Source organism: Hirundo rustica, chromosome 1, assembly GCF_015227805.2.
Source record: "Hirundo rustica isolate bHirRus1 chromosome 1, bHirRus1.pri.v3, whole genome shotgun sequence".
Lineage (NCBI taxonomy): Eukaryota > Metazoa > Chordata > Aves > Passeriformes > Hirundinidae > Hirundo > Hirundo rustica.
Window position 1 is genome coordinate 119,600,851 of NC_053450.1, and position 144,179 is coordinate 119,745,029.

Consider the following 144,179-nt stretch of genomic DNA (forward strand, 5'->3'; position numbering starts at 1 on the left):
AGAACATTTTTATAATGAGGGTGGGGCAATGCAAAACTTTTCCTTTCCTAATTCATTGCTAAATTGTATTTGCAAGTTCAAATGCCAGAGTGATGAAATCACAATATTATTCATTGGATTTTGTTTGATTATTTGGTAGTGTTGTAGGGAACGTATCTATAAAACAACATGAAAAGCAAAGCAACAGAGCTGTAGGGGTTTTCCGGAATTTCTCTTCCGCACACATCAATTTTACTGGATGACTGTCCTGAAAGATTTATGCTTTGTGTTTTGAGGGCCAGGTTTTAAATCGCTTCACAGAATAAAAATATTAAAATTTAAATGCAACTTTAAAAATGTGTGTTGGACCTTTGGGCCTTCTGAAGAGGTCAAGTTCAAGACACTTATAAAAAGACCATTCCCAGAGAGACTGCATGGGAAAGCCTATTAACATTACTGCTTTCCCTTTATTTCCCCTTTGATCATAAAATAAGGTTATGGGTGGCAAAAGCTGTAATGGTGGGAAGATCCCAAATAGGATACTATGATTTAATCTACTGAATATAAAAAAACCCAAATTACCAACAACAATATGATGGGTTACCAAGCAATAGTATGACTACAAAATACCTTAATAAGGAGAAACAAAAACAATAACAAAAATGGGGAGGGGAAAGCCCTGTACAACTCCTCAGTAGGAAAAAAATTTGCTTTTTTGCTTGTTTTTTTTTAAGAAAGAGATTTTTTTTTGTTTGTTTGTTTTTTAGGGGGGGAAAAAAAAAAAAAAGAGAGAGAATTTTCAATCTACTTCTTGAATTAAGTCTTATTTTGTCCATATGACAAAAAAACATAACTACTGTTTAAAGTGTTCCTAAATATTGACTAAAAATAAACAAGCTCTGCATCTGGCTTAGAAAATACCAAAGGAAAATTCTCTGTTTAGGCTAGGGACATGACTTGAAATCTCCATATTCCACACAGAGGATGTCTTTTTTTCCTCCTTCTGCAGGTCTAATAGTGATAGTGAGTGATTTAGGGGAAGACAGGGAGAATCTACAAGTCTATGTGAGCAGTTCTGAGCTCATTTTCATCCAAACAAACTGGCTTTGGACTGCTACATGTATTTTATACTAAAAGATGGGGGCTTTATGGGTTTTTTTTGTTTTTTTTTTTCTCCATTCTCCTGTATGAGGTAAAATGTAGAAAATATACTCTATAAACTTTATAAATTCTTCAATTGCTGCTAAGGCCATTTTTTTACTATGTGGGTATCGAGAGGTCCCCAGTGCAAAATAGACTTAAGCTCATTGATTTTAAATAGTCCCATCTAAATAAAAGGAAAATTTGCCTCTGAACACCTCTAGCAGAAAACTCTGCTACTGTCATGAATATCTTAAATGTAATCTTTTTTCTTTTAATTAACATTCTAAAGAGAAGAGGAAGTTGGAAATCCAGATAAATCTGTTATGAGTCAATTAAGAAGCCAGGATTAGCATATGCAATCAAGATGGGTGCAGCAAGATTTCATGGAAGAGTTCATGAGGAAGCAACCAGGATGTATCATTTGCATGGGCAGCCTCCTTGGTTTGTGTTCTGCTCAACCTCAGTATTGTTGACTTGACTCACTGCATGAATATTGCCAAGCAGTAGCAAACCACGATTTCATTTTCCTGCTTGCACAGATGCAACTTACCTTGGCATGCGGTTTTAAAAGAGACAAATCATAAGAACTATGATCAACCATAGTGGTACTTTTCTTCTTTCTGTAGATGTTCTTTTCAATAAAATCTTTTCCTAAACCTCAGTTGTTTGAATATCATCAGCAGATATTGTAGACTGCCTTACGCTTTCCTTGATCTGACATATAATATTGAATACCCCCTGGGACTAAAGTGGGATACTTCACACATAGGCCACCTCAGCAATGGAACCCTTAACAGGGTATGAAGGATTAGCAGATGATATAAAAGAAATTTATGAACTCACACAAGTTACTATCAGTCAAGCGTTTATATTCTAAAGCCAATGTCCAATCTACAAGAGAATGCAGCACTTTATTTTCTTATGGTGGTTTTTTTTGTTGCTGTTGTTTGTTTGGGTTTTTTGGTTTGGGTTTTTTGGGGTTTTTTTTGGTGTGTGTGTAGTAAAGCAAAAAATACATTACATTCTTTTATGGTTTTAGCTGATTATTCTAGAATCTGGTCATCGTGGAGCATCTAACTTCCATGCTTTACCTTTTCTACAAATAAACTGAAAGCATGAGTATCCTGGGACAAAAAGAAAATGTTTTCCTATGTTTACCTTTCACAGAAAGAAGATTTCAATCCATTTAAAACGCGATACTCAACGGTAATAAAAACAATTACGTATATATGTGTGATCTCAATTGTTTTGAAAAAAGCTGTCCATAACACTGCAGAACAATACAAATTTAGCACAGCTGCTGAAAGACAGTCACTACTGAACTCATTTTCAGCATATGGTGTGATTTTTGCTTAGATCTACAGATTGAGGGAGTTTGATGAAAACTAAACAATCGTTCATAAATCTCAAGCCTTGGTTACCATGGTTCACAGGAAGCCATACACCTAATGCCAGTTAAGAAAACTATTTGTTTAGCAATGACTACAACATGATTATAGAACATGAAATAAGAAAAACTGAATTTCAGCCACCTGAAGCCGTGTTAGAAGATCACGCCTCCTTTTGCTGATTTCACATTCAGTACTTATGATAGGCTTTGCACAACACTGCTTTCCCTTGTATCGACCAAGACTTTTATTGATACTGGTGTAACACAAGACTTTATCCCTTCACATTCAAAAAGAAATTCATACTATATTCCAAATTTAGTTTCCTAATTTGAAGTTTTTGAAAAAATATACAATACTGAGGGGTTTGTGTGTTTTTTTAAACATGCTGCGCAATGAAAGATGGCAAGTGCAGTGAAGACTGACCACTATAATCACGGCAAACATAAGCCTTTGTTCTAGGACAGAAACTTCCAAGTACTAAAAGAAAGACATCTATTGGATCTTCTTTGTCTTACTGAGTCATCATGGTCAACTTAAAAAGGAGTAAGGAACCCTGCAATTCAGAAATGTTCTACACAGACTACATTTTTAGAGGGTGTAAATACATTAGAATATATCAATGTATATGAACAAATTAGGGTAAAAAGGTGTGTTCCAGAGGCTTCTGAATGTGTGCACAATATTAAAATCTGTCTGAGATCTGTTTGGCGAAAGCAACAATTATATTTCTTATTAAAGAATATGCAATTACAGCCCTCTTAGCACTTCCTGCTTCCTTCAACAATGAAGACCTGTCTGCACTGCAGATTATAAAGTCCTCCACTGTTTCACTGGGTCACCAGACTAAACAGGCCAAGCCACTTTCACGGCAATTTATTCCATATTTTCTCTTTTGGGCCAGCTTCTTTTACAATAAAACTGGGCCTAGCTGGAGATTTAAAGTACTGTCACCACAGGAAAGTTAGCCCCTGTAAAATGGCATAGAATGCTGTTTAAATTTAAACACCAAAAACTTTTGTCAAGTCCTTAGTATATTTGATCTCATATCTATTATCTTTTAATTCTTCATCAGACATTGAAAAATATGATCTTCAGGCTTCTCACGCTTCCATAAAAGTTACCATGGCCGTAGAGCTGGTGCAAATGCTTTATATACTAAACTATTATTTTAGTTCACAGTATTTGTCTGTCATCAGAAAAACCAGAAAGACTACAGTTCAGATTTCTCAGGATCATAAATGGTTTGATTAAACTGCAGATGTTAATTAAGACCCAAATCTGTATCTTCATGCATAGCCAGAATAACCAGCTTGTTAGCTAGGGAAAGCCCAAGATATTTAGAATATTCCATATTGTAGGATGTAGATCATAAGTGGAAGGGTTCCAGGACAGCTTTGTAACCTACTCTTCAGTTGTATCAAGCAGGTTTGGGGAAGGAAACACAGAAGGGGCAGACTGTCTGAACTGTGCCCATGTATCCTATATGTGGCAAAAGCAGTCAGTAATGCCATGGCAGAGGAAATCCATGCAATGGACTTCTGTCAAGTAGTTACCTTTTTTTGGAGGAATATATTGTCCCCTGATTTTGGAAGTTTTCAAATAGGCAAAATGAAATTATTTTTAAAGAATAAAGAAGCATCTTTAAATATTATTACACGTTTCCTAGAAAAGGCCAAAATGTTAGTGTATTTCCATTTTAATTTAGATAAATTCCATAATAATTCCAATTCTAACCTTGCATCCCACAGGACTCAAAACGAATATGAGTGTCTAGCCATGTTAGCCATTAGAGCTTCTAATGGGAAACACTTACAGTGAGAATTTTCATTATAAGTAATATGCAATCCAACAGTTTCCTGTGCTGTCCTCTGTGATGAAAAATAAAAATGGACCAGAAACTGTACAGAGAGAATAGTTCCCAGCAGATACCAAGTATTACTGCTAATATGAAATAAACTGTTATGAATAATTAGATACTGATTTATATAGTTTATGGCCTAATCCTGTAAAGGATGCTGGTGCTCCAACACAGAATTTTTTGTCCCATAGTTCCCTACCAGGTATCCAGAATCATGTTTTGAAAGCATGACTTTCCTGCAGCATACCAGGAGACACCTGGGTGGCCTGGAAAACAGCCAGCACGGCGTGTCTTGACCTCAACATAAGACAACTGGAGTTAATCAGGGGAAAAATAAGGTTTGTCCCATATCTAAAATCCTGCCCCCTTCTAAAGCCACGGCTCTACCTGAGGGCTACCTCTAAAGATAGGGCTGTCTGAGAGATACCTCCATCCACTCAATATCTACACACTCGTTCTTTTTATGAAAATAGGTTCCTGTGATCTTTCCTTCAAAACTTATGTTTTATTAAAACATAGCTGGAGGAGAAGCTGGCTTCCCATCTCCCTCCATATAACAACTCTGTGATTAGAGCACTAATGCAATCATGGGATTCATCTCTACTGCCCTGAAAGGCCCAATTTACAACTCCTCTCACCCCAGGGAGGACTCTGACCACCAGGCTGATGGTTATTCTAGAAGAGGCAGTCTCGACCCTTCTGCTGAAACAGTGCCCTTGAGCACAAACGAATTCAAGATTCCTTAGATCATAATCTTAGGTTTAGTTTATTCCCAGGGCTGGGGCATGCACTGTTTTCTTGGGATTATTTTTGTCTTCACTGTGTTAAATTGTTGTGAAATACATACAACATCCCCCTAAAAAAAAAATTAAAAGCAAAAACAAAAAGTAAGAGTTTAAATAAAAATAGTCCTGGGAATAAGTCCCATTATTACCACAGTGACCCTGCTGCATTTTGTCAAGAATGCAGTCATGTCAAGGAGTTTGGGCACACTTCACAAGTAAACAGGAGGCCAAGCTGACCAAGACACTCGAGAAGAACACTGGAGGTTTAGAGGACTTGGGTGGGCATGAACAGTCCTGAATGGCCACTTAGGAGTCCCAGGTGGAAAAGGAACTAACTCTAAGGCAAACCTAGTGCTTTGAGGTTTAGATGATTTCTTAGAAGAGGTTTTGTGAATCACAGCTGTTTGTTCACATGTTTAAATTCCACCCAATTCCCACATTTCAACCCATCCAGATCCTCTTATTGACCGAAACACAAGTATTGACAGAGACATCTTTGTGCTCACCAAAATATCTTTTTATTTAGGAAAAAAACCAGCAGCAGTCATATTAACATTGAAAGCATTGAGTGGTTACCTTCACAGCATAATGCCTGTCATAGCTCATCTGACAGACTGATTATTCAAAGTCTGGTGTACCTATGGTCGGGAATCATATTGCAAGGCTTAGGGCTTGACACTAAAACTGCTCTGTGTGTCCACAGGAAGAATTACACTAAATCCTGTTTGCGCTTCACAATATTCCTGAGGTGAAAATATAATTTTGCAGAAGTAAAATGTTTATTTTGACATTGTGACTGATGTCTTCTACTCTGTGACAAGAAACATTAATAAAAGGCCTCACTAACTAGACACTGTAAACTCCAGACCAAAGACATGTTTCTCTGAAACTTCCTTATTCTGAGCACATTCTGTTTAGGCCCTTACAAAATCTCTACATTTCTAGAAACCTAGTGTATTTTTGTCACTAAACAGCACAGTAGTGAAGCGTTTATATTATCATCTATAGCAGGGAAAGTTTTTTCACTGGACTTACCAAGAATACAAGAAAAAAAAGCTAAATTTCTCCTGTTTCTTGTGGGTTTGTAAATCTGTTTACTAAGATCTAGTGGCACACCATGTAACTCCTAGTTAGCTATTCAAAATTGCAACACGACTACAAGTTAAATATAATTTGTGAAATATATGCCATATTTGATAAAAAATGCATGTAGTCAGAATCATATGATGATTTAATTTGCATAGATGTAAAACTGGAATTTATTATACACAACCTATATTCATAAAAGTAGACAGTCACCTGGTTTCTCTTCACTGGTTTAATCTGGCAGTCCCTCACTAGAGGCAACAGAAGTTTTAAAAGCAGCCAAGACAAACCAGAAACCAAGTAGAAGGAGAAGAGAACAGACAATGTGCAGGAAAATTGTTCACACAAATATTAATATATCTCCTTCAATCCTTTTAAAAAACGATACTTTTAGACTGATGGAAGAAGAAGATGGCAGCCAGGCAAAACAGAAGTGAGTCTGACATCACTGGTGCACCTGCAAAAAGTTGATCTTTGTTCCCAAAAAGCAAAGTTTTACAAGGAAATTCACAGGATGCACTTTACTTTTTTAGGTAATCGAAAGATCTCCTGTAACAGAGTTGTGGAGCAGAAAGCAGTTGCCATCCTGGAGAGAGGCCGAATGGACCGAGGTACTGTGTAGCATAAGGGCCTGGAAACATTGGCCTTCCCTGTATAATTGGAGAGAACTTAAGCCAGTCTGGACACAAACAGATGAATATGTTATTATTGACATGATGCCCACTTCAGTAAACAAATTTTCAGAACAGACATTCAAGTAGCAAGGTGATACAGGCCTGAGCTTGAGAGATAGGTGTCTAACCAAGGAAGAGTAGCATAACCAAGAGACTTCAGAAATGCTCTGAGGATACATTCAGAAAAAGACATCTGACTATCTTCTACTGAGCCACTAGCAAGATGAAATAACAGAAAAAGTTGTGGTACAGCTAATAATGGCCACTTACATTTAAATATGCATAGAAGGCTACTTCAGCATGGTTGTATCTGTTGACTACCATTTTCATCTACAACAGATAACATTTTTAACTGGTTGGAACTCAGTTACTCAAACCGAGTCTTAAAATTTCATCAAGCTGCTGAGACATACATGTGTAGGCCATGCCAATATGCAAGTTTCTTTGCTATGTTTCACAAATAATAACATATAAATAGTTTTCAAAATGTAGGCTGGAGGTTTCGTATGTTAAGATGGAAAAAAGACCCAAATATTATTATCAGTTTTCTGATGTGCTCAGCTTAAGCAAGCTATGATGAAAGCAAGCAACTATAAAGAATGCTAGGTGGCATGTAGTGGTTTTCAGTGATACAGCATTATCCATACACTAAAAGCTGGAAATAAACCATACTTGATAATGTACCTATTACCTGAGCACTACCCAGAGTTCTGTTGCTCAACTGTAATTTCAGGCAGAATATGGCCTTCTCTGTCAACCACAGGTCAGCATAACTCTCAAGTAGGCACACGTTCCTGCAGCATTTCTTCTTGATAATGAACATTTCATTTCAAGCCCCAGGTAATATCAGATATAGAAAAAAAAAAAAACCCACATATGTATGTATTTGGTTTCTGGATGCATGTGGATGCTTTTAACCTGACTCTACTCCTCGCTGAACTTCACTTTCCACCCCTCTGTACTCATGTCTAAACATAAAGGTATTTACATGTCTGAAAGGAACTGGAAAGCAACTGTGATATTTCCCAGAGGATTTTAAATCTCTTTTCACACAAAAGAAACACATCATTATGTCACAGTAGCACTTCAATAAGGGGCATCTCAGGAAGGGCCTCTGACGAGGTTAAGATTAGCAGATTTATCACTTTCACTACTTCACTTGTAAAAGAAAGACGGGAACAGAAATATTTTCAATCAGTATTATCCTTCCCTGGAATCAGTTATGTCTGTAGGCCTTACAGAATGTGCCATCAATAGGATGGTCTTTGGATAAATGTACTTTTATGCACTGTTGGAAGTACCTAAAACTGATGGGTCTTTGAAATCGTGTATCTGTTGTTCCTTGGCAGGTTCTAAATCCACAAATCCATGACTAGCTTATTGTGATTCATATGCCACTTTCATTTTTGGCAGGTAATGCTAATGGTATTGGAGAATGACTATTTGAATGAGATCTGCACCCACTTCCCTCAAATCAGGACTCTAAAAATGCTCAGAAAGGAGCTGTCAGCATAAATAAAAAAAAAATAATTTTGAAAGAACGCAAATACTTATTCTGTATAGGGTTTCAACTGCAGAATTCCAGGCATCAGGGATGAGCAGGATGAACAGGACTTTCTATAGTTCCTGTAGAAGGCTGCGCAAGCAAACATCTAGGGTGGGACACTGAGGAAGAGGAAATATCTGCGTGTCAGTAACAGGAAAGTTACATTGTACACCTGATTTTTAGGCATGCCATCTGTGCTCAGTCATGCCATATAGCTTTGATGACATGCCACAGCTAAAGGGCAGGCAATATATGTCCTGCTTCAGTGACATGAATGACGCAGCTTGGTAAAACTCACTGCTTAATGATATAAGTCATAACTCTCAAACACAGTATATGGTTGTCCCATATGTTTTTCAGTGTTTAGACACATACTAGGTATTTTGATAGTGAAAGCACTAAAGGAGCATTATGGTGAAAACCAATGCACACTAGGTAAGAAAGAGCACCTTATCTATACTAGTGCTGGACTTCCCATCGTATTTTGTTGGTTTGCAACAATACCATAACATTCAGCTAATATTGTTTACAGTAGCCTAATAACAAGCAATTCTACTCCCATTACTGCTCACAGTCTGATATTAAATATTTGTTTCCAAAGTAAACTGCCTGATGTAGTTGAAAAGTACTGCCACACTTTTACTTTTAAAGCTGGATAAACCTTATCTTTTAAAAACAAAATGTGACCTTAAAAAAGATATGTGTGTATTTTGACTGATACACAAAGTTGATGAAAAATAAGGTTTATGTTACATTTCGATTTTAAGGAAGAATTTTCCATAGTGCACTTGAGGATATTTAAGAAGGAGCTTGGTCTAAATTCAGTTCCTGTTCTGGATCTGGTCTTAAATCCATGTCTAGCCTCAGGCAAATGTGTTAATTTTCCTGTTTCAGTTTCCCTGCCTTTAAAGTGGGGATAACGTGACTAACCCAAATAGCTTAGCTGCAATTTGTAGCAATGAGTAACTTGATTATTAGATTTCTGAGACATGAAACATGATTATTATTAGGGCTTACTGACCAGCCAGTCAGAAATGTGATAAAAGATATTGTCTTTGACAATAGAAGGATGTAGGTTAGTCAGTCAGTCAGTCAGAATAGCTCTGCAAGGAGACAACTCTAGGGAGTGGAGAGTTGAACCTATAAAACTGAGAATGTCCCCTTTGTACTGATTTCCTATTTATTACCCCATGGTATCAAAAGACCATAAAAAGCTAAGTCCTCTCTGAGAAATGAATAGGGCCAAAGCACTACAACAAATCAGTTGCAGGCAAATAATTTTTTATCTGTGTAAGTGAGCTCAATGTTGTTTTCTAGTGGAAATGCCAGAATTGATTAAAGACCTAGCATTTCTGTTTAAAATGAGAGAGTAGGGGATGATACATTTTAAACGGAGAAAAAGTCAGAGGACTGATAACGTGGAGATAAAGGGGTGAATTAATTTCTGGTGTTGTTGCAGTAATTTGGTACTCAACATATTGAGTCCAAATTTGCATCACTGTACCTAGTATAAATAGTAGTGCCTCTTAATAACTGTGACAAAAATACTCTCCCCACTGGCAAGGTCAGTATTATTAATTGCTATTCCTATTATTAACCTTTGGGCTTGTGTATCGTCCATGGATTAATGATTATTCAATAACTGAGCTACAAGGTTAACTTACTAATAGCAATTGATAGAAGGACATACTGCTGGCTAACTAGGAAAAGCAACAACATAGCAACTTCTTGGCCTTGGTCTTGTTTCATGCAAAGGTGGCAACGGGAATTCTACCTGTCAGCTCCCAGAGCTGAAAGAGAAAATCTGCCTCAAAGTTGAGACAAATAAAAAACGGAGACTGGGATGACATCCAGGGTCCCCTCTCTCATCTGTCTCCTAGGGAATAAGAAACAGCCTCAGCTTTCAGGGAAACCTGTGTTCGCTCATTGCCAGGGTCATTCTCCAGGAACTCCACTTCTAAATCCTGCATCAGCGAAGAGGGGAAAGAAGGTCTTAAAAAAAAAAAAAAAAAAAAAAAAAAAAAAAAAAAAAAAAAAAAAAGAGAGAGAGAGAGAGAGAGAGAGAGAGAGAGAAAAGTACTTCCCCTAGGAGAAGTTTCACGAATAAAGGCAGTTCTGGAACAGCGTTACGGAGGAGCACGTGGTGCCAGGTGAAACACCAGGCAGAAGCACCGGGGTGATGTGCGGCGGGGCTCGGCCCCGCTCCCGGCCGGACGGGGCAGCGGAGATGCCGGCGGGCAGAGGCCTCCGGGGGCTGCCTGCCGCACCCGGGCATCCCCGGCCCGCGGAGGCCCGGGTGCGCGGTGTCGGAGCTTCTCTGCCTCAGTCACCTCAAATCGCGGGTGGCCGTGGGGCGCTGCCTGCCCGAACGGGGCTGCCGCCGGAGCTCTGAGAGTAGCGGCGGGGGGCGGCCGAGGGCGCGGAGACAGCTGTGGAAATAAAGCAGCGGGGGAAGGATGGAGGATGAGGGGGGCGGGGGCGAGGTGCCCGGGGAAGGCAACATGGGGACGGTGGAAGGTTTCGACCCTAGTTGCGGGGGGAAGGGGGGCACGGCAGGCACGGACACACGCACACCCACCATCCCCCGGCAGTCCCACCGAGTCATCCCCACCGCCCCGCGGGGCCGGGTGCCGCCGGAGGGAAGGAGCCGCCGCGCACACACACACAGACACGCCACCGCTGCGCTCCAGCCGCCGCTCGGTTCTCCCCCCTCCCACCGCCGCCGCGCAGGCAGGAGGCAGCGGGCGCGGAGCCGAGCGGGCGGCGCAGGGCTCTGAGCCCCTCGGCCCCAGTCGGACCGGCCTCCAGCGGCCGCGCTGCCCCGACGGCACCGCCGCCCCCTCCCCGGGGGCAGCGCGCACCTCCCCGCCTGGAGGGGCCGTGCGAGGCAGCGGGCGGGGGGAGCGCGGGCACACACTCACACGCTCACACACATATACACACACACACACGCAGGCACACCCGCACAGACACGCGCAGGCAGAGGCAGGGCTGCCCCACGCCGGTACCTTGCTGCCCTGGTGTTTTCCGTCCGGGCTCCTCCTTGCTGAGGCAGCTCGGGAGCGGAGCCGAGCGGGCGGGTGCGTGTGCGTGTGTGTGTGTGCGTGCGTGCATGCGTGTGCCTGTGTGTGTGTGTGTGTGTGTGTGTATGTGTGAGAGAGCGACCGAGCGAGAGAGGCTCTCCCCCCTCCCCCTCCTCCTCCTCGCTCTCCTTCCTTTAAACGCCCACTCCTGATGGGTGAAAAGACAACTTGAACTTCAGTGCAATTAACTTCGCCGGCGCCTCGGAAGCCGGAGGTGTCGCCGGCCTCGCCCGCCGCGCTCCCATGAGTGAGTCGGTCCCGCTCCTTCGGCGTCTCTCCTCGGGGACGTGGGGGACGGGGGGGGGACAGAGCCGTGCCGGGGCCACCCGCCGCGGCGATTTACCGAGGCCGCCCGTGCCGGCCCGGGAGGACGGGCGGGAGGGAGGCGCGGGGCGGATGGCTGCGCACGGCGCTGCCGCTGCCGGAGCCTCCCGGCCGGCACGGGCTCACACCTGCCGCCGCGCCGCTGCCGGTCGCCGGCCCCGCTCCGCTCCGCTCCCTTGCCCGCTGCCGCCTCGCCCACCGCCGGCACGGAGGGAGCGAGGGGAGGTGGGGGTGGGGGCAGAGGGAAAAAACCCCCAGAAGTTTGGCAAAGTTCTTAGCCAGCCCCGCGCGCCTCCCGGCAGCGGCGGGCGCGGGGCGGCGGCGCCCCCGACGGCGCGGGGCGAAGCGGCGGGGCCGGGGGGGTCGCGGCGGCGGGGGGGTGGTGGGGGGGGGTCGCGGGGTGGCGCTTCCGCGGGGCGCGGGGGTTGCGCGGGGGGCCGAGCGGCGGCGGCCGGCCCAGCCGGGGGCGCGCCCGTGGCGGTGGGTGGCACGTCCCCCCCGCCCGCCCGCGGCACGACCCGGCGCTGCCGCTGTCACGGGGAGCAGTGCCAGGAGCTCGTCAGTGTGCTCCAGGATTTTATTTTTGATTTTTCCGCTCCGACTCCGAACCCGCCACCCGAGGTTTTGCTAAATCCTCGCCCCTTTGTCGCCGTCTCCGCCGGCTGCCGGGGGGAGCGCTCCTGGCAGGCACCTGCCCGACCCGGAGTTTGCCTCTGCCAGTCTCCAGCTTTTTCTGACCGCGGGAGAAACTTCGCTACAATCTAAGTTTTCTGAAACACTTTGCACTCCTAAGCTGAAATGAGTTTAAAGTGAGGAAAGCTGTCCGCTGCTTTTAGTCCGTGCAAATGAGCGCAGCGCTTCTGCGAAAATAATTCACAAATTCAGATGCAGAGACTCCAGGGCGTGTGATCGGGAGGTGCCCTTTCATTCTGGTCCGTGCTGCTTGGGTGGGAGTTAGCAGCGGCCCCTTATTTCCACTTTATATTATTTTGGTACAGTGCATTCATATATTTGTCTGCTGTAGTCTGCTGGCAAACATTAGCATTCAAGCTTACATTTTTGACAAATGTGCAGACAGGAATAGCATGAATAGGCATCTTAAATATTAACAACCTAAGCATCTGTTGTGAAACAAATTTAATATATTTACTCTGTTTTTCTCACATTGTTAGGAAAGGTTACAATAAGTGTAAAATTTCAGCTGTAGTTAGCACGAGGAATGCTTGGATATTTCACTATCTCTTCAAGCATTTAACACAATCACCAGATAGAAATGTGTCAAATCAGGCGCACTATTCAAAAACAACTTGAAACTGTAAGCGTAGAGTGTATAGACACGCATATAGCATGTTCTCTGCAATTTCTATCTTCTAATTACTCTTCAGCACTATTTGTAGAATTTGACAATGCTCTTTCCAGTCCCGTACTCCTATATGCTCTTTAATATGTCTATACATACACACACTCATTTTCTAAATTCACTTTCTAGTTGAGATTGTTATTGGTATTACCTTGCTTTTCAAGTCGAAGCAATGGTTTTACAAGGAAATGTAACCTAGAGTAGGTTAAAAAATGAGCTGGAAGAAAATGCAACGTGTTCACATACAAGCATGCGTCGGAACAGATAGTGCACACACATAATAAGGCAACAGAAGAGAAATTAAAATCCTTGGCTAGTATGCTATGTATGCCCACTCTTCAGTACAGCTAGTGGAAAAGAAACAACTGACTCGAAGGAATTCCTCTGTCCCTGTAATAAGACTGTTCAGAGTAGAACAAGAGCACAGAAGAGCGAAGCCTCCAAAAAGGCTGTAGAGTTATTTCAGGAATCAGTGCATTCCTTCCCTTTTTCCCACAAGTTCAAATATGTAATAAATAAGTCCTTTGTATGCAAAATAGTTTACTGGAACAAAAAAATATTTAAATGAAATGCTTTTTGCACATGAATTTTGAAAAACTGGCCATTTCCTTTTTATATTCTTTGTTCTCAATACTTTAAATAGCAACGTAACTCTGGCAGTTTCCCCTCTCATGCTATTTTCGCGGCTCGTGTGAATCCTAACCTGCTGCTGTGCTCCTGAGAAAGCAGTGTGAAGCAGAGTCGATCTGTAACTCACTGATGGGACACAGTGCTTGGGCAGTGTCAGAAGCAGAGAGAGGCTGCCACGCCAGCCCCAGCTTGTACACGAGCAGGGCACCTCTTTGGTTTGCAGCGTAGGCCCAGCAGGTCAGCGGATGAGCACCTGCCCTTTGTGGCTGTGCTTCCCAAGGCAGCGCCAGCCCTGCCTGCAGCCCTGCCAGCATCCCACAGGCACCAACCACCACGTTCAGCCCTGCTGGGGACGTGGGCACATCCACTCCTGCAGCACGAAAACATCTTTAGAGGGGTTTCTTCCACATTACAGGTTTGGGATAGAGAGGGGTTTACATGTGTGCGACTGCTGTTTAGAAGATAATCAGCTGCAGGCTGGTGTTCTTTAAAAAAAAAGACCAACAAAAAACCCCACCAAATCTTTTAAATGTATCAACTACAGGATCTTTCAAAGTGTTGTCACCTTTTTAATGTCACCTATTTTTTTTTTTTTTTTTCAATCTAAGTATTGTCAGAGGAATTTGAAGTAATTCCTTAGGTTTCTGGCTGTATTTGAAAAAAAAATTAAGGAGATTACTTTATTAATAAAATAGCTTGTAATATATAGAAAAATACATTAAAGTAGATTTCTGAATTAAAACTGGAGGTAATACGACTTCTGAAATGTTTTAGTCATATTTCTAGGAACTGTGGTATTTTAACATAGACTCTAGTGAAGCATTTTATTGCTTTCTTGTATATAACTGCCATTGCTCTCTCTAGATATATTTAATATATATCCAGTGAAGCCACAAACTTTCCTTCTACAACAGTTTAAACACATCTGGAACATTTTACTTTCTTATAATTTATGTTAATAGATGTAGAGTGTATATACAATCTTCTCAGACATCATTGCTTTTTCCAAAGGGGAATTTTTTTACTTTCAGTCAGGGAATATATTTATAAGAACAAAATAACTCAAAGTATAGGCAATTCTATATATCATTTTATTTTCTGTTATATTAGGTTGATTATATAAAGCTTTCATTTAGAGCGATGGGATGATGAAATTACAGAGGAGTGATTGGCTTTTGTTTTTGCAAATGGTTCAAGTTGAGGGCTGCAAAAATGAATGTTTTTGGTAAAGTTCTTTGAGTGCATAAGATTTTTCACAGAATTCTGACAAATTAATTTAATAGAAAAGCCACAAGTCTCTTAGCCAGGTAAAATGGAAGTTCTGTTTCTGCCGTTATAGGCATCAGGCTTCAGTAATCTGCTCCTCTTGTGGAATGAACACTTTCTACTTAAAGCTATCATGCACCTACTGTTTATTTACGCTGCATTAAACTGACAGCACGGCAATCAGAGGAAAAAATATGACTTACTTTCCTGAAGTAAACACCAGTTTATAGGTTAGTGCCTATATTTATATTCCTGTCGCTACTAAATAATGGCTGTCTCCATTTTAATATCTACCTGTGGTGTTACCCAGGGCAGCTGGCTCTTCCTTGTTTAAAACAAGGGGAAAATGAAAGGGGCGGGGGGAGGAAGAGAAGAAAGTTTTGTTATCATTCCACTCTAAGGGGAACTTAATAGAACAGTGATTCGGTATTCCTTTCTGTGGCAAGCCGAAGCCAGTTTTAAAGACATAGTATTCCGTTTTACTTGGTGTAATTGAATTGCATCTCAAACAGGGAAAACAGAATTCCTTAACAGTATTTGTCTATCCAAGACACTGAAATTGTATATTCAGGCAATGGCAGATTAAGGGCAGAAGCATTTTATTAATAACTGAAAGCACATATGTGTGTGTGATGAAAAATGTTCTGCAAATCTGTCACTATGCAATCAAGTGCATTTTTTAAACTTTAGTTGTCACAAAGTTGCTACTGATTCTAAAAAAAAAAAAAAAAAAAAAAAAAAAAAAAAAAAAAAAGTAAAACAGTTTGACGGTTAAAGAGTAACTTACAGTTCTTACTGCCTGTTATACGGAAATTTTGCAACTTTATAAAGTCAGTGTCAGAGAGCCCTGTTGATGTTACTTTTAATCTTGGAGTACTGAGTCCAAGTAGCCAGCGTTTGAACTGAAGATAACTGCAGTCAGAATAACCCACAGTTTGCAGAAGGTTCTCTAAATTCTCTGTTGAAGGATTCCATTAATAACTTTTACATGAGAGATTAATTTCTTCCTCAGATTCTGAAAGTATTATACTTAACACTAAGCTGGCTTGTTGGTCAGTTCCCTTGGCTATGGTATCATGAACTCTCATCAGCCCTGACCGCAATTTGTAACTGTTACTTCCAGGAGGGTATACTATGATGTTCCTTTCAAAAATGCTGGTGGTTTCAAACGTTTGCTATTCTGCGGCATCTAAGTTTACCAGTGTTATCACCAGGACTTCATTACATAATGGGTATCCCTTCTATTGCTTTGCAAATGTCATCTTTCTAATGGTTTTTGCACAGCATTGCTCTCAGTAGGTTTAAGTCTTGGTAGAGATTAATTTTAAGGAGACTTGCCAGCACTGATCTTGTACATATGTTCTGATCTGGTCCTTGTTCCCTCTATCAGTTGTAATCGACTCTTAATCTGTTTTATCTGGTGCAGGGTACTAGGAATGGCAGAGTTATAGTAGAGTACAGTAGTAGAGTGTAGTAACATACCTCAGGCACCATCTGAATTCTAAATATTTCCTTTTAAACTTGCTGAGCCCGACTTTGCTCCCATGCACACCGGTGTGTCACTGCAGAGCTTAGTTTTCACTGTTCCTGTAGAGGATCAAGATTAGGCGTTCAGATTGGCTGAGGGACACACTAACATTTAGTATTTGTGCTTAAAGGTCCACCTTTTAGCTATTTATTTAGAACACCGAGGCACAGCAATCTCTTTGGAGATGGATTTCCCTGCGAAGCACTGTGCATTTGTGTTTGCTGGGACTCGCTTTCACCGGAGCATAGGCTAGCTGCTCTCTCTGAGCTGCTGTAAAAGCATTGCTGGTGACACCTCCGCGCAGCGGTAGGTTCACAAGAGTTAGCTCTCGCTACCTTGTGCTTCACTGTTGTGAACTGCAGGTTAGAGAGGCAGAGGAGCCTGCTGGCCTGCAGATGGGCCTCGGTCACCCCAGCTGCACCTGGGTGCAGAACATCAGGATGGGCCACGTCTGTCAGCTGCGTTGGCCTTACATAACTTCCAGCGACTATCTGCTCTATCTCTTTCCCGTGGCGCATTATGACATGATATGACCTGAGGAGATGAGGGAGGTGCTTTAAACCTCAAGTGCATCTCGTCTTCCCAGGATCCTGCTCTGACAGGATTTATTTGGCCAGCAGCAATCATTTGTGGGTCGTTACACTTGCTGCTCACTAGGCAAATTGGTGATGCACTCAGACCACCTATGCTTGGAGGACTGTCTCGTAATCTTTTCTGGTGTCTGGGCTCCTGGTTCTGGATTCAGCCCTGGAAAAAATGTGTAATTTTGGGTTAACAACTGTCCATGCCATGTTTGCCGTCCTCGATGCTGTAACCCTGATTTTGAAAATGCTCAGCACATAACTTCATATGAAGGAAAAGGAAGCTGCAGCACACTATCCTTTTATAAATGTGGCCTTAATATGCTCCTGGTTTATTTACCCAGCTATAGAATTAGTAATATATGTGTTTCATAGAACACTGAAGGATTAAGTAATTCTTTATATTTGTAAATCAGTCCTAGAGTGGAAAGCAGAAGTGCCGAGAATTGCTGCTCTGAACTCAAACCCACATGCAAAGGTACGAGAAAGGTATTTCCTTTTCAGTAACTGCACTTAGAATATGTGTCTGGTCATAATAACCAGGTAATTAAAAACATTTTCAGCGAAAAGGAGGAAAGTTCTAAATATCATACACACCCTATATTCCTACTTCTATTACATTAAATAAAAGACAGAAAAGAGAGGAAGGGAGACTGGGAGAGAGAATGTGTGCATGCAGGCTCTTGGAAGGACCAAAGGCAAAAAATGAAGTGGAGAGGAATTCCAGACTGAGTTTTAAAATGTTTATAATCAAAGATTAAATTAATATGTTTGTTGAAAGCAGTATTAGAAAGATTTTAAATCATTAGTTCTTTTCATCATAGGTGGGCTTCCTTGATAAATGTAAGAAGTCTCAAGAATAATTAAAGGCATCTTGAAACTTAAAAATGACAGTTTTAGCTTCTAAGGATTAATTGTAACGTAATAATACTGTATGCTTTTTAGTGTTACTTCTGCACTAGACATTTAATTACAGTCTTTGTGAGACATGTTATCTGTATAGTAACCAGTGCATAAAAAGAATGATATTTACTTTTATATACAAGCTCTTGCTTGCCAGCTTTCTTTTTAAGATTATAGATTAAGATCTCCAATACAGAATGTTCGTGGCTTCAATGAAAACAACTTAATTCGACACAATTTTGGGGAGGAATGGAGCATTTATTGTAATAGTACTGCTTCTCTAGTCACACTTTTTGCAATAATACTTGAACTGCTGTTTAGCAGTGGGGATTTTTTCTGTGCAAAGGCCCAAACTCAGTGTTTCTTTGCTTGTTCAAAGGGTAGATTTTAGACTTTAGAATAACAAATGAAAAAGCATGTTTAATTTTTATATTGAGAAGTAGGATTAAAAAAAACTTCTAAGCCCAGCATTGTAGGTTTTTCACAGGTACAGTTTATTGCTGAGAGGAAATTTGGAACTTGCTTTTGCTATGTCAGATATTGACTACTGTCTGAAACATACACCGGATAATATAAATTTATGGGGTTCATAGCTTGGTCCACCCGTTGCTGTGGAAAAGTGAGTACATTTGCAAAGAGGCGCATAAAACTGGTTTTTCTTTGGATATGTTTCCAGATTCCCCTAACTGTGAAAAGTGCTTCTCAACATAGTGAATGTCCCACAGTTCCTAGATTCCGCACTGCCGTCACTGCAGGATGAGGCACAAGGGAAACCGCATCCAACTGTTTTAAAACAGAGCTTTTCAGTTGATAATATGTATATACATCTTATTTCAGGTGGTGTTCTTCATTTCTTATCTTGCAGTCCTGTGCAGGAGCGGTATGATACAGGTTTTGAGCCCCTAGTTTCGGTATGCTTTGTAAGAAAATCTCACAGTAAAGTCAATCGGTCAAAATCAATCTCTGTCCCATTGACTGTGTTTTATTGACTTTCTTTTTCTTTTTTTCTTCACTTGACTTACTGAATGCCACAATAATCTTTGCCATTCCTGGTGAATTTCATTTTAATCTTTTCAAGACAATTCTATAGCATGTTTGCATTTGAAATTTGTGATTCCACTACTTTATTGGGGCTGCGAGCCCTACAAGTAACCAACTTCTGCATTGCCGCTTAAAATGACAATTAGGATACTCATAGGTGTAGTTATCATTTTCTAAGCATTCCAGAAGAATTTTATGGAAACCATGCAAGAGAATTGAACCAGTAGAATTTCTTTATATGTTTAGCAGGATGACAGATATGCCGTAAGAAGCATTATACTGTCTGATAAATTGCATTACCAAGCACTATTTCATATAGGTTCTGTCTCTTTAAAAATGCAGTCTCCTCTATTTGCCCTATTAATTGTTGATATGTTGCCATCCACGAGACAAAAATTAGAGCTGTAATTAAATAATCATGTGATGCTCCTTAGTGCCAGTGAGAGCAAACTCATTTTTCCAGGCCCTGATGGTCACTGATTATTGTATTACTACTGGCTTGCTTTATTTTTTTTTAATGGCTCTATATTGCTGGGTTACGTAACCACTGCCCTTCTTTTCAAAATTAAAGGAATTGAAGAACATTAAGTCATTTAATTGGCCAGTAGTCTACGGGGATACAAAGTAGTCATACCTTCTCTGCTTTTTGGTCACTCAATTGGTTCTACTGGGAGAACTACATCAGTGGTGTGGTTGCGTGCCATTTAATTTACACTGGTGTTTTGGCTGGGATGGATGCATATAGGGAATGCCAGGAGAATTACAAAAGGAGCAGGGTATTAAAATTCAGAAATGATTAAAATTGAAATAAAAGGATGCTGCTGCTTTGCCAGTACTCTGGCAGTCATAATGACACATAGAGATTAGTTTCCACCTTCATCTTTTCCTTCTTTCTCATTTCCTCTTGTTTATTGTTGACACATTTTCCTTATGTCTCTGCTTCTCAGTGCTTTTTTTCACTGTTATATATTCCTACTTTTTCTCTTTCCTTAAGCATGGAGAAGCTTACTTAACCTTATTATAACAATAACAGAATAGGTTATTAATATTTAATATGCACATGATTAAAATTTCTCTCTTAAACATAGGTCAGCTCTATTATTAACTGACATGTTATTTTTCATTAAAAATTTTTATTCTGCCCTTACGGTTTCTCAAACACCCTTTACTTTGGTGGTGATTTAACACATAATGTTTAGAAAACTGTGTTAGGCTAGTGAAAAAAAAAGAACTTACCAGTCGTGGATAATCAATTATGCATGAATTCAGATATAACAGATGGAAACTGGTGAGTTAAAGTTTCTCTTTAGCTTCGTGATTTTTTTGTTTTGTTTTTGTGACACCTGTCTCTTATGTATAGATAAACATCTAACATAGCATACTGCTTTTCATGCATCTTTGTGTTTTTTGCTTTTTGGGTTTGGTTTTTTTTTGTTTCTTTTTGGTTTTGTTGGTGTGGCATAAACTTATTTTCCCCTGTTTCTAACTTACTATTTTTAATTTGTTTTTCTGTGAGCATTTCTATACTGCTGGCCTTTTCTAGGACTGAAGTGTCCTGTGATGAAGCAAGCATTTAATCTTCTAATAAACTACACAATGTAATTTGACCTTAAAATTGTGTCAGCACAATATTTTAAATTATAGGAGTTCATTTTTGCCTTCAGCTGCTCATGGACTATAGTGTTATGACATTAAAGCAACAGGGTAGACTGAAGCTAGGCATATGTATTCATATATGCATATACGCACATTCTTGTGATTGTGATACTTATACAGGCGTTCCCTCCAAAGGCATTAATTAAATTTCTTTCAATCATTTGACAATGAAGTAGATTGCTTTACTGCTTTTTATTAAAAAGTTCAGTATGGACTGTGCGCAATACATCTTTTGGTCATGGAAAGATTTTTACAGAACTAAATCAAGCAAAAAAGACAATAAATCTTTGTGATATGCCCACAGCAATGACCACTTGGTATTAAGTAAATGAAGATCTGAATATGTTTTTCTTTTTATACAAAATTATCTAAAAGAGTTTTAAGCACGGGCTTAGATGTGAGATGCATTTCTATGTAGTGCATTCATGGCAGTGTATTGAGCAATTATTGTATTTCAAGGTGTCCCATGTTTGAAAAATATAGTGGTAAGTTGATTTTGAAATTATTTTTCTATGACTGCAATAATTTCGAGCATTTCTTCACCTGCCCAACATCCTTCCCCCCTCCCCCCCACCCCCCTTTGGAAGTGGCACATTTGCAGATGTGGTGCAGAGAGGTTTTCCATCTATATACCTACCTATAAAGGAAAAATGAGTTGAGAGAATGCACTGCATCTTTCATGAGCAGATTATTCCAAAACTTCTCATGAGCATTTTACCATCATTTGTGAAGGAAAAATCTAATGCAGGAAGGAGTTTATAGTGTAACCTGCCAGAAGCAAATTACAGGGAAGAGATCTTTCCCCACAAATTTTTGTATTTAATGCCGGAACTAACTTTTACATACCTGTTAAGGCATTTCCTTCAAGTGATTTCATGAGTATAAATTACTATCATAAATATTAACTTAATTTTGCCCTAAAAATACTGTATTCAAGTGGGTTTCTAACTGCTGCTCTCCATCTCAGTTTGTTTCCATTGTAGTCACTTTGCAGGAAATCTAGAAACATAGTTGCTTTAAGCAAATAATTGCATCAAATACCTGAATATATATTTTTAATTTCTCTCTTTTATTTTTTTTTTTCTCTGAAACCAGAACAAGTATTTTGAACATTTTGGGGTGCTTGGACTAATATTTGGAAGTTATTTGGGCATGCTTTATGTTGTTTGTATTAAACTAAGCATACTCTGACATATGTATAAAGGACCTTTATCTTAGTGACACTGCATATGCTAAACCATTTTTAGTGCTTGGTAATATTAACAGGTATCTTGTTCCTTAAAAGAGCTGTCAATATTAACAGCTAATTGCTCCTGAAAAGAACCAAAGAACTCATTCATTTCATCTTTGTTACAGTGGATTCATCTGAGTTTGAGTTTGGAAAGAGCCCTAGAAGAAAATGCTAATTTGGCCAAAACCACCAACTTTCAATTTGTTTTACACCAAAACCACATATTTTGCATGTATTTTATGTACAATGAATATTGACTCCTGTCAAGTTTGGCCATAATTAGATGCACAGTTTTACTTAGAAGGTTTTGAACCTTAGAAAAACTGTAGCAGAACCTGTGCAGAGTTCTGAGTTAATAATGAAACTGGAAACAGGACATTTCATGTGGTTTTGTGTTTCATAATGAAAGTTTGACATAGTTCAATTCATCAATCAGTTCTAACCATTTCCTTCAATTTAAAACTCTTCCATATTTTCAGTTTGTGTCAGTAGATTTTTATTTGTACTATCAGGTCTATGACTGAAATGATTCTCCTGTTGATGAAGAATTCTTATGTAAGAATTCACTGTGGTTTGAGCTCAACAACACAACAAGCTCTAATTAATAATAATTGAATAATCCTCTGTAGGGCTAAGTGCAGTGGTTCAGATGTTTACTACCGTAATGCACAGCTCTGCTTGGGCTGTGTGAAATTCATCCTTACCCAGAACTGTTGGATCAAATTTCTGTATTTGTAAAAGTATAAGAACTGGGATAGAAGGACAGCGGTTGGAAGTGAGGGAAAATGAGTCACAAAATGGAAAAAAAAGCAGAACCAGTCAAAAAATTGCAAACAACATTGAAAAACACTTTGGAGATAACTTGGCATAACTTTCCTTTTAACAAGTAAAAAAACCCAGGAACTATGACTTTCTACGTCCAGGGATCATGACTTACATACTATTAAATTAATAGACCTTCTATTCAGACACATCCCTAAAATAACCACTTATCATCTGACTCTTTTAGGTAACAATTATATGCCCATCTCATGCCTAGGAGTTATCTAGTGCTGTGATGACGAGAGCTTTAACAGGAACCACTCTTTTTTCATCTCTCAGTGTCCCACATTAAGCATCTTCGCATGAAAGACCTAAAAATTATACCTCTGGAGAGAAAGCTGTGAAATTAATGACCTGCTGAACATACATTTATGACATGGGAAACTTGGCTGATCCTAAGATGCCAACTTTCCTCCTTTCTTCCAGCTGCCTAATTGCATAAAATATTATTATATAAATCTCTATTGCATTTTTTTTTTTTTTTAATTTGCTCTTTTTTTGTGGAAGCAGTTGGCTGTAGTTGCCACATGGAAATTACAAGCATGACTCATCAAGGTCCTAGTCTGGTGTTAAGAATGGAAGAGAATATGATCTTCAAAATGCTTTTTTTAAATTTGAAGCATTTTATATTAAGTGGTTCTGAAGTCCATTGTCATAAAACATACTGGTTTATATTAAATAATATAGTGTTTGTGGGAGCTGATGTCCTACTATAGATAGCAAAAAGTGAACTCAGTTTGTCCACATAGCAGGCAAGAGATTGTGCAACTACAGAGTAAGATTTATGTGATTAATCATTAATATTGATTGCTGTGATCTTTTATGGGAAAGTGGGCACCTCTCTATTACAATTTTAAGCAGCTAAGATTTCTCATGGCAGGCAGGGGTGAAAGACTCACTAGATTCTCATTAGCGCTCTTGTTCACCTTCCCTACATCATGCCAAATAGATTTGTTGGATTTTATTCCACAGTTTTCTTCCAGCATTTTGCCTCTCCATGACTCACCAAGGGGTAAGCTGAAATAACTGTTGGGGCCACATCTGCAGAAGTATGTATTTACTTCAGTTCTTCACGTGCATCTTCATCAAAATAGACATAGAGCTATGAAATGACTTGCAATAAATGGTGCAGTAGTTTGACTAAAAGTAACTTGTTTTATCCAAAATCACATTTTGCATATTCTTATTCAACTCCATTTTAAAAAAAGAGTCCGTGATTGAAGCACATTGCAGATAATATTTGCAAGAGTAAACGAGCGTCGTCACAGAGGCAATCAATAGGGAGATGTCTGTTTGTATATGATTTTACATATCTGCAAGCTAGCTGAGACATCCAGCTAAAAAATGCTGCACCATGGGACACTGTGTAGATATCTGATACTTCCCAGGGGCCTTGGGGTCTGTAAACTAATGAATGCACTACATGTAGCCATATATGTAGGTTTTTCACCGCTGACGAATGTGGTAAGGATAATTTACTTTACTTAATAACCAATTAAGTGCAGTTCAATACAGCTGACTATCGTAAGTTAAATATTCATTTTACGTAACTGTTTCAGGACATGGTGTGTGAGAGAACACAAACGAGCAGAAATTGCTCATGCAAAATGTGAGAGGGGACGACAGCTTGTGTGAGATCCTTTCAGTGCTATGAATTTCATTTCATAGCACTTTTGCTTTTTGACAGGCATCCTATCCAGGCTGGGGCAGGTTGCAGTCAAAAAAATCTAGGTTGGTATGTAACTTTTGAGTTCAGCGTGGGGGATGTCACAGAATGCTGTGATTCACATTGGTGCGCATTGGATTCTTGGGTCGTATGAAAACTGAGATTGCTGCAGTCAGGTTGGTTGAAGCATTTGAGCGGTGTCAGGCAACTATTGTTGTTCAGGGCAAAGCGAAGGGGAAGTTAGTCTGAGGAGACTGAAAAACAACTTCAGTCCGAGGTGCAAAACTTGTAAGGCTGTAGGCCTGTGTTGGCACAACATAGTGCTGAAGTTTGCATAGGTAGACGAGGGAAAGGACTAGGGGTGCATCCTTCCCCTTCACACACACTTCTGTCTAACCCACATGACAAGCAGGCACAAGCCCTGGGTTGTCACCCACTTTCCGGCCGCAGATGTTTACCTTCAGAAAGCCATGGAATGGTACTGCCATTGCCTTGCTGTCCAGCAGTCACCACTGCCCACAGATGTGCACCCATCACACCTTGCAGTGGGGGAAATGCATCCAAATCCCCACTAAAGAGAATTTCCCAGTAGCCCAACTGCTGCTGCACAGCTCTGCATCACCTCCAGCATGTGATGAGCTTACAGGTCGCCCGAAGGGCTGCAGCATTGTCAGAACTACGTATGTGTAAAAGCCAATCAGCCTGATCTCCCCAAAGAAATCTGATAAAAGAGAATACACAGCCATGCTGGTTTTGCTCTGCTGCCAGGTCATTTCTGTTTGCATTGCACAAGAGCCAAGCCTCAAGATTTGGGTCCGTATTTCCTAATTTATTTTGAACAAGAAAATACTGGAATAGAGACCTTAAGAGGCACTGAGGGAGCACGCCACACTGGAGAATTTGTATTGCTTTGCAGCTACTGAGACTGCTGCTCGAGAGTTAATTCACCAGGGGGTTGGAAATATGCAGCCCAACTTTTTAAATATTTGTCTTACTTCAGCACAAGCTAGGGCAAATGCGTTTTTATAGAATAAAAACAGTGCAACAACTTTATTAAGGATTAATCACCTTTATTAAGCATATATTAAGTCTGCTATATGTTGACTAGAAGCTATGAAAAATGCGATGTTACGATTGCCGCATGTTTAAATGATTGCCTGCATATGTATCCATGACAATATCTATTCATCTTCTGTTCTTTATATATGTTTTTATTATAAATATCTTTATTCTAGCTGAACATTTTAATATCAAAGTTGACAAAGTGAAGTGCAAATTGGAATAGGTCAAATGAAAATCAGATATCTGTATCTTGAATTATTTCCAAGTAGCTCGGTATTGATAAGAGATATCTGATTGTTGTCTATCTGTCAAGACGTAGCAGCCTTCAGTAATTCGTGCTTTCTAGTCGGGTTCCACTCTCAGCTTTCCAAGTCTGCAGTAAATACTTTACCAGGCATAAGTGGTGTATGGGAATTAGATTAATCCATGTGTAGGGAGTTTATAAGGTTTAGTGCATATATGCAATTTCAAGAAGAGAGTTCTTTTCCATAATCATTTATCTCAAGCATAGGAAGCATATGCATGATTATATAATTAACAGAATATTTGTTTGTCAGTGTTTGGTTAGTGTGCGTAATAATATCATTATTAGGCCTTCTGTGCTCCTGTATTATCAGATTGTTATCTCCCTGCTCCTTTAATTCACCATCTCTGCTTTTTAGATTAATCACTTTGTTTTAATCCAAACATTTTGTTGGTTTGGGTTTTTTTTGTTTGTTTTTTTGTTTTGTTTTTTACCGTGAACAGAATGATTTGTGAAAACCAAAGCAAGTTATTTTAGAAGATTTTAATCTTTTGTTGTTTTTGGTTTTGTTACTATCTGGTAATCATTTCTGTAAGGTGGTATTTTAGTCCCAAATCTTGTTCCAGATCATATTTGCTCTACTCTAATCAGCTCTGCATCTCTTAAATTATTGTCAATGTCCTTTTCCTCCATCATGCTGCAGGCAGCATACTGCCAGCTGAAACTCTCACATCCTTCATGATTTTCCTCTTTAGTGGCCAGTCTTGCTTACTGCTGAAGTTTAAGTTTACCTTATCAGGCTTTTCTGAAAAGTTTGAAAAAATAATACATTGATATTTTCCGTTGTGCCCACAAAGTTTGAATTCAACTAGTTAACACAGGTTTTCTCCAAGTATTCTAATGTATTGCGGAAATATATAAATATATATATTACTTTTTTAAGAGGGACTGATTGATACTCTGTCTTGTTGAAAAAGGATTTGTTTCTAAACTAACAACCCACTAGCCAGTTACCCCTTGATCATATGTTATGGAAGATGTCATCTACATTTTCCCTTGCTTTTCTTTGTGAAACATGTTTCTTTGGTTTTGGTTTTTGTTTTTCATTTTCAGCAGTCTCAGTAATGATCTTAGTAACCCTTTTCAAGACACACAACACAGGTACAACTTTTCATGTTTCATACATATGCCACCTCCACTTGCTCTGCTTTGAATAATAGTATTATGTAACAGTGTATTCATTTTCCAGCCTTGCCTTTCTTTGCTTCTGAGATTATAATCTATTTTATGCACTGCAGAATATGATAAATATTTCATGCATTTCACCCTATTACCATTTTCTTTTTCCTGCATGTCCTGTATGCTGTTTGTGCTTATTTTAGTAAACATCAATGTGATTCTTTACCTTGTCTTGATGTATTCCTCTTCTTTAATAATAAGTAATATATGCATAGTGCAAAATTTTCTCTTTATAGATTTAATGATTTGCCCTTTCTGTATTCAACGGCCATGCTATTTTATGTATTACAGGACTGATAATTAGCCTTCTCACCCACCTACTTTTGCTGCTGTCACATGTTTATATTTTCTTTTCGTTGTTTGTTGTCGGTTGTTTTAAAGTTACTGACCTAAACATTTTGGTTATAAACCTGTCTATGCAACCAAAAGATACCTGTCTATGCAGTAATTCATGTTTTCTTAAGGTCGATGATGCAACTTTCCCTTTAGACACAGTCTATTCAAACACTATGCATTTTATCAATAAAGAAGTTTAATTTTTCTCTTATCTCGCAGCTTGTACAAACTTGTTGCTTTCAAGTTTGGCTAGTTGGGTTACTTTCTTCCAAGGGCATGATGGGAAAAAGCCATGTCTGTCTCGCAGTTACTCATTTTGTCAATACTTTACCAGCTTTTAGCTTTCACCTTTCAGGGGTGGATTTCGGTCCCGCGCTGCGGACGCCACACAGGGAGAGTTTTGTGGCGTGGGGATGTGGCGTCTCGCCGTCCCGAGCCCGGAGCGATGTATCGCTCTCACCCACGGTGTGTTGCAGCTTACTCTGGTCGGCCGCGGCGCCCACCGGAACACCAGAGCCGCGGTGGATGACGCCCTCGGCGGAACCGGGCCGGTTTCACCCAGCCTCGGCCGCCTCTCAGAACCGTGGACGGTGCTTTTCTTTCACCTCTGTCGGTACCGACGGCAAGGGGAGGGAAGGAGAAACTTCTTTCCCCGGCTTGGGCCGCCGGCTCCTCGGCGCGGCCCCCGCGGCGCGCCCCCACCTGCGGGGCCTCCGCCGTGCACCTGCCCGGCGCGGCCCGCGCAGGCTCCGCGCGAAGGGGCGGGGGCTGCGCTAGCGCGGCGCAACCGGCAGCGCCGGCAGGATATTGTTCAGCCTTCACCCCCGCCCCTCTTCCTCCTCCTGCTGCTGCTGGTGCCGCTGCTGTGCCCCCGTGTCCGTCCCCCCCGGCTCGCCCCCTCCGCTGCAGGCCCCATCTGCCGGGGGGGCGCGCCGCGGGGCGGCGCGGAGCGGGCATTGTGCGCGCCGCAGACAGGGCCGCCTCACCCGTACCCAGCGAGCTGCAAATTCGTGCGCGCCCGGAAGCCGCACGCCCTCTTCCCCCGGCCCCCCCCGCTCACCTACCGCCGCCGGCGGCCTCCCCCCCCACCCCGGGCCCGGCCCGGCCCGGCCCGGCGCCCCCTCCCCGCTCCTCGCTGCGGTCCCCCTCTGCCACCGCACTTCTGCCGACCCCCCTCCCCCTTCCCCGGCCTCCCCTCCCCCACGCCTCTCTCCTTCACCACCGCCACCTCATCCTCCTCCTCCTCCTCTGCCACTTTCTCTCTCTCTCCCAGGACTCGTCGGATGATCCGGGGCCGCTGGGGAAGGGCTCCGGGCAGCAGCAGGGAGGCTGCGTCCTCCTCCCGTCTCTGGCTGTGGGGGGGGAAAAAAAAAAAAAAAAAAAAAAAAAAAAAAAGCCGGTGGCCTCGGTGTTATTTTGTATTAAAATGAGGAGGAGGAAGAAGAAGCAGCGGCAGCAGCGGCAGCGAGCGGTAGCGGAGAGGAGGAGAGGAGGCTGTGAACAGGGGACGGCGGCGGCAGCAGCAGGAGGAGGAGGAGTAGTGATGAGTCAACTAATAATTTAATGGGGACAGAAACAGAGAGGGAGAGAGAGAGGAGGGGGGGGGGGGAGAGCAGAGCAGAGCGAGGCAGCTCCGTCCGGGGACGCGCACACATATCCATGTAACATCCAGCAACAACCACCAAACCGGCCTAAATAACAACCATACCCAGCCAGCCAGGGGAAACGAGAATTAAAAAAAAAAAAAAAAAAAAAGACAAAATACAAAGCCTACCATTATTATTCTTTTTCAATTGTTACTGGGTTTGTTGTTGGTTTGTGTTTTTTGTTGGTGGGTTTTTTTGTTTTTGGTTTTTTTTTTTTTTTTTTTTGGGGGGTTGGTTTTTGTTGTTGTTGGGTTGTTGCCACCTTTCTATTTAAAATTTTTTACCCCTTCGTGCGAGTAACTCTTCTCGGAGTTCCTAGATTTTCTTTTTTATTCTTGGCAGAAGCAGAACCAGTTTTTTGTTGTCGGTTTTCTTTTTTTCCTTTTTTCTTTTTTTTTTTCTCTTTTTTTTTTTTTTTTTTTCCTTAATAGGATCGGGGGTTTTTATAATTATAATTTCTCCCGGTATTGGACTCGGAGGGAGTGAAACCTCGTCACTTTTTTGTAGTGGTGGTGGTGTGCCTTGTTGTGTGTTTCCTTCCTCCCCTCTGTTCTTTTCCTCTTTCCCCTCCTCTCTCTCTCCCTCTTTCCCCCCCCCCCCCCCCCCCCCCCCCCCCCCCACTCGCACAACAGCCCCCGGTAAATGAGAGGAGACAGGTCCTCGCTGCCTTTTTTTTTTTTTTTTTTCTCTTTTTTTTTTCTTTTTTTTTTTTCTTTTTTCCCTCCCCGGACCGCAAAGGCGAGATTAAAAGTGGCATTTTAGTGCCTTTTCCTGCAATTTTCTCTCCACTTTTTTTTTTTTTTTTTGTTTTATTCTTTTTATATCCAGTAGCGATCTCTGGGGCTGAGGTTTCCGCAGAAAGTTTGGGGGCTGTTACGGTGTATATTTTTGCGGAGGGGGAGGGGAGCGGGCTCCTTCTGTGTGTGCTGCTCCTCTGGGTGCCTATTGGAGAATAATAGTGTAAGTGACAACCTAGAAGTAGACTTTCTGCTCTTCACACTGGATAGAAAAGCTGCCTTTTTTTTTTGCCTTTTTTTTTTTTTTTTAATAACCCCCTTTCTCACTTGATCTTTCATGCATTGATTTTATTTTTGAAAGGATAGCTAGACTAAAATCACCCTACACCTTAATTTAAACCTGCTACTTTTTTAAAAAATTATTATTATAATATTAATTCCTCGTTTTGAGCGTTACACTTGTCTGATCAAATTGATCTGCAGCTCTGTCTTGCGTTGCTAGACCTCGAAAACTGGCTCTCTCAAAAGATATTTAATCTGTATTTTTTTGTCCATTGCCATTTTTGCTCATGGCTACTCTGTTTCTCGCTATCTGTTTTTGCCCCTCCCCGCCTAGAGGAAAATAGCAACAAGAAAAAAAGAGAAAAAAATAAGAGAATATTAGGGGAAGTAGTCCTCAGGTCTGCTGCCCCCCCACCCCCCCGCCCCCCTTCAGAAAGGGGGGGACCTAAAAACATCAGTCTTGAACTTCTTCCTCTTCAAGAGCTCGGGCTGCAAAGGAAACCTCCTTTGTTTTTGTTATTTATATGCTGTCAAGTTTTGAAGTGGTGAGTTTCGGGTCGGTTTTGCTAATTTCACTCAGAAAACTGCAGTGTTTCTGTTTCTAGATAAGTACTTTGCTTCTTTGTCTCTTTAAAAGGTCACAGGGAAAGCTTGGCCTGGATTGTTAGAGCCATATGGAACGGATAAGTGCGGAGCCTCTCTCAAATGTGATTATGGGTTTTTATGAGGGAGGGAGGGAAGAGGAGGGGAAAGGCATGGGGAGGGGGCTGATTCAGTAGGAGAGAAAGAAATAATATAATACCGGCAGCGTTACATCGCGACAAAAGGAGATACGGCACCGACTCTCATTCAGAAATTGCGCGGTGTGCCTGTACGTGTACGCTGGCTCCGGGAAACTGTGCCTTGAAACTGTGCTCTTCTCTCACTGATCTGTGATGAAAACTTGTAGTTGTGAAAGATGCCTAAATGCGAAACCCGGGGAAACTCCTGGCCTGGAACCGGTGGAGATGATAGGTCTTTCCTGCCACCCTCTCCCTGGGCAGGCCATGCTGGTTGTTGCTCATCACTATTCCATACTGAGGTTTCGGTGAACTTTAGCCTTGGGCATGGAGTTTAAATGAGTAAATTAGGTGTTTTATGTGCATGTAATTTTGCTTTGTGACATAAAGCTTTTTACAAGATGACTAAGCGGTGAAAGGATGCCGATGGGTGGGTATTCTCAGGCCAAGCGAAAATGACCCATTTGGTGTTTTGGTTGCAGTCAGTGTATTAACTAAGTGGCGATCTATCACTTTTATTCACTGTACATGATGTAGTGCGATTCTGACTCATGATGACTAGATACTTTTTGTCGCAAAGAGCCTTCGTGCCTTACAGTACTTATAAAGTTGTCAAAAGTGATGAGGAATTTCTTGTTCGAAGCTTTTTTGTGTTTTCTTTTTCTCTCTCCCTGACCCCCCCCCCTTTTTTTTTTTTTTTTTTTTTTTTTTAAATCCTCTTTTTCTTGAGATAGACCAGTCTCAGAATAGCAGCCCTATGGTGTGTTAGAATTGTTAGAAACATCGGAAGATGTTAACAGTTTTGAGTCTGTAATTCTTTGCTTAGGTTACACTTAGTGCAGTTTAAAAAATTCTTTTTGAAAAGTGGCTAAAATATAGGCATGTTTACTGTTAATGAGACGCATGACCTAAACCAGATGGGATAAAGATGAATGGTGATCCTTAGCCTGTCACCTAACAGCATAAGGGAAAAAAAAAAAAAAAAAAAAAAAAAAAAAAGATTGTCTGAACTTCATCTATTTGGTTGCATTCTTGAGGTTGCTTGTAAAGGTTCGAATTAATACATTGCCTCTTTCTTCACTATATCGGGAAAAACAGGGTGATGTTCAAACAAGAAAAAAATAGTCTACAAAATTATCATTGGCATATATACTTGTGACATAGAAGTGTACACATATAAAGATTCCAAGATATTTAGGTTCTAATAACTTCGCTATGAAATGTAGATTTCAATATGAAATCGCAGAAAATGTATTGAATTACTAGGCTACTGAAAGAAAGTAGCAATTATACGATTCACACCAGTCTTTCTAAATATGACTTCCCCAGTATTAGTATATGTACTTGCTAATGTAAATTATAGTTCAAAGATTAATGTCTGTTGACCTGTCCTTAGTGATTATATATTATATATATATATATATATATATACACACACACACATATATATATAAAAAAGATAGTCGTCTGTGTAGTTATACCTTTCACTGTCAGGGAAAGGTAGATAAAATACCTAACAATCACAACAATATGGATTAGTGAAATCTTAACCAGAAAGATGCCTTTGCTCGCAGCAGTGTTTTTTGATATAGTTGGCAAAACAGGTTCTGATGAGTGGCAAAAATCCTTAAAACTTACTCTGTTGTGTTGTAGGCTTGGGAGATTTTTAGTGATTTAACTGTAATTGTTATTCGTGGACAGAGGTTTCAAAAGTTTATAAAAAGGGAAGTACAAGTATGCTAATATATACCTTTTCTTAATTTACTATTGCAATTCTGGTTTTTTGGTTTCAAATAGCTGTGTCAGCATCACCCAGGTTTTGGGGTTTTTTATATTTAAGGGCATCAAAAGTACTGTAGAAATTGTGGAGGATTTTTCCCCAGCTTTATGTTTGGTGAGAAACTATTCAGTTATATATCTTAATTGAATAAACTACTCTGTTTAACACCTGAAGCTTAATATCTGAAAAACTGCATATTTTGAACCTTGCAAAAGTTGATAAACTCTGTATAATGTTAGAAGGAAACTCAAAAGCAACCATCTCCCGCCACTGCTTTCTGAAGTTAAATGTCAAATTCTTTTTTTAACTTTTATTTTTAAGGGGGAGAGGAACTGTAAATGGTCGATAGTCTACATCTCTAATAAATCTGTTGCTCCTCCAACTAAAGTTTTAACAATCTCTCTATTGTTGTTCATCCATTTTATAATCAAATAAATCAAGAATTTTTTCATTCGAATCTTTCTCTCTCTCTCCACAATAAAAACATGCGCGATTAATAACAAACCTTTCTGTGAGAGTTGTAACCATAGCTGTATTGGAGCACACACCTTGGCAGTCATCATCACTTATATGAGTTTTAGACTCCCTCGGTTTTAGTTGAAGATCTCCAAAGATTTTTTTTTTTTTTTAAGAGGTACTCTGGTTGGCTTTTAAAAACCCATTCCACTAGATTATGATACAATCTCTCTGTAAACTGGGGTATGAGGTAGTTTCTGAAGAGTAAGTTTGTTACTTTTTAAAAAGGCATTTCTTTCCAGTTAAAATAGTCATCTATTCTTCTTTATGAGCCTATGGTACATATATATCTGTCTCTGTACATGTGCAGGCTGTGTACGTATACATACGCGCACACGTGTACAACATATATATATATATATTTTTTTTTTTTTTTTTTTGAATCATGGCAGGTGATCTTTAGAGGCGGGACTGAGTATGGATCATTTGAACGAGGCAACTCAGGGGAAAGAACATTCAGAAATGTCTAACAATGTAAGCGATCCGAAGGGTCCACCAGCCAAAATTGCGCGCTTGGAACAGAATGGGAGCCCATTAGGAAGAGGAAGACTTGGAAGTACGGGAACTAAAATGCAAGGAGTGCCTTTAAAACACTCTGGACACCTGATGAAAACTAATATTAGAAAAGGTAACACTTTTGATAATTCTGCATTAGAGAAATATGATTTATAATATTTGGGGGGAAGCATACTTTTGCAGACTACTTCTTTATATTTCAGGATTAAAATCTCCATTCTAAAATACTATATATTCCCAATTCTGATATAAATCACATTTGGGAAATGTAAGGTTCATTCTTGGGTGGAGCATCTTGCTTTTCAGGGTGGAGTCTGATTTTTGTTAAGGTAAAGGCTAGCTGCTCTGATTAAAGCAAATTCTTACATTGAAATGTAAGTAATTTGGTGCATTAATTCTTTGAGTAAGTGCTGGGCTAAGAAACGCAAAAATATGTAAGAGTAAATACTGAACCCCCAAAACAAATTCTCGCCTTTCTTCCTAATGATGGTCCTAAGATGGGAAGGGCAGCAGTATTTCCATAGCAGTTGCAAGTTGTTTTAAAGGAGAGTGTAAATCTTTAGGTATCACATTGGAAAAGTCATTTATGATGTCAATCTTCGCAGTTTATTTTCTTAAGTACAATTCATTATTGAACAATGAACAACTTGGGTGTCATATTTTTCAGTGGCTGGTTTGCTGTAATTAGACATTTACACAAGGAAAAGGCACATTTAGAATCATTGGTGTTTGTATATGGATGGCTTTTGTTTGCATTGAAAATACTTTTAATGGACAATAATATACAAATTTTACTTAACAAAATTTGTAAGTCTTTTTGACCATGTCCTGCAGGCTTGCTAATTTAAATCAAAATATGCAGCCTCGGCTTTTCCTAGTATAATCAGTTATGTTTATAATCCAGATTTTTCTTGTATTTGCTAAGCAAAGTGCAAAATGCAACCAAGACTATTAAACGCACAAAGTTAGAAGGCAGAGGAATTTCATTGTGTCTGATGCATAACATTTATCGTACAATCATTTATTTTTTCCTCGGTTTGGCGAAAACAAAGAATATATTGATCCTGAAATGAACAGACACAGCAGTCCGTATTGTTAGATCTTTATCTATTAAAAATGGAAAAAACAGCACTTCAGCAAATTCTTTGGCCTCTGCTCATGATTACCCTATTTATTGATTGTTTGCCAAGAATGTATGCATCTTAAGAAAGCCAGGGTAAGAGCATTAAAAATATAATTTATTACGGCTTTTCAAGCAGAGTGCATTAACATTGTACAGTGAAGCAGTGGGGCTGTATAAAAAGGACTTTCTGACGCCTGCAAACATATAAGTTCCATAAATTCCTAAATAGGAGATTTCAGCTGTCTCTGGTATTATGTGATATTTGCACAGCAAACTTTAATGCCAGGACAGTTTTAGACAAGGATTCTACAGACTTCACTGCTCCTTATAGCAGACGTGCTGTTTACACAGACTCGTAAACCTTCAGCAAAAGCTCTAACACTGCCTTCAGGTTTAAATCATGCTGTATTTTTAGCAGGGAGCACTGACCAATGCTCTCCCCTTTAATACTAGAAGGTTATGAAGTTGCTGCACTTGGAGGTCTTGCCAAGTACTGGCAGAAGTGATCAGCCAGCTGAGATTGTGCTCTCCTGTATAACATTTTTCACATTAACAGAAGGACACTAGTGACAGTTTGCTAAAAGATTTAGTGGCTTGATTTGTAGTCAGATGATACCTGTGTCGCACTACCGGGATCCACCTCTGTTAATCTATGCTGTGCCTCAAAATTTGGCCAGGAGGCTCTCCTGTGTTGTTTAAAGTACCACATTTCCCAAAATGCTGCAACTGAGGAAACCATGTACCTGGCTAAAAGAGTGCTGATAAGCAGCAAAGTACCTGTGTGTTGTGTCTGATCATAGCTTAATTTGTAGGAGCTGGTTAGGGGAAAAACAAATATGCTTTAGCTGTTTTTGGATGTATCTGCACTGTTTGTTAGAATGATGCTTTGCTTACACTTTATCTTCAGGAATTACTGGTGAAACTTCTTAAGAATTTTGAGCCCTTACTCTGAGTCAGATGGTACTAGGTGAAACATCAATTGTGAGAGCCAGGAAGGGAGAAAAAAAAAAAAAAAAAACGAAAAAAAACCTCCACCACCTTTTTTGTAGATGAATCGCGTGTGTCCACAGCTTATTTAAAACCAGTGAAGTAAATACTGTTTTGCATGTACTGCTTTTGTGCTTTTGCTTTGGTCTTCTCCCCCTTTCTGGCCAGGCTATCTCACTCAGATAGCAAAAAAAAAAAAGCTCCTTCCTGCACTACATAAATATTGGCAAGCTTTTGCTCTTGTCTTTCAGTCTTTCATGCTGAGCCTATTGGGCAAACTGGAGTGAGTTTGTGAGCTTTTCCTTGCAAGCCTGAAGGGGTTTGTTTGCCAGAGATTGGCTCTCTAGTGAACAGATGTAGTTTAAATATATGTGCTTAAGTGATATCTTTTTTATCATGATTTCTTACTATACATTAGAGCACAAATCAGCAGATGTGGTCTTATTCTATTGTCGAGAATAAAGCTTCCTCTTAGACTACAGCATGTCTGGTGCACCTTAGCAGGTTAGGAGGTTTCTGTAAGTCTAGAGGGCAGTGGTTATAGAGGCATTAACATTGTAGGACTAATTTGAGTTCCTGGGTGCCCTGTTAAAATAACCCTTGTCATCATTTATGCTAAAGATGATACCCCTCTGGCAGGCTGCCATAAGACAGTTCTGTACATCTCCTTTTAACCCTTCTGCTTTCTGTCATTAAGAGATCCTAACCTGTGCTGCTGGAGACAGCGCAACAGGATTGGAGCTTAAAACAACGGATTATTGTGTCATCCTTGTCCATCTGGGAGGCTGGGAGGAATTTTCATAAAGTCCAGGAATGTGATTGCTGGGAGAGACTTTGTCCCTAAAACAGCTTGGTTTGTTTGTTACTTTTCTCTCTGTCATCAAAAGGGAGGAAAAAAATAAAATAAATTAAAAAAAAATACAAAAGGAAGGAAGAAAGGTTGTTTTCTTATATTCTGTGTAGTGTATGGAAGGGTTTGCCATATGATGCTACAAAACTGGAAATTAATAATTAACTTTCAGGCGTGCTAAAATAGTGTTGTGGGATGTAAAGTGCGGGAGACAAAAGCAACAAGAACAACAAAAATAAGCCTGAACTGCAGGTACGCTTCTTAAAGCAGCATTGAAATCATGATTTGTTCCTTAAAGATGTGTGAAAGTAGTGCTCAAGTGCACTCAGTGAATGAAGTACGAATTAGTGTTAACTTTTGCCTTGTTTCCTTGTGTACTCTTTTCAGAGTGAATATATAACACACAAGGTGATTTGTTGTTGATGTTGAAAGCAATTAAATATTTTTGGCAGTACTAAGAAAGTTTTAATGTTAACAAACAAAATTATGTGGCTGGTACTAAAATGGCTTACAGTGAAGACATCTGCAGTATGTATTTATGTTCTCATGCTGCCTGCTACTCACAACAAATCAGGCAGGACAGAGAGAATCAACTTCTCTTCAGACAACCTTGTTATTTCTATAGAAGGTAATTTCTTAAATCTGTATCTGATCGAGGGAGATAAATTTGCATTTCTGCCTTTCAGGGAGATGTATGTTTTGTAGAACTTTCTCTTTTTTGGGGGAGGGTGAGGGGAAAGGACTCGGGGAATATGTTGATCAAATATTTGTGATGATTCTTGATGCCTCCTCTGCCTGCTCGTACAGGTTTTATTTACATAACTCTGTATAGACCCACCTACTCTACAATAACTCAAGTTTAATATGTTAAATTTATTTTTTTTTAATAGGAAGTATGCTTCCAGTTTTCTGTGTAGTGGAACATTATGAAAATGCCATTGAGTACGATTCTAAGGAGGAGCATGCAGAATTTGTGTTGGTGAGGAAGGATATGCTTTTCAACCAGCTGATTGAAATGGCATTGCTATCTCTTGGATATTCTCACAGCTCCGCTGCCCAAGCAAAAGGTAAATAAGATTATGAAATTGTACAATGAGTTGTGCATGTATGTGGGGTCTTGGGGGAGGGGCAGGGTTTCTTCCAGGAATGTAATGCAGGTTTTACTTCTTAAACTTCTTGCAGATTCTGGGTCTGTATTTTTTTTTTTCCTTGAAGTGTTTTTATTTAGTTAGTGCACATTTTGCTCGTGGGGAATGTGGAGGTAAATTCCTTTTTTTTTTTTTTTTTTTTTTTAATTTATTAAAAAAAAAAAAAAAAAGAAGAAAAAAGACTTCAACTGAATCATTAGTATGCTTATTGACCTTAATAATCTGCTCCACTGAGGTTCCACAAGGAAGTGTAAAGCATATTTGAGCAGATGGACTGTTGAGAGTCAACTTGCATTTATGACTGAATATCCAGCTCTGTTTCTTTTATTTTGTTCATGATGGTTTTATAGACTGCAAAGTAATTTTTTTTTTTACTCAATTCTTGCATTGCAAAATCCTTTCTAATTTATTAAGAGGAATGCTAACTATTATATCCTATTGAATTCATGGGAACTTAGGAAAATATACTTCTATACATTTTAAAAATGTCTACTGCAATATGTTTTTATAAATCCATAATATAAATAAGGCCTATCCTTGGTGGTGTGTGGGTGGGGGTTTTTGGAGGGGGGATGTTCTTTTGTTTTGTCAGATTTAAAAGGTTAGAAACAAAGGTGGTGATCTTGTTAAAATCAGATATTTCTTTTGCCCCTAGGAATTAGGTAAATCACTTTCTTTCAATTTTTTCTACCCTTCTTGCCCACTCCCCCTTCCCTCTGAAAATTACAATCCTGCAGGGCTTATCCAGGTTGGGAAGTGGAATCCAGTTCCACTCTCCTATGTGACAGATGCCCCTGATGCTACAGTAGCAGACATGCTGCAAGACGTGTATCATGTGGTCACACTGAAAATCCAGTTACACAGGTAAGTCATATACCAGTTCTGGGATGTGAACTGTTACTTGTCTGCTCTTAGCTGTTAATATTGCTTGTACTTAATTCCCGCTGTGCTTTGTGCTCAAAGTACAAAGGCTTGCCTAAATTCCTTTTTAGTTACTCTAATTCTTCTTTAACTTACTATTGCAGAAAACTTTTATAGCTCTGATACATAGATTTTCTTTGGATATCTCATTAAAACTATATTGCATTTTAGTCAATTAAATGATGCATTACAAGAAGGCATTTTACATAAAGTTTACTTAAGAGAAAAATATTTTTGCATATCATGAACAGTACCATCTGTGTGCATTTTGTAAAAGAATGACTCGCTCACACTTATTGTTGCTGTCTAGGTTCTTAAATTTCACGGCAACAAAAAAGAAAAAATGGTTAATATATTAATGCTTTTCATGATCAGTCGTGAGAAAGCATTACACCTTAAATTGTTTTACCAAGCGCATCAGAGCAGGAAGGTAGAAGTAACATGAAAAAATAGTCGCCACATGCAGCTGATGTATAATTCATGCATCAATACAGCAGATGTGTTGTATAAAGTAATTAACTAATCGGAACAATCAGGAGACCGAGAGCAATCTCCAGATGCATCTGCTTGATGCGCAAAATGAAATCTGTCTGTCTTAAAGGAATGTTCTGCAGCAGGATGCAATCTTGTAATAATCCCTTTTCTAATCTGTGTTTCAAATAGTTGCCCTAAACTAGAAGACTTGCCTCCTGAACAATGGTCTCACACAACAGTAAGAAATGCTCTGAAGGACTTACTGAAGGATATGAACCAGAGTTCATTGGCCAAGGAATGTCCCCTTTCGCAGGTACTTAGCATAACATGTAATAAATAATAAAGCACTATAGGCAGCACTGATGTGAGATTTGAGATTTCTACAGACTGTAGCAAGTAGTACCCATGGAGAGGATCTGCCAAAAATGCAAATGCATTTGACCACTTCACGATCTTTATAAATATGCCTGATTCATTTTGAACATAGTCTTACAGCATTTCCCATGGGAAGTCATGAAAGGTTGTTTACACCACACAAAAATCATCTCACAGCAAACTGGATTTTAACTGGTTTTTGTCTGCAGTCTTTGAACTGCTTTGATGCAACTACTTTTTTCAAGCACATGTGTTCAAGATGTTAAAAGGCTCTTTACTTACTGCTGTCAAAAGTACTATTGAATCTGAATGCTTGTTAGATAACCTACAGTAGTTTTAAATGCTAATTCATAAACTGAGACAGTCTTTGGCATGCTATATGAGAAGGGAATAAAGAATAAAGCTCTTTGGGTGATATGTTGTTGTTGCAAAGGACCAAAGGAAAATCAGTCATTTATTAGTTCTAATCAAAATATACCTAAACAAAAATGAAACCTCAATTTATGCATTGCTAAATATTGAACTGATGTGTTCCTCAAGCCTTAGTAGTATTGTTCTATTTTTGCCATTCTTTTTGTTCTTCTCTTGTCAAATTACTGCAAAGGCACATCTCATTTCTCTGTGCAGTATGGTGTCCAATGATGCTGTGGTGGGAACACGGTATTTTTTTTACCTTTTAAATTTTAAAATGTATTTCATTGTGGCACAGTGGAGATGAATTCAGTATACAAATAAATGATGCTAGTTGTGGCAGGGAGGGAAAAAGAGAAATTAAGGAAGTGAAGATATTTTTATGGGGATTTTATTTCTCTTGCTTAGAATACTGGAGTCTTTGTCTCTGAAAGACTTCAGTTAATCTACAGGAGACTACTCTCCCCCTCTGTCTAATTTTCATGAAGAGATTAGCAGACTTGTTTCCCATCACTTTTTTTCCCCCTATGGTTAGATTGTTTCCAGTGGTGTGGCTCCAACATAGGAAGTTTTGAAGTGGAAATAATCAAAATTATCTTCACTGGTTGCAAACCATTCCTGTAATATGTCTACAAAGTTATCTTGTATGTACCTACTGTAAAAGCATGTGAGCTTTTGCGATGCTATTTTATGGAGGCTGCAGATAACTCGGGATTTTTCTCCATTTTAATCTAATAGTGCTACTTTTTTCTTGATACTGATGGAAAGCCAATAATTTCTATCGAGATGGAATATCTCATTTCTATTTGGACACTGTGTTCCACAAAGGAGTTTCTGTATATATATATTTATATAAAACAGAAAAAAGCTTTTAAAAGGAATGCTTTACTGTAGAAAGTATCATGGTACTGGAGACAATTCAATAATTCCATTCTTCTTAAAAAATTTCTTTCAAACTATACTAAATTTTTATGTAATAACTTTAATGGACTTTTTTGGGGACTGTTTGTTTACTGGTTTGTATTTGTCTATTTGCAAAAGAATATATTTAAAGCCATGAGCTTCCTTCTGTTGTTAAAAGTGTGCTTATTACTTTTGCCATCTCTATCTTCACCAGTGCTGACATAGTTGGGTTGCGAGAATTTAAATAGCTTCTGCTTTTCTTTTTTCTTTAAAAACCAAATCATATTAAGCTTAAAGTACATTTATTCTTAACTTTTGGAAAAAATAAGCTTTTACAGTAGTTGATCTAGGGCCCATCAGTCAGTCTGTGTCTTCCTGTTTCCCTCTGGGAGCTTGAGGGAAGATGAGTTGATCCTTTTCATGTGAGTAAATTGATCTGAATACTTCCCATATTTGCCTTACCTCTAACTCCCTGTATATCATTCCTATGGAAAGGGCACTGTTTTAAGAGTGCCGATGTTTTAATAAAAGTGTTAAAGTTTTTGAATTGCCCTGCCATGGCATGGTCCTGCAGCAGATGTGAGAAGAGCAAGACAGAGGTCAGGAGACAGCATTTCCTCAGGGTATCCATCAAAGTGCCAGCATAGGAGATTCTTCTTAAGAGTAGAGAAGGGCTCTCTCCTGTTATGTTCTTCCATGGGTATAGGTAATGCCATATGAAGCGCTTCATCATAAATGCAAACTAATGCAGTGACACTGTACCATAACTTATTAACATTGTTATGGATATAATTTATTAACCACAGAAAAATGACTCAAAGTGGAAACGAGAGTAGTTATTGTTTTCTGTCACTGTCATTAGCAATACTCTGTTTTGTGTAGGTATGGAAGGACTTGCTTTAAAATAATTAAGACGCTGTGCTCAATGCGTGGCATCTCTGCAGGCCATCTCTGAAGCCCCATTTGCTCTTAGAGTTACTGTATTTTCTGAAGTAATCTTGCATTTTGCATATTAAAAATTGCTCATATTTGTTCAGACTACTGGCATTTTATGTACTGAAAAAGAACCTAAAAACAAGCCAACTATTTTATAGTGCGGATATACTTAATAACTTGAAAACATGTGAACACAACTTTGCGAACCAGTCTGTTTCAATTACAGAGTCTCAAAAACTTATTAAGTATTATTCGTGTAAAGGTATGAACTCTTGACACCTTTCTTGATAAAATACCACTGTGACTCTTGCTCTCATTAGGAGAGTTGAATACATGGTCCGTTTTGAAGCTGCTGTGATTCTCACTCTGTGACTGTGTGGCCACCCCTGGAGGTCAGTTTTATTGCTCAGTATATGAGCCCGCATCATGGGGAATCTCTGTCAACATGACTTGGAGTGCTTAGGATGGACCACAGCAAACGCACGCCTCTGAACTGCTGTGGAATTGCAAACAGCCATTCAGCTGTTAGCCTCAAATTTTTGGTATCAAACAGTCAAGGTAAAAGGGCACTTCAAATTTTGTATGGAAAACCCAAACCTGTTCTGAATTATGCACTAAAGTGCATATGTTCATGCTTTGCATCGGGTTTGCAGATTTTATTGCTAGAGACTGGCAGCATGTGCAGATGCTGACTGAAAGATTTTTTGCATTTGATACGCACAGCTTGCTTCATTTCTGTTTCCTCTCCAGACCTCTTTTGATGGGGAAGGTAACTTGGAATTTAATCTAGGACTCACTTTTGGGCCATCTTGTGCATTGTGTTAAATTGGTCTATCTCGCGAGTGGCCTAGATCTCATCTCCCTCCTGTTTTGACTCTTCAGTCTCCAAAGGGTTGTAAAGAAATTGTTCTACCATCAATTCTTATTTCCAAACCTTTACACAGAAGCTCTACTCTGCTTCAGTCTTCTGGGAACTGCTCTAAAGTGATCAGGCAGGCAGGCAGCTCTGTTGCATTTACTTATTTAATGTTAGTCCTTCAATGTCTCGCCTTAGTCTTAGCATTTTCATACTTCACTTTCACAGTTTTGCTCTGTTTTGATTTTTAATGTAGAAGTTTCTTCTTGCTTGCACAATTAATAACTGAAATATTACAGGCTGTATTTATTCTGATATTAATAAGGGTGTTTTTCCTCTTTTGCTCCTATTGAATTACTTCATCTTTCTCTGTTTCTTTGTGTATTTATTTTTTTATATATATATTATATATAATTTGATCAACTTTTATGAGGAAGAGGAGAGCAACATGGGGTATTGGTCTAAGAAAAGGACAGGAAATCCTTTTGATAATTCTGGAACAAACTCACCATGTGATTTTGAACATTTAGATGTATCCCTTATCTTGAGTTTCTCTAACCTTTTCCATGAAAAGATGATAACAAGTCACCTACCAAATGAAGAGATTGTAGAGATTAATTAGTATCTGGGAACTGCTTTAAAAATATGGCAGTAATCAACTGACATTGACTTTTCTACCGGTATTATCTTGCCTGATTTTTTTCAGCTAAAAGATATTCAAAATAATTGTTGTTAGAATTCACAAACAGGTAATATCAAAGCACTGCCAAAGCACTTCTGAAGCAAGGTATTCTTTTTCTTACCCTTTCAGTATCCTGAAATGTGAAGGTATTTGGTTGGGGTTTTCTTTCCCTCCCTTTTGCTCATCCTTTGAGACTGCATCTAGTCAGACTCTCAGGACAACCACGAGTCCGTGCATTATAGATGAGAAATTCCAGGCCTGATACATAGTAGAATCTCAATTCACCATGGCTTTTTTGTTCAATATTTTGTAGGGGACACGCAGTATTTCAAAAAAATACGTCCAGAGGCTGTGATACTTGGGGACATAGTAATTTACGGACTATTTTAAAATTTTTGGAAGATATTTGTGTGTTCCCCCTTTCCCCCGCCTGTGATGTCATTTACATAATTTTGCTCTTGGTGATGAGGGAATAGCGTTATTTCAGTCAGAGGCATGGATATATGCTTGCATTCCATGAAATGTATGCATACACAGTACAACTGCTGGTACGATACCCAAGTCTGCATAGTTTTGCACTTGTGACAAATATAACTATCTTGACTGCGTTTTTAACAAGCTCTCATGCTATAGTGAATGATTCTCTTCATCTGACACGGGCACAGTATAGATCATATACTTCCCTTTCTGTTCGAATACCCTGGCCTGAATTTGCATGCTGTTTTGTTCAGACTTTATAGGATCTGGCAGAGACAACTGACAGAAAGCTTTCTTGGAACAAGAAACATCAGTGTTTCTCAGTTCACCTGATGTGAAGGCACTTGGCCATCACAGCAAATAGCCAGCTCAATAGAAATCCTCTCACATTTCCACGCTGCTGTTCTGATCCACCCTTCCAAAATCCTAACCAAAATGTTGTGTTTGCTAAAATTAAAATTTCTGTACCTATAGATAATCAAGGAATGAGCTATTAAGAGTTGCCAAAATACATACATTTTATGAGCAGTTCTTGATTCATGCTTTACTAAACCAAAAGGTGTTTTTTGCTCCCTCTGCTTTCAATTTTACCTGCCTAGACCTGAGATCAAGTCCTTGGATTTCTTTGTTGCTTGTAAGTCTCTTCTGTCTTCCTCCCTTCCCCCAATAATTAATAACCTAAGTAAGGAATGCAGCTCTTTTTTCTGCTTTAGAAGTTACTGTACTTTAGATTTTAAAGATGTCATTAATTATTTCGGGGAAGTAAATCCTTGAGGGCCTGGGCTCAGCTTTTGGCAGGTAGGGCTTTTCAACCTACCCCCCCAGCTGCTCAAAAGCATTCACTGTAATGTCTCTTCAAGCTGACATGGTATCTGGATTTTTAAAACATTTGCAATTAACTATGAAAAGTTGTGCCCATAATTTTTAGTCATCCAGATAGGATGGGCAGTGCAGAGCCTATTGCTGATGGGATGAGCAAGATATATGTAATAGGTGTTTGGGTAGAGTTGTGTGAGGACATTCACAGGGTACTTAACCTTTCAATCAATTGATCGTGTGATCACTGATTTATGTTCTTCAGATGCACCTAAACACTCTCAGTGTTAAACATACGCCAGGCTATCTGCAACTCTTTTATCTGCGTAGCACCCTATTGAAGGTGAAAATATATAGCTATTTTTTTCTGCCTCTTCATTAGAGTTAAGTATAACAAGGATGTAAAATCAATTTCCAAAACAGTTATGAGGCCTGAAATTATTGTGGGAGGAGGAGGAAAACATGCTTTGTTCTTCAAATAAATGCAGTATCTGACTTCAGGGGTGTCTGTAAGGTTCTTTGGTATCTGTGCTCTAATGCAGTCTTCTGTTTCTGCTTCTGAAAAGTGGAGGAGCCCAAGAGAGGAATCGTGCTAGTGTTGAGGAGGGCTTTTTTTTGTTTGCTTTGGTTTGTTTTTTTCTCCTTTGTTTTGGTTTTTTGGGGGGTTTGTTGTTGTTTGTTTGGGGGTTGGGTTTTTTTCCTTTTTCTTTTTTTTTTTCTTTTCTTCATTTTTTGTTTGTTTGTTTGTTTTGTTTTTTTCCTGTTGTTTGATTTTTTAATTTTGTTTTTACACTCCTAAAGTCAGGAGTTATGAGCATCTGTCCTCCACCAGGCTGTCTTGTGAAAAGTACAAAATTAATGCATTTTTGGGCCTGTGCATCCCACTTTGAGTACTCACCATTTTTGATTCTATCTCAGCAATTTTGAGAACTGTGTCATGTGAATGATTATCTGCATTATATGGACTTCAAGTTTTAGGGAAGTTACAGAATGAAAAAAGAACACAGCACTTTTTCTTCTGATACATTTCCTCCTAAAGCATGCATGTTGTAGAACTGAGCCCTACTTGACTTCTGTTTTCACTCAGTGCTCCTCAGAATGGTGTATAGAATAACTTACATTTTAAATATTTGTAGTGATGTTCTCTTTTTTTGTAGATACATATATACACATAACCATGTTGGTTTTTTTTTCTTCTGGGTACATTTAGTGGGTTAAGAGGTAGTCAAGTAATGCACTTCTACAGAATTTTGTATTCATTTGTATTTGTTCATGTTTCTTGCATACCTCGTAACACAGTTACGGCCAAGTGCAAATCCTGATTCATTTCTTTTTTCCATAACTTTATTAGAGAGTTAACAAACCACTTCTCCAGTGTTCTTTAAAGCAAGATTGCAAATAAATTTTTTTTTTTTTTCCTTATTGGCAAATTTTTGGCTGTGGAGTACTGCACAAGTATAAACAACATGAGAGATCCTTTAACATAACATGAGAGAGCCTTTAGTCGCTTTGCTCCCTAGCTTTGAAACTCATTGCCAATTGAAGTAAGGAAAGCTTGGCTGTTGGGACTTTTAAATCTAGACTTAAAAGTTATTTGTTCTGTTTAGCATTTTTAAAATGATTCTATTAGGAATTGTATGTGCTTCAGTTTTAATTTTAACTCATAATGATTGTAAAGCACCCTGGGATGCTTGCATGAAGGGCGCTACAGAAACCCAAGATTGTATTGTACTGTGTTGTAATGTATTGTATTATTACATGGTACTGGAGTTGGACCACGGACAATTCATATAGAAAGCATTTGAATACTTAGCTAAAGATAAGGAGTGTGTGTGTGTGTGTGGAGTGGGGGGGTGTACTGTCTTTTCTTGCTTCTTTTCCCCCTTTTCTGTCAGTTATTTTATTAAACTAAATTAACATGGCAGTTATTCCCTAAGAAATGCCAGCATAATTTACTGCTGCAAAGGGGCTCAAAATGTAAACCAGATGATAAACTAAAAATAAAAAAGTCCACATTAAGATTTAATTGCACTTCCCTTTCTATATTACGTTCTTATGTAAAATACATTACAAAACAGTACATTCTTTATCACTTCCTTCACTTTTAACTGAATTTCATTAACAATAAAGAAATATATTGTCTCTATTTTCAGTAATGTCACTTGACAGTTAATCCCTTAACTTGATGTACATGTCTTTAAGATTTTTTTTTTTTTTTTTTTTTTTTTCAATAAAGAACACGATAGCACTGACTGGAGCCAAGTATTGCACAATCATGTGATTTGCAAGTTTCCCAGCTCGCAGCTTTGCCAGTGCAGGTCAATTCACACCTGCCACACTTATGCCATTCTGGTCCTCATGTTGCTTTTCCTCAGTGATTGTCAGAGGTAGAGTTGTGCATGCGGCTCCTTCCTTCCCCCCTCCCTCCCCACTCCAAATGTGTGGTAAACCTTGTGCATTGGAAGTGTCTCCTCAGGAATTAAATGGAGTTTAATTTCTGTCCATTAGAAAGCTGCTATTCACATTGCCAATTAAGCCTTCTATTTAAAGGGCGAGGAGATACGTATGTCTACATCTTAATCACTTCTGTGACTGGTTTGCAGAGACCTTCTCTGACTGGTTCAGTTATTACTAGCAGTGGTGGGAGGCACAGGGATCAGCGTGGTTATAAAACCTACCCAAAAGCTGAGCAAATTCTGTAGGTGCTGTAGCGTCACTGTCAGCAGATTTGAGGCTGAGGTACATCTGTGTTAGGGGACTCAGGGGTGTAGGCATAAAGATGCACCAGGGGAAAATTACTTGAGTTGATAATAATTTTTATGTGGCAGGAGCAAAAGCCAACACAACCCACTTGTTGAGAGGCAGTGCTCAGAGACATGCAACTCTCACCTTGTCAGACTGGACTCATTGCATACCTTCACTATAATCATAACTCAGAAGAAAAGAGATGAGTTTCTCAGACTGAGCAAAACTCTGAAAGCTTGCTCCCCCACCATCACCACTTTTTTCTTTTTTAATTAGAAATTAAGTTCTTCCTTTTTATATCCAAGAGCCATGGTAGGAGAACCCCAAGGCGAGGGTGAGCTTTGTCTCTCTTTTCTTGGATACTTCCTTAAGAGCAGCATAAATGGTATCAGATTCTGCTGGTGCCTTGCAGCAGTGATCAGAGGACAAGTTTTTCAGGACAGTAGCAACCTCAGATGTGCCTCACTTGAAGCCGTGGAATAAATTGCTCAAAAGGGAAAAGTTCTGTTCCCCAGAGGTGGGAAAGGATGAAATGTTCTCCTCAGATATACCTGTCTCATTTATTTTTAATTTGTTTTTTAAGTACTAAGATTTCCTACACTCAGAACTGCAATTCTTCTATAAGCTTGCCCCAGAAGAGGGGGAAGTGTGCGTGGCTGTGCCACTGTTCCAAGGGATTTGATAAATTACAGTAAACTGTCAGGGAGAAGGATGGGTTTTGTGATGATGAAAAACTGAGACACATGCAAAGGACATTGTTATCAATGGCCTTTTTAGAGCCAGAGAGAAGATTTCAGCTCCATAAGTTTACCTGGGGTGTTTGTATTTGAATCAGTATATTGGGACTTAGAATTTTAAGGATTGCATGTGAATTTATATGTTTACGTATAAATATCACAATAAAATTCCACCAAGATATATGTGCCACATCCCCGAGCTCCTAAAGGTGTGTTCCTTACTCTGCACTTTTTGTGAGGAGGATCTTTATGTGCTAAGTATAATTCAGCTGATTTTTTTTTTTTTTTTAACTTATATATTTTAATGCAATGACTACTCAGGAAAATTTAGTAAATAGAACCCTAAAGTGCACATACATATTCCTCGTGGAAAGCTAGCTGGAACATTTCTCTTTTGAGATACCTTCATCGAATCTTGGATCTTTTTATGAATTTTTCAGAGCATTTATACTTTTCACAAACTCTTGCTAGTGAAAGGTAGCAACACAGAGGCAAAACTAGTACCTTGGCTAACACAGCTGCTTGCAATGTCACATTTATGATTTTACATAGCAAAGGTTAAGAACCCATAGTGATTTTCATACTATAAATTACTTTTCTCCTGACAAATTTTATGTTTTTCTCAGTATAGAAATAAGTGTGTTCATGTCCTTTTAGCAGCACATCCTTCATGGAATTTGAGTCTATATGATTAAGAATAATTAGATGTACATGTGGCTCATAAAGAGGCACGTGACCTGAAACAGTAAAACTGAGACTTAACCACTTAAACAAAGGATAGATAGGGGATGTTACATTTGGCACTAGAGGGGTATTTAAGCAAGCAATCGGAGGCATGAGAAATGCACTCACTAGGAGCAGAAATCAATAAAGTTCAAAAAGCTAGTCATACATTTAAAAAAAGAAAGAAAAGAGGTGCATAAAAGGTACATTTAGAGGTTACAGAAAGAGATTACCATGGATGTGGTGAACGATCCAGCACAAGAAGTCTTCAGATAAATACTTGACGATTTCTATAGGTCAGCCACTGGTAACTTGGCTGAACTCGGAAATTTCTAGATGAAATTCTAGGGTCTTATTTTATGTAGGTTCCAGAATGAATGCTCAAGATAGCCTCTTTTGACTTTAAAAATCTGCAAGAACTTATGTAGAAGATGGAAAAGAGATCAAAGGAAAGGCTTATCCTTAACACCAAAAGAAATTCAGCGAGACAACTGTTAGTGCTACTGAGTCTGATGACTTCTTGTCTGGACATTGTGCCTTAGGGCTCAACTTCATGCCAGACATCTGATGCTTTGCTTAGCAGAACAGTGGAATCTGAGAAGAGACTTGCTGAAAATCATGTCCTATTTCCCAGCAAGGAAATCTTCCTTAACATGATGGGGTAATCTTAAGCAAAAACTGAAAGGAAAACAAACATTGTGGCTGGGTGAAGATAGAGCAATTATTAACATCTCTATCAGGACAATGTATATACTGCAGTTTTGTAGAAAATTTTACCATACACACAGCTGACTTTAATGCATTAATAGATCTAAAATGTCTTGTATCACACAAAGCATTTGCATTAGGTTAGTATTTGAAAGCACATTCATTAGGATGAGCATCCCAGATAGGAAACAAGGCAAAAGCATTCTGACCTGGCTGAAACAGAGTGGTTGGAAAGAAAAGCAATCCACCAGAGAAGAATGCTGAAAGTGTCTTATATTTTCACCAAACCAGTCTGTGAGATCTCCAAGACCCCTCCTACCTCTTTATTCCCATACAAGAAATGCTGGTTTGTATCTTGGATTATTTGGATTGTCCTCTTGGTTTCTAGTTTCCCCTAGTCCCATTCACTGCATCCCAAGAAGAGGTGACTACAGACACACAGGTTTCATCTGGTGCATAGCCTAGTGTAGGAACAGCAGCCTTGTGGAGAGAGGCTGAGGCTGTCACCACATGGAACTGGTAAGGAGGGATGGATCTTACCCTGGAGTAGCTTAATTCTGGTTCTGTGGACTTAAAGTCCAGCCCGGGTTGGAGCATGGCTTCTGGGTTTGTTTTCATCCAGCAGAAATTCTGCCTGTATGCCCCAAGATAGTGTTGGGATGGGCACCAGTGGGGAGAGCCCCTAAAAACATGCATCTCCAGCTCAAGCTGAAAGAGAAGTTTAAAGCAATCTATTCATTTCATAACAGCTCTTTCAAATGGATTCCTGGCTGAAACGGGTAGCACATTTCTTATCCATGGAACTCTCAAATTTCAGAGCTCTGCCAGCAAAGGCACTTGCATAATCAAAACCTTAGGGTGTAATAACTCATCCCTCAATTTCATTTTCATTCTGTGAAGTAAACCAAGAATTAACTTATTAAATACTGGTTATTTTGCATTCTATATTTTATCTGGGTTGTTTTTAGGAAGGATTTAGCCACGACTTTTACTACCAAGTATCTGCCATTTACAAATTGTGTGCAGTAAAAGTGGGATTCTTAAAAAGATTTGTGTTGGACATCTGACAATGGAGACAAAAATGTGTTATGTCTCCTTATCTTTTATAGGTTGAGGTTGTGACTTTTTTTTTTTTTTTTTTTTTTTTTTTTTTTTTTTTTTTTTTTTTTTTTTTAATCTAAGGCACTATGCCATGAAGCTTGTAGAGCAGTTATGAAGTTCTTCAGATTTGAATTAACATTTCCCACCTACCTATCTTTCTCTCTTTTAAGCTTTTAACCTTTGTAGATATAAGAGTTGTATCTTGGGAAGCAGCTTTTTATTTGAGCTTTATTTATATCCCATCAGTGGGAGATGCTCGGAAAACATTGGGAGAATGCTGCTCTGTCATGCAGCAACTGGGAATTTACATTACAGAATGGTAAAAATAGTGCAAGGATCAGTTCCTTCAGATGCTGAATCTTCATTTCTGATTTTCAAAATCTTCCCATGTGTGGGTATATTTCTATCCATATATAAATATATGTGTATATATGTATATATAATTTAGGTTCCTTTGATTTTATAGCTTCCCTCATTATACCAATGTAGCTCTATGTTTACATTAATACATACATTTATAATACTTAAAGACAACATAAGACAGAAGAGGAGGAAGGGATAATTTCAGTTTTTCAAGGATAGGAGAAAGGAGAAAAGGCATACTAAGATACTGGGAAAAAAGCTTGTGCCATCACTGTAAATCTGCTTTTTATTCCATTTTAACTTATATGACCAGCATTTGCCATGCAGATTCTTATTCTCCTGACCCTGGCAACAGTATGGAGGTCAGATAGCCATCCAAGTGCAATGCCAAAGGCACAAACAAAAGTTTTTTTCTTCTCTGTCCATCTGTGGGCTTTCCCCTGATCCTACATGTTTATAGGGCATACGACAACAAATTCCATTGCATTATTTGCTATAATTCAAGCTATTGGACCAAGGAATTTAACATAATTCTTCGAATGCAGTTAAACTGTCAGTGTCAGGACTTCTTGCCCAAAAAAACAACTAGTGGCTGTATATATTTGGTCTACTTTTATTCTGAATGGCAGATGATTGTTCTCTGCCATGCCAGAACACGAAGAATGACATTTTGTCCTGGTTGGGTTTTTGCAGTATGTGGGCTGGCATAGGCTCAGGCAGGCTAAAATCTTTTGATTTGGGGATAATCTTGTGTTATCTGGTTGGGGCTTGAATGTTCCCTTCTCATTTGAAAAAATGTTAACGTGGAGCCTCCTGAGAAATAAGCACTCATAAGAGTTCGGCTTCTGTTAGAACTGAAGCTTGCTCTTTCCATGCAAACAAAAGCCACTGATAGTGGCTAAAAAGAAGGAAACAAAGTTCCTCTGTCCTTTATGAAAAGATCCCCCCCTCCATCTGACCCCAAATCCTTAAGTTCTGTTCTGCAAATATATCACTTATTCAAACTAGGTCTAGGGACAAAGGCTCATAGCTTTTTTTCTTTTACTGTTTTTTTAAAAAGCCATGTTAAGTTTGCAGCATTGGAACATGCTTCCCTGCTGGTGTCCAGGGATGTAAAGCAGAGGATTTATGGGAGACAAAATAGAATAAGGCCTTAAAAGTTTGGCTTTAAAAAATTGAGTCAGTGGTTTGACAGATTGTTCAGTAAATGTTCATTTTATTGAGAATTATAAAAAAGGTGCTTAACATCTCTCTACCATTAATATAATACATTAAAAGGTTACTGTCAAGATTAGTGTTTCAGCTCTGAAAATTGACTATAGGGTTTATGGGCAGCACTGTTCATACTCTGCTTGTAAGATGAGGTATCTTCTACTAATCACTTCACAAAACCTTTATGTTGTTACAATGCTTTATACTGAAAATCTTGATAAATAGTAAAACATAAATAAAATCTCATTTGAAAAGGGAGAGGATAGTTGCTGCCTGTCTTAGAGCTACATTTAGCAGATGCGAGTTTGAAAGTAAAACAGTTGTGAAAATAGCCAGTGTCAAACTAGTGCAAAATTAAACTTGTGGGGTGTTCTGTTTTCAGTGTCTGTCATTGTTGAAGTACTCCATTTCAAAAACATGCATTCCTTTCTACAGAAAAAATATCAGATTCTTTAGTTGAAATTAATTAGCATTCAGAAACCAGATAGCATGTTTTTGGGTATTCATGAGATCTCTGTTTGAAAAAATGTTTTTAACTTGTAGAAATGTGTTGCAACACACAGATGGGAAGAAAAGAAAAAAAAATCTCTTTAGCAAGCACTGTGTGTAAAAGGAATATTACATTTTGCACGCTCCTGATTACCCTGTGTAAACAGTTTTTGACATCTGTCTTTATAGTTTTCGAGGAGAGGAAGACTTTGTTAAAAGAACCATTTTTATACAGCAGTCACCATTTCAGTCTTGCTTTACCTGTATTATGAAAGCAGATGGTCTGCATGTCTTTTGAATATTTATAACTATCAAAAACAATCTCTTGCTATTCACCCTTAGGCTTATGAGATGTCAGGACTGTTCTGGTTGAAAAAAAATCATCTTGGGTGTTTACAGAAAGGGGATTACATTAAGCTGAAATGACTATACATTTTCCAGTTTAATATTTGTCCATCAGCTGTTTAATCGTATTTAGATAATTGTGTAAATAAGTTGTTGCAGCCCTTGCCCCATCCACTGAGCAGGCTTGAAGCTTTAAACATCAATGAATGAGTTGTGAAAAAACTCAGATTTTTTTTTTCCTAGTTAAACAACCTGGAAAGCTTAAATAAGTTTTCGTTACAGTGCTTCTTTTGAGAAAAACGTTTAATTTGCAAAGGAATCCCTGATATCTAATTCAGCCTAGTTGTTCTAGGAAGCTGCTGTGTCTATTACTCTTTGCTAAGTCTGTTAGCATGTATTTGCTCTGTGTAAATACTGCAGCCCAAGTACCCCTTCATGAGGCATGAAAACAACCTTATTCTGCCCACATAAAAATAATTTTAAGGTTATTTAGGGGAAGTTTTGGGACTGTGGGGGTTAAAAGCTTTTTTGACTGGAAGCTGAGCAATCACTGATAACAGATTTTGCTGTGGTTGGTTGATTTGGCAGAAAAGCATGAACAGTTTTGGTTTAGATGATTGAATTAACCTGATTAACATTGTTTTTGTTGTTTTGCAAAAAGGACAACAGTATACTTTTAGCGATGATCAAGCAACACTTCACCTGGTTGAAGAGCAGTGTTAGAGGCAATGACTCAGAAATGCCTCCCTTGAAGCACCTGCAGCGGTGGCTGCAGCAACGAGCCGGCATGAAAGGCTCAGGTCCTTCCCATATCTTGCAGGATGCACCTTGCGTTAGATTCTGGCACAAAACAAAAGGTGTCTGATGGTACCATTTTATTGGGTTTTGTTTGATGGGCATATGAAATGATTCCTGCTTGAGATTTATGATATTTCCCCAGGGAGTTCCCCAACTTCTTTGAGAAAAAGATGGTGTCTGGTATTTAATCTCTGGTATTTAATCTTCCAGAGAAAATGGGATTTCGTTCAATCTACGCTGGGTGAACCTCAGCTGAACCTCAGAACAAATTCTACCCCTACCTTCACACAGTTGTTGTATGCCTAATTATAATTAACTTATTTGGCTAAAAAAAGAGCACTTGGGCTGCAGCAGATGGTATCATTCCAGAATAGTGGGATTTCTGTGAAGGTGGCACCATTTCAGATGAGATCTCCCGATTCTCAGAACATGACTGCAAGTGATGTGGTTGGGGGGAGGGAGATATGGGAGAGGGGAAAGAGGGAAATTTGAGATCTTGATGGCTCACAACTTACTTTCATGGATAACCTGCAAGTTAAGATTGCATATCTGCCACCAGTTTTTGCATTCTCTCAATTTTCTTTGCAACATATAAAAAAGAAATCTGATTATGAGGGATGCATGTGATGCATTTGAATATTTGTATGATGTATTTATATTTGTCATCCTTGTACGTGGAAGGCATCTGACTCTGTGCCTCACAGATAAGGAGGATATGTGCAGTAGTACCAGGATATGATATGCTTCAAATACAATAATTTTGATTTTGATTATTGATAATTCAAGACATGGGAAACTCCTCAAGTGTAATGACCCAGGTAATATGAAAAGCATCAATATACCTTCAGTCTAGATAGTGAATCTCTGAAGACCACTAACTCATGGGGTTAATCTTAAGTTTTAGGCCATAAGCATACCAGACATTCATATATGTAGATTGGCATTAAAATGTACAGGAATTCTATAGCAACAGGAAATTTCTACAGCCAAGTGCATCTCTCTGCACTGATGTGACTGCACGTTTGATGACAATAAATAAAACATAGAAACAATGAAATTCAGTGTTGTCAAGATATATTCTGAGTTAACAAGGTAATAATATTTTATCTGGCTTGTAAAATTTTGCCTTTAGTGAATTAGTAAATAAATCATTGATTCCTCTTGATGAGGATTCTTAGCGTAGGTAATATCACTTGAATGTTTGCATGAAGTGTTCTCAAAGAAAATGCAGGATAATTTTCATTTTTAAATGTGTTTATAATGTCTGTCTTTTTTTTTTTTTTTTCTTTTTTTTTTTCAAATCTACTTAGAAGAGGAGGAGTAACATCACAGTGTTAGCCATCAAAGCTTGAAATTCAGATTGTGTCAGAGAAGCTAAAATTCCCAGCAGTGTTTCTCAAACAGAGCAGTCCCCTGTTTGGTTGTAAAGTAACTGCATTAAATTTATTCCTGAAGAAGCAGGGGATGTGTTGCAAACTGCCATGTCATTTGTGTATCGTTTTTGTAAAATGACATGGAAGGGAGCACTAAGAAATCTTAGATAAACGTCTTCAATAATAGGTAATTTACAAAAATTAATATACGTGTTTTCATACATGTTAAAGTTAGTTGGGCAAGGAGAAAAAAATCTGAAAGGGGCATAGTAAAATAAGAGAAACCCACCTTGAAGCCTAAATGACAATTGCAAAATACACATGAGCTGGTGTGGGATGATGCCTTCTGATAGGTGCAATTCCCCATTTTGCACATACAGATCTGCAGTTTCTGCAAGTAGTCTGTGCAGTCATATAATTTGCCAGTTCAGATCCACAGGACTTTTAAAATCCTGACTTATGTGTCATGTGCCCATTTTTAAGATTGTTTAATCTATAAAAGAGCTTAAAAGATAATTTTGTACATATTAGACATTAAGTATACTGCTGTTGTACTGGAAGTTGAAATTGGGTTCAGCTGAGCTTGGTTCTGGTCATTCAGGCTAGGCTTGTGGTAGTCTATTAAGATTTCACTCTCCTTTTATAGCACTGACAAAAGGCTTCTAGCTAGTTTCAGAAATGCCAGATTAGTATCAAGAAATGGCAAGAATTTTGGTGATTCAGAGAAATATTAAAATACCTGCCTGGTGAGTAGGGAGTATCTACGTTTGGCATAGATAATGCTGCCTCACTCTAGCAGTTCTGAGCCTCCATGGACAGCTCGCTGCTGAGTAATACCTTAGAAAAGGGTCATAATGAACTCCACTAAGATCAATAATGAAGGTACTTTTAGTCAGAAACTAAACTGGCCTTTTAAAAGAAGACTTACCGTAACCTTTATTGCATTTTTACTCCAGACTCTCCTTTCCAGAGGCTATTGTAGTTGGTGTAACAAAGGGTTGATGCTCTAAATGATTTTTAAGACACCACAAATATATCTAAACGTTACATGCTGAATAGTGAAGAAATGTAATAATCAAGGCTTCGTCTTCTTGACTGTCATTGCTATTTTGATCCACTGGACAATTCTTGCAGTTAAGCCAAAAGTAACTACTTTCCACATAGAAATTTAAAGGGTGGCAAAGTTCAGTCTGTTGAGATTATATTTGCTAATTTCGTTGTCCATACATCATATACTGAGTATGATTTTCAAGTTGGAGCATTATCTCATTTTGCAAGGCTTAGTCTTAATTGATTTGTAAAAGAATGTACTGGAACTGAGTTTTATACACTGTAAATTCCACTATTTTAAAATTGGTCAAAACTGAGCAGAAGGTAAATTTCTCACTGTAGCTATCTGATATCTCGAGAACCTTTGAGAAAAAAAATCATCTTGATCTTCCTTTGGTCTGTTTTACAGCTAATATTCAGTTACAGAATTAGACATGACAATAAGCTTTTCATAAGACTGTTTTTGCAAATCACTTAAAATACCCTGTTGAGGAAAAACAAGGCTGGGTTCATATTGGGTTATTCGATACATATTTTATTCTGCTATAAACCCCATATTTCATCATATTCATAGGTCATTCAGCATTCAGATAAAGTTTTATCCTATGATTTTCTGGGGTCTAATCTGTGTTAAGTGGCACAGAGGAACTGGACATGGGTAACTTGCGTCACTGCTTGCATTAGTAAAGGTGGTGTAGGAATTGTATGCCTGTGTGTGTACGTGAAGGGTAAATCAAATTTAAAAGCAGAAATGGGATGAACAAAATTCACTTTCAAGATTAGCATCTTCTATCCAGAGCCCATCCCATTGCATGATGTTTCTTGGTCGATAACTTTGTTCTTCACTTAGTACATCTGCTATTTTTCCTCCCATTTACAATATACCTTGGTTTGTTTTCATGCTCAATTAATGAGTTTTTTTAAAGGCTTTGGATTATAGGATTTAAAATGCAATATGGTTCTCAACTTTAAAAATATAATGGTTCGACAATTGAAATAATTTGTGCTTTGACTTGTACTGCTCTGTATTACAGATTTTTTTTTTCTTCTCCCCTTTTCACACAGAGTATGATTTCTTCCATTGTGAACAGCACTTACTATGCAAATGTCTCAGCAGCAAAATGTCAGGAATTTGGAAGGTGGTATAAACATTTCAAGAAGGCAAAAGATATGATGGGTAAGCAAAAAAAAAAATTGCCTTGATGGTGGTTACATACCATTATGTGTCACATTGAGGTCTGTCACAGTCATATAAGAAGCCAGTTCCCTTCAGTATAAGTTTAGGATGCTTTTGATGAGTAGATGTAGAAAGTACATATATAGTGAAAGAATTCATTTAAATAAATATTTGCTATTGAAACAGCCAAGCTGACTTGGGTTGCCAGAGATGTAAAGCTGTCATTCTGTAAATCTAGAGATCTTCTACCACCCAGAATAATTGTTTAGAAAACCTGTTCCTGGAACTGTGACGAACTGATTTTTTAATGTATGTGGGTTTTTTTTTTTCCTCGCTCTGGCTAATGTATATTTAAAGAAACAGACTTCTACAGCTATCATTACCCTCCAGCAAAAATGCTGTAATTTTATAAATTCATATCTTTCTCTAACCTTGGGACCCTAATTTCAATTAATTTTAACGAATAGTTTTTGTGACAACTCTTTGCTTGTTATAGTATGCACAAGTAAATTATTCGAGAAAAAATCTGTCAATTCTGTGATACTTTTTATCTTTCTTAAACCTGTTCACATAATTTTGAACACTTTATGTGTGAAAACTTCTATGTAGATTTCAATATAATGGAGAAATAGAACCTCAATTTGGATTGAATTTTGAGCTTGACTTAGCTTTCTGTATTTGAAGCAAAATCATTCATCTGCCAAAACGGGTTCCTTGCCTTTTATAGCTTAAGGCTGTAATGAAGACAATGCATCACTTTTGTGATAATTGCTTGAATTACTGTTCCAAGTGAATGGCCCACTTGGGTTGATCCCTACTTTCCCTGAGTGAAAAAAGGCAGTTTCTTTCCTTAATCTTCTTTGTACCTTCTGTGCAACATGGAACCCTTCTTCTGAGACAACCAAATTTAGTGGTAAGACTTCACTTGGTTTCAGGTGGTTCACGTGTGAGGCAGCAGAGTGGCCATATGGGGAGAGTGACCTTTCCACAGCAGCCTCTCCCACATCCTTTGCAGCAGTGTTCCTGTATGGGGCAACCCTGCAAAATTTTACTTTTAACAGTCTGCCGAGACAGGTTCATATTCCATTCACTTGGAGTCAGTGAAGCCAGCAAATAGAAAATGTGTGTTTGTGTATTCTTGTGTAAACTAATTCTGGCAGAAGAGGCAGCATTGCCCTCAGAGCCACCTGTGTGAGGACTAGCAGGACCTCTGCTTGGGTACTGATCCAGGCTATGGACACCAGAACTCTGTGCAGAACAACTGGCATTTTATTTATCAGATTCCTGCCCGTGATAAGACAGGGGAGGAAGATGGGCATGCAGGTGGGAATCCAAGTGCTGATTTCTTCATCTAGCTCCGATCCTTGTGGGAGAAAGGGTGGCCTTGCACTGATGACTGTTGGTGAAGATCATAAGTACTGTGACAAGCTCAGACACTGCCTAAAAAAAAAAAAAAGGCCTCACTAGTATAAGAAAAAAAAATTGCTATAACACTTCTGTGAAAATACTGGACTTTTGGTTTTTAAATAAAGCTGATTTTCTTAAGGTTGTTTCCAGATCAGAGCTGCTAAAGTTCTAGAATAAAAAAGGAGACAAATGCTGATAAAAAGGAGACTCTTTTATATCGACCTAGAGTTATTTTATATTGTTTAATCATGCACAAGAGGGCAACTGGAAGAACTCTTTTAGTTTAAAAAACTGTGCTGTTATTTAAAAAGGAGGGTGTGTCAAAGGCAAATGAGATATAAGAATATTTTTCTTAATATAAGAAAAAAATTCAACCATGTTGCAAGTCACTGAAAAAAACCATGCATACGTGGTTGCAAGATAAAGCAGCCCATCTGTGTAATTTACATAAATTATACTAGTTGCTAGCAGTCCCATACAATTGATGCAGCATCAAGAAATTAGCAGAGCATGGGGAGGTCTGCACCTCACCCTGCTTGTTACAGATTTCCAGTGGCTAGGACCTGCAGATGTCATAGCAGGGACTTCATGGGAGGAGCAAAACCAGTCACTGGGGGCTTCTCTCTCTCTGGCTGGCACATGTTTTCCCCCAACAGCCCTCCTTATGCTTTGTACACTTGCTGTTTCACCTGCATCATCTGCAGCACAGAGTGGGTTTTTGTCTCTTGTCTTTACCCCATCTCTAGCTGGTTACTGCTTTGTCTGAAGTCCCCTGTGTCTGTCACTTTGGGAGGCAGCAACCACATCATTGGGTTGCATTGCACCATTTTATGTTTATTTTTATTAGCATGTCTTGTGAGGACAGTCAAGTTTGTGATTTTCAGTCTGATGTTGGCCTTTTCAATGTTTCTTTTCTGCTGTAGTTGAGATGGATAGCCTTTCTGAACTATCCCAGCAAGGTGCCAACCATGTCAACTTCGGTCAGCAGCCAGTCCCAGGGAACACAGCCGAACAGCCTCCATCTCCTGTTCAGCTTTCTCATGGTAGTCAACCATCAGTTCGGACCCCGCTTCCAAACCTGCACCCTGGACTTGTATCTACTCCCATTAGCCCTCAGCTGGTAAATCAGCAGCTGGTAATGGCCCAGTTGCTGAACCAGCAGTATGCAGTGAACAGACTTCTAGCCCAGCAGTCCTTAAACCAACAGTACTTGAACCACCCTCCTCCTGTCAGTAGATCCATGAACAAACCGTTGGAGCAGCAGGTCTCAACAAACACAGAGGTGTCTTCCGAAATCTACCAGTGGGTCCGTGATGAATTGAAACGAGCAGGAATCTCACAGGCAGTATTTGCACGTGTGGCTTTTAACCGAACTCAGGTCAGTTGTCTTTTTTTCTTACTGTTTTTTGAAGTCCAGGAGTCCCTTCTTTCTCTCCCTAATTAGTAACTGCCATCTTCTAAGTCTGTCTTCTCATTTCTACCTTGTCACTTAGCTCCTCTGAAGGAACCATGCTTCCTTGCAGGTTCACTGTGCATGTTGATACAGTACTGAAATCCTCCGGGACTGTTCTGTGGAAATATTTGCTGTTCTTACAGGAAGCATGGTTCCTCTACAGCTGTAATGGTTTATGAACTGGATTTCCCAGTAAAGGAAATGAACAGCTCTATGCAGAACCATTCACAAAGTCACTCAACAGATTGTCTTTTGTGTTGTAGTTGTGACCACCCACTCTGACCACCTGCACACGCTGAACAATCCGTCTTCTTTCACAGGTGTACTAGAGATGGTCTTTTATCCATACTTGCATTTATTTTTATTATTTTCCAGTGAAAGTCCTAATGGCATCTTTTCAGACTTCTGAAAAATTAAAAATTAAAAAGTTTATCTCTAGATCATCCAATCTCTTCATGTATTTTTGTAGTTTGTTGCAAAAACTGTGGTTGCTGAGCTTGCCGGTGTCCACGTCAGAACATATACTTCAGCTCTTCAATGCAGAAAAAGCCAGCCCTAGCAAAGCTGATAAGTAACACTAAAATGTGTTATTTTTTACACCTGTTATAGAAGCTAACCCTGTTATAATTTATTCTGCTCTATGAATTTAACTTAATGCCATGTTGCATGGAATTTAATCAAGCAGAAATTATGGAAGAAATGTCAGTATATTGGATACAAATAATAAGATCTCCAAATTTTAGAAGTATGATATAACATGAAATAAAATGTTTTTAATAAGACTTTGTAAAATGGGAAATACTTTAAAAAGACATAGGTAAATTTGCTTTGGGTTCCACATTTTTAAATGAAAACACATACTTAGGGAACAATTTGCACATTGTAGATTACAGTATAACAAAAAAGATCATAATTTGAACTTCTCTTGAAACGTTTTTGTTTCTCCCTGCATAGCTTAGAGAATAAAAATTCTGTTTCAAATGCTCTGGTAGCAGGTTTGAATCAGCATGTCATTTATAATTGTTCTGAATTACTATTGCCTTACAATATTTTACATCCTCCTTTAGCTAAAAGAAAGTAGAGTCGTGTGTATTCTCTGTAGGGCACTGTGTGTGTGTGTATCTTTCCTCTTTACAGCAGAGGAGGTTTTCAAGATCTAGGCCTTTCATACTAAATTTCATGGGTTACATGAACTCACATAAGGATTATTTACATTAAGTTAGGTCCAGGCATGGTCAGTTGTTATATTTACAAATAAGTGAATCTTGTTCAATACAGTGTTTAAAAATTTAATTACTAATACTGTAAAGTAATAAAGCAATAGTAGTAGCTCCATGTTACCGTGATTTGCAGCTGCCATCTTACCTGGACAAAAAGCCGGGTAATTCAGAAAATAAAGGTTATTTTATATTTACTTCTTTCTCAGGTTTACCTAAAAGCACATTGTTGTATCTAAACTTTCTGCCCTCTGAAGTGGTCGGTTTTTGTCAGTTAGTTTCGCAGGTTTTGGCATGTCCTTTGCACATAAGCAGAATTTGTTAACCTGAAATACAAAGATGATTGGTTCTGACTGGACATTGAATTTATATGACAGAGTAGGAGAAAATGCTCTTTCGATGTGATGAATGCAACTACAGAACAGGATTTCCAGTGCAAATACTGATTCTTTACTTTAATATTAGAATTATTGCAGTAAATATATATTAAAATATGTATTGCTATGTATTTTTCTTGCTACAAATGTTATTAAATATTTGTTTAAAGTTCAATTCTTCCCCAGACTTTTTGGTTAACCAGTTTGGTAAATGTGTTGAGAGTGGCCCAGAACTAGGAGGAAATCCCAAAATGAACATCAGAAACAATTCCCCAAAAGAGATATGAAATACACCTGTATATTTTGGCAGTTCAAATCGATTTGAAAAAACACAGAATATTATCCCTACATCCTATAAATTGTTTTTGCTAATCAAGTTTGTATTTGCTCTTAGCTAGGTAAGATTTTGCAGTATTTGTTATGTTTTTTGGCAAACATCAGGAGCAAAAAGGAAAAATGCTAGGAGCCTAGAGAGCGTCAGACTCAGTTTTGCCAAGGAATAATCTCAGTATACTTTTCATATGAAGCAGAGCCCCACTGAAATACAGAGGAATTTTTGCCGGGTGCATTTCACTGTTGCAAGCCTGAAAATTGTTAATTTTACCCACAGTGACAGCTAATGTGCAAGGGTAAACACAGGTACTAACAATTCTTACATGAAAACTTAAAATTTGTTCTTCTTGCTGTATTTCTGAATTCTTCACAGCTCATTCAAGGATACATCACAGTGAGCTAAAATTAGGATAGTTCTTTATTAACTGATGCTGTTGAGGAGTTATTTTCTATCAGTGATGTCATATCCTAAGTTGGGGGTGGGTTTTGCTTGTTTTGGTTTGGTTGGGGGTTTTTTTGCTGGGTTGTGGGGTTTTTTTGGTTTTTTGGGGGGTTTTTTTGGGGGGGGGTTTTGTTGGGTTTTTTTTTTTTTTGGTGGTGTTTTGTTGGGTTTTTTTTGGTTTTTTTTTGTTTGTTTTTGGTTTTTTTGGCTAGAAAATTGAAAATGCTTGTTTAAATTCATGTTCTGTTTTCTGAGATAGAAAGCTAACTCAGGCTTACCACTGACATTTTTGAAACTATCATAGGCATATTTGAGCCATGTCCAGGGACCATATCATACCAGCAGTTTCTAAATGCATAAACTCACTGAAATTGGTTAGGAGTTCTGTGCAAGAAAACCCTGGTGTCAAGATACAGTCTCAGATGAGGGGAGAGATTTGCTTTCAGTGTAAAAGTTAAGGAAGGAAGCAATCTATAAATTAAGAATGACTTAGCTTAATGTTTAGGCAATAAGATGGACTTTGAAATTGGCTGAAGATGCTCTTGTTTTTCAGACTTATGTTCTACAATGTGAATACAGAATTTAGTGGTGGCTTTGGGGTGGGAAGTTTCTACCAGCGTAGAGTGGTAATTCAGCACTTGATCCTGATTTTCAAGATTTTTTAATTTAGCTGCAAAAATGTCAACTAAAAATATTTATATCTTTCCACAATCCAAGGATTTGGCAAAAAATACTTCTGAAAACTAGAGTGTATTTTTTACTAATTATCTATAAAGCAGAAAAAAAACCCCTTAGCTACACCTTAGAAGTGTGTCCTTAAGAAAGAGAGAGTGTCACTTTAATGTATTCTTGAATAACTTCCCCCTTACCCTTAAGTTCCAAATGGTAATTTCAAAGCTGAATTCTTGGGAATGTGCCTTGTAAACTTTAATCAAGGTCCAGATACCCATAACTTGAATGAAACTGCACATCTATACAGGCACAATAGGACAGCTGTTGCAGGGAGAGAAGCAGTTTTAGTGGGAGGAATTTCTCTATGGTCCTTCTAAGGAGTCTTCAGAGGATCTGAAGTTTTGCTTGTCCTTCAGCGGTTGTGATTCCAACTCACTGGATGCAAAGAAACAGGTTGAATCCTGTTAGCACCTCCTTTCCATGCACCATGGAAAACTGTGTTGAGTTAGTACTTGTGCTGGCAGATCTGAGTTTCACCTCAAGCAAGGTGTCCAAAGGTGACTACCAGGCTGCCAGGATAATTTTGGTAAATTGAGATGCTTATGTTTCAGTTGCCAGTTCATCAAATTAATAAACATAGTATTTTGTTTTAGCTGATGTCAGTGCACTGTGCAGATACCTCTACTGTCTTGAAAGAGCCAGTTCAGTATTTTCTTGCCCTTTGCAGGCTAGCAAATGGTATTTGTCATCAGTTTGCTGCCCTGGGTAGCCCCAAACAGCCATGGGGTGACAGTGATGATGCATTGGGGTAGCCCCCCATAGGGTGGTGCCACAGCCCCCTCTCAGCAGAGAGGCTCCGCCCACTGTTTCAAATGTTAAATTAAACTGCGAGTTCCTCTACTCTGTTTTGTTCTTAGAGCTGGAGTACAGCATCAACATTTGTTGGGCTGAACTACCCTCAGAGCCCTAAACAAATAAATAAACTCCTCTCCCATTTCTGTTGTGTGTTTTCGAATATTACATGAGTCAGGAAGTGAAAGGCTTGGGTTCCCACAGCCAGTCTGACATTTGACTTCAAGGTGTAGCTTAGCCTGGTGCATGGCAGGGTGACGAGCCTGTGTGAGCAAGGAGTTGTGCTAGTCATGGTTGTGGTTGGAACTGGAACTAGGGGCTGCCTGTCTCTGTTTGTGTACACTTTCAGCTGTAAGGTTTGCTGCAGGGATTCGCGTCCTGTTATACGGAGGTGACTTTGTAGCTCTGTCTTAACGAAAGAACGAAGAGTGCTTTTTTGCTGCTTTTCCATGTCTGAATTTTGTTACTTTTCTTTTTCCCACAAGTGACAACATTTGATCTGAAGGCTTTTGAATATTTCTCAGTGTTTCTCACTTTTGTCTCTTGCTCCTTTCTACTTGAGCCCCATGCTTGTTTAAAATATTAGCTGCCAGGGCATACTGCCTTTCGTTCATATATAATGCCTTTTCTCCTATGTGAAAACTTCTGTGTATTTAGGACTGAGCTCATGCTAATTCTGAGCAATTGCTATTTCGAAGGAGAATGCTTGGATGCACTAAACAGCTCTGTGTAATTGCAAAACAAAATCCAAGTTTACACAAACCACCTTCTCAGGCACTACTTTTTTTTTTTTTCCTTCCACTTTGTCTTTGGCACACTTTATTTTCCAGTAAAATGAAAAATGAAGATGGATTATTCAAAATTGATAACAGTAATGGACCATCATGTAATGTTTTATTGAATTTGAGTTCTGTAAATTATGTGGTAGGGAGAAATTTGCCTGCTTAAGTATAACAGAAATTGCCACTGTATTCATATAATTCTTCATAGTGTAATTTAAGAAAAAGTACACTATCCATATTGCTATTGAGTAAAAGGTAAAAAGGTGCTATTACACTATCATGACAGCTCTCCTCTTGCTACTAAGCGACATAGATAAATGTGTCTGCTTATAACTTACTTGGCTGGGATCCAGGCTTGGGGGTGGAGTTTGTGAATAATCTTCCACCTGGACATGGGATAGGAGCACCCTGCAACCAAGAGGGATAATGTTCAGGGATGTTCTGCGTGTTTTGGGAAGGTTTGGGCAAATTGTATGTTTCTTCTGGAAGCTTTGAAGTTCTATCACACTGATAAAAATCTATTTGAATCAGTGATTACATTCAAGGAGGAGACAAAGTGGGGGCCAGACAGGCAATGTTTTTGTTCATATAGGCAGGCACTTTAATTTATCTCCATTTTTAAAGAATTTGTAATGAGCTTTTGAAAGCCTTGATAATATTTATTGAACATTTTTGTGCCATTAGTAAAGAATTATACTTGTGATGACATGTAAACTTTCTTTTTCCAATGGAACCTGAGAATATTTTTAAAAAATACATTTCCAGTGCAAAAAGAGTACAAGGGAGGAACAATGAGGAGGGCTTTGAGCCTAACAGGGTTTATAATCTCTTTGAAAAACAAGCTTAATTTTTATGCAACTTGAGGTACAATATCAGGAGATCACACCAAGACTAGTATCCTGGAAAACCAGTTCATGCCTGGTAAAATGAACAGTTAATCTGTTCACATCAGTGTCACCAGAGGACATGAAAAAAGGAATACTCACACAATCTGATTCCAAGAAGGCTGAAGAAAAGGTTTTATTATTTACTAAGACCTTGCTTATATAGATTACGAACAATGACCAAGGATTGGAGAACAAGATTACCACCTCTCCATCCCACTGGCCAGGCTAGAAGTCAATCAGTTGACTCTTATGAGAAAGGAATGTGAAAAACAACAATTGTTTATAGTGCAAACGTGAGAACTCAGCTACAGAACTGTAAACATCTCACAAAAACTCACAGAATGCAGCAACACATCAGCACAGGCCAGAATGCAAGAGCCGGTATTTTCTTTCTAGGATTTTTCCCATTGTACATCTTGTCTAACAACAGTTAGCTGAAGATTTGTGCTCAAAAATTGAAGTATTAACAATGAACTAATATATGAAGCAGGCAAACTGTGCTCTAAGACTGCCTGCATCTTGTGCTACGTCTTCGTTTTCATGGGTTTTCCTCACATATTCTGACCTTTAGGTTTAGTGCCTAGAAGCTCTAATCTCCCCTCCTCTCTCTGCATTGCTGTCCTCTGCTCTGGTCTGCTCCCAGCTCAGACAGAGTCATGATAGTGACTGGGGAAGAGAGGAGAATGAATACTTAGTGGCGTTTCTAATCACCAAAAGGTGTCCCACAGCAGTGGAAATGCAGGCAAAAGGTTTTTTTAAAAAAAAAAAAAAAAACAAACAAAAAACAAAACTGCATTTTCTTTACTTATTTCACTGAAGAGGGGAAAGTTGTACAAGAAAAAAAAGTCTTTTCTACCTTTTTTAGCTGCCTACTATGTGGCTAAGGCTTATACAAGCAAATACTTTCTATTATGGGCATTTCCTGTGGCTGACAGTGACTGGTTGTAAGGAGTCTTCTCTCCTGACAATGATCAGTCCACTTGAGTTTAGTTTTTCTTGCTCATTTTTTCATGGAGAGGTGTCTCCAGGACAGAAACAGTCAGAAATCACGTTTACAACTACCTATAAGGAGATGGACAATGTGGGCGTTGGTCTCCTCTGCCAGGTAACAAGCAATAGTGCAAGAGAGAATGTTCTCAGGTTATGTAGGGGATGATTAGATTGGATATTAGGAAAAATTTCTTCTTCAAAAATGTTGTCCAGCACTGGAACAGTCAGACAGGGAAATGATGAAATCACCATCCCTAGAGGTATTTAAAAGACATATAAATGTGGCACATGGTTTAGTGGTGAGCTTGGCAGTGCATGGTTTATAAATGGACACAATGATCTTAAAGGTCTCTTCCAACCTAAATTTTTCTATTCTCTGTGTGCTCTGTAGACAGCTTTGTCTTGTCTCCAGTAGAACAAAAACTTTTGTACCTCCTCTTGAGGTGGATTGTGTAACCCTACCACTAACCAACATTGGTAACTGCGGGTTTGAGTACTTAAAAGTTGAAAAAAACAATAGACATAAATTTATTTTCTATGTTTGCTAATAAGTAAATTTATTATTAGACTAACCATTAAGAAAAAAATTTAAAACATCACCCAAATGCCACTTTTGTCAGTAACTTGTTTATTTACCTTCTGAGTAAGTTCTGCCTGGATACCAAAAAACAGGAGGGATCAAGAAAAGTGGTAAGAAAGTATTCCTCAAGATTATTTTTTTTTTGTTCTCCTCCTCTGAAATATTTTTCATGCTTAATGCTGGAACAATTGTTTGGTTTTTTTCCATCCCATTTCCCTATTACATGTGCAGGCACAGACAGGGCCATGCAGACCACAGTGGTGGAGGTGTAGTGGTTGGTACCTCTGTCCTCATCCAACAGGGAATTGCGGAGCTCACACCCACACTGGGTGGGCCCTGGTCCTGCCTAAGCACAGCTGCTTGAGAGCAGTGGCTTTGCAGCAGCACCTCCCTAAGGGTCTTTTGCCTGGTGGGAAAAGACCCTTGAGAGAGATGACAACTTCCACAAGTGCATTGAGCATCAGACTTCCCAAAAAGATTCCTTTGGCCATATCATTCTCTTGTACCCTCTTAGGAATAGATTTATTCAGTCAGTATTACCCATCTTAGTTTTGGGTATTTTATTGTCTGCTTCCCTCTCTCTATTTTCCCCTCTGTTATCCTGAATAGCTTACAACAGTTCTTTAGGAAAAGAAACACTGGGTTTTGTTATTTCTTGAAATTCACATGTGTGTTCCCTTGTTATACTCTTACGTAAGAGCCTCCCATGCCAATCTTTCCCAGCACAGCAACAGCATTTTTATTCTAAGTAGTAATTCACATCTCCTTTTCCAAAAGTTACCTTTCCTATCGCCATCTTGTTACTTCAAGACAGTAGAGCATTTTGAATGCGCAATATATTTGAAAGGAGAATCTGGCAGGGAGAGATGTCAAGAACCTGTTGACGTTAAATATAAATATTGCCGGCAATGGACTGTTTGAGGATAGCGTTGTCCTGATGAAGAGAGAGGAAGGTGCAAGAAGGCACATGAGGGCACATGAGGGCATCCTCAGCGAGTTTCCTCACTTGTTGTTAAACTCTACTATACAACTCTTAGAAAGAAATATTGACTTATAAAAAATATGTCCTTGAGTTAGTGAAGCAGTACTTTAGGAACATTGCAAGTTTATAGTCTCAGATTAGTGGTGAAATATCACTTCCTATCAAAGATGTAAGTTGCTAGACATGAGGAAAGCCTTTTTTTAAGGTTGGGTATGAATTTTGCCTGTGACACCTGAGAATCCTCCAGTGTATTCAAGTAGCCTTAACATCTCATGATTGTTTGTGGACTGTGAAAGATATCATGGCAAGTTAAGCCAGTAAAAAGAGGAAGACCTATTAGGAAGATTCAGTTTATGTTTTATTTAAAATTAATAAAATTAAGGGTACAATCTTCTCTGCTACCTAAAATGCCATTAATATAATCCTATGTGGAGCGAATAGTGCATTTGCTGTTCTCATTCCCAGCCCAGTGGTAAGAATGAGAACGGATAAGCAGTGGCTTTGCAGAGCACAGTTTTACAGACACTCACCTAGGCTAACTCTCGAGCCTATTTTTTTCTTCCTTCCCTACAGGGCTTGCTCTCAGAAATCCTCCGAAAAGAAGAGGATCCCAAGACTGCCTCGCAGTCCTTGCTGGTAAACCTTCGGGCTATGCAGAACTTCTTGCAGCTGCCAGAAGCAGAACGAGATCGAATTTACCAGGACGAAAGGGAAAGGAGCTTGAACGCAGCCTCTGCAATGGGCCCGGCGCCTCTCATAAGCACACCGCCCAGCCGGCCTCCACAAGTAAACCGCTCTCTCTGCCTTTGGGATTTGCTTGTGTTCTCTCACTGTCCCACTGGGTGAGACCTTTCTGAAAAAGAAGAAACCTCTTCCTGTCGCACTTTTTAAACACTCGTAGAATCATTACCTTCAGTGCATTTCGCAAATTAAATTTAAGAAATATAATGGATGATAGTAGCAGTTTATTACTACCTGTTTTCTAATCTAAAGATAAATTATATCCATTATGGTTCACACTGAAATTTTTGCTCATTTTATTGAGGTACAAGCTTTACTGCGCATGGGAGATGATGACTTTTAGCTGTCATCTTTTCTTACAATTCTTAGGTTTTTAATGTTATAGCTTCAGATTGGGATTTTGGAGGATTTAGACCATTTTACTGAGAGGGAATGAAAGCAGAAGTGTGAGTACCTTGTAGTGCCTTAAAAATTATTTTTCCAGAAAGCAAACAGGTAAAACTAAAGTGATGGGGGAAAGAAGATCCCATCCCAAACTGCTAGGCATGCTTTCACCAGCTTGAGCTACTGACAACTTTGTAAAATAATAGGCTTGCTATATCCATTACTCTGAATGATTTGGTTATGTTCATTAAAGCTTCATGTAGTATTTGTTAAAGTGAAGCTCCTATTGATTTCTCTAAAATTTATTTGATTTAATTAGTCAAAATTTACAAAGTTTGACAGAGTGGGATCGGGAGATTCAATGGTGCAGTCCTTGTGTTGATCAAGGAAACTGATGTTTGTTTTAAGGTGCATGAGGAATGCATGTGAGGAATGCACAGGATTTCCACAAAGAAACATGGCTCACTCTAGAACCTGTATATTTTCAAAAATACTCTGCATTGCTGTGGCTCAAGGTTCTACCTATGCAAGAAAAAAACAAACTGATCTGCAGATATGTGGGAATCATGCTGTATACACAGTCCAGTTTTGCTAAACAAAGGCTTTGGGTTTGTGGGAATTTTGTGACTGGTGAGTTTTTGACAAAAACAGTAGGTTTTTGTTAACCAGTCATAGGCTTGTGACTGTGACTATGTTCTATATCCATTTGGAAGGCTATAAATTCCTCTTGAGATTATTTTTCTAATTTTCCTTCAGTTAATGGATACTAAGGACCACACGAAAGTAACGAATAATAAAATTGTAGGGGGGAGGACAGAAGATCACCTTGACCTGCTGCAATAGTTTTTACAAGAGAAGAAATTCTTAGCAGAAAAAACAGACTGTACTAATGGTGTAGTTTTGTTATCATTAACTGAGTTTAGTCTGTAAAATCCACTATAGATACTCTTCAAGATAAAGGACAAGAATCTATTTACATTGTAATGCTTTAGTGGGAAATAGTTAAATAGAGATAACTGTGTTTAAAACGACTTCTGAGTTTGTTTTAATATCTGTACCTGCTCCCACAGCCCAGGTAATTCAGAGCCAAGGCTAACCCTCCTTCTTAACTTATCTCTTTCTGCCAAGGTAATGTCTCACTCTGTCTCAAGTGGTCTTGGGCAATTTCACAGCTAAAGAACAGAGTTAATTACAGGACCTTCCTGAAGCATGTCAAGTCAGAGGTAGTCTTTGTACTGGTTTTAATTCACGCTTTAAACTGTATAAATCCCTTGCAGCCAGAAAGAAAGTGAGACTTAGGGGTTTTCTTAACTGACAAATATACTGTAAGTCCAATTTCAGATGGAAAGCCGGGGCGGGGAGGGGGGGGGGGAGCCTAAATCTATCTGTCTCTACTGTGCTCTCTTCATAATTACATTTCATTTTTTTAGTGTGAGTCAGGAGTATAGTTAACCTAATTGCGACAGTTCAAAGTGGAAGCAGCATACATTTTTGGTTTAATCCTTTTCAAAAGGAAAGCAAGTTTACAAGGAAACCTTATAGACTAATATTCGAGGTCTACAGAGCAAAGCACTTCTTTTTCCAGTTGTTGTGCTGTTCTCTGTCATTCAGCAAAACACACACATTTTCCCTAGTGAGTAGATTGAGAATGTAGAAACCTCTGAATTGTGATTATTTGTGACCTTCTTACATGTTTCCAGAATTACCCACTATAAACATCTGAAGCACTTTTCACCTGCTGCTAAGTGTTCAGAGTCCTAAGTTTGAAAATTGAAATATCTTCATTGGTAAGATAACTACAATACTTGATGCTTGAAATAATAGTGAAATTATCCTAGTTGTAACACTAGCAAGTGTGACTTTACAAATCACAGCAGAAACAAATTACAGTCAGAATACTGCAAAATTTTTAATGCAAACTGCTACTGTGATAACCTCCCCCAAAATGTCCACAGTTTATTGAATATTTGATACTTAGGAAATAAAACTACTGTCATCCTTACTACTAAATGTATTAAAAGCAATTATTTAAAGATCACTTTGCAGGAATACAGCATAATATTTTTCCAGCTTGGCTGTGAGTTTCTCAGATAACCATTGAAAGAGAAAACAGACCGTTTATCCTGACAACAGAATTTACACAAGAGCCAACATATTTAATATTAAATCTTTAGACCAGTGTAATGTTTGAAACAATTAAACTATGAAACCATGAAAAATGGGAGCTAATATGCCACACATGAAGGTTTATTTTGCAATTGCAAGTTATCAGTTTCGGAAGGATGTGAAAATAAACATCCTGAAAAGAATCTATTTTGCATTTTTGTGTTGCCAACTGGTGGCCAGACAGTAGAGCAGACTTAACCATTTAGCAGCTGAGCTTGTTCTGTGTAAATTTTGCATTCTGTTGTATGCAAAAACAGAAATTGTGACCTTGGAGGTCTGATTGGATAGTAGGAGCTCACCAAGCATAAACCCTGAGTTAGAAGAAACAGTGTTGAATTTATCTCATTTTTACAGCATTCTTACTAGTTGCTACTTGAGCTAATGTATCTGGATTGTTTCCAATTCCTTTTTGAAATCCTTTAAGAAGCTCTTTGTCCCCCTTACTTCTCCCTTTCTCTCTGACTTAAACAAAATACAAAATCTTACTTTTTTTTAAATTGAAATCATTAGCCTCTAATGCATGAGCTTTTGGGATGCATGTATAGCCCTCTAAGCTGGTCCAGTTGTAAAAGTCTGCTACTATCTTCCACACTGGTGGGCTGAGCACAAGGAGACGGCGTACACAAGGATTTTTCCCTTGGACATTGTTCGAGTTGCCACCCCTGGGGCAGAAGCCTGTCTCTCAGGCTATTTCCTGGGGCACTGGAGTTTATAAGTATTAGCATCTCCATCAGGTAGGTACTGCATGGAGACATCGTTTGACCTCTGCAATCTAGAAGGAAGGGAAAAGATCCTCTCATGTTCTATTTCTTTTAATAATTTCCCCCCACTCTTCAACACTTTCATCTTGCAGATCACCCCCCAGAGGCCCTTTTGGGGTATTCTTAGGTCAAGTTGAGAGAATGAGTCTATTGCATGTTATGTGGAAATGAGAGAATCTGGGGATACTTTAGAGGATGCTGAGGTGCTAGGGATGGCCTTTATATCTCATCAGGGCAGTTTAGAATGTGGGGGGAATATGACTCCTCCCTCCTCTCTACAGTTTGTGGGGGAGGATGGATACAGGTGGCCACGTTACAGATTTTCTTTTCCATAATATTCTGCTTAAAGGTTTTTAGCCATTCTGCGGTTATAAAGTTCTTTCTCAGGACAAGTAATCTCCATTTCAGCAGAGCTGAGGAAGAATTATTTCTTGCCACCCATATTCCCCAAAGAAAATTTGTGTTAACCCTTGGGGCCCATCATCATTCTGTGTAAAAACAGAGTACATGTAATGTCAAAAGCAGAATATTATTTTTACAAGGCAATGTTTTAAGTAGCCACAAATCTTGCATGAGTCATGGTTCTAGGTACTTATTGACCAAAGCCTTCATCTCATAAATACAATCCTGGCCTCCCTCTGATTGCAGATAAATTACAGTTCCTTAAAGCAGTAGTGGGTTGAGTCTCAGAGGTAGTAAGATAGTAAGCCTTTCTCTTGAAAGACTGGAGAGCCCTGCTTTGATGGTGTTTGAGGACCAGTGAATCTCCTTTGCAAGGAGTTCTGGATAACACCAACTAACATGAAACTTTGTGGTAAAGTCCTAGAGTTTAAATGCATGCACGTGCCATATATCACCACCAGCTTTTATTTTTAAGCTGGCAAAATTTGAGACTTAAGTTGATAATCTTTGTGCCAAGTTGCATTTTAACGAAAGTAAAACTGAACAAAATAATAAATGCAATCCTCTCCTCCCACCCCCGCAAAAACCACCATGGAGGAGAGTTAATGGAAACCCTGACACTTAAGTATAACTGCACTTCCAGGCGCCACTGTAATAATGGAGTAGTAAACCTTGTCCTGATAAAAGCTGTTCTGAAAGCAACAGCATTTATTGTACCTCCTGTGCTATTTGCAGAGCAGAACTGAAAAGTAGTTTGTTTTGCCTGGAATGAACTACTTTATGAATTTTAATGTACAATGTAATATTAAAAGCTAAACCAGGATTAAAGAAGATTTTTGTTCCCTAGCTAAAACAGTACTTATAAGAATGTGTTATATAAGTTTTTTGTTTGTTTGTTTCAGTTTCGATGGGGAAGGAATGAGCTTCCATGTTCATGAAAGTCTCTTCATCCTGGTTATTCCTTGTATGACAACTTACCCTTTTTTAGGAAAATTGAATTAATCCAGAACTTCTTGCTGCTGTAATCAGTCTTATTTGACGAGAAGATATATCTGGGTAGGCCAGGAGGAGATGGATGTGCTATTTTTTTTCAAGTATTCTTAGAAGACTAGATTGATTGGTGATAGGAAGATGGCCAAGAGAACTCCTGATTCTCAGTGCGTTACATTTGTAAAATAATGCTCCCCTCTTTGGTTAGTATTTGCAAAATTTGCTTACTGTCAAAAAAAAAAAAAAAAAAAAAAAAAATTAGCTGATCTGTGGTTTCTTTCCTAAACAGAAAATGTAGCTGTAGATGTGGGTGGGGTGGGAGGTTGTGCTTCAGTGTAGATGAGATTGGAGATTATGTTTTGTTTTGTTTTTCTCTCCAAAATGAATACGTTTTCCACCTCCTCTCCCAAGTCCTGAAGTTGCACCGCTGGGAGCTTTCTTGTTTTCTGTTGGGTTTTTTTGAGGAGGAGGGTGTTTTTTCAACCCAGCTTCAAACAGCCTCTGTCTTGAACTTAATTCTAAATTCAACACGACAGCCTAGATGTTTGCTTATGTATAAATTATGAAACAGTTTTATGTATGGATATTCTCCAAGAGGTTAATTGGCATTACTGCATGGAATTCATCAGACTAGAGCAGACCAATAGTCCATCAAGACCAGGCAGAGTCTACACCTGATCTTTGAAGAGAAATTGTTAAGAGACAGGAAAAGAATTTTTATACTTGGCCAGTGAAGTAAATTGGAGAGGGAGAGGGTATGACTGTGAACCACAACTCCTGGTTTATCAAGAGTTGTGGTTCACAGTCATTTTATATCCTGTATCCATTATTTTATAATTGTAAGATTTTATTCCCCTGAAGATCTTTGGGCTAATACTGTTTTTTGATGCAGATATTAGTGTTTTCTGAATTCAATTAGTGTTCTCTAATTAAATATCAACAGAAGGCAATAGGAGTTTTTGTGTTTGTTTTAACTTTGGTGACATATTAGATGCTGTTGAATTTATTGTACCTGTATAAAGATGGATGTGATTTGCAAACCAGAATGAGGATTTTCAATAATTCCCTTGGGTTAAATGCATATCTGTATTAAATTGGACATTGAAAAGTCCAGTGGATTGAGTAGCATAGTTTAGATTATGTCTACAGCATGGTATGTGATGGTTTTTGATGATCTGGGTGTTCACAACTCAGTTATGTGATCTATGAAGTACTGCTACAATATGAAGCTGTCTTTTGAAGCTCAGTAGCAATCAAAAAGGCAGTGTGCTTACAGATGAGACACATTTTGATCAAGATCACAAGAGGAAAGTGTTTCCTTCCCAAAAGAAATGTGTATGCTAGCCAAATACCTTCATCTTCTCATCTTCCCCTTGGGTCCTTCAAAGATTAATTACAAATTAAAATTATTTTTGGGGAGAAGGACTGAAATTTGTTTCCCAAAATTTAAACCCAAAGTTCAAGAAGGCATATGGACAAAGCCATCACTTTTCCATTCTCTAATTTAGCTTAGGCTGATTTTTACATTCAGATAAGTCTGCCTTCAGTTGTATGTTTAACATCCCCACCAGCTGTCAGTTATCTTCTGGCAAGACTTTCTTATTTAAAGGTTATAAAATTGCCACTGATTTTGTATTTTTAAATGATTTCACTGAATGATGTTCAGGAGATGCACCTGCTCTTGCAGTCCTGTATGGTTTTTTCTGGTGTGAGGCATACTTTCTCCTGCTCTGCGGTGGGAAGGAGAGAGTTTCATGATGCTGCTCCTCACTGCCTGCTGCCAGGTGCCTCAAATGTTTCTGAGCAGTCTTTGGTCCAGGCTTGGTCATCCTCTGCTGCAGTGTCACTGGTGAAATGTCACACTGCAGAAAAGGGCATGGCTGCAAAGTACTAATTGTTTTCAGATTTAAAAAAAAAAAAAAAAAAAAAGATCATGATTAACTGTATGCCACATTTTGGGATTTTTCTTTCCATTTTTACTTAGGACCCTTGTTTTCAGACACCAGAAAGTGGCAGTGCCTGCCAGAATGGGGGCAAGGGAAAGTGCTTGTGGACATCTCGTTCTTGCTGGAGTTTTGCCCCTTGTAGTTAATGGGTGTGTATTAGCACAGTTCCTGAAAAGCCTGATGGACAAATCAGGCTCAGCAAAAGTGGTATGCACTCCCAGTTTCTGGGCTAGATTATTTTATATTAAAAGTACCATGGATGATAGCTAACAAAAACTGAGCATAGCATTTCTAGGAAAAAATGAGCCGTTGATTTGCCTAAGTGCATCTCTCATCCAAAGCCTTCGACTCCCATATCGTGAGACCTGTGACATATGAAAGCTCATAGAGAGTGAGATTAGAAGATGAATTATCATGTTGTCATGATTTCCTTTTGAACCTCAAGGGACTTCAGAGCACAGGAAGATGCTGACTTGCACTGGATCAAACTGATAGTGAAAGTGTGGGTTTAGACACGTACTTAAGAGTAGGCTGACTCACCTTCTGAAGTGACAGGCTCTGTCCATTAGATTTAGAATTAGGCTGAATGACTGTCTTAAACTAGATGTGCAATTTCAGAATAACTAAATTAATTCAGTTCTCAATAACCTCAGTATGAATCAGTCGGTTTGAATTGAATTTTAAGGTTTGAACCCGCTAGGTCATGTTTGCATTATGACCTTGTGGATTCTTGGCAGAAATCCAGTTTACCTTTCCTCTAATCCACTTTAGGATTAGTGGCCCATTAGGTCCACAAATCTTGAGCAAGCCTTGCAAGAGTAACTGCGAAAGACAGACGTTATCCTTAACTACTGAGAATATTGCAGGATAAGCTGCTGATTTTTTGTACCTCTCAACTGATATTGCAGAAACTGCAGTCTAACCTTGGTGGGATGATGCTTGGTGTTGACACATCACTTCCATCATTTCCAGAGGATGAAGGAAAAGATAGTCTCCTGCACATCATGTCGCTACTGATGTATTTTTTTGTTATTTTCCTTAATGCTGCAGATGCAGCATAAAGGTGGTACTGTAATCATTCTGTCTTGTTTATATGTTTGGTGTTTATTTAATCTGGACTGCAAGAAGAATAAATATTTGATGTATGTAAGTGAAATACAACTAGAATCAGTAGCTTTAAGAAAGTCCTATCTTGGTTTCATGAAGGAGTGGTTAAAGTATGTCTCTTAAAAACAATTTAAGAACTAAACCGATAAGATAAATTCTTAAAAATTCAATCTAAAGCCACAACTTCTCAACATTATCATGCATTTGAGTGTACTGAGCATAAGACATTAATCAAGATATATCTGTCGGATTTCTATTTCATTAGAAATTCTTTTATGTTGCATTTACAATTTTTATTTAATTTGTGTGAGGCAAAGAAATCATGTAAGGATTCACAAGTCTCTACAAGACTGTTTGAGAGGTTTCCACCTAATTTATGACATTGAAGTTTGCAGTGGTCTGTTAATGGTAACTCATATTTCAGATGCACTCACCTGGTACAAGGCACTGAATTTTCCTGTTTCCCAGTTGCTTGAACCATAGATAACTTACAATGTTTATTCTGCAAAATGCTGAAAGAATATCAGAGAAAGATGGGATAAAAGGAAAGAAATGCAGAGGGGGACTACTTAGGGAGGGAAAGAGAGTAAAATAATTTTTTCATAATGAAAAATGTCTCATATTTTCTAGGTCAAAACTGCTACTATTGCTACAGAGAGGAATGGAAAACCAGAAAACAATTCCATGAACATTAATGCTTCCATTTATGATGAGATTCAGCAGGAAATGAAGAGAGCTAAGGTCTCCCAAGCACTGTTTGCGAAGGTTGCGGCAACCAAAAGCCAGGTAAAACTCTCAGGGCTCAAAGAGCTCCAAGTCCTGTGCAATTATTCCCCCAGATCAGTTTCTGTGTGAGTTAAAATGGGTAGCTGGGTTAGTGTATCAGCCCAGTACAACAACTCAGAGCTGCTTGCTGAGTCTGGAAGTAATCTCTGGTTTCCCTGGACCAGGCAGGGTAGAGAAGCAGCTTCCTGAGAGCTCTCACTCCCTTTTACCCATCAGCTAGACACCTTCCCTGTGTGCCCACGGGTCTTGGTGAGGCTCACAAGGGTTCATCAGTTCTTAGCTGGTGTGGATGTGACAAAAGCACGAGGCTTTGGTATTTTGCAATTAGATGTGCTACGATGAGGAATGCTGGGGTGCTGGTTTTTGCAAAAAAATATTTAGTCAGACCCTGGTGAGACTGTGCATGAGTGGTGGACTGTTAAAAAAAAAAAAAAAAAAAAAAAAAAAAAGACGACCCCAAAAAATTACAGTTGTACAAGTAATAGCTGAGAAAAAAAGCATACTTTGGTGAAACACAGTGTCTGCTTGGTTACCTGCTTGTGTGCGTACATATGTGTTGCCTATTCAGTTTTAAGTCTTTGTTTTGTGGTTTCCTATTCTGTTTTCTTTAACTGAAGATTTTCTGTCAAGTTTAGCGGCAGGAGGGAAATCAGCAGCCACTTGTTGGGTGCGATTATCATAAATGACATGTGTTCTGAGAAAGATCACTGGAGTATGCGAAAGCATTGATTTAAGTGAGAATGTACTCAAGAGGTAAAGGGAAAACATATAAAAAATGGGAAAGACTGTGGTTATATAAATGCTTGAAAGAAATCCAAAGCACCAATGGTTAAAATGTTGAATTTTCATATTAGATTAAGTGTTAAATCTACTTAATCACTACTTCTTTACTTTTCTAAAATTACTTCATAGAAAATTCAGCATCTTCCAAGGAAAGCTAGTGAATCTCAGACCAGTGTTTCTTGGGCGGTCAGCATTTTAGTACTGGTTTTCTTTTTAATAGGCTTTAACTTTTGACTCCTCTGCTGTTCACATTTTGGAGTTTACTTCATTGTACAGAAAGGATGTTTTCTCTTAAGTTATATGGTGTAAGGAGAATTTAAAGGGATATTTTGGAAATGTTGTATCAAAATGATTAAACTCAAGCTGTGGACTGTAAAAATTATAGCTTTATAGGCCACATGCCTGCCTACCCTTCAATCACTGTCAAAGTGATAATTTCAACAATAATATGTTTCTTTTATTGTGGGATTCTAAACACCAAGTGCTGTTTAAACATTAAACTGAATTGTTTATGTTAGTGCTGTACTCAGTGTGTCATACATCAGGCCACTATAATCTCCCATGGAATGTAAAAATTCTGTCATGAATCATGGCTTGTATATCGGAAATTACTGTAATTTTGATTGGAAATTACAGAGCTCTTGAAATGTTTCTAATTATGATAGAACGTTACAGCAGCTTCCAACCTGTGTGCTCCTCAGATGTCTTTATTTACATGTCAAAACTTGGTGTTAGAGAACTGTCCATTTTTCTGCACTTTCCCCTTTCCACTGCAGTCTTCTGTAAAACTAAGGTATGAAGCCAGTCTATCAGCCCACATAATTTTGTTCTGACCTGATTTGTGTGATAGTATATTTATTTCAGTGCAAAGCCTTAAAATTTCTAGGTGGGTCAACTCTTCCAGTGCTGCCTTTCAAAGGGACAGGTAATCAAAATGAAGCCTGAAAGCTTTCAGAGGATGCAGTGTGGGTTTATTTGAGCACAGGTATAAAATCTAGCTTCTTGTACAAACCTTGCTACTAAGTACAGAAAACAACACCAAACACATAGTTCTTTTCCATTTTACTCTGGTGATTATACCTGTGTTCTCAGGGGTTATTTTTCTCCCCAGTTTCAGCAATGCAATGTTAATTTATGTGTCTAGCAAGCTTGCAGGTCTGTAGTTAGATAAAGTGTCATTTGTACAAGAAAGCTGCTTTGCAGAACTAACCTCCTAGGTAGACTAGGATGTGTTGGGTCCTCTCAAACTAGCTGACTGCTAGTAACCAATTAATAATCTTTAAATATGTAGCACTGCCACATATATTAAAGAAGGTACATGTGATGTAAAAGATTCTTCATTGGAGCTCTTCAGTGGTACAAGTTAACATTTCTCGGGGCAAAAAAGTCTCCCTTGCACAAAAAAGAGGCTTGTTCAAATATATTCTCTAAGAGAACCTCTCTTGAGAGATCTCTTACTGATTTTTTTTTTTTTTTTAATTTGGAGACATTGGTTATGTACTAAGAACTGGAAATCCTGAGGTAACCCAAGTTACAGTGAAAAGTCTGAAGGACACATATTAGAAAATGATGTGTTGATTAACAGTTTTGTTTTTAAAAATCACTGAAACTGAACATTGCCGGTTCTATCTTATTTTGGATATAAAAGCTTGATTAATTTCTGAGTGCAGTCTGAGTTGTGGTGTAAAACCATATGTGGCCTAAACCAGCTCTGCAAGGGGATAAAGGTAGTTGTTTGCTGGAAGGTCTTGCCTTTTTTTTTTTTTTTTTTTTTTTTTCATTTTTTTTTTTTTTTTTTTTTTTCTTTTTTTTTTTTCCCCCCCGTAATAAACTGATTTGGGGCAACATTAGATTGGATATCTAGGCAGCCAGTATCTGCAAGGTGGCTGGGCTTGCCTGAGCCAGGAGACTGCAGCTAATATTCTGCTGACTAGAGCACTTTGCACAGAATTGCTATTAAATGATGCACTACAGGAGTTTCTATTTGGGTAACGCCAAGGTAAAAAACAAGCATCTTCCCTTGCACTGTGTTAGTGCCTTTGGCAAGAGTGGAACAGGAAATCCTGGGATAATCACTTCATTACAGTGAAAAGACTGGAGGAAACATATTAGAAAATAATGTGTTAACTAACCGTTTTATTTTTCAATCCTCCTGAGTTATGGAGGACCAACCACATGTGCACCTGATGCTCAACAAAGCAGCCGGGTGCTGGAGCATGGTGTGGCAGAGGTCGTGGGATCAGGCAGAGGTTACAGGGCTGTTAGAGAGATCACGTGTTGACTCAGGTGAGGGATGATTTGCATGCTTGAAGTTTTACGGTGCACTTTGCTGGCAGCTTGTTGGCTTTCCCAAAGGAAAGGGCCTATCTGGTACATGAGTTTGAATGGGTTTGGGGACACAGCTAGGACATTACTTCAAATGTTGAATTCTTTTCCCATACATAATGCATGCATTCAGTATACTTTTTAAGCTTCTATGTTTTTTAAGGATCAATATATTATCTACAGGATAAATTAAAAATCTGTTAAATTCAAAATATATTCTTTAAAAGTCAATATGGTTATACTGAGGAGCTAAGGAAGATATTATAATTCAAATTTCTGGAATATATCATATCTTTGGGAAGTTTTAGAAATTTAATTGGCAAAGCACCTAATGTCCATGTTTAAAATCTTGTGGTTTTATTTTAGGTTGTCTGTCTAATAGGCCTGCATGGGAGTTTTGTTAGATTACGTTGAAAAGAGAGCTTTGCAAAAATATACACAAAAAGAAGACAGAAAGGTTTACCAAGTGTTTTGTCTCTTCTCACAGGCTGTTGGTTATTAATGGTAGAGTGACAATGCCAACAGTATTATTTGCTAAATTTTAATGAGCACACCTGAATAACTCTAAATTAAAAGAACCCACATATAAAATTGTGTGGCATACGTTACTTTTACAATTTCATCATATTGGGTTTTTTATTAAATTTATAACCTGAAAGTCTGATTTGAGTAATTATGGAAGCACATTCTTAATTTAGTTATTTAAAAAAATTTTTTTAAAAAAAAGGTTGATTTGTGTAATGATCATTAAGGCATCATGGTTCAGTAACTGTGCAGTGGTTACAATGTTCTCATGTGGGAGCCAGGGATGAGTTTTTCTTGACAGTGACAGATGCTGAAATCTAATTTTATTCCATAAAAACAGATAAACAAGTAAACAAAACCCCCAGACCTACGAGCCCTCAGAGATAAGGCAGGTAGAGACTTGTAGCATTTCTGTATGTTTGCTCTGTTTTGAGAAGTTAGATTTATGTTATGGATTATCCTGAAAAGCTGTGACTTGCACGTGCTAGTATGAAGCAGGGAAGAAAGCAATGCTTTGTTGAAAATCAGGTTAAATTACTAAAGCTTTCTTAAATTTAGGAAATTAAAGTTTGCAAAAACTGAAGTAATATCAAGCTCTGTACCTCAGAGTCCCATGCGCTACAGTTTAAGGCTGCTGGCCTGCATTATTTACCTAAAGAAGTTTAATTTGTGGTAAAATAAATGGGTTAAATCAGTGCTCTTCTGCAGCATCAATCCTGCCAATGGCTCTTTATGACCCCATAGGTGCCGAATGCCATCCCCTCTCACCGAATGAAAATGCCTGTATATGGAAGGTGAGACACTTGATTCTCACAGAATCATGCTTTGATTTTAAAATAAATCTGATGGAGTACTACCCGTACTCCAGAAACCTCATCTAATGATGTAGAGTTCTGACCTGTTACGTCTGAGCTGTTGTGTTGCCCAGTTTCCTGTCCTTCCGTCCCTGTCTTTCGTTTTGTTTAGTAGTAGTTTCACATACAAAGTGTGGAGGTAAAATCATGGGTTTCAGACTGTGCTAGAGACTCCGTCCTGAGCCATCAGGCAAATATTTTATACAGTGCTATTTAATTAGAAGCATTTGACTTTGTCTTTGTACGCACCCGGAGTGTTCTCCTCCAGAAGGTTGCGTGAGGAGATCCGATGGGTAGGCACCAGGCAGAGCATCTAGCACTCATGAGTAGATGGGAAGGAGTTAAATGGGAAGGAAATGCTAAACATTGGCACTAAAAATGCTTTTGGCATGCAAATACCATGCTTTTCCTGACATAAATATTTTCAGAATAGGCCATTAGAGTTCAGGTATATAAAACCCTGCTTTTACTGGAAATTTTAATGTTGTAGTAAACCTAGAGATTTATAGTGAAAAATTGATGTCTGTTATCTCACTTTTATCTTTTCAACCAGCAGTTTTATAAATGCTATATCTTTGATCTGGCTTTCTCCATCTAGAGACTAAGCTATATACTCTAATAGGAAAGTCATTTTTAAACAGCTTCCCACACTGAACAAGCACGGTATTGTGGATCTGGCACAGAGATGTAACATGCCATTACCACAGATATAGAACAATCTATTCAACTATTTTCCAGCTGGAGGAAAAGTAACCTTTTTATCACCAAGAGTAACCCTCTGGTAACAATGTGGCTTTAGGAGGGGATCTTGAAATTAATTTCCAAAGCTGTTTCCTCAGGGCACTGCACCTCAGGCTGCCCAGAGGGGTGCAACCTGCAGGGTAGGAGGGGGTTCGGTCCTTCGCCCATCACCCTGCTCTCAGTCAAGTTCTCTCCTGCCTTTGTCTCCCTCAGAGCAGCTGAGTCACTTCCTGGTTTTAAATCTTGGCTTAAAAACCTTCTTCCCCCCATCCCCCCCCAACCTCAGTGTACAATGGATTCTCTGTGGAGCAGGGAGGGATGCTGCACAGAGAGACGCGAGGTGGAAACACAATGTACTCTGAGGTCTGCTGTTTCCCAGGTCCACCTGGAAATAAACCCCTCGCCCTGGTGCGAAGGCTAGAATACAGTAGTTAGAAAACATTAGCTGCAAAAACACACAACAGCAATCTATATATTTTTATTATTTTTAATGCTATTTTCCTCCTCCCTCATTGCCTGGGGGTGATTGCTCTGGCAGTTGAAGAGGTGCCATGAGCAGCAGGATTCAGGGTGGGATCGTGTGTCACCGGGGATGCAAGAGGAAGAGTGTGAACTGAGAAAGCAAGATGGGCTTTTGAATGCGATCAAGAATTGCCCCATAAAACGGCATGTCATTCAGTGAAACTGTGAAACTTGGCAGATAGAGCTGATTTGTTTCTTTCACAAAATATCAGGTTACAGAGTCGTAGTGTGTTCTGTCTTGCCCAGGTCGGAGGAAAAAAGATTTTCAGGTTTCTGGTGGGGGAAAAAATGAATGTTCCGTGTCCTTCCTTTGCCCCATGTCTTAGTCTCTTTTACATCTCCTCTCAGAAATAATGGTTATTATATATAATCAGGAAAATTCCTTAGCTTTTTTTAAAAAAAATTATTACTCAGAAAGAAGGTAGAAAAATTGAGTTTAGTTGATTCTCTTCTCTCTTAATCATGGTAGACCTAAGAAAAGGCTGGCATTGATCCTGACTATATCCCACATTATTGATATGGCTTTTGTGGAGTGGCTTGACTTCAGTGAGCCTTGGGTTCCCCCTAATAAAGAATAGGCAGTAGCTTCATGAATCAACAAAGATGCACTGAAGAGAAACCACCTGAAAATCTTCAAGGTGGTTCGTATCAGCATGCAATTGCCCACATAAATCTACATAGAGGAGGGAAAAAAGGCATTAAAACCTGAAATAAGAAAACAGGAAATAAGAAAAAAGAATTCGGTACAGAACAGAAAATACTTAACTGGTAAGAGGATTATATTGACCTCTTCAAACCTCTCCTTGGAATCAGGTCGCCCTTTCAACATGTAACTCAGAAGCTAGATTTGTTGACACACCGATGAAAAAGTGTGCTTCCTGAGCACGCTTTACATGTGGGGTCACATTGGCTGAGGCTGGAGGTTCCCAGCCAGGCAGGTGGCAGCAGGAGCTGTTCAAATGCTGCCGTTTAAAGGACTGGTAACAGCTTCAGGAGACTGAGTGTATTTGAGCCCTGAGGAGAGCTTCCCTGGAGGGATGTGGTGCACACCTGCCTTGCTCTGGTTAGGAGTTAATGCTTAACGCTCTCGTGGCCACAGCCTGTGGCGCATCCCTGGGAGGCCCTGGGAACGCTGAGTGCCTGGCAGGATGCGGCCCACAGGTGTCCAGAAACAGCAGAGTGGGGGGTTTTGGTTGGATGGTTTTTGTCTGGTGGAAAGAGCATAAATGAGTGAGAGAAGCTTGGAGAAGTACAAGTTTAAGTCATTAAATGTACAAATGAAAAGAGAGAGCCAAGAAGAGAAAGCTCTTTACAAAATACAAAATTATGTTAAAGCAGCAAGACGGCACAACATAAGGAATGTTTGGTACATGTTATTGAAACTGAAAAATCAGAGTATGGAATGAATTATAATTTAGCACAATCCATAATTTTACAGTTTTCATTTTGAATTATTTATCTTATATAATTTGATTAAAGAAAAAAACTGGCTGACAAGAGCTCTAACATCTCTGCATGTCTTAATGTCAAATGAAAAAACTCCATATTATAACTTCACCATTTTAAATTTTTTATTTGTATTGTTTCTATATAGCTCCCTTTTATTTTTAAAGCATATTTCAGCTACACATTGTGTACACGCGATTCCATAACCCATCAGGCTTCAGTGTTGCCTCAGTACCTCTGATTCAGTAAATCAGATCATAGGCAGCATGCTGTCATATAATAAGGTGTCTGATCCTTATTACCAGTTTGTTGATGCACAGACTCCTTCAAATTGACCATTGCAACACATGGTTTCCCCTGAAACTAGCTGTGATAATTAGCGTGGCTCTAATGAGACAGAATGTCACTGATCTTGTGCTGAACTGTCGAGTATCGACGCTACGGATGGGAACTGTCAAAGCTTGCCATCTGTGACAGAGCTTGGCATATTCCATTTGCAAGGTAGAGCATGCTCAATAGACTGTTTTTAAACAAATGGTCCATTTCTTGATTAGGGCTCTGTGTTACTGTGGAAGACTTTATATCATAGTTAAACTTTTTGCTGTTTTCTCCCATTTTCTTCTGCTGGGGTAAGCTCGTTAGGAAATGAAAACACTACTAGTTCTCAATCCAGTCCTTCAGTCTTCTGTTAGACTTTTGGGGAGAGGTGGGGAGGAGCTGATCACATATTTATTCTTCTTCCTTTCCCCAGTTATCTTAATGTATTTCTTCTAGGGCTTGCACTCCTACAAACCTTTTATCTGATTTTTTTAAGCATTGAGGGGTAGGGATGGCATAGCTTTGAAAAATAGAGGAACAAAAATTAAAAATTCTCAGGTGATGTGCAGCAGGAGTATGTGCACCTGGGATGAAAGACTGAACTGGTCAGGAGAATCAGGCACCCAGGCTCCCGGGACTGGCCCTGCAAAATGCCGTGCAAAAAGTCTAGCGCTGCTTATCATTCCAAAATATGCTTTGTTGCTTTTTATTTCCTCCTTCTCTGGCAGACCACACAGGGCTTGTTCTGAAGAACATTTTCACTAATCTGATCAGGCAGCCAAATACGCCGGGAAAACTGCTTTAATGATCCCACTAATTACCTCAAGTCAATATGAACTGTATTATTAGACTGAGGGAAAATATTCCATTAGGTCTCCCCCTTGGGAGTTTCTCCGCTTTGTGATGTCACCGAAGCCTTCGCCCTCTCGCTTGTAATTAATTTTATTTACACACGCAGGCACGCACAAGGTCACACCTGCACAACCGGAGCTGGCCAGGGAGCTAGTGGCACTCAGGCTTAATCAGATCTGTCATAATTACCATTCTGCATGTTTCTGACACACGCTGTGAAATATTTCAATTTAACTGCCGCTACCAGCACAACCAGATGTAGTGTGAGTGTGGCTGCATTGGAAATATTATTCCTCAGGATAAACTCTCTCCTCCTCCTTTTTCCTCCCACCCCCTCTCCCTTTTACAGCTAATGTGGCACAGAAGCTGATGTATCCTGTAAATCTTGAATGCAGTGCTAGATTGATAACAGCAGATTAGACAGTTTAACCACAAACAGCTTGTTCATTTTTCACAAATGAAAACCACATGTGGTGTAACTAAAATTTCAGGCTTTTTTTTTTTTTTCCCCCTCCTCTTTGGTTGTTGTTTCCTTTTGTGTGTGTGCGTGTGTGTTAAGGTCTGCCTTTAGCTGTAAAGGGGTGAAATAGAAGAGTAAACATACAGAGGGAAGAGACACTGCTGTCTTTGGAGATTATTTCTCCCTGACCTTTATTAAAAACCTCCCCTGTTTTGGCAAAGAAATCAGATACTGCACAGGGGTTTATCACTCACTCTGAGACTTTCTAATCTCTGGGGTTTATTCCCATTTAGTAAAGAAGTCATCCTACTGTGCTGGTTTTCAAAATAACATGCCAGCAAACACCTTGCTTTAACAAGAGCTTCTAACCAAAAAAATGTAGTCTTACTGCTACCTAAATTTAGCAGAAATAAAATTTTCTGCCAAAGTTTTTCACCATGGGTTTTGTCTCTTTGCTAACCCTTCCCTGTATCTCTTCCTTTGGGGAAAAAATTCTTTATAAAAAATAATTCTCAAAGTGTTTAAAAATCTGGCCAAATGAAAGATTGATTCATTTTTTTATTAAAATATTCCCATATTTCTTTTGAAAACCGATCATGAAAAATTAAATATTTTCTTATGAAAACACTTTTTAGGAAACTAGAAATTTCTGTAAATTGTTTTGCTTTTTTTCATAAATCCATTTTTTCAGATAAATTGTTCAGCTTTCCCTAATTAAACAGCCATCAGTACTTAGGTGTTTTTTAAGCCATCTACTCTTTAGTAGATCACAGTTGGCTAGTTTTCCAACACAGAGAAAAAATTATGCTATTTTGATAGAAAGTTTTAATTATAAGACTCCAAAACAATTTTTACATCAAGGAAAAAAAAAGTAAGTGTGCAGAATGGAACTGAGCAGATTCTCCGAAAGCTGCTCCAGGTATTGTCAGGTGGCAGGAGTGGTGCAATGTATTGGATAGAAATTCATCAGATCTAATCTGTAATAAGGCTTCCAGGAGGGGTTTTAAAAAAAAAGTAGCTTTAGTAAGAGGTTGTTTTATCCTTTGGCAGTGATTTGTGACGCAGTGGCAATAGTGAAAGTGTAAGAGTCAGGGAGCCAAGACTCAGTGTTCGAAGTCAGTCATAAGAAGGTGAATACAACAGGTTTTGAAAGCCACTGATGGTGCCGTTTGTAGCAGGAAATTTGGCTATGCAGATGGCCCCCCAGGCTGCTGCAGACAGGGTTAAAGACCCCTGCTCATACGAGTTGGCCAGCAGCTACTGACTGCATTACTGGCTGCGTTACTAGTTCCCCAGAGCTGAGTTGCTCGGTGCAGGTGTGCCATCAGTGTCCCTCACTGCATGGCAGTGCCATCTCTGTTAGTGACTCCCCCAGGATCCATGCAGGCCCCAAAAAAAGTGAAAATCTTATTCTGGAGTTGCAGCCAAAGCCCTGGAAGTGCTGTGGCTGCAGATATCGCAAAAATAAGTCTGAAGTAAGGTGAAGAGGAAGACAGGAAAGGCTCATATTGGATGAAGCAACACTGAGATGAACTGTCAAGATTCTTGCAAAGATTTGGAAATACAGCACTCATTCCTCCAGAAAGCTATTCAAAAAATGTCATGCAGTTGGGAAGCACTGGATTGCCTAAAGAAGAGAGTATGGCACCCTCTCCCACTTCCTCTGAGTCTTTTATTTTTAGTTTTTCTTTCTGAGGTAGGGGTGTTCTGGTTCTTGCACTCCAGATGTGTGAATCAGCTCTTCCCCAGGCAGCACCTGCTGTCTGCCTGACAAGAGGTGCTGTTTCTGGCAGGATGGATTTTCTTAATCTCTCTTCCTGCTTTCTATACCCTCTATGTTTTGTTTTAATCTCACCACCTTCTCTTATTCCTCTCAGTATGGCTCTTCTCTTAGTTCTCCTTGGACTTTTCCCACCCCTTCCTGCCCCTTAAACACCCTCACCACCCGCTCTTGCTCCATCTGCCTCTTTATCCTGTCCCATCCCTGTCCCCTCCTGCTGGAATCCCACCCCAGGCACATCCCTGCACAGGTCATGATTTTGTATACATATTCCTTTGTGTGTGGGGCACAGTGTGGGCACTCCATGCTCTTGTCCTTTGCTGGACTGGTTACCAGCGCTGCTGGCTTTGGGGGTGAAGCATTGTTCCTTTCTCTGTGTGGATTTAGGCAGGAAAAGACCCTTACTCTTGATTTCTCAGGTTGCTTGTGCCTTCTGTGAGCAGATCACTGATTCAGGAGGCTTTTGAAGATTGAGTATATCAGTGGTTTAACTATTAATAAAAAGGGGAAAAGTTTAAGTGAGCTGCATGAAAGTTAACTAGGGGCATACAAGAAAACAAAGCTGTGGTGGCAGAGGCAAGGAGGAGGCTGAGGAGTTAGCGAGCAGCCTGTGGTTCCCGGCTGTGTGGGAAGCAGGGTACCAAGTAAACAGCACAGAAAACAAAAGCAAGCTCAACCCGTAACTAAACAGGAAATGACAGGGTAGAATTTCTGCTGAAAAACCGAGAGCTGCTAAATATGTAACTGCAAAGAATAAAGGCATCTTGTGCAAACACAAATATACAGTAACGGTCCGAGAAGAAACAAACTCCAATTTTTTAAAGGAGCGACCAGTTACAAATCAGGTGAAGGGCTGCTGGGCAAAGGCAGGAGTAAGAAATAACAGATGTGTGTTTTTTCCCTTGATGTTAAACTGCGTAATTCAAAACACATTACACCCTGAAAGAATGTTGCAGAATTTCTAGATGCAAAGTGAGAAAGGAGATGTTATTTTTTTCCAGATAAATGTTTATTTTGCTGTTCCTGGTAATTTCTCTTTGCATCCATTTTTTTATTTTCTTCAAATTTAACCTCTAAGTTAAACTTCAGATTTTTGGTTACGCATTAGCCCAAACTGTTGGCATCTACTGAATAGGCTAGAGCAGGCATGCAGCTAGCTAAGTGGGGAAAATTCCAATTTGCAAATATTTATCTAATTTCAAACCTGCCAGATTCTATCTGAAAGTGCATTGTTATTCGGGGGGCATCTCATTTTTATTCCTGTGCCATGTTACGTTCCCTTACTTCAGGATGGAATTATAGAAGCATATAAATACAGTTTCCAGAATCTTTGTAAAGCAAAGTTGTTTGGACTGAGAACTCTGTAGAACAACTCTGAAATTTTGGACCGCAGCTTAGCAAGATTTGCAAACATATCAGTTAATATCTGTAGGTTTACTCAGGTGACTGGTTATTTTGCTGAGCCTGCTGCTTAGCATCTTTAGTACCTACAGCATGCAAGAGAAAGTTCTACTGATGCAGGAACTTTCCACTCTTCATGTAAGACCAGTTATTAAATATATATATATATATAAAGGTATGAAGGGCTTAAATTAGTTTCTTGATATTTTTTGCTTTAACAGAGCCAGTTTGCTTCACCTCTGATAAATCATTTGCTACTCCTATTTTATATAAGGAGAGAGTCTAAAAGGATTGATCTTTTTCACCTGAGGAACAGGATGGGCAGGATCAGGGCAGGAAGACGTGTGCTGCTCCGTGCAGCCCCTGACTTAAGGGCAGAAGGTACTGCCAAAACTGCTATCTGGAAATACAGCTGGGACTGGGACTCAGCTGGGCTGGCACTCTTCTTGGCCAGCGAGGAAAACTGTAACACTAAGAATTGCTCTCTCGAGGAACTTTTCCCTTGTGGCTGTTCTTGACCTCATCCTGACGGCAAACTACCTGGAAGCATTCTTTGTTGGTTCCCACCCAGGAGAGAGAAAGCTGATCTCTCCAGCTTCCCTTTTGATCCAGATTTCCTATTGTTTTAAGTTTCTGCCGCAAGCAATTGTGTTCCAAGTAAGGATATTTTAGCTTTCTGAGGATTTCGCTGCCTTTCTTTTTTCCGTGGGTGAGATACATGCTTCTGGCTGCTCCCGTCTCATTTGCTGGGAGGCATCAAACTCTCACAGGTGTGAATTTTAAAGATTTTTTTTTTTTTTAATCTGCTTTGAGATAATGAACATCATTAATTTTTCTGACTGTTTCTGTGGTTAACAAAATCTGGAGGAAAGTCAGAGAAAATTTTCTTTTCAATTTCCTTGAGACTCCCCTCACCCTTGGCTGTATCTGGGCATTAAGTGTTCTTCACAGTGAAACTGAGAGCCACAGAATCCAGCTTAACTGCGAGACAAGACATTTTCTCGGAATATTTAAATGACTAAGTCAAATCTATATGAAAGCTTTTAGTTAGGCTGGGAAAATCTGAAGGGATGTCTGAGAATGGATTTGAGCTGTGTATGTTTTGGAATGATGTCACTTGTTGGAATATCTTGTCAGCTGAACTGCATTTACAATGAAGTCCAAATATCTGTAAGCGTGTGATTCCTCAGTGTGTGGTAGATCTTCACCTGATCCAAAATGAATTCTGGAAAGAAAAAAACCATGTGACTAGAAGCCACAAAATTAAATTGCTCCATATGGGATTTTTTTTTTTTTTTTTTTTTTTTTTTTTTTTTTTTTTTTTTTATATCTAACAACATGATGGGTAAACATATAAGTAATTACAAAAGTGACACTTTGACCCAATGGCTCTTTTACTGGAGGTCTTTACCCCCAAAGCAAATGTTAAATCTCTTTAAGCAATGTAATAATAAACATTTGCTGTTCACTGTAAATTGGTAGTAGTAAAAAAGATTTTTAAAATTGCCAGGCTCTTTCTATTAAAGACTCTAACTAAACTGCAGATATAGCTGCCATACAAAATTGATTGCATGTTTAAGAATAAATAAATGTGGGCTGTTAAGGGTCGTGGCTGAATTTAGGGTTGTATTTACTTTCAAGGGACACATTGATATTGCAGTGAAATCAGTACTTCTTTCTGCTTAAATAAAAGATAAAGGGTTATATATTATAAGTCACCCTCTGTGAAACCCACTGACCCATTTTATATGACTGTACTATAAAAAGTAATGTACCAGACTAAAACTGGCTTATTTAATAATTAGCAGGTGCTTTTTTTTTTTTTTTTTTTTTTAGGTTTTTTATTATTGTTAAGTCCATTTTTTTCAGATATTCTCTCACAGTTACAATGCCAATTGAATCAAGTGTGAAAGAGGAAGGATCTGGAGTAGAGGAAGGCAGGGTAAAGCTTCACCCATTATTTTTTGCATCAATTGCTTTTTTCTCTTTTTCACGCATGTATGTAGTTGCATTTTATAGAAGATTTTCAAAGGTATATATATTGTGGTTTTGATGAGGGATTGTGCCTAACTATCATTGCTAGGTAATTGAAAGCAATGCTGTAAAAAAATGCATTTGAACAGGGGAATGAAAAGGTGAAGGAAGCTCAGAGCACGGAAACCAAGCTTGGGAGAAGCCCTTCATTTCGGTTATTGAATTTCCTCTGTACTCAGCTAAAAAGTAATGATATTTATGTTTTCAGTCAGGTTTAGAGTTACAGGTTAGTTTTTTTCTATCCATGAGCTGGTGGTATCTTCAGTGCTCATACACATGGGACACACAGACCAGTTTTGATCCAGCCTCAGACCTTAATCTAACTAGGTTTTTGCAAGCACTGGCTTTTGGCCATTCACCATGGCTCCGTGTAGAAACAGAATTGTGGTACGACAGACAAGGCTGTGGGAACAGCTCAACAGTTCTCCACGTCATTTGGCTTCTGTACTTGTTGGATGCTTGTCATTGAATTTTAGAGGTTGCTTTAGCATGTCTCCCCTTTCCTATTTATTTGTTTGGATGCATACAAGAATAGAAATATGTATTTAACTTTGAAATGCTGCAGCTAGGGAGAAGAAAAGACAGAGGGATGAAGAGAATTTAGGAATCCTTTTCCCCTAAAATATGACTGAAAATTTACCACTGCTAAGTATTTGGTTGTTTGTTTTTCACTACACAGATGAAAGGTGGAGGTACCATGCAGATAGATGGTGCAGCTGAGTAACAGGTTGGATAAGAAGTTTAAGTAATGGCATAATCTGTCTGAGTATTCTTCAGAGGAAGTTTTTTTTCTGCCAGTGAGGTTTACCTTCTGAAAAGCCCTATGAGGTTGTGGGGTTTTCAGTTTCAAATCTCATCTATGATGATGGTAGATACAGATTTACTTAAAATCCACATCTGGCTTCCCTTTTCAATGTTCTCATAATGGAAGCTAGAATATCTGGAGATAAAGGACAGATTCGGGTTTCAAACTTTCTCTGATTTAGGACAATGCTCAAAGGCAAGGCCTGAAACTTAAGGCTGATTAGTGTAAATAAAATACTAATGCAACCATTTTTCTGGGGACATTTATTATCACTTTAGGCCATGTGTCAAGAAGAGAGTTCATATTCTGGTATGTCTACTCATCTTCTGGAACCAACTGAAAATGAGCTTTTGCTTCCTAAGTTCAAGATGCACAATTTTCTTGGAAAAATAAGGAAATCCCAAAGTATTGAATATTCACTGCAGTTTTAAAAATTAGTTAGAACTGTATGCCTCGCAGAAGGAAGTCAGTGCTTAAAATTTCCTTCAAAAAATAAGCTAAAATGTTTTGGTCAGTATCAAAAATTGGTAAGTCCAGTAGATTATTAGTTTTCACAGATTTTTATAAAAATACCCTGTGGCCTTTCTTTTAATAGACTTCAGTTCTTCTGTGAAGCACTTAGGTCTATTCAGCTTTGCATAGAAACTACCTAGGACACTTTATGTATTTTAGGAAAGATAAACCTGCAGTCAGAACAAATTTTCCTGCAGCAGGAACTTCCAGAATAACATCTAAGGGTAAAAAGGACTACTCTTGTCATCTAGGCTTGTTCCCACATCTGAACCCACAGGTATTTCACACAAAAAGAAGTCAGATTTAAGGGATCTTAGTATGAAAATGAATTTTGAATTAAATGCTCTGTTCTTACCCTGCAGCGGGTGTTCCTTGTTTTCCCTGTTCTATTTTTTTCAGATAATGTAAATGTAACACAAACAACATTTCCCAGAGAAATTAAAGCAGTGTCTATTGTTACCTTATGGTCATACTTGCTTGTGCTGTAAGTGACATTTGCTTATTTTTGCTTCTCAATGCCATATACATGAGTTTGCTGGTTCAGGACTCCTGAATTTTTGATCCTGTTCAACACTGTGAGAAATCTCAGTTGAAGGGTTTAATGCATTTTCCAATCAATGTGTAGGGGAAATTTGGCCTTATCAATTTAAATGCTGGAGATCCTTTCATTGCATTATGGAAGAATCTTCTCTAAGCAGAGATTATTCTTAAGAACTTCATAACATTTAAAGGTTAATATGTTAGGTAAAGAACAATATCTTAAGACAAACATTTTTATTACAGGACATGAAGGGATAGTTCTGATTAAATTACATGATTATTTGAATGGGAAAGAAGACAAAGTGCATCATTTCTTGCCCTCAACTTTAATGCCTTTAATCAAATAATGACCTTCTGGAAATAGTTAATTTTAAGCATTTGGAAAGATCAATACCACTTTGCCACCAAAAAATGGCCCAGATGATGAAATTTGATGTATTTAAAGTACCATTTCACCCTTTTAACCTAGTAAATAATTTAAAATGCTTTCAGTACTCCTTTGCTACCATTATGTGTCTCGCCCAAAGTATTATGACTTTTCCAAAAGCAACCTATATGTGCAATGTGCAGCTCACAAGTGTAATACTAAAGACTAATACTATATGCATATATGGTAGTGGTTGTGTTGGCCCTTTTTCTTCCCTTGTATATGTGGAATCTGTTGTGTAAAGAAATAGAAGTATCTAAGATGAGTACAGCCCTTTGGAACAATAATGAGATTGTAAAGCAAGTTGGATGGCTTTTGAAGGGGAAAAAAGTCAGTATTTAAAGTTTAGTCCATGAGTTCTTTTCCTTTGTTTTGAATATAAGCTGTCCTGTTAAAGGTGAAGGATTTGGATTGCTCAGACAATTAAGAGTCCATTTTACCAAGTGTAATTTCATATCTGTGTTCTATAAACTGGAGTGCCTTCAGCATTGTAAATAATAAAAAATTGCCCTCTATTAGCATGTTTGTGGGCAGATTAAAAACAGTCTTCATTAGCATAAGTAACACTTACATATTCTTTTAAAAGTAGAAAATTATTTGTTGAATGATAAATTGCTAGCTTTCTAGTTAGTTGCTGAAAATGTGCTCATTCAAAATGCCTACTTTAGTTTAGTCTACAATACTCAATTTTTTTTTTTTTGTTAGAAGTACTGTTAATGGATTGTGTACTTAGTCTTTGTTCACGGTGGATGCTGAAATGCAATTCACATTTTCTGCTAAAGTGTTGGTATCAAATACCTCCCTATTTAGATTTATTTCTTTTAACACTATATATTTTTATTATATTATATGCCCCAGAGAATGATACAAAATAATCTTAAATATACTATAACAAAAAAAAAAATCCGAACATGTCCTAGCATTGATACTCTAAAATGTTTTCCCTTCTTAAATTTAAGCTACAGCCTTTCTAAAAAATGCTGAAGTCATTGTTATTCTGTAAGAAATATTCATCATTTGGCAAATTATTATCACTGTAATAAATTGACCAAACAAGTTCAATTGCTTCACCTTGTAGCTTTCCCTTCTCAGACTAGACGGGTGTGTTGCTGATTTGGAAAGCTTTGGCCAGAGAACATTTTTCATGACTGTAATATTATCCTCTTTGATGTAATTAGGGTAGGTATTTAGACTTTAGGTGTACATTTTTTTTTTCCCTTCAATAAAAAAGAATAGAAGAATATTTTATTAGAAACTCTGTGTGAAAGAGCAGAAGATTTTATTTAAGCACAGCAGAGGTCTACCTATAAAGAATAGAATTTGGATATATAGATAAAATGCATAGATGCTTTCTTTAAAATAAGCATGCTCATGGGCATTGCAGAGCCTAAGTTTTGGCAGTTATCCTCTTTGCGCTTTTCCTGCAATAGTTTGGCAGTTCAGCTTTCACAGGTTTTTTCCTCTAATGTCTTGTGTTTCTTTACTAAATCCCTATCAGAAAACCAGACAGAAGACTCTTATTTATTTTAAATATCTTAGGTTTAGCATCTTTTTTTTTTTTCACCATTTTCTTGCTTACTGTAGCAAGACCTTTGCAGATGGTACTTGGTTACTTGAAAGTGCATTAACAGTATTTTCTTTGTAGCAGATGGATTTAAGACTTTTAGTTCCCAATAAATGTAGGTTTACAATACATAACTTTACAGGATTTGTGTTGTATATAACAGGTTTGAACATATTATCTCAGAATTCATCTGCATGGCATTTTCAGCTTATCCAGGGCCCATGCCAGTATTTTAAGTAATAGGGAGAGCATAGTGATTGATAGCAGCTAAAGGCGTGATTTTGAATAGAAACAAAGGTTTTAGAACAGAAGGTGTCAAATTAAACTTTGTCAGTTTGAAAAGTAGTAACATCCTGAAAGTTCTCCAAACATATTTACATGTGGCTAATGTTTATATTTTGCTTTGTACTCTCTTTATATTCAGTGTAATGTTGCCTGGCAAATTTACTCTGTTTTAAAATCAAGGTTGTTCCCAATGTCATTGCAGAGTTTTTGGGGGGTTTGCCTTTCTGCATAAATGTATCAACTTCATTATATTAATGTTGATTTCTTAACAATGTACTCTATATGCTGTATAAACCAGTTGTGATCTAATCTGATTTATAAATATTTCCTTATTATTTTGTGGTCATTTCCGCTTCCTGTAAAACTAAAAAGACAAGAAAAGAAGGAAGCTAGGCAGAAATTGCTCTAGACTTAAAAAAGCATGAAAGAAGAAAACCCAGCCATGTTACATTCACTTGTAAATTCAATTGCATTATCTGTAGCACTTCATACTTTTTTAGATCAAATGGAAACAAAACTTATAAATTTTACAGAACTTCAAATTAACCATTAGAAAAATCTGGATGATTACTTTTTCTAAATTTTGTAAAAGCATTTCATACTTTCTCATGTAGGTGACTTTTATGAATGAGATTTATTTCATGTACAGAATTCTGAACCGGAAACTAAATTAAACACTTCGATTTTTATTTGTTTGTCTTGAACCAAAACAAAGCATATTGGTGTAAAGTTCTCACTCTCTTAACTAAGTAAGCCCCTACAGCCTCTCTTGCTGTCCATCCACTATCTTTTCTGAGAACATTGGTGAGATCAACTTTCATAAATATGTACAGAAATAAACCATGAAGACCAAAAAATTGTTTCTATCCTTGTAATTATAAAAGAATTCACTTGTTTGTTTCCATGTTTTCTATCAGATATTTTATCAGAGTGTGTCTACTTCTTTAAAAATGTGCCAATTGGAATAGAGACGTTTTGGTAGAACAGTAATCTTTTCTGTGTACCCTGTCAGAAGTATCTGTCTTCATTATCTCAAAATCCCTGAAAGGCTAGTGGAGACATGTTTCAGGTTACGATTCATCAAATAATTTTTGTTAAGGAACTAGAAGTATTATTTCAGTGCAAAAATTGAGAGAAAAATATTGGCAATATGTTAGCTATTAGTAGTTAATAAAAATAAGGTCTGACCTAGTAAATATGAAAACAGAAAAGACAGTAAGGGCAGAAGTTATTTCATAGGGAAATATGTTTAATCAACAGAAAATGTTATTGCCTAGGAATTCTGTTTTTCTACTGGTTATTTTTTAATTATAATGGGTTTCTACTGCATTTTTAAAAACGAACAAACAAACCCTGTGATTCCCATGGTCAGCAGACAAAACATGTGCAGCTTCTAAATGCATGGTGCAATTTCTTTTCCAGCCTGGGTGTATGCCTTGGAGAGGTGTCATAGGTGGAGACAGGTGTCATCTCTTTTTTTTCGGGGTGTTGTTTTTTTTTTTACTTCCACCAAACTGTCTTGATAGACAGCTCTGCTCTTTGTTTCACCACTATTAGAAAGAGAGCAAACACTTTCAATGTGAAGCAGTGCAGATTCCAGACAACCAAAGGACAATTTTTACACTTTGGCATAGGATGGTGGTTTGTGGCCTTTGGGTTCTTTAATTAAGAATTTTGTGGCTACTTTTCAGTTAAAAAACCTAGATTGGTTTCCTTCCCCAAAAAGCTACCTCTGCTTTCTGAGTGCACCACTTTTAACTTACTGCAAGAAATTAATATTTCTGTTGAGCATAATCCAGCACTCAGTTTCCCCATGGATACAAGGTGAGCAGAGAGCCATGACCAACATGATGTTTTTGTTAGGGGCAGGGAGAGCTCACCCTGCTAATACATTCCAGTGAGATTCCAGAGACCCTTGCTACTGTTTTGAAAACATGCCATACAATTCCAGCCAGGACAGGCTGAGTGTTGTTCACTGTGTGTGAAGGCATTTGGCCACATTTCCAAGTCATGTTGCTAAACCCTGGAGCAATACTCAGTATCCCCACTTAGTACATGGTCAAGGAATGGGGGGTGCTCCATCCCTAGGGAGCTCTTCTGCTGCCCTTGCTTTTCCACCTCTGCTCCCTCCCTCGCACGCCTCATGAGCACCTGGCAGATTTTTGGCCCCATTTAAATTTTTGCTTTTCAGCTCTGCTACCACCATGTCTATAACATTTGTCATTTTGATAGTTTCTTGGGGGCATTTTCTTCTGTGTCATTTGTTCAGTTTTCCACTTATATCCAAGCAAATACATTTCAAGTTTTTATACACACCTCACTAAATATTTTCATATACAATATGAATGCATTAACATTATTTGTTTACTTTTGTTCTTCCTGTTGTGGCAATATTTTTACACCGCATTTATTAACTATGTTTATATATAAGCATTTATATTTATTAACTATTAGCTAAAGATATGAGTGTCTTCAAAAAATACATATCTTTATCATATCTATGTGTCTATTGTATCTGTTAGTAAACCAGTCTGGATAAACCATTAATCCACTACTGGTACATACAAAAAGTATCTAAAAGCTTTTGTACATCTATATTATCTGTTGATTCAATAAAATGTCACATTATCTTTCCTACAGCATTAAGAAATAAAACTGCATGGGCCTATTTTTGAAAACAAATCCTTGAAGCTAAAATAAAGGAAATATGCATGTTTTATACATGTAATATTTTGTTCCTAAATTTTAATATATTAGAAAATTTCTGCTGATGCACACTGTCCTAGCTAGAGGGTTTACATTCTTCTTTCACAGCTACCAGTGCACAGTAAAAAAAAAAAAAAAAAAAAAAAAAAATCCTCAATTAAATTTTAAGAAGATGTAAGGAAACATTAAATTTTCCTGATGAACCCATATATCTCTTTCAGAAGCAAATTATCAAGCGCTTCAGTTCTTGCAGGGGATTCTGTAGCCAACTTCATATTATGTATCACAGAGACTCTTAGGCACCTTGCTCTCCTTGATGTGGAAATGTATAAAGGGTGTATCAGAAGCTAGAGCACATCTTCCTTGCCCCTACTCCTAATAATCATGTATGCAAAATTGAGAGGGGTTTTTTCCTGGGTCTGTGAGGACAATCTGGAAACAGTTATATATCACTTGAACTAAATTCACCTGCAGAGAAACCTCTTGTAGCAGAAATTAAGAAGTTATTGCTTGACGGCATCTAGTCATAGGATTCCTCTCTTTTGAAAGGATATTAGGGAGTTCCTCTGCTGCTGTGATTTACGTTAGGCAGCCCTACAGTCAAACAAACAAACAGCAGCACTGTGGTGTGAAACCAAGTGGAAGGTGCTTTCCAAAAATGCCTACGCTTGGTAAGCGTCTGTGAAACGGCTTGGACAGCCCCTCAGTGTATTGGTGTTTGCTTTAAGCTCAGCCTCTGCAGTGAAAGCCCTTTCAATCAGGTGAGAGCATGAGAGAATGCAGTACCTCTAAAGTACACATTTCACCCTCATTTTGCCCCTTGCAGTGTGACAAAAAAAAAAAAAAAAAAAAGAACAAACCTAATGTTCTGCTGGTTTTGTCTTCAAGGGGTGGCTCTGTGAGCTGTTACGTTGGAAAGAAGATCCATCACCAGAGAACAGGACCCTCTGGGAGAATCTCTCCATGATCCGAAGGTTCCTCAGTCTTCCTCAGCCTGAACGCGATGCCATTTATGAACAAGAAAGCAATGCAGTTCATCACCATGGTGACAGGCCTTCCCACATTATCCATGTGCCAGCAGAACAGATTCAGGTTAGTTTACCTTGGCCAATCCCACAGAGTGCTAAGTAAATAAAGCTTTAAACGGAGCAAAGGAAATTAGTGTTTCTTCCCTCCCGGTCAGGCTAAACACAGGTCTCCTGGTGCAAGATAAGAGTGTGCTGCCGTCCACCACCACAGTTCAAAGGAGACCGTGCGACCACCCACAGTTCTTATTTCGGTTCGCTGGTCGTTTGCAAACGTGTGTGGAGGCAGCACAGAGGCAGCTGTGTGCAGGGCAGGGCAAGCCCCGTGCTGGCTGTGCCTGGCCAAAAAGGCACCAGGGCCAAAAGGCAGGGGCGTGTGGCACCGGTTTCAAAGGTCTTCCCAACAGAGCAGGTCTTGTTGTGCTGCTGTTCAAAAACTAAGCAAGAACCCTCAGCAGTGGCAGCTTGTCCTGGGTAGGAGTGAAGGGAAGGGGATTCCTCATCCCACTTTAAACCCCAGTTGAGACTGGGGTGAGTCAATATTTGTTTGTTTTTCCTTCAGAGCCCCTCTCCCACCACCCTTGGGAAAGGAGAGCATAGAGGCGCTTTCCTACCAGGCCTGCTGACCACTGGACCTTGGCTGGGTGCTGCTCCACAGGTGAGCTGGCACAAGGGCACCATGTCAGGGACAGAGAGGAGGGGATGCAAGACTCACACCATGAGGCTTGGAAAAACTGCCCCCTGCTTCAGGGCAGCCCCAGCAGGGCCTCCTTCAGGAGCTGCATGCACCCTTTCTGCTGGCACGGGCACTGCCAGCCAGGACCAGAGCTGGCTGTTGTGCTAAGCTGTGTAGCCCAGGCTGTCAGTGGGGACTGCTGTCTCTCTGAGCTGGGGACCCTTTAATCGCTTCTCACAAAAGGCCTGAGGTTAGCCTTGTAACTGCTCCTTCTTAAAGGGCAGATATTACCCTATGCTTTCCCAACCTCAGCTGAGACCCTATGTATCACTTGTATTACCTGTACAGAAAAATATTTACAAAGCTAGGAAGGATAGAGCTATCTCTCAGCCAGAAACAACACGAGTGTATATTAAAGATAAAGCAAACTGAATAAGACAATCCCTTAGGATATCAAGTACAAAAATAATTGTGAAAGCCTGGAAACTTGCTGTTTGATTTAGCAAAAAGAGAGAGAAGGATCTATATTAAGTAATAAAACAGCACTTGTTTGAAAATGTACATTGTTTTTAATAAAATCGCTTCTTAAGGGGATAAAAGCAGAAGCTTATGCACAGTATAAACATTCAAACACTATGCCACTTACTTAGATTTTCTTGCTTTTTTGATAAAAGTTGTGTGTTTAAGCTCATAAATATTATTCACATAAGCAGTTGCATTGTAATCTCTTAATATGACTTGCAAGAGTAAGGATTGGGAGATTGGGCCTGAGTTTTGTCTCCGCTCTTCTACATGGCAGTTGTTGTAGATGCATAAATACGTAGCTCGGACACAAGTTTTCAAGCTGTATATACAAAGCCTCCAGTCTTGTAAGAATTGAATGTGCTGGGAATAGTCTTGAATCTCTTTAGGACTGGAGCCTTGAATGGAACTGCTCACAGACCATAAAACATGGAAGGACCTGAACAGGGATGAGGAAGGAGCCCTAATTCCAGGGTGTTTGTGTCAGATCTTAAAATATGAAGATCACTTGAAGCAGTGGCTTCTAAACTGTTTGTGGAGAAGCAAAGTCTCCACAACCGCAAGAGTCCCTATGAAGTGGATAGAATTATAATCCCTCTAGTATTTATACCATTTGTGCAGCATTTTATGCTTTTTAAGGTCTCAAAGAACTGCCACTAGAAGCATGGAAACCACTACCAAAATACAAAAAAATTGTTGAAGGGAGACTCTCAAAGGGAAATAAAATGCAGTGATAGCAACTGCTTGTTTTGCTGTGGTTGTTTTTTAATAAGAACTGGTGGTTTGTACCATACGACAAGAAATTTGCTGATGCAAAATATCTTACTAACCAGTGCTTCCTGTGCTGTGCAGCAAAAGAACTGTCAACACAAACAGTAACTGATAAATTTACTTTTGATTTTAAACATGATCTTATAGTGTACTGTACTCTGGTGGTAGATGGGAAAAACATTTCTGTCCCTAGGGCTCAGTGCCTCACCTTTTAAGAATGTTTCTGAATCCATGCTTGCAAAACTTCATTTTAAGCGCTTGTTAATTATTTACATCATGATTTGCTTTATCTTATTCTTCTGATGTGCATATTGGCTCATTTTTTATTGCCTGAGTTTTTGGAATGCAGCATGTTCCCTTCTAATAATAATACTGCAACTTATTTAGAGCTTTGCATCTTAGTACTTTATAAATATTAACTAAATAATCCCCAGCACAAACACAGATGCAGGTAAATAGGTCTGTTTCCAGTTTATTTGTTGGGATATGGGCAGTGCAGGCCTGCTCAGAGACCGCAGGCAAGAGAAGTCAGATCCAGCAGGGGAAATACAGATTTCCTACCTCCAGATCCCTTTGTCCTTGCCGAGGCTGGGTTTGGCAGTGTCACATTAGGCGCTTCCAGCCAGCACATTCTGTCATAATGTTTGCAAGTTTGACGAGGCTTCAGTGCATGCTGAGGTCAGATCAGCAGTGAGATATTTCTGTACTTAAAGAGGTAAAATGCTCTCCTTTCCCCTGACTCCTCAGTTCCTTCATCTAGCTATTGCTAGAGATTTGCAGTCCTTGTTTTTGGGCAGCAGCTGCTGTTGCTGGCAGAGCTCCGGCACGTTTGCCCTCATCTGGCACTTTTCTCACTTTGCCCTTGCTACAGTTCTGGCTAAGCTGGTCAAGTTAATCCTATACTATGTCACCTACTTAGCATTTTGTCTTGTCTGCACTTGACTCATGGGGCATGTTCATTAAAATTTGTCAGCTAAACCGCACTGATGTTGTATCATCAGTGTTTTTGGTCCAGCAAAACTACAGTGTTCTTTTTGTGTTTGTGGTGTGGTGGTGGTTTGTGTTGTGGGTTTTTTTTGTTTTTTTTGTTTTTTTTTTTTTTTTTTTTTGTTTGGTTTTTTGTTTTGTTTTGTTTTGTTTTGTTTTCCTTTTTGTTCTTTAAACTTACTAAGCCTTTGTTTGTAAGCTCTGCAATTTCTTCCCCCGGCTCCCTCCCCAGGATATCAGTAACAAGATATTCACAAGAATAAATGTACAAAAAAAATTCTGTTCTTTGTCTTGCAGCAGCAGCAGCAGCAACAGCAACAACAGCAGCAGCAGCAGCAACAACAACCAGGTCCCAGACTACCCCCAAGGCAACCAACAGTAGCATCACCAGCTGAATCTGAGGATGAAAATCGTCAGAAACCCCGACCGCGAACAAAGATTTCTGTTGAGGCCCTAGGGATCCTACAGAGTTTCATACAAGATGTAGGCCTGTATCCAGATGAAGAAGCAATCCAGACTCTCTCTGCTCAGCTTGACCTGCCCAAGTACACCATTATCAAGTTCTTTCAGAACCAGCGATATTATCTCAAGCACCATGGGAAGCTGAAGGACAATTCTGGTTTGGAGGTGGATGTTGCAGAATACAAGGAAGAAGAGCTGCTCAAGGATTTAGAAGACAGCATCCAAGACAAAAATGCAAACACGCTTTTTTCAGTTAAACTAGAAGAAGAGTTATCAGTAGAAGGGAACACAGAGATTAATGCTGAATTGAAAGACTGATCTAAAAGTATTATTTTCTTTCAACAGTGCCGCTGGTATTTACTAATGAAATGAAAATTCCATCTTGCGTTCTGTCAAAAACCCTTATTATTCATTGTTTGGCCAATGAATCTTCCAAAACTTGCACAAAAGTTGAAAAAAAGGATAATGCAGACTGCACTAGATGTTTTACTCTGTTTTACAAACTGCTTCGCAGCAACAGATGAAGCGTTGAGGATTGTTTGATATTAATTTGTGTTCACTGGATACACTGTGAGTGTACCCAATAAGCATGTACCAGTGATTTTGATTCTGGAGCCTTCAGACAAGCATTACAACTTTTGTGATTTACTGTTTTTTTGTTTCTGTTTTGTTCTTGGTTTTTAATTATTACTGTAGCACTCCACACTTGATCTTTGAAAAATCACATTTATTTAAAAAATAAAATAAAAAAGAGTTTGTTACTCTTGTTCTATTGTATGTTACAAAAGAACTATAGACTGTGGAATGCAGTTTAAAGATAACATATGCCAACAAATGCCTTGTATTATATGGCACTGCCGTAATTCAGATTTGTTTTCTTTTGGAAATAAAGGTCACTGTATTTTTTTTCCATTCTCATTGTTACATGGTTTTAGAGAAAATGAAAAAGAAAATGTGAAACACAATTTAGTCCTCATTATTTATTTGTAGATCCTGCAGCATCATGTTGTAATTAATTTTTTTGGAAGTTTCCGTTAAATGTAATATTGCTTCTCTTGTTACCATACTGATTTTTTTTTTTTCTATTTATAAATGTATTTTGATGGGCAGTAAAACAAAGTGTCTTAAAAGTTTTAAATAGAGAAAATGTGCTTTACACAGTTGCCTATAAAAAGTGCTCTATGTTATCCAAGCAATTCATACTATAAGCTTCACTCTTATTGTTGTATGCAATTTTTACTATCATGCAAATAAGCTTAGGTAAATAAAACTAATAGATCACCTTAGAAACTTATGCAATTAATGTGAAAATAATTGATGTTTGCAATGTGTCTTCCTTTGGTTTACAATCAATTTTAAAGCTACAGCTGTATAAATTTTCTGTATAAAGGTGTATTTCTTTTTTATGAGTTTATTGCTATGAAAACACCAGTTATTTTGTTACAGCTGGCTGTTTTTATAAGTGTATCACAATTTTCTTTATGCAGAAATGTTCTGACTAGGAGTGGTTATTGACTGTAACTACACAATTAAAATTGTTTGTATGGTATGATATGGCAGGGTTTGTCTGCGTATGTGTATATCTGGGAGGAATAACTTGTTCTTAGTGCACATCATACCTTCTTGCCACCACTCTGTTCTCCCTTAAAATCACAGGCAGATTTTTTTTAATGACCTTCTTAAAATTTGAATTTAGATAACATACTTCAAAAAGAAACACAGTTTGGTTATGAAAATCATAACCTGTCTTTTCTTGGTTTAAAAACTTGCCTGCCCAACAGAGATAGCAGGATATTATTGAGTCAGAAGGCTATCAGGCATAAACATATTTACAGTTCCTGGCAGTAATGCACTTATAATGGATACAGCTGGTTTTATTTTACACTAGAATTATGCTAACACTGTTCCTTGCACTAATGTATAAACATTAAAAAAAAACATTAATTGTCATAAAATAAATAGGAAAGATGGTATTTGCCCATAGCAGTCTCCTTCTAAGTTAGATTATTTTTAATGATCACTAATAAGGTTCTTGATAAAGCCATAACAATTGGTGACCTCTGAATTTATGCAAGGCTCATGTCTAGGCTAAAGAGCAGTCTGCAGCTAAAAGTTATGGAGTACACACTAGGAAAGAAAGAGCTCACACACAGTGTGACTCGGGATGGGGATTCAGCTCAGGTCTTCCCAAAATGACTAAAAGTTTGCAAAAACTCAACGTGAACTTTAAAGGCACAAATGACTCTTAGCAAATTTCTTGGTTTAGTTCCATTCAGTTCATAAGGAAATCTAAAACTGCTGCAGGTTGTCCTTTGCCTCAATGTCCTTGTGGGTCCATTGAGTAGCTCTCAGCTGCGGCACCTCTTGGCTTCTCCCAGGACTCTGTTGGGGCTGCGCCATGGTTTGGGCTTGGGATCCAGTCCAGTTAAAAGAAAAAGCCTTAGTACCACTCTGGGAGGGAAATAAGCCTTAAGAGGGACACATATATGTCATTTGGCATAGTATTCCAATAAAAAGGCAGTAAAACTATGTTCTTGCTTAAGGGACTTGTAGTAGCTATAAAATTATTGATAGCCCAAAGCTATGCTGGTCACTAAAGGGCAAAATTAAGCCTCATCCAGGGAAGTCACTGTGATCGTGATTGGATTTCTTCCCTTATTTCAAATGGCACTGTTGCTTTGTACAGCCATGCAACCGGTACTAGGACTGACCCCTGTACACAGCTGAGGGGCAGGGCATGCAGCCCAGGCAATGCAAGGTGATTTGGTGGGCAGGACAATACTACTGTCACCCTTGGGTACACTATAACTAACATTGTGTGCCTATACAAGGCAGAAGGGGAAGTGACAGAAGGACTTTCCTGGAATATACCTCTCTCCACATTAAACGCCAATACACAGAGCACACCAAATACCAGAAAGAGGGCAACCCTACAAAAGCATAAGAAATGTTTATAAAGTAGTCTTTGCTATTTTGCAAGCAATTTTCTTTTATCATTTTTAGTTTTATGGGTGCTGAAGTAGAGGCCATGTGTGCTTGCAGATGGTTATTATAGCTGTTTCTTTTCCATTATCTTCGTTGTTCTTTCTCCTACTGTAGCTGAGGTTATCTTCCAAGTAGTTCAGCCTCTGTAGTCACACATTACCTGTGCTGGAGTTCGAATCGTTACCTTTTGTGTCCCAGTGGGTGGGCTGAAAGTACAGTCTTTAAGCATGGCCTACGTGACCAAAAGCATTTTTGTTAAATCTTTGGCCATGTTTTCAAAGGCGATACGGGTATTAAGGATTTCAGCTTCCTGTGAATGCAAGAGATTTGAACTGTTAGGAGTTCAGGTATATGCCACCTTGACTCATGGACCAGTTAGACTACCTAGAAAATTACCTTATGTCCTTTTCTGTTCCTTAAGTTCCTTTTTCTCAACATCTGGTAGGAAAAAACAAACAAACAAACAAAAACCAACAAAAAACCCAAAACCCAAATGATCAAACACACCTTTCCACTTCAGCAAAGGTTAAGAAATCAGACTGGAATTCTGTAATGAAGCACAAAAATTGAGACATAGAACCACTATTAGTTGGGAAGCTGTTAGTAAAACTCACTGAGTAGGACCTCTCTGAGTGTATGAAATGAGTATTTCATATATACTTAGGGAAGAATGGGGAAGGAATGTTACTAGGAATAGAATTTAAGCTGCAAAGAAAGCTAAATGACTAAAAAAGAGGGACCTGAGTGCTGGGAGGGTATGGTAAGACTTAGTTTTTACTATAAAACTGAAGTTAAGTATTTACCATGTTTTATGGTGTTTACCGTAAAAAGTGGAGTATTTTTACTCCCCGATGATTCCCATTATTCTATATTTAACTGACAAGATTTATATGTATATGCTAGAATCCCTGGTGTGTGAAAGAAACCCAAATAAGCCCCAGATTTCGAGAGGTCTGTGGCCTGGGATCAGTCTCAAGCCCACAAGTTGCTTATAAAGACTCACTACCCTACGATGCAGGGGTTTAGGTTTGTGTTTCGTATAACTACTTAAATTGGTAAGGTGACCCAGCAAAAACTGTCTGTGTATAAAAGTAAATTATTGCACTTAATTTTTGATTTTAGTTGGGAAGGTGCAGCACATGGAGAAAGGAGAAGGTTCCTCCAAACCAGTGATTTTGTTGCAATGATTTACAAACTCAGTGCTTTGATTGTGTGCTGGGAAAGCACCAAATATTACTAAGTTCATTTGCCAAAACAAATGCTCCATGTTAAGAGCAATATAAATTAGATATTATAGAGGCTCTACTGAACATCAAGTATTAGCAATTCTGCTTAACTTATTGAACTTGTGCTTTGAAGTCAGGCACATTGCAGAGACCAAAGGTATTTTGATTTTTACATAATGATTTATATTGTGCTTTGAGTAACAGTCCCCTAGCAAATCAGGGATATAAATATACTCCCAGGCCTTTTTTTGCACACAGAGGTAATTTAGGTTGGTCTCTTCACAGTGCCTTGCGTCCACACACTCTTTTACTACAACAAATAAGCTAATAATTCAAACTGCAATAAGTGATCCTCCTTGGAGCAGGAGTAGTGCTACTTGGCAGTGAGTTTGTTTGCTTTCAGGTTCATACGGGAGCCTTCCCGCCCGCTCTGCTGCTGGCAGCCCTCCCACTATCTCACACTGTATTGTTTCATTTTAGCCTGACCCGGGCACTCTTCCTGCTCCAGGTCATCTTGGCCAAATGTCATCTCTCCTGGTTATACACCATTACGCAGCTATATGTGCCACAGTTTAATATGAGGCAGCAAGGACTCTGTGTGTCTGATGTCACCTACCCTTTGTCATCATCACTCATGTTGTGAGCCCTGCAGAGCTGCTTGAATAAGTGACTCGCACTGGAAAGAGAGAGACACCTGGAGCAAACCCACCAGGACATTGGTTGCTTCTGAGCTGAGGGAGTAGAGGGAACAAGGGGACATGCATTCCAGAGGGGAGAAAGAAGAAAGGTGCCAGAGAAAGATGAAAGAATCAGAAAGGTCACAATAGTTACCTTTGCATGGGGGACTGAGTTTTTTTGCAAGTTGTGCTGTGGCAATATTCAAAATACTACAGAGTATTGCCAAGTCCCCACGGAAAATGCACAATTGTCTCCAATTGTGGGATTTGCCCTGTCAGGAGATACCTAGTTTAGCACACAAACCTCCTCAGCTGTACATGGCTAAAGAGGTCCCCTATCAGTTTGTCCTCTGGTATCGTCCCTGTGCGTAAGATGCAGTATTCTTTTTGCCAGCTGCTGACATGTTACCATGGCAGGTGCAGCTGGGACTCTCTTTCTAGTCTACTTGTCTAAGTACTTATAGATGTGCTAAAGTAATATCCAGGCTGTAAGCCCTCTCATTTTCTTTCAGCATCACATCCGAACACAAGCAGTGTGCTTGCAGGCTCAAACCTCCTTTTTGGAGCTGTCTCCTACAGTGCTCCTTCTCCTCAGATCAGATGCATTGCAGCAAATATGTTGTATAGCTCAGATGTTTATCATAGTGCAAGAGAACGGAAAACATGACTTTTGTAGGTACAGAGATGTATAAAACACACAAAGTTCAGAAGTTCTGAGCAAGTAAACTGCCCTAAGAGGCTTCAGAGAGAGATTTCATACTGCTATAGTTGTCTCAAAACATCAGTTGCAGCGACTGGTAATTGTTGGGGCCAGAGAATTTCATGTACAATCCTACTATATTTGCAGAGGACCTTCTGCCAGAACAGAATTTGAAACAAAAGGCACTCTGTTTTGTTATTTGAATTACAAAACAAACATTCTTTGCAGTGCAAACCTTGTTGCTCTTCCACAACTACACTAAAAAAAGACCCTGTCCTGATAACCAGCAGCACTGCCTCAGCTATTTGTCCCTCATATGTGCCCCATCTCCAGGGAAGTTCTCCTAAACGTGGCATGCCCCAAAACAGCTTAACTCTTCTTCACTCTCCCACCATCAGCCATGGCCTTGCATCTGCAGTCAACATTTTCACCTGGGGAAAACAATTTAGAAAACAACATACCGCAGAGCAAACCAGGGCAGGGAAAGGTAAACTAGGCTGTCTTTTCACAAGGGAAGGAAAGGATTCTTTATCAGGAACAGCATGGCAGCTTGCACAGTGAAGGAAGTTGAGGTGCTAGTAGGAAAAATGCTATATCCCCAACTTAATAAGGATTTAATATCAGCTGGAAGAAGAGTAAATGAGACAGCAAAGGAGGAAAAGGGAGTGAGAAGAACTGTCTTGATAAAATCTTATTGGGGGCAGTCATGCCTAAAGATGGCCGGAGAACTACAAGACTAGGTTAAATTAAAGGAAATCTAAGTTAGCCACAAAGAAAAACTAAGTGAGGACCACTTTGTGGTTCACATACTGGATGTCCTGTGAAAATGGGGTAAGAATGAACACAGTAACAGAGTTGTTTCAGAGGAAGGATCAAGTGAAAATACTCGTAAAAAGATGGCTCAGCTTGCTGCACAAACATAAGTGATGCATGGAAGGTATAACACAGAAAGAAAATTCAAAACTTCTTGTAACACAACTAGAGGCAATGTTTGAAATTATCAACTAGCAGGAAAAAAAAAATCAGTAAAAGGGAGCATTTTTCTGCACATCTGGCTGCTCAACTTACTGCTATTCGTGCCCCTTCATACCAAAAAGCACAAATGGCTTTAAAAAGGTGCAAAGAAATTGTGTAAACAAAGGGTTGATCTGACCTTCTTTTGAAGAGGCCAAGGCCTGTTTTCCACTCTTGTACTGGACAACTGGCAACCCAGTGACGGTATCCTTATGGACAGTGCCCAGCATCCAGCCCATTGCTTTGAATCCTCCATAGTCACATGTGTGACAAATTTGAGGGGGCTGAAATTTGCTGTCTTCTTGGTCAAGTATGCTAAATGCAGATTGTGTACTTTATTCTCTATATTCTTCATAACCAGATTTTTTTAAACTGATTTGAATAATTTCATTGAGGAGTAGGTCACCTGATATTTACAAAACATTCCCTCCCACGCATGCCAGCATGAAAATTTATACCTAAATTATTTTGGTCATTGCCATGGTACCAGTACAGCTGCTGCTCACATTTGTGCTCCAACTGCAGCAAGAGTAAAGTAGGGCTCCTTTGACTCCATTTGCCTACAAACCTGGGCCATTTCTTATCACTTGTTACCACCATTCTTTTAGCCTTCCCTCTGTACATCCCACTTCCATTCAGGTTTAGCTGACCTGTTCCTTTCTCTTCTTCAAAAGCCCTAAGGAAAGGTTCACACAGGATTAAAATAAAACAAAGGGAAAAAAAAAAAAAAAAAAAAAAAAAAAAAAAAAAAAAAAAAAAAAAAGAGGAAAAAGAAAAGTGTATATATTTACATCATCATCTCATAAGTCATCACTCCCAAGCTTTTTAAGGATGCACTACAGGATGGCCAGAAGAACCAGAGGAATGTACTGGTTTGATTCCAGGTCTCCTCCAGTTCTCACTGGGCTTTCTGGAACACACTCTGGGTGATGGGGTGGTCACTGCTGGGGGCACCTCCCCAGGACATCACACAGCCCATGAGCCTGACACCACCTGCAAACACTGTTGGACGAAAAGAGCGCTGTGGGAAAGCAGATCAAAGCAATGTGATTGCATTTCACGTTTGATGCAGCTCATTCCTGAAGCCAGAGTGAATTGCCTAATCCAATGTATCATTTCTGTGCAGGCAGACCCTTGGGCTGGCATCTTGTCCCATGGAGCACTGCTCCAGTGTGCAACATCTGCCACCATCTGCCCAAGGGCTTGGCTTCAGCTTGCCCTCCTCCTTTCCACCTCCTTTTGGGGATGCATTGCACAAACTTTGAAGGCCAAAACTCAGGCTGTTTCAGACCCTTCAGGGCATTTATTACCCTCCCACTTCCTCGATTACTTGATCTTTGATCCACACACCTGACCTTTAAAGATTCAAAGGTGCATATTTCCAGTGATTTAGCTTCAATTTCACTTGCTATTATTTTTGGAAATAAAAGTCTATCTGCTTACCCTTTGTCTCTCCTCTTTAATCAATATGACAGCTGTTGATCACAACCTCTGCCAGCCAGCCAGTAGATGGGACAATTATTCTCACAAGGACTTTTAAGTCCAGACTTTTAACCCACAGGGTCTAACGCAGAGCAGCTGCAAGAGCTCTGAGTAGCAGCTGCCCCTTTTCTACTGCAGCTGCTGAGCCGCTCTCCTGATGGTCTCTGGCTACTTTGCTAGGGCTAGGGGAAAGCTACTTTGTTTTCTAGGCATCGTATAAAAGCTTAGTTCACTGCTGCTGTAACAAAGGAGGTTAAAAGCCACGGTCAGCTCTCACCCATGGTCATGATGCAGATTAAGGTATCTGGAGTAGTTCTTTCTGCCTTGTACCCAGCCAGCAAATGAGCGAGAGGCACGAGACACAACAGGAAAGCTTTTCCTGGCCTTATAGTCACAGAGCACCGAGGCTGGGGATAAAAATATTTAATTTAAGGCCATATGACACCACACCTCCTTGGTTTTGCTATAAGCACTGGACATCAGTATCAAACCATCTGTACTGCCAGAGTTGAGGGATATAAAGCTATAGCTGCAAAGTGTTACTGCTGATAGTAAGAAGTTATGTGCCACATGCAAGTCAAGCAGCTCTAACTGCGGGTTTCTGCCTGGACATGTGGTCTTTCATCCACTCCTTTGGCACTGTCGTCTGGCAGGGTAGGCAGAAGGGCATTCCTGACTTCAAGGAAATTCCCTCCTTCTGCTGATTTCGCCTTCCTGCATTCTTCCAGAGCCTGGTTCATGTGATTCATTAAGGGAAAGCAAGACACAAAGTGAAGTCATACTCACATGCCCAGTTCCTTCACAATACCTCGAAGTGAGTTACAGGGCTGGCTGTAGGGTCAGGAAATTGTTTCAGAGGATTTGTGCTGACTTTTTTCAAATGCTCTATCCAGCTGTGTAATCAGCTGTCACATCAAGACACCTTGATGCCCCACAGAGGTGTCCCTTCCAGCAGGCAGATGAGAGGGTCCTTCAGCACAGAGCAATGAGTCTGCTGGGTCGGTGTGACAGCGTGTTAATGGCCCACCACTGAAAGTGTCCTAAGAGAACAGCATCAGAGGCAAGTGAGGAACAGCACAGGGGAGCAGTCATGTGAGTGGGGAGGATTTCCTTGATACTAAAAAAGTGGAAGAAATAATAAAAAGAGGAGGGGAAAAAAAGCAATGAAAGACAGACAAAAGAAACACACACTAATATCAGTAAAATGTCTTACCCTTCATCTCTACTAATGTTATTCCAGTATTTCCTCTTATCTCTTGCACAGACTTGCCAGTTTTACACTCAGACAGAAAAAAAGAAACAAATAGAAGCTATTTCTTCCCCTGTCAAGGAAGTGTTTTAAACTTTGATGGACTTGGATTCTTCTAAACTAATTTTCTTTACTATTCTTTCTTTTGGGTCCATACACATGATGTTTATCTCATCCACGTAGGGGAAGAGGGGGAGGAATGGGTAGGCTTAACTTGTGCTAACTGTTGACAACAGTTGTTTAATTTTTTGCAACATGCACCCAAGTATCATGAGACTGACTAAAATATAAATAAATATGGTCTTTGGAAACCCCATACATCTTTATGGCCTACAATACCTTCAAATCATGGGAAAACACATGTTTATTTGTTTGTTTGTTTTAAAAAAAAGATTTTGGCGGCAATGCTACCTCCCATCGCTGTAAACAAGGTCAGAAGGCCAAAATTAGTCTGTCCTATTTTGCACAAAATAGTCAACAACTTAAGATGTTTTTGCAATAATCAGAAAATTATTGACCGGTGTCAACACCCCCTTTCTGATAAACTGTTGAAATGTTAATATTCTTGGCAAAATTGTTTTTGCTCTAATTACTGTATCCATCTGGTCTATAAGATTGATTATACTGTGAGAATGTTTGTTCTCTTGTCTCCTGCAATGATGGGCCTCTCCTTGGCGCAGAAATAGTCCTGCCTCATCTTTACACAGAAATGAACATGCAGCAGAAATCAAACCAACGCTCAGATCCTATAGAGTTGAATAAAAATTCCTTGAAGGAGTTAATACAGTGGACATCAACTGCCTCTTGGATGGACCAACCCTTGGAAAACTATTGCCCTGGCCAGATGAAATTAGCTGGCTTTCACCCAACATCGGTATCGGTGACCAGGAAAGCCACCAAAAACCTGGGAGCCCACAAATGCTGGCATTTCTGCAGCATTACTGATTCAGCTGAGGAGAAGTTTGGCTACTCGGCAGTGCCAAACCCCTTCTGCAGCAGCTCCTTGGCAGTGAACAGCCAAGCTGTCTGAGGAGCAAAGCGTTTCCCATCAGATCCTCCATCAGCACCTGCAAAGACTAATGTTACCTGGATTGGATTGGTTATTTCTGGAGCCAATGTGTAATATTTGTGCTAACTTTGGCACGTGCCAATAAAGACACGGTAAAAGTAATGTCAAGTATTAATCATTATTAAATCTGATTAAAACAAAACAAACCACAACAAAACCCCCATATGTTTTTTTCTGGGGAAAAAAAAAAAATACAAAGCCAGTGGAAAAATGATTGCTTTACTGGAAAAATCTCCTTTCTTAGGGCAAGTATGGGAGAAATTTAAAACTGCATTTGATTTTGTACTAGTATTTCAAAATACGTGCACAAAAAAAGTCATATTAACTAAAAAGAAAATATTTTTTTTGTGTGTTATTGCACAGCACCTGAATATTTTCCTTAGAAAGTGATGCTTTTCTCACACACAAAAAATGAAATTCAGCAAAAGCATTTCTTTTAGAAATACAATTTTCTGTAAAAAAATAAAAATGCAGCTATTATTTTCCAGGTAATGAACTGTGTAGTCATGTCTAAAGCATTCAAAAGCCACTGATACTCTGGCCGAGAGTTTTTCTAGGTTTTTCATTTTAAAAAAGATTTAGGGTCTTTGTAAAAATATTCCAAGTTCTTGACTCCATAGGGTGTACTCAATGCATATGATTATCCTTGCAGAAAGAAGCTTAAGGGCTAGAAACTTCCCAAAAGGAAGGAGGAGTTTCTAGATATTGGAGGGATGGCTTTTTCATAGTTTTAAATTCATGATGTATGAGTACATATAACTTTTCTGGAACTGGAACTGCAACGCAGTCTAAAGAGTGTTTGCATTCATTTGCACCTTTGTGTTAACCCTTCATATGTGCCAGCAGGGAGTGTTAAGTTTTACTTAACTAATAACAGGCTGTTTCCAGTGTCCCAGCTACTGTACCATGGAAGAACACTTTCAGAGGAGTTTAAGGAAGATGGGGGAGAACTTACAGAAAAACTGTTATTAGATTTACTGGAGATAGTTTCAGTCAAATTCCTCCTTAGAAAATGATGTTGTATGCCTACTTTCTTAATCTGCTGTTACACTGCTTAACAATTTTTTTTAACACCTGAGAAATATTTCAGTGGGAAGAGGGTGACTATGGTCCAGCCTTTACATAACTTCTCTCCTTTCTTCTTCCAGGCTGACCTTTTCTTCCCATTTCTCACAGCAATTTCCAGCCTTAAGAGCCAGCGTGTCTCATCATTCCTTCCATAGTGTTAGCAGGAGAAATGCAGGAAGACAACCTGTAGGAGAAATGTAGAAGTTTCTGCAGAGTTCTTGCATTGAATAGGGTTTCTCAGGCTTGATATCATGCACCCAAGGCTTCTATTTTGCCAGTACTCCCTCCTGTCTTTGTGTCTGGTGACCAACATTCGAAGGACTTCCCACCTGGCAAAGACAGGTTCTGCCTATTGCAAAAGCTGGGGATTAAGAAGATTCCTTTCAAAATTAGCAAAATTGTAGTTAGGTACTCGGCAGATACAAGTCTGGGGCAGCTTATACTGAAATCAGAAGGGACTTCTGATCAAAATTTGATCTGGCAGCTATTTTTAAATTATTTTTTAAATAACTTTTTCAAGATGTATGATTCTAGCAAACAGCTTGGCAAACATATCCCAGAAAGTTTTGACACAAAAAATCTCTAAATCTCAGAACGGAAAAGGATTGAAACTTACAATCCTTACCTAGAACAAATACAAAGAACTCAGAAAAGGACAACAGCAATAGTGAAGATCCCACATTCCATGAAGAGCAACTGGGAAACCCAGAAATTCAGAGATAAATTAGTGATTTTCTAAATATTAACGACTATGGTTACTCTTTGTACAGGGACTTGAGCACTTTCTCACTGTTCCCTGTGCAAAATACATGGAGAATTGCAGCGACTGAATTAGGCTTAATAATTTCCTGTCTGCCTGCAGACTCAGACTGACATCCTGATGCTGTCCTACACTGGAGGGCTATTTTAAAAGCTGCCTTTACAGGCATGCTGGATGAAATGCATTCCTATTTTTAAATGAAATCTTTGATTATGGAGAACAAACCAATGGCTAGGGAAGCAAGCTACAGAACCACAGTCTGTGGGGGACCATGCTTATCACAGCAAAATCGCCTTCTCAGTGTTCATCATTGCTGCCGTGTCATGTTACAGTAATAACTGCAGATGAAGAGCTTTTAATTCATTGATAAAAGCAGAAGGCTGGAGTAGCTGGCTAGCTGTAATGAAGCTTATTATTCTGCAGCTAATTTGCCGATTATGTTAGAGTTTTATTTCTGAGCACTTGTACCAGAAGACAGCATTATCAACATAACATCTAAGCCTAGAAGGTCCTGGGAAGAATGTTAATGAGCTGTCACCTATCTCAGCAAAGGTCCCCATTATTAATAGTGAGTATCCTAAGTATAGATCAGAAACTCTCCCTGAAGAGTGTGCAACCTGTGGGAAATATGATTGCTCATTTGGAACATAACCAGAAAGTAATGGCAAAGTCATGTCTCATTTAAAAGATTGTGGTTTCTTTAATGATGGTAAGTGGGTAAGGGCTCAGATGAAGAACCCTGGTGTGGCAGAGGGATTCCCACACACCCCAGCATCCTCAGCTGGAGACTTAACCTGGGAAAAGGGCTGCTCATGAAGGAGAACTCTGTTGTTCCCTATTTTTACTTTCTTTAACACTTCTTTCTCCTTTTTCTTACTCTCTGGAGGCCAGGAGCCTTTGAAGACTACTGAAACACAGAAAACCAACCTTCCTCTTACTTCTACCACTCCAAAAGCCTGAAAGAGGATAATAACATGTCTATTTTTGTGTCAGGGAATAAAAGCAATGTCATGATAGATGCACAGGTAAAAGATATGTTGTCTGGGGACCCACCCATCACCTAGATCCAAGGAAACCTTTAGTCAATCGCATACAATCATGGCATCTTCACAGGAAACTGAGGAAGGGTTTTGTTATCCTAAAATTCCTTCAAAATCTCACTGGGAAAAGGAATTCTTTCATATACTCTCTTGCTTTGCTAAGGCTGGTCTCCCACCATTCCCAGATGCACAAGTCCAGCTCCTTCTGTGTGCTTAGCAGAACATAACATCATATTAAAACAGCACCTCCTTGGACCACCCCCTGTCAGGAAAAAAACCCACCACTGAGCTTCCTTGTGTCTCAGGAGTGAGAAAGAGCAATAAGTGCTTTAGCTCTTTGGAAATTTTGTAAGTATGTCTACTTGTCACTAAGCTGATCAGAAAGTCATATACTGAGTTAGACTTTAGCAGGTACAAGCTGGACCAAAGCACAGCAGATATTGCTGTAGGATATACTTTGAGTCAGTATGTAACAGCACTGTTGTTCAGAAAGGTTATTTATACTAACCCACAGAAGCCCCTAATTGCTTTGCAATCTCACTGCCTGTTCAAGGGAGTCGCAGGCCTGAGAGTTTCTTGCCTGCATTGTGTCCAGCCAGAAAAATTGATCTTCTTCCTCAAAGGGGAAAAAACAACAAAAAAACCAAAACCAAACCAAAACAAAACAAAACAAAAAAACATGCAAAACCGGTCTCATTTTCTTTAAAACACAATAGTCAGCAGCAGATACAGTCTCTTTCTCTTTCCTGTGGCAGTGGTTTCACGTTCACTAAATTCTGGTCTTAGTACTCACTCTCCCTCTGTGGGAGAGAGACTAGGAGAAAAACAAAGCAGGCTCAACCTTAAAAATGAACAAATAGTTTTATTAACACACACTAAAAGAATAGAAAAAAGAAAGTCGGAAAAAAAACTAAAACAGAATGAAACTCTAAAAACACTCTTCCTTCCCCTTAAAAACTGTTTTCTTTCTTACAAAACAACATAAAGATACAAAACTTGTAATTTTCAGTCAGTTTCACTATCTCACAATAGTATTTCATTAATTCATTAGGGGAAGAGTCTCTGTTAGAGTCATGGATCCCACTGACAACTTAGAACAGTTCTCTTGTGGGTTTTAAACTGTCACAAAAACAACCGCCCGGAGAAACCTGCTTTTGTGACCCCTCCCAGGAGCAGGTCCCCAAGCTGCTTATGGGTCACGGGTCTTAGACTTTTGCATACTGGGGTGTCACCTTTTAAAGATGAATAACTCTAAAGCAAAGGATTCTTCACCTCAAGGTACAGAGATATCTTCTCTCTTCTTCACTGGCACAGGGGGCTTCTCATCTTTATCTCTGTTCAAGCATCTTATAGGATATTATTTAGTTCATCACAAACACCTTTGCGCAAATCCACACACAAATTAAAACAACCATCTCCCCAAATGCATATCTTTCCCATGATTTAAAGGAATGATCTAAATATAAAGTTCATTTCCATGGCTCAAGTAAGAACGGAACAACCAACTCTTCCACCCTCTGTCCCAATAGTCTTTTCACTCTTGCTCTACTGACTTCATCCTGTTTTTTTCTTTATGTTCACTCTGTCCTTTCTTACTCTCTCAGAGAAGGGCTAAGCTCTGGAAGCTTCATGTTGCTAAGAAAGAGTTAAATCTGCTCAGAGTCTTTGTCTCTCTGTAGCTTGTGGTGTTAGATGTTCAAGGCCACGCTGGTGAGGGAGGAAGAACTCACACAGAAACATCAGAGATTGAAGCACTGAGGCAGTCCGGAATCACAAAAAAAACAGGCAGGATCATAAATGCCTTCTCAGCCCACCCCTTGGAGCAAATTGGGGTGGCCTCAGCCCAAATGGTGCCCACAGCCCTTATCAGGGGCCCGGCAGAGATCTCTCCCTGCTCCAGGGAAGTTTGGAGAAAGTAGCTGTGGTAAAGCAGCAACCTCTCCTTCCCCCTGCCCCCTGGGAGCTGATGGAATCCAGCCAGGCCTCAGGCCAGCTCCCCACAAAAAGGGGGGGAAACAGCAAGCCCAGCTTGATGTTACCTGTCTCTCTCTGGCCAAAGGAAAGAAGGAAAAACACCCACTTACAGGAAATTAAGGGGTTTTATATGGTACTTCCCAAAGCCATAGCTAACAATTTTCAGTGGTCAAAATAGATGCCAATATTCCAACTAACCCTCTGATAGGTCCCTGTCCTTTCTAAAGCAATTCCCAGGTCCTGACCTGGAGAATTATTCTACATCCTTCTATAACTAAAAAACCAAACTGTACTAACCCATGACACCTGTTCATTTAAATATTGCTGTCAAAAAATTTGCTGTCATTTCCTAGTGGCAGTGTGCTATCCTTGTAAAAATCAGTTTAAAATTGTATTTCATGACTGATTTGTAAAAGCATCAATTTCTGGAAATATTAACATCAGACTGATATAGCTGACATCAGATAATCATTGCATGTCTCCACAGATGAAGCTGTGGCAAGCCAAGGGCTGAGCATGGTTGATCCTGTGGGCTTGCTAGCTCACTGGCTGACCCAGAGGAGTTGTGCACAGGGGTGACATGGCCATAGGGGCTGGATGACAGGGGTGTCCCCACCTGATCTTGCTCTTCCTTCTGGGCAGCTGCCCTTTGTTATACTAGGGGCCACCTGGAGCCAGGAGGAAGGCTGAAGAGAGCTGCCTCAGTCGTGAGGTTTACTTAAATCTGACCCCTGCTTTTTTCCAAAAAGGGACATTTGGGGGTCAGTTCCACTCTAAACTGTGCTGCCTGTGCTCCAGCACATGCTGATTAGCCATGAAACACCAGGCTGCCAAGCAGAGCAGGCACACTGCATGCCAAGCAGCTTTCCAGGGCAGTGCCTGAGCTGCATGACCCCAATCCCATGCCCGGGTGCAGAGCTCCTGCATCCCAGAGCAAGACTGTCCATGCACCCACAGGGAGGAGAGACTCACCACTGTGAGAGGTGGGGGTCTGACACGGGATTCACAGCCTTTGCAGAAGGGAAAGACATTATTTGCAAAAGAGTTGAGGAGATGGACAGCAATGGCAAATTCCCCTTCCCGAGCAAATGTCAATGAACCAGTACGACCTCCTGTGCATATAAGATATTTTGTCTATTAGAGACCAATCCACAAAGCTACAGGCAATCTAGACTCCTTAGGGAAACAGAAGGTTGCCTGCTTAGACTTATTAGGATGGGAAATGGCTGAGCAGCTGGATGAACAGGCAAAAATAAACTACCTGATATTCTTCCAAGTGCTATGCAGACACCATCCCCATTTCTCTTCAGACTTTTTGGCTTTGCAAAGCCAAAGGGACTTAGATGCTTAACATTCAGGACTTAGAAACCCAAATCATCAAAATGTAAACTGGCAGCTTTGAAGATCTGTCTTAGGAGACAGTACCACTGATTTTCCATTAGACTTTCAAAAACAGATGTGCTCAGGCCTGGCAAGGGTGAGTGCAATTGCCAAGACATTTTGAAGGTGTTTACGTTCACTATGGCCTGGCATGTGGACAGCAATGTAGAATATAGGACTCACCCCCAAAACCTGGTAAAATCCAGGCAGATCACAAAACCCTTCCTAATAAGATCTAATTCAGTAAGGAAAAGATATTTACCCCTTACACCACAGAAATCCACACAGAACATCAGACATTAAAATCAGCTAGCATCATTGTGTCATGTGCCAATCAAACACAACAAAATTTTAAGTAAGTATAGGAAATATATGTGAAATATAGCTCACATTACTGTGTACTTAATTTTTTATGTTCTCATCATAACATTTTCTTTTTCTCATCAAAAACATTTTCTTAACAAGCCACTCTGGTGTTGATGGCATTGTGTAGAGTTTTTTATCTAGAACAGTTACAAATGTTTTGTAACAAATGAGTATGTATGAATAGTTCAAATAGTTGTAACTCAAATTCTTGTAATTGTGCATTACCTTGAACTCATGTCCCACAACTTCAGTGCAACGAGTGCATTGAATTCCTTTTCAATCTTTTCAACGATTCCTTTTTTTTTTTTTCCTTGAAAGAAAGAAATACACTGTAGCTTACTGTGCATCTTTAGATTGGTGGGAGGTTGAGAAAAACAATTTAATTTTCATTCCATCTCTAAAGTCTCTTATTCTGTGGTCCTTGAGTATGGGGGCCAACATTTTTCCAACAGACTGTGTAATGTTAGGCATTTCAATCCATATCTATACACGTAAATAAAGTTAGGCCTGCTTTTCAGAGGACTCTCAGATCCCATCAGTGGGAGTTTTTATGGACAGAAGACTGAATAAACATTGCAGGATTTAATTAGTACTATTACCCAAAGGAGTGCTTTAAAGATGGCTATATCAGAGGACGCTGATACAGTTCAGCATATAACTGTTCTTTTTTTTCCTGTGTATAAGCTTTCAGAGATGTTTAAGAGGGGAGAATATTGTTCCTTAAAAATTAGGCTCAGCTATGTACCGCTTGAAGTAGTATTTATTCGATTAACCTGTCACGCATTAAGGATGTCAATAGTCAGAAAAAGGGAAGCATAGAACAAGAGTCAGAGTAAGGAAACTGTCTCTTCAGACCTGTGCTTATCTGCTGACTTAGTAGAAGAACAATCAAGGACAGTTAAAAACACCTTTAGGAGTAACACTTAACACAAACCCACACAGCTTCTGAAAAGAAGTAGCACTCATCACACATATCCCTGAAAAAAGGAGGAAGTCCGAAGTCAAAATCCACCATAAAATTTATGGCCATCTTCAGCTGGTGCCTCAGCTGCTGTAAATCAGTGTAGGTCTGCTTGTTTGGAGGGAATGACACTGATTTACACTGGTTGTATTGGACTCCTCTGCAAATGTGCTTCTTACATACCTAGATAAAGGAAAAAAAAAAAAAAAAAAGAAAAAAGAAAGAAAAATAAGGAGGAGGGGAAGGTTTTTAAATCTACAGTAGAAAATGAGCCAGGAAATCTGTACCTATGTTTGCTATATGAACACAGGTATTTTACTACTTAACAGCCCCATAATAAAAGTAAAGTTTCAATTTAGAAAGTATCACAGTGACAATTTAAAATATTTGTGTAACAGAATTAAATTGCAAGCTTGTATATTTGGCATATCTGCCTATATGGAACCAGTGAGTTCAGCTGGATGTTATGAACTCAGCTTACACTCTTGATTTTGCTACATTCTCAGTTTTTACTGTATTACATATTTACTTGCAGTGAGGCTATGAAACTTGAGCCTGGATGTCTGTGTGTGAATAGGTTAGGTATTATATTGCTCATAAACTGAAGAAAAGAAATATACTGAACAGATCAGCCCTAACAAGTACTAGGATGACTTCAACCCAGCTTTATGCAGAATAAGGTTGCTGCAGTTGGTTTTCTTGTCTCAGGAAAAAAAGACAAAGATAAGATATGTAGACTAGACATTTTAAAAGAATTTGTGTAAGGGTAAAGAACAAAAAAGAAATTACTATGTGTAATTTCCCACTCAAGAAAAGAAAGCTGAGCTTAAAAAAATTAAGATGTTACGAAAGGCATCTTCTAGTGTCCCAAAAGGACATCACTCAAAATCCAAAAGCCTGTCAGGAGAAATGAAAGAACAGCTGAATTAGTTTTGTAATGAATTCAGTCATTTTTGTCCTGACCATAATAAAGGGAGCTATACTTGGGAAAGATTCTGCAAAGTGTACAGCTTATTTATTTAGACAAGTATTTTTTCATGAAAGGCTAGGCTGGGAAAAAATAGTACAGCAAAAACCTTTGGAGTGGGCCCTTGAGGTCTTTGTGGTGAATCCACTGGGGTGGGCTCTTGTAGGGGGCAGTGGCAGAGCATGGCAGTGAACCTCTCTGCTGAGGTGAGGCAGGGACAGATGATAGGGCAGGTAAGGGGCTGCCCACAGAGGTGCTGCATGTCCTACAGTCCAGGGCATCTGTCCAGCACCACAATCTCTGCTGTGAACTTCAAAGACCAGGTATGGTCTGAGGACACCCATAGCTGCTTCTCGATGAGACCTCCAGCCACACTCAGAGGGGGCACGGGCTGGTCTAAAGGTAGTCCTTCTCTAGTTCTGCTAAATCTTCCACCTTGCAGATAGCTGAGCCAGTGGGATCATTTCTCAGTTCCTACAGATTTAGTCATTTAGTCATATTCATTTCACCCACTTCTCACATTACAGCCCTGCTTCTCACCAGGTCTGCGTTTATCTGGATGTACAAGCCCCTCCACATGCACTGAGTTCATTATAAAAAAGTAAAGCAAGAAAAACAGCCAATAGAAGAATACACAGAGATTTATGCTGAAAAACTCAATCAGTTCTACTTACATTTTCAGCTTTTTCTAAGGTTTTCGGAGTTGGACTAGACTAAAGTGCCTCCCATGTGATAAAGTATGGAAGGCAAGGAGAGCCTGGTTAAGAATGAGGTAAAAAATTTGAGTAGAAAGTGGTTGAATGGGAACTAAGATGAAAAAGATTTTCCTGACTCTGTCACAGACATCCTGTTGGCATGGTGGGGAAACTGCAAAAGTAAGTATTGCAGCCATAAGTAGTGACTGCAGTGGGTGTTCACATGTGTTAGAGACAGATGAATGATTTAGTAGATAAATGGCAAAACAGGTGACACGACTTATGATTCTGACTTATGGAAATTGATACCTCTGCTGAAGTACAACCTGTTCTCCAAATCCTGACATTAAGATGAATAGCAGCCAAAAGGCAACCCCACCATTTGATATTTGCGGGAGCTCAAATATTGATTGCACTACTTATTAATGAGTTTCATTCATAATAAATACATGGTATGTTTGCACAGAGGAGGTGTTTTCTAGGGGAGGCATTACATGCTGTATTAAACAATGAATAATTTCTTAATCTTAAATGTGAGTAAACAGCAGGATAGTAAGTGTCATGGTTATAGGCAATTTCAGAAAGGAGCAAGTGTAGCAAGTGCTCCAGCACACCTGATGAGGCATCTCTCACTCCAAATGAAGATTTGTTTGATACCAATCACTATGTGAGGTGCTATGTGCTAGAAACCACTGTTCTAACAGATAAAGGGTTGCCTTTTTACATACTAAATTCCATGTTGTTTCATTACTGTATTTACTTTGGCAATTTTCTGTGTCACCCTTTTAGAGCTTCTCCTACCTTAATAACAATTACTTCTACAATATCTGGTCTTGGCCAAACTCCCATTTTTTTTTATTCTCCATGTAGATCTATTTCAAAGAAAGTGTTTCCTTTGTAGGACGGATAACACATTTGAAATCCAGAGAAAATAGTGTATTACAAAATCTATGTAGAATGGACTTTTTAGAAATGGATGCTCAACATTGCCTTTCATAATGACTCTCTTCCCCAAGTTGCTGGTCAAATTGCCATTTACTGTAATGAAACAGAAAATGAAGTCTTGTATTTAAGAACTGAGACTCCAGAGTCCTCAGCGTTAACTCTTGCTTTTTTTCTATGTATTTTTCACTACAGTTCTAGGTGTTAAATTTCTGTGATCAGCTTTTGATACAACAGGCAAAATAGATGAGTATGGATAAGCAGAATATCCAACCAACAGTAAAAATTATCACTGTTTTATACTAAATGTGCAGTTTTTCTTGCACAAATATTCTCTCAGAATATAGATAATTACAACTGGGCTACTTGAAAAATTTAATATAAAACTACTCTGGAATGTTTCCTTTCCTTCACAGCTAATACCCACAAGCCTCTGCTTGTATAGGTCTCCAGGAGTTCATTCCAAGATTCCCTGAAGTAAAAGCAAACTCAGTAAATGTGGACATACCTACACTATCCTGCCAGCTCAGTGCTCCAGCTCAGCCTCTCCAGAGGCCCAGCCTGCCTAAATCCGTAGCCGAGACCATCCACCCTTGTACCTGGGGAAATCTCACCCCCAGAGAGGATAGAATATTGGCCCTAGCTGCCACACGAGCCATGGTCATGCAGTGGGACAGCTACAGCTCTTTTAGACCACACAGAGAAGCAAGTCCTGCCTGCAGACAGGCACACTTAAGAGCACAGAGCTCAGCGGAGCTGATCCACTCTGTGCTGCTGCAGAAGGAAGAACTTATATATGAACATTTGTGTAGAAGAGAACAAACAGATAAAACTCTTCCAAGGTTTGATATGATTCACAGAAAAACCAGCAGACTGGTAGAGTATTTGCAGAATGCCTTTAATAAAGTTTCAGCATTTTACCATCACCGTTGGCACCAAATTTCCCATCTAACAGTAGCAAGCAAGATTGTTCTCAAGAGGAACAGACAGCAACTCTCACGCTTGTGCCTGGAGCACTGTCTAGGTCTCAGGCACACAAACTTTGGACTGCATCTGCACAGTGGCCTCTTCAAAGTTACATCATTGGCTCCAGTGTAGATCCACTGAGACCCCAAACTCTTTTATTAGCTTCTTGACAGTGGTGGCAGCTTCTTGGATAGGAGAAGCATCACTTATTTTTGAGAACAACATATGGTACTTAGAATCCAGTGGTTGCCAGCTTGTGATGTAATTAGCCATGATCTCTGAACATCTGCACTCATCAGTTAGCCTCTAAGCTGGTGATCTATTGTTGTACATCGGAATTGAGATTACTCTTTCTTTGGGCATGCTTCCTTCAAGAATGCTTAATACCTTTAGTTAAAGTTCTTAGCTTCAAAACCCTGTGAGTACTCTGTAGGCAGAAATCCTATTACAGATTATCACCTTGTCACACTTGAAAAGTTCTCCTGAGACTAGAAAAAGGGGGCTTAAAAGGCACTGTAGGACAGTGAAGGACCACAATACATGATGGTATTGTCAAAACAGAAATGCTCTCCTCAGAATAACAATGTTTACTCAATCATATTTGTAGCCCGATACTGTCAGACTTACTGTCATGCATATGCATGAGATAAGTCCAGTAGATTTGTTATAGGAAAACTGGAGTTTAAAGAGACTACTCAGAGGAGCCAAGAAGATGGAAATATTTCAAAATTTTACTAAAGATTCTTTTCATTAGAATTAGAATAAGAATTTTCATTAGACTTTTCAAAGTCAAATAGTGACAGCCTCACAAGGCGAGCAAGGTAGAAGAATTTATACAATGGTTTTCTTTCTTTTTGAATTGCAAAAGCAAATTAACCTAGTATTTGTGAACAGTTATAACCTAGGATTACCAGATGGATTGAAAGAGATGGTAAGGCAAGAGAGAGAAACTATTAGTTAAACAAGTAATCTCACTGAAGCCATATGGGCTGTTTAGACAATTAGGATTACTCATAGAAAAAGTGACTTAAGGACTCTTTCAGAAAGTCCATTATCTTTGATAGCAAGGTTACACTGGGCAATGTGAACTATCTGGAAGAGAAATTATGATGGAAGAAAATTGAAAAGAAAGAAAAATTTTGAAAAGAAGAGTGAAACACTGGGAATAACAATTACATCTAAAATAGCAAAATCAAACAATAAATGAATTGATACATAGTTCCCCTCGATGTCTAGAAAATACTGTTAATTAGTTCTGTGGTAGCAGAAGGTGAAAAGAAAGAGTTACTGCCATGAATGCTGGGCATTCAGCAATAAATCACTTTTTTTTCTAGTTCTGTATTAGTACTACTCATGTACATATCACATACATGTAAGACTTCTAACGCAGGTCAAGGACATTGTTAATATTTGAGATTGTCAAGCTTAGTGCAAATAATAGTCCAGCTTCTCAGTAAATAGAAAGCTACCGTGTGGCCTGTATTGAATTTTCTTAATGCAAGTTGAAGAGTTTCTGTCAAGCTACATTCCCTGACAGATTTTCTCTGCAGCTCCTGCGAAGTAACTAACATGCACTGAATTTTGCATTGAAGCTTTATTCCCAGGCTGAACACACCACTTGAGCATTCCCCAAAAGTTACACACTGGACAACACACCCAGAAGATAAACTGATACATTAAAAACAGCCCAGACACAGACTGGTGCAGACTAAGTTGGCTGAACTTTCAGCACAGTCAATCCTGTTGGTTTGCCCAACAGTCATTAAGGCTTTCTAGGGAATTCCAAGCAAGATTATCTTCCATCACCACATTACACCACCCCTAACAGGTTTAAGCTCTCATCCTGATTCACAGTGGAAGCTCATTATGAAGCATGAATCCTGCATGCTGTCTGGTATCATGATTAAATCCTTCCATGTGTGAGGGATGAAAAATTCTTCCTTTCTGAGAAGTTTTTTCCGGAGTAAGCAAGTTCCTTCAGGTGAAGAAACAGTTGAGCCATGTAATGGGGCCTTGCAAAGTGTCATTCAGCTAAAATCAGATTAAGATAACCTCATATGACAAGCAAGAAGAAAATGTTTATTTTCCCTGTTTTGCAGTGGCTTTGCTATACTTGGCCATGACACAAAGGATTGAGCACTGATGAGCATTGTGAGAAGAGAAGATGATTGTTTTACCAGCTTGAAAGGGAAGGGAATCTGGGGAATTCATTCTTATTTATATTATTGCAAATATCTTTTGGTTTTTGGCCTGAGGAAAAAAAAAAAATACCAGAGGACATTTAAAGCCTGCACTTTTTTCTGTAGCACTTTCATCAGCTGACACAAAGCTGGCCAATTTATTGCTCTGACTGACAGCAGCTGATCAAGTGCTCCCACAGCCACTATCACAGTGTGAAACATTGGGTTCAAAATGGTGATGGGTTCATTTGCTGTAATTCTAAATGGGACAGAGCCCAAAACCAAGATCCCAGCTCCCTTGAACTCGAGCTGTTCAAAATTCAGATCCATATCAAAATCTTACTGCTCAGGCCCATCACTACTTAATTTACCAAGGCTGTTCCTGGCACAGCACTTCATTCTGGCTGTCTTCACTATCCCTCACATGGCAGCCACAATAAATTATGCAGCTGGGAACGCAATAGCATGCGAAGCAATTGACCTGTGCAAGGATAGCGATCTCTCTCACGTGGCGTTGCTGCAGCCCCATGCTGGGCAGAGCAGCACTGCCCTCTGCCCAAGGGGACCAGGGGTGGATCCCCGACTCTCTTGCGTGCGAGTAAATCTGGCCTATTCAGCAAATGCTACCTCCCTCCTGTTAGGTAGCAATAGCATTGGATATTGTTGATGAGAAAAGGTTTCCCTCAAGCAGGACTGCCTCCATATTTTTTAAAAACCCTGTTAATGAGCAATGCTGTAACCCATAGGAGGCCTTCTCCCATAGGGACTCAGGTGCCTTTAATGAAGCCTTTTCTTTAGTCAGCTTGTATACCTGCTGGAGGACTGGATGCAGACTCAATGGCTAATGGGATCAGTATTCCTGCCTCTAAAGCCAGCAGTGTGATGAAACGAGACTATGACTACCTGAACATAAAGCCCAGAGGATGGCTCATTTGGCTGAGACTCAGGAGTTGCATGGCAAATACAGCAAATGTGGGTTAGAAATGGGAGCCAAAGGAGCCAGCAAAGTGCACCTCGTGGCTCTTAATAAAGGGTATGCAGCAGTAAAGGCCTGTCCTTAAGCACTAAGCAGCCCCAAACTGTTTCTTTATCCTGGCTTTTATGAGAGAGAGCCCCACTGCAATGGTCCAGATGCCATTCTGTGCTCCATGACCTGCAGTCTAAGGTCTTCAGGAGACAAAGCCAGTGCAAGATCTCCCTACCCTGGAGCTAACCTGAATTTTCTTCCAAGGGTTGCACTGCACAACTTCAGCAACAGCAGTCACGCACGGTTCCTGGTAGTGTTTCCAGTTGACAAAGCCCTCTATGGATGGGGACTCCTCTTTCCTCCTCACCACGGCCCTGCAATTAAGTGCTCCCAAGCCACTGTTCCTACATCCTCAATCATAAAAACCTCCCAAAGGAGCAGAGAGGGACAAACTACAAGTCCCTGGCTTAGCTCCAGAGCCTACTAGAGTTGCTGGCTTACAGATCACGGAATGACCTTCTCTCTGCAAAGGGAGAATGGGGGCAGCTGTGTTCCCTATGAGATTGGGAGCTTTCCCTCCTTCAGAAACGGGAGCTTCACAGCCTGTCCTTATGTCCATGCAGAGATTCCCAAGGGACGGACACTGAGCAGCATGGCCTATGGTAATGCTCATAGGTATTTTGCACCTTGTTTTCTGTCTGAAGCATCAAGTATTCACCACGAGTGCCGAGCTACATATGGTGCTAGGTATACATTATTCCACTGGCAGCAGTTATATGACACTGTAAGTAAAATAAAGTAACAGGTAGATATATTTTTCTTGTTAATCACAAACCTAATTTTCTATTAAAATGTATGAGATGACAAAATCTCAACAAACTCTTTAAAGCTATTACTAGAGGATAAAGTATTCCACCAAAGTATTAATATTAACATCATTAAGAGTTTTATCAAGTGTGCCTTTATCTCCAGATTGCAAACAATAGCAGCCTGAAGGAGAGATATGCCCTTGAGTATTGTGGTATGAAAACCAACAGCAGTTTTAGAGCCACATAAAGTCTTCTTGTGGCTTCAAAATTAGGGGAAAAAAAAATTATTGGAGCCACAATTATAAGAAGTAATAGAGTAAATGAATCTATTTTTCATCACCTTGGGCTCTGAAAAGAAAACATTTGAGAATTATATTGATAAGAGAAAGAGCTGAGATATTCAAATGCATTTAATGTTGTTTTAATTGATTAAACTAAATCAGCAGCGTTTGAAAATGCATAAAGGAGCTGTTTCTGCATAAATATTCAAAATATATCTGGTTCAGAAGATAGGTGATGCTTTGTACATGCAGGTGATACAAGATATCTGTCTTCCATAAATCCAATAATGTCTTAGAGTCCAGGAGATTAAGGGTCTTACATTTTAGGGTGCATTTCTCCCCCAGACATTTGTTCATATCACAGAAATCTTTCTCCCTCCTTGTGGGGAGGGAGTTCCAGAACTTTAGAAAAGGGATTTTAGAGATAGGAAGACAAGGAAAGATTTTAGTTCTACTGTGACAACCCATGCTAGGTTTGTCCAGAAGTCTGGCGGTGTGAGTGAGTTACAGACCAAAGCATGTGAAAGCCTAGACAAATCTCCCAGCTGCTATTTGGAAAACTATATTTGCTTCCTAACATCCGATTTCCAAGAGAGATCAACACCTTTTCACCTCTGAGGATGAGGGCTCAGTTTTTGAAAGCACTAAACCATTGACCCGTGGATATCAAGGGCACCCTATTTGGTATCCACAGCTCTCAGATCACACAACACAAGTTTAGTAGAGTCTGCAATGTCCACTGCTCCTGCCCAGGTCCTGGCAGTCCTGTGCTAATGGCCCAGAAGAAATTCTTCTTCTTTTGGCTAAGATGAAGGTTTTTTATAAATCCCAACATGGAATTACTTCAACAGAATTACCAAATGGGCCTTGTGGGCATGCAGGGATGGTCTAGGAGAGAGGACAGAGGTAACCAAAAGCCAGTCCACTGGAGGGCTTGTACCAATATCAAAATTACCAGTCTTGACAAGGTCCCTTTAAAATGTTTCTTTGTTTCATGATCATAAACTCAAAATAGTCCCCTTTGCCACATCACTATAACACTGCTCTGAGATGAGAAAAATAGAAGAATATTGTACTGTAGATGTCTGTCTCCCAGCTGCATTGAGTGATGAGGCTCTCTCTTCCCTGTATGTTCATAAGAGGTAATTTCTTCTAGAGTCTCTCCATAAAAAACTCCTTACAGGGAGCCCACCATTAATCTTGAGCACAGTAAGTATTAGCCAACATGGTAAAAAGAACATTAAAAAAAAATCTTGTCCCTAAGCTGTGGAAGCCTAAATAATGACAGTAATAGCATAATCTCACGCTCACACACAAAGTTTTAACAGTCAAAACCAGAGTTCATGCAAAGCAGGGTACACAAGCAGAGCAGAAAAGCACAACTTTCTTCACTAATTCCCAAATAAATAATACCAAATATATTGCTTTTAAGTGCTTCATTTATTTTAAAGAAATACTTCTAAAAGAAGTGTTCCAATGACAGGCCAAGAAGAGCACTTTATAAAAGATTAATTATATCCTGAAAGTCACAAGTGTCACAGAGGAAGAGGACTGCTGTATAAAACACAGATATACCATCCTGCTCAGCCACCCATTTAAGCTAGGCCTGATCCTGAATTTCCAGCTGAGAACTGGAATTATTTAGCAATTATTTAGCTTAACATAAATATTTAGAGACAGATTCTGCTAACAAATGTTGCCTCTAGGAGCCAGGCCCATAACAATATTCTTGGCACTAGTTTTCCACACATAAATCACCCCTCTAACTTCACACCTTCCTTATTTCATTTTTACAATTTTGTAGAATACCTAGTCTAGTTTATTTATGTGATGCTGCAGCTAGGAGTCTCTATCCAAACGCTGTTATTAGATCTAATTCTGGCTACCTTGTCACCATTAAAAGCAGCCCTATGGTATTAAAACAAGAGACAAGGGAAATAGGATTCTTAGAAGCAGTGGTTGAAAAAAGTGAAAATGGTTTTCTAGCTGAGGAATGCACAGACAAACAAAATATCCTCCTTCTCCCTGAGTTCTGCCACGAATCTCTGTATGGCTTCCCTCTATTATTTAGATAGAAACCACCCAATCACCTGATTCCCCTTGGGGGACCAGCAAAGTGCGTGGCGGACTAAATCTGGTAAATTAGGCGCTTATCAAGCATGTGGCTGGGGAAGGCATGACTCCAGCTGGAGCAAGAACAAAGCAGCTGGTGGCCAGTGGCTACCCCTGCCCTCTGAGACTTGACTTTTCCAAAGGAAAGAGCAGTGAAAACAGCTCAACCTTTGCAGCTCCATATGAATCATGTTGCAAGGAAACCAGTAACCAAGGAGGTCTCTTAAGCCAGGACAAAGATTTACTGCCTTAAGTGGCCCAAGAGGATCTGCTGGAGGTGACGTTGAAGAGTCAGGAATGGTCTGCCATGAACCTATAACCACCCACCCTCCCTGCCTTCCTTCCTTTCTTCCTCCCTCCCTCCATCACTGGGAAGGGTGCAATGGAGCAAAATTATAGTAATTCAGCAAAGAAGTGGCATGAAAATATTCCCCACAACTAAAGCTCATTTTAAATGCATCATTCCTGGCACAACGCTCTTTCTATTAAGCTGCAGAATTTAAGGAATCCTGCAAGTTATTCCTTGCATCTGTTGCAACCTGGACATATTTTTCTTCTGTGGAAAAGCGCCTTTGTTGACAGCAAGCCCATAGTGCTCCAAAAAATTGGCTGCTTGCCTTGTTTTTTTTTTGTTTTGCACTTTTTAGGTACAAATGGAACATGCCACAAGTTCATTACTTCAGTTTTCTAGAGGAGAGCTTGAAGTCTTAGAAGAGGAAACAAGCTTTGAGGATGAGCTGTTTAAATGCAAGTGGGGAAATGTTGAGCAGGCAGGGAGAGCAGCAGCCACAAGGAACAGCCCTTGGATACAGGTGATCTGCCTGTTCCTGATGTGGTAAAGCTCTACCTTCCTTACCACAAAAGCTAAAAATGTGACTCTTCAGGCCTTCCCAAGGCTCCACAATATATTAGGGAGAGAAAAATCACAAAGCCCCCAAGCCAACCTCTGCTCCATGTGTTTGTTCAAACAACTGTTTCACATTGCTGCAGCTTGAACCTTGCAGTTCCAAGTACACTTTAATTCATGGAAATGTGCCCCAACAAAGAGCTTACCAGTTTTCAACTCTGAATGCAGAGGGAAAACTAGCAATAGCAACAGCACCACAGCTGAGTTCTCCATAGATAGTAAATAAATCATGGGAACAACAATCCCCAATTTCACATTAATTGTTTGGAAATCTCTACAACATCAAACATTTTGTTAAAAATCTAGAAAAAAATCAGCATGGCTCTTTTGTTGTTTCTGTTGTTGTTTTGCTTTAAAATGATTTGTTCTAAATACAGCTTAACATGCAGATGACTGCTTTGAGACTAGTGTATTTCTTCAAGTCAGAAAAAAGCCCGCAGTAATGGTTTGATATGGGGATATCAGCAAAGAGACTGTTTAATAATATATTTAATAGATATCTGGAAGTACACTCAACTCTTGCACAAGGATGGGGACAGCCAGGCCTTGGGTTGGTCCAATGAACTTGGCTCTATTTAACTTAATTTGGGCAAGAGCAGTTTTCAAATCAGAGTGAATTATGAGGCATTGGAGGACAACAGATGAAACAAATCTGAAGTTCCTCACAAAAGAATGAAAGAAGTTAATGACTTGCTATGTTTTGTTTGGTGGGGGAGGGGGGGTGTTTTTGATTTTGCTGGGGGTTTTGTTTGTTTGTTTGTTTGTTTGGGGGTTTGTTTGTTTTTGTTTTTAACTTTGCTACTGTGACATTCAGAAAGGATGAGTCAATCCACTTTTTTTAAGAACCACTGTATCTGCTCATGTTGCACTTTGACATATTCAGCCTGATCTCGCCCTTGTCCTTTTTTCATTTGTTTATTTGTTTGGCTGATTTATTTGCCATTCAAACCCATATCTAATTACTGCCCAGTAACAACATTTCCTTTTTTACAGAGCAATTGCTTTCCATATTTTGGCTTTCCATTGAATTTCAGTGTTCTGGATCACTTGCCTCTATTGTTCTATCTGAGCTACTGTTTTTCCCCACACTGAATCCCTTTATGCTGTTTTTGCCAATGATTCTAGCCTCTCTATAGCCTATTGTAATTTTTCTATCTTCACTCAGATTTGCAACTTCTTTTGACTTTGTATCATCTGACGATGAATTACATTAGCATAACTATTTCTTTCCTCTTCCAAATTTGATGCCTAACTACCAGCACTTTTGTGTTGAAAACAAAGAAGTAGTTAAAATATAACTCTCCAAAGTGTTGATGAAAGCTGTCACAGGATTTCCCTAATTTATTCCCAGCAACTACCTGGCCTATATTAATAGATTCACCTAAAAGGTAGGCTTTTCTAGCCCAGTCCTTCCTCAATGGTTAGCAAAACAAAACCCTCAGCAATATGAGAAAACAAAACAAAACAAAATAAAATCATTAAATTTCTTTATAATCTTCATTTTGCCCCGATTCATGCCGTGTTCCTCATTTTAACCTTTCTGGCTAAATTATTAATGGTGAAGTGAAAATAAAAAGCAGGCAAATTGAACTAAAGTCTAGTGCTGAGTCACTGCTCTCTTCCCACTCCTTTCAGCTGTGTCTGCTACAGATAGATGGCTTCAAAATCAGCCTCTGAGGGTTGGAAATTATGGGAGATGTGGGAATGGGACTTAGGGACGGGATAGGTAGTAAAGACACGAAGTGGCTATATCTGGGAAAGACTTTTTTGGAGGAACAGAGCATAAAAAGAAATTATTTACTAGTGATCCTTAGCTTAAGTTGCTTTAAGTGGAAGCAGCCATATTGTATTAAGGGAGCTTTTGGTATGACTGTAAGATGTGGGCTTATAGCTATGCTGAAATTGAACTGCATTTTAAATCTTTATGAGATAGTATTAAAGATTCACTGATATCAGAATATCTACCATCTGGGCTATTCTCTAGTAGTTGGGAAATGGCTATTTCTTGGAGCCTCCAGGTCCATTTTAACCTGCCATCGGCTCTAACACCTGTTCCCCAGACCATTTTGTGGACACTAATGTCTTTTCCTATTCTCATGGTGTTGCACAGGCAGAAATGAATGAAATTCAGACATCATGTTCTCCTGGAGGTTTCACATGGTCCTCAAAGTTCCTTCTACTCTAACAGCAAATCCTCAAGTTAATGCAGCCAATGCTGCAATTCCAACCTTTGTTTCAGAACGTGTACCAACAAAAGGTGTTTAGGAAAAGTACTTCTGATTAATAAAGTATTTTTCTTCACTACCCATCAGTCTGCAAACGAGTTGGTGACATGAGCCAACTGTGTCTTGGCTGCCCGTTGCATGCAGTAATGTATGGCCCCAGTGTGGATAGGAGACCATAATTCACTTGCAGGACTCTGCTGATGTCAGACAGTGCCTGAGCAGTTTATGAACAGCCGCAGAGCCTTGAGAATGAATTACGACCCTGCATTCACTCCTAGGACATCTGTTGTTGTTCAATACAGAGTATACTTTCTGTAAATTAAAAAAAAAAAAAAAAAAAAAGGCAAAAACAACTCACAAACAGCAACAACTGCACTACTTCTTCACTCACTCTTCAGTTTCCAAAGTGTCTTTTTTTTCCACTTTATTTGAAACCAAGATTCACTAGAAAAACTGAGGTTTGCCTTGTTATTTTCTCGCTGGAGCTGCAGGGCCATCATTCAAGACTCTGGTAGCTTTGTAGCACAGGTAGAAGGATGATTTCCCTTTCATGCTGGTGTATGCATAACCATTGACTGTACAAAGCCAAATTCCAACTAAATCAGTTTAATGCCACTGTTATTTGAGAATTATGTATTCCTTTTGTCTGATCTGAATGTAAAAGCCTCTTGCCATGTCACTTTAATTCTATTTCCATAGTAGGTTCAGCTGCACTGGGGCAAATCTGAGGTAATGTGGTGCATTTTGTTTCTTTACAAGTACAAATGACTCAAATCCTTGGAGTTATTCCAGTTTTTCAGATTTTGGCCCAGAGAAGCTAGTTACAGCATGTGACATCAAAGAGGCGTTTGTGAAAAACTTTGTTAAATGGTCTATTTATGAACACTTCTGGCCATGTGTCATGTTTTCTGTAGGTTTCCCCCCTCCTCCTATTTTATTACTAGGGACATTTGCCTGAAAACAGACTATTTGTTACTTAGCAAGTTCATTTGCTCCTGCTGCTTATTCCTCACTTGAAGTCACTCCTGTGATTGTGGCATCATAATTAGTTGCTCTGGAGATGATTATGATGTCACAGAGGACTGTGTGTTATATGGCTGCAAGTGATGAATAAGCAGCAGGAGCAGATGATCTCTCAAGCAATAAAGACCATGTCTTTATGAAAATATCCCTGGAAACAGAAAGGCTGAAATTCCATATTAAAGCAATGGAATGTCTTCTAGTGTGTCAACACTTTCTACAAAATAGCAGTATTTCTTTTAAGAGTGGGAAAGTTGTTGGAGGGGAGGGGTTATGCCCTTCCTGTCAGCAATGTGCATCACCTTAAAACTACTTTTGAAATATTTGGCCTTCACTTGTCCCTAGTGAATTACAGAGAGATTGAATGAGTTACACCTATCAATAAAAAGATGATGTATCCTACATAAAACAGCACATTCATTTCTGAAGGTCAGTGACCCCCTTTACTACCTCTCAGTCATCACAGGATATAGTAAATTACGTGGGCACAGATGCACAACCTAAATCCCACCACTGTCCTGCTCCAGCCGGAAGTGTGTTTGCCAAATGGGGTGTCCTGCAGGGTAGGCATGATCTACACACATGCTGCCCTGTACATGCACAGGTACACAGGACACTTCCTCACACAGAAAACTGTCTCCCAACCAAGCACCTCTTGGCACATCAATTTTCTCCTGAAATCTTTCTGCTGGCACAGTGCCCTCAACTTTGGAGCTCTTCTTGAGTCTGCTCTGGGTCAAGAAAATAGTTCATCTCACCCCTTTCCTTTTTCATACTGTTTTATTCTCACCTCTACCTCCTTCCCAGCTGCCTACAATGGACAGGAGGCAGGAAGACTGACTGCAGGTCACTTACATAACAATAACTTACATAATACTTAAAAAAGAGACATCTCTTGCAGACATAGTTGAAGGTAGCATGCCACCTTGTTTGCTTTCTTCTCACTTGGTTTTGACCCACCTGCATACTAGAGTTGCCCTCTCTAATCCTCTAAACCCCATAGGTATAATTCCCAGATAAGACCTTATCTCCATCACAGCATTTCAGTCTTTCCAAGTGTCAAAACGAATGAATTAGGCATTCCTAAAAAAGTAGGCTTTAATTTATTGTTTAATACGTTTTGGTGTTGCTCATTTTATCTGATTGGTTAATCTAACTTAATCTAGTGGGACAAAAAAAATCTGCTTGGCGCCACAAAATACAAGGGAATGCTTTTCCTACTCTGACTACAAAGCCTGCTGTTTAATTGTACAAATATTTGTGGGTTTGGCTAAGGTGAGCACTAATTTGTTATTTTAGCAAAAAGCTTCAAATAATTTAGAACATGTTAAGAAAACATTCACTGTCTTTTTGCAAACAGCAACGTGTTAAATGTTTAAGAGGAACTGCCGTGCTGTTGAAAGGACTTTGCAAGTAGACACTTGCAAAAAAATAAAAAAATAAAAAGCAAAATTTTCAGTGGTTATTTTCTGGAATGTTGAAAAATACGGCTTGCAAGAACCTGCCTTGTGGGCAGACACTCTCATCATTGTGTCCCTAGTTATTTATTTTAATTAGTGTTTTGGGCTTTTTTAACCTCTGACATAGGTTTTTGTTTCAGAGGGCTTTACCCTTCTAGTCTTCAAGAAGAAAAGTGTCTGCTGCTGCAAAAATAAGAAAGGCAGTGATTGAGCATCTGCACAGTCCTGTCGCCAGGCAAATGGGGACCCACTGAATTCAGATAAATACCCCTGGCTCTTGGGGAGGGGAACTTCAATAAATCTCGGCTTCATCCTGATTGCAGACCCTGCTGTAAGTGATCGTTTACAGCAACACTTGGTGAGATCAATAGCCGCATGCCAGGAGAGTTTCTCCAGGAGCGCTTCCCTTGCCGGGCAGGGTGAGCCAGCAGCACAGTGGCTGCTGCTGAGGGGCAGTGCCAGCGCCAGGAGGCATTGGGGTCGTGCCGTGCCATGCCACGCCTTGCCTTGCCATGCAGGCTTCTCCTCCCACTCCTTGCATCAAGTCGTGGAGTTGCAACCCATCTGCCAGGATGTTTTTTGGCAGCCGTGAGGGGCCTCTAGGGAATTCTTCCTGAAATGTTTAAACCCTGGCATAAACTCCAAGCTCAGAAATCTCAGAAAACCCATGGGTTTGGGTGAATATGGAACACTCTTGATTTACCCCCTCACACGCCATGAGCTAAGTGCCTGGATTTAAATGGCAGAGTATCTATTGAAAAAAGGAGAAAGGAACCAAAAAAAAAAAAAAAAAAAAATAAAAAAAAAAAAAAAAAAAAAACAAAAAAACAAAAAAAAAAAAAAACAGGAGAACATATTAGTACTGGCTAACTACCAGCCTCCAGAGCATGCTGGCCACAGTCCAAGCCTTCCCTCGGCAAGGGTGAGTGACAGCATTGGTGACAAGTTGCTGCTTTCCTCCTCCAGCCATTACCCTCATGGAGGTGCAGCATTTCCACAGCTATTGCCTCTCTGGGCGTCGGGCTGCACCACCTTAGCCAAAGTCTAGCACCACTACTCCCAGTGCTCCCTTCCACTACTGCTGCTCACCTTCCTTGCTACCTGTTACTCTCACTGCCAGGTCTGCCACACAACCCTCTGGGAGCCCTGTGCTGCCAGCATGTCCTCCACCAGGCCTTTGTCATGCAGAAATGATTCTTCACAATTCTGCTTTAATTCCCTCTAGCTGGACTTCAGGGCTGCCTTTGCTTCCCTGCTCCCCAAGGCTTCCAACCTCTGGCATCAGGCTGTGGTGATGAGACTCCTCTAGGAGTCTCAGGGGGAGATGAAGGTGTTCAAACTTTTCACAGAGTCCCTCCTTGCCTCTGCTGTGAGCTTTAATAGAAATAACCTGTCTGGAGATTAAACCCATTTTCCTTTCCTTTTTAATTCTCCAATAAACAGTGAAAGAGCTCTCCCACCTCTGGGGCCTTGTGGCTTTTTCTGAAGATCTTCGCCAGAAACTGCTGCCGTGCTGTGGCCTTGGGCCCTACCTTTCCACTACAGCTGGGTTTTTTCGTGGTTTTTTTGGTGTTTTTTTTTTTTTTCCAAAAGCAGATAAAATACACATCAATTTCTTTCTTGAAAGAAAAAAGCAGAGAGATTATCAGAAATTCACCATGGCTCACGTCAGCCATATTCAGAAGGAGACATGAGGTTAAGTCTTTAGCTGGTTGGAAGAAGTTGCTGAAAACCTGAGCATGAAGGAGACGTTTCTAATGTCTCTCTCTGTGGTGCTGGAGGGAAAAACAGAGTCTGTGTGCTGCTTTCTGAGCTATCTGCTCAGATCAACAGCAAGGTTTTAGGTGAAGAAATGGCTGGTTGATTGAATATGTTTGAAGCACATAAACTTCACCCAGCTAAAAAGGACATGGAGAGGAAAATGCTGGTAGCTAAAGGAAGGGGCGGAAATTAGGAATGACAACCTTCATCAAGAGGGGAGGAAAATCACAGGTCAAACTATCACAGGCATTCAAAGATCCCCTTGACAAAACGCCTACCTCTAAACTGGGTTATCCGTCACCAAGAAGTAAAAGAACAGGGCCATCAGCTCCACACCTAGAAGAGCTTTGCTCAGCTACAGGACATACCTACACGCCTTGTGACTTGCTGTCCTCTGCAGACCTGTGGATGTGCCTGGAAACCCTTCAAAGCCATCCCTTACCTGGGACCACAGCAGAAACAATTGCTGTCCTTCATGCGCTGACCTGCATAGATGCCCAGATGGTTTTGAAAACTGCCTATTCACTAACCACTGTTTATCTCAGAGCATGGCATGATGTTGAACCTCAAACAAATGCCCTCTCTTCAAGAAAAGTTGGGGGTTGTGTTGCTCCAAGTTAAACAGCGTTAAACGTTAAGTGTTACAGAGGATGTAGGTCCTGTCGATCCCCCAACTGATGTTTTTTATCTCCTGGAGGACACAGTAACTGCTGAGACTGCGGAAGTATTATCTTGCTTTCAGAGAGCTCTCTGATGAGGAATTCAGTGCTGTAGCTGTGGCAAGGCACGAGACACGTGGTTGGGATGTAAAAAAGTGAAAAATAGGGCCCAAAGAGCTAGAATGTCTGTGATGAAGCTCCTCCTTCAGCAAAATGGGAAGTGTTAAAGCTCTGAATATCAATCAGCACTTCCCACAGGCAGTGGGATTCACTGGCAGGATCTGCCAGTGTCTCTGAGACACTGAATCCTTTCCTTAAATGAAAATTGTGACCAACTAGAGGCAAAGCAAATTACTAAAGTAATCAAAAATGAGTGACATTACTCTAGTAAAAGAAATCTGCAAAGTAAAATTCACTGTAGGATGCATGAAAACTCCTTCAGTTCTTTGTTTTATGTAAATGAATCCCCCAAACACTTGCAAATCACAGAAAATTGTAAAAATGCACCACAGAGTTCAAGTTTACAATTCAATAATAATAGTGTAGAGTATAATAATAATAATGTAATAGCAATAATAATAAACATCCACTGTTTTATTATAACTACAGATTGTGTCTGATTGAAAGTCATTAAAAACGTACGTAAAAATATGGAATAAAAAAGCAAGTAGATTTTGCTCTAGCTGTTTATGTATAATACACTTAGTTTCTCTAAAACAAATCAGTGGAGAGAGGGGAGGAACAACAGGAAAACCCAAAATAATAAACAAAAACTTTTAAGACACGTTATAAAGCTCCTGAGATTCAACTGTAAGGACACTTTCTCCTAGAAAAATGACAGCCATTATCTTCCTGCAAAGAAGGAGAGAAAAAGAGGGACACTCTCCTGCAGTCCAAAACACTAGCTGTGATTTTCAGCCTTCCTTTTTCTGTCCTCAAGAAACTCAGTTAAAGGAAGTGGCGTGCACTACTAGGTATCACCAGAAGAAAAGGTACACAAACTATCCAGTCTTAGTCAATACCAGTGGCACAGAACAAAGCCCCATGGCCATTAAAAGGACATTTCACATAAAGGTTTTGCCTGTGCTTCATCTGTTCACACTCAGGGGCAGATCAGAGCCCGTAAGTTCCTGAATGCTTGTAAGGGGTGATTGCAGAAAGGATGCATAGAAAAACAAATTATTCTGGATTTCAGGCACATGAACAACTCTTAAACCTCAATCCCATTATCTCACATTTCTTATTTAAATAAGACACAAGTGAAAACCAGAGGATACCAACAGATGTGGTTCCTCTGGAAGTTAAAATGAGAAGCATGTTTTGAAAGCTAAAAAATTTATAAGGTATATTTCCCAATTTATAGTCCATCACTTTTTTATATATACAAAACAATAAACATTTATCTTGGGAAAAAATTCTACAGATTAGTACAGACAGAAAATATCTTTTTCTAATATTTAGCCTTGGTTTTCCATTTCCTATAATTATCCCAGGATTCTAAACTGTACCCTAATTATACCCTAGGTATATAATTAATACCCTAGGTACTAGCCTAAAATAATCCTCTCTATCCTTGCTGTCTGCACCCATCTAATTCTCCTGGGAAGAAAAGATGTTAATAAAATAGATGAACTATTGTCATTTTTTTTTTTTTCCCCAAAGCTTTAATAGAAAAGGGAGGACAGCTGAAGGGCAAATGGAGATTCTTACTAATTCTAGCACCTTTTTACACGACTCTTACCTTTTTCTCCAAGCTTTCATAAGCCATAAGTCTTTTTCTCCCAGTTCTCACTGCCCTCAATAGGCATGCTACTGAACTTTACTATTATAATGAAAAATAGCGTTTACCCTGTGGACAACATTACAGCAGAGATGCTGCTCAGTAGCTAGAGAGATCCCATATGAACCATTCGTTTCTGTCCTCTGGATCTCAAGGGAGTGTGAATGGATAGTTTCTTTCTGAATGTGCTATGGTCCAATACATGGAGTAAGTTTTCTACAAGAGAAAAACTTTTGTACCTCTCTAGTCAGCCAGGTGTTATCTGCAGCTGTAAGTAGGGAGAAGTGAGGAGGAAGCTGGAATGATCTGCCTACTAAAGCAGACAGGTGAAAACCTTCCTTGTGCTTCTTTTTTTTCATTTGGTCAATCAGCTCTGCAAGATACAACATTGACAGGTTGATCAGTTTCCAGAGCAGCTTGTGAAACAATATTTTCGTTTTGACCAGTCTCAGTATATCTTATCTGCACTAGGTCACATAGTCTATCAAACATATAACTTAAAATAATGGTAATGGTAATTTGGAACTGGCAAATGCAATGTTATGAAAGGTTAAATTTAAATTTCCCTGGGGTCAAAGGTATTTAAGGATAATCTAGGCACTGGTTTGAAATACATCATAGTTAGCTACCAGATGAAAATGATTTTTCTTGCAGCAATTACCATGGTAGTCCCAGAAGGGGTTTGTTATGTTAAAGCAGCACTGAGACTCCAGAACTGTTCACAGGCAGGTTTTTAGGCTGCTTTGGAGGGCCTGTTGTTTGCTTTTGTTGGCAAGCATGACCTGTATGTTTATTTTATCCTTCTTACTTCACGTGGTGAATTTTGTTCTCTGCGTGTATGAGAGGATTACAGGCAATAGATGTTAAAGTTTCTGTTTACCTACAAGGCATGTACAAACAGAGGGCCAGATCCAAACCCCGTTATCATCAGCAGAGTCATCATCTCTGAAAGTCTAGCCGCCTTTGTCAAGGTACCAAATGCAAATATAAGTTCTTCAAACACCATGTTTGAAAATTTAAAATATATTCTTTAGGGAGAAAAACAAAAAGGAAATTTCTTTAATTTCCCCCTACTTGGGGGGGTACTTTTTTTTTTAAGGGAAAATTTCTGTTTGACTGAACTTGAGTTTTAAACTTATATGTCATCAAAAATTATACCACAGCTGTGGCTGGAGATCAGTTTTCCCTGGAAAGATCTATGAAGCTGGTTTTTTAGTTACTCCTAGCAATGTGAAAGACAATTCTCTGACCCACACACCCTTATGGTGTGCGTACTGCTCATAAGATGTCTTTTCTTGGTGAACCTAAAGGATGCAAAACAATGCCAGCATCTCATTTGCCAAGAAAAGGAGTGAGAGAAGACCATATAAGAAGAGGGTCAGCCCTACAGCAAGGGTAGAAAAGAAGCACACTATATCATACATGTTATGCAGCATGAAATTAAGTCTTCACATGGTGCATAGGAGACCTCATCACATTCCTCTCCAGGGAGTCAGCAGGAGGTAAAGAGCAAAACAGCCTTTGTGAAACACATGAGCACATCCTGTAAGGGGCATATATAGATGGTGAATCTCTCTAAAAACTGATACTTAGCATGCTAAGCAAACAAACAAGCAGCTGAATACATGTAAATTAGATGAATGGCTTGGGTATAGGAGACAGGAACCTCATAAGTCAAATGATTCCCAGCTTCCAGAAGGATTTGCATATAGCATAAGGAGGGACCTTCTGCAGATGCAGGTTTGCTAGCAGGGTGTGTGCCTGGGGAGCTGTGCCTTTGTGGAACTGGCTGATTGGTACAACAAATTAATAGACTGGAGAAAAAAAATCCACTTTCAAAACTTCAAAATGCAAGTGCCTGGATGCAGTGTGTTCATTTTCTTGCCTTGTGTGTTAGTAGGTTGCACTTTTCTGGTTGAAGCACCTTGCTTTCCTGCTCAGATACTTTAAGTTAGCAATCAAACAGTATTTCCTACCAGTGGGAGCTATGAAAGAGACAATTCCTGTGGATGGGCACTGGAATGGGATGCAGTCCCCCAATCATTGCTTGCCTCAGTTGCTTGTTTGTTAAACAAGAAAAAAATTCCAAGTGGTTTGTAAGGTCTTTAGAGTAATAATTACCCCCTATGTTTGTCAGCACAAGGCCTAGCATGCTACATGACGTGCCTGCTACGTGACTCTGCTCTGCAGACAGAAATAATAACCTTCAGGAGGAGGGCTCTCTCACTGTACTTTTCTTTTCACAACGTACTGAGTTGTAGTCTGTTGATGCTGAGTCAAAAACATGCACTTTTCTTCCATATTCATTACTGTGCTATTTGGAAGGCTCAAGGACGTGAAGCGAACTTTAAGCTGAGAAGATGTTAACAGAATGTAGACATGAAAATCAGTGTTTCTGCCTCCATCTGTTTTTGGGTCTCAAAAAACACAAGTGCCTCTGTAGCACAGTTAGTACAGTGACAACTTCTGGGCCCAGTGGGCAGACATTTTCACATCCTTTTTTCAGAAAGACTGCCAATACTGAAAACCTTGTCACTGCTGTTTGTAGTACACTTTTAATTTAGCACATCAAGATGAAATTGTTTCAGCCCACTGCCCAGCACTTGCCACCATGATCTGAAGCAATGTTCTGAAGCATACAGAAAGCTGTGGCCCCAGTCTTTTGGTCTTTCACATGCTCATTTAACCAGGATATAACCAGGATAGAAAATACAGCTCCAGCATGGAGAGAAAAAGAGGGAGGGAAGATTGAGAAGGTGGATGTACAGCTGTGTGGCATCATGGTGTCATGTCAACCACCTTGTAACCTCAAATCTCCATCCTTGCATAGATCAGTGCCTGTTACTTAGAAATGCCCATATCTGAAAACTGATGTAAAGTCCAGCCTTTTTGCAGGGTGCTCTCTGGAGGCTTGGAAGAAATCCTGCTGAACTAAGGGACTCTCTCCTTACTTCTCTGTCTGACCTGGTTTGCATTGCTGAGAAGTCCTTCAGATACTTGAGTAAACAGTCTCATCATCACGTTGAGATGTTATCCATTTGGGCTGTCTTCCGGCACTGTGCCACCTCCACCATGCAGAAGGCCTGATAAAGTGAGAAATTTAATTTGGTTTAGAAAAGGCTCCAAGTTTTGTTGGTTTTGTTGGTTTTTTTGGTTTGTTTTTTTTTTACCAGACCCTGCCACCATCACAATTTAGGTCAGCCTGAAATTGCTCTAAATTGTCAAAAAACTGTCTTGGACTGAAGCTGTGGCATCAAATTATCAGTGATTTCACTGCTACCCACCTCTATTCGATTGAGGTGTCATCACAAGGTGGACAGAGGAGCCAGAGTGGACATGCAATTTACTACCAGACAAGCCAGATGAAGAACAGTTTATAACTTACCAAGTGGGTTCTGCACAATCCTTTGATCTGTGTTACCCGTTCTATTGTTAACACCTGTGCA

At 39.3% G+C, this 144,179-nt stretch overlaps 1 protein-coding gene and 1 long non-coding RNA gene across 6 annotated transcripts; one reads left to right on the forward strand and one right to left on the reverse strand.

The window, feature by feature from the left end:
* The first annotated feature begins 11,697 nt into the window (after positions 1-11,697).
* SATB1 (SATB homeobox 1) lies at positions 11,698-104,605 on the forward strand. Of its 5 annotated transcripts, none has more exons than XM_040080134.1 (12): positions 11,698-11,792; positions 33,567-33,802; positions 37,541-37,717; positions 38,536-38,662; positions 39,383-39,506; positions 57,359-57,470; positions 59,801-60,255; positions 69,018-69,230; positions 77,572-77,727; positions 99,497-99,700; positions 100,196-100,291; positions 102,887-104,604. In XM_040080134.1, the coding sequence occupies exons 2-12, from the start codon at positions 33,592-33,594 to the stop codon at positions 103,367-103,369; spliced, it is 2,358 nt and encodes a 785-aa protein (XP_039936068.1). In that variant the 5' UTR covers positions 11,698-11,792; positions 33,567-33,591; the 3' UTR covers positions 103,370-104,604. The 5 variants fall into 5 exon arrangements, with proteins under 5 accessions (XP_039936068.1, XP_058278761.1, XP_058278765.1 ...); XM_058422778.1 differs by having other exon boundaries at positions 102,890-104,484; XM_040080126.2 differs by lacking the exon at positions 11,698-11,792 and adding an exon at positions 30,522-30,644 and having other exon boundaries at positions 102,887-104,484.
* A 527-nt stretch (positions 104,606-105,132) lies between these two features.
* On the reverse strand, positions 105,133-111,159 carry LOC120760178 (uncharacterized). The gene is made up of 4 exons (XR_005703332.2): positions 111,097-111,159; positions 110,445-110,655; positions 110,222-110,329; positions 105,133-106,346 (listed from the first exon to the last, which is right to left on the reverse strand). It is a non-coding gene; the product is annotated as an uncharacterized LOC120760178 (long non-coding RNA).
* Positions 111,160-144,179: the final 33,020 nt, after the last annotated feature.

Excerpts from the sequence above, each read along its gene's own strand:
- SATB1 (XM_040080134.1), top strand. The coding sequence starts at position 33,592 with ATGGATCATTTGAACGAGGCAACTCAGGGGAAAGAACATTCAGAAATG. Across the intron at positions 39,507-57,358 it reads AGGAATGTCCCCTTTCGCAG|AGTATGATTTCTTCCATTGT; the intron begins GTACTTAGCATA and ends CTTTTCACACAG. Across the intron at positions 77,728-99,496 it reads TTGCGGCAACCAAAAGCCAG|GGGTGGCTCTGTGAGCTGTT; the intron begins GTAAAACTCTCA and ends TTTGTCTTCAAG.